Source organism: Oncorhynchus mykiss, chromosome 32 (assembly GCF_013265735.2).
Source record: "Oncorhynchus mykiss isolate Arlee chromosome 32, USDA_OmykA_1.1, whole genome shotgun sequence".
Classification (NCBI taxonomy): domain Eukaryota; kingdom Metazoa; phylum Chordata; class Actinopteri; order Salmoniformes; family Salmonidae; genus Oncorhynchus; species Oncorhynchus mykiss.
The window spans coordinates 31,496,729-31,638,647 of NC_050572.1; the positions used below are offsets into that span (position 1 = coordinate 31,496,729).

The following is a 141,919-nucleotide window of genomic DNA, read 5'->3' on the forward strand; positions in this document are numbered from 1 at the left end:
TTCCTTATGTTTTCAAAACAGTACCGCAAGCAATGCGTGTTAATGTTTACATCAAGCGTCGGGGCTCTTAACAAAACTCCCCGGTCAGAAGACACTATTGACACTAAAGCATTTAGAGCCTAAGAATGGGGTAGTTAGTTTCCCTGTAGATCAGGGATGGGCAACTTTGATGGGTGTGGTGTGGGTACCTCCCCCCCGCTTGTTCGTTGACATGGGTTGTTGCGCCATCAAGTGGTATAAATATATAGCTAGTAGTTGACCACAAACTTTTCTTGTCACTCACAAAAGCACAACATTTAACTTGGAGTAGCCTATATACCATAGGCAGCTATACCTAATATCAACCACGTTTCCAACGTTTTGCTTAATGAACTGTAAAATGTATTAATTAAAAGGTAATTGGTCTGAATGCTTTTTTTAAATTTAGCATGATAAAGAAGAACAATTATCCAGATTGTTTTTCAATGCACACAATTCAATAACAAAAAATCCGATGAGACTTTTCTGTTCTAGCCTTACAAAGTGACACAAATGTGTTGATATCAATACTCGAAACTATTTATGTTCAAGTTACATCGCTACTCATTTGCCGGTTAACCTCTGCGTTCATTGGTAAACCATTATGTCATTCAAAATAACTAGATCAATGATTGGCTAAAAAAGTGACTACTGCTCCTCCCTTCTACTAGCTCTGTGAAGGAATACTTCCGCTAGGCCACCATGCCCTCCGGAAGTTAGTTTGTTTTATTCGGACACAGTCGAAAGCACTGGAGTGAGAGTGAAAGGTGGCCAAACCAAGTAAAAGAAACACATGTTATCCGACGAAGAGCGTGTAAAGAGAGTCTAAACAACAGTCTAGTGTTAGAGGCGCTCCATTGATACAACAAAATCATTTAGAATTTTCCCCGAACCCCAGTGTCTAACCCCTCAAGTCCTCTGGGGCCAGACGAAGCGAGGCGGGAGGTGATGGAGCCTTCACCGGCAAAGGGGAAACCGCAGGGTCGCCTATTGGTGTCCACGACCCTGGACGCAAAAGATGAGCTTGAGGAGGTAGGTTTACTATATAACATATTATCAATAAGTGTTGCTCTATCATACAAACAGCTGTTCAACCATACAGCACGTAAAAAAACATTCACGAATACAAAGACACGGAACCATTTTACAGAATAGCCTCGCCTGCATGTTGCTAGCTATCATTCAGCAAGGCTAGTTCCTAATTCTGAAATGCATTTACTAGTCTAGCATGTGTAGGTTTGCAGCACGTATTTGTGCTTTGTTGACGTGGGTTTAAACGATGGGGAATCCAGCTGAATTTAACGTAGCATTTAGTATGCTATTTATGTAAACATATGGATGAGACACGAGCCCATGCACATGCGCAAAGGTCATCATACATATGTCAATACAGTACCTTTTCTGACACTACCCTTGTAGTGATTCTTCCCTTTAAAAAAAAATCTATGGCCTAACCTCCACACCAGATGGCTTAGACATTTTCATACAGTATGTAGCCAACTCAATTGACAGAGGCGTCAACACATTCTGTTGTTTGTCTGCTGTTTTTGTGTGTGTGTGTGATTTCTCAGACTTTTTTTTCTCCCATGGGTGTGAGCCTGCTGTGTTGCTTTTTGTGTTTTTTTGTTGTCTGTCTGTATGCCCACATTATGTGACTTCTGAATGATTCGGGCCTATCTACGTTTGTGTGTGTCTATCTGTTTTCGTGGTTAACATAATTTTTTTGTTTTTATCCATCAGCGTTTGGAGAGGTGTGTGGGGATTGTCACTTCGTTGACAAATGGCCTGTCGGAGCGTGAGGCCAACGATGCCATCACAGCTAATGTGAGTCCCTTGCCCTTTCACTAATAGTCCATCACCATGGGATTGGACACTGCATGCTATAATGTGCAGTTGAGATGTGGCTACTTGCATGTTTGTATTGAGCCTCAGGATCTAATTGAATCTTAATAGAATGTGACTATGGTCAGACGAATCAGAGTTGGCCTTGTAATTGATCCTTTCTCGTAAACATTTTTGCAATGCCATTTGTAAATGTGAGTAGTTAAAGGACGTAGTACATATGCTTCATAAGCATATTGAGAAGTGTAGGATTATGTACTGTATGCTACCTGTAGGCTAGGCTTTTATGTTGAATTGAATCGGTTCAAGTGACATGAATCCCTGATATGGCTAAAGCTTCCAATGTCAACACAATGATAAGCAGGTAGATGTTTATTGTCGGGAATCTTGACCCGGAGGCAGAACTGAGCAATTTCCACTAGATGCTACCTACACACTGAAGAAGGCTGCGATGCCAAAACCTCTGCCTACGCTATCCCTGATGCAGTGAAAACATTAAAAAAATGTAAAAAAGGAAGTCTGCTTTATGCAACATCCTTTTGAGTGAAGACAGATGACACCTTTTGTTTGTCTGAATTTACATGTTTTACGCACCAGCCAAGCTTCTGGGAGAGCACATGGTCCGCTTTTGACCAGCTGCAATGTGAAAATGTCTATATGGTCTTATTTAAGGTTAAGGTTAGGGTTAGGCTTTAAGGTTAGTTTTTAAATCATATTTTATGACTTTGTAGCTGTGTCAGATAGTGACCACTCTGCAAAACTGCCACCAGGGCCAGATTCATGACAATAAATGCCAACCTGACCCATTATAATGGAAGCTACAGCCATATCATGGGTAGATTAAGTGGCACGGTAACATTGTCATATTCTCCTCATCCTCCAGGTGTGTAAGGGCCCTCAGCAGCACGAGGAGGTGTGTCTGGGACTCTTCGCTCTGCTGCTCACCGAGCCTCCACAGGCACAGCGGGTAAGGCATTGTTACTATGTTATGCTTATCAGAATTATCATACTTCACATCATTATTATACACATTATCATTTCATATGATCTTTGGGGTTGCCAATTTAGTCTAAGATCTGTACCTTCATTATTGCATTTTCAAAATACCCTGGAATAGCTTTATTGTTCGCCCGGCAGTCAAAAGCCAATTCTGGGAGACTCCGGGTCAAACCAAGAGGGTCGGAAAGCCCTCATGATCATAGCACCATTGATTGCATTCATTATACAGACACCAAACGTTTGAATTAGCTTACATAGTGATTCTTGTGAGTGCACCAAAAATAGTGTGCTGTTATCCACACTTATGCCCAGCATGTAATTCCAACCCTAATACCTCAAATATTTTAGGCTCCCTGATATGAATGGAATTATACACTCTACATACTCCACAACCCAATCTGTACATCACATACGCTGCAAACACTTCACAAACGTTCATGCTATACTCTGAAGCTTCACTGTTCTTGTCAATATTGACACATTTTGCATTTGTGGCTGTCACGCGAACAGAACACACACACACAGTACAGCCACTCATATTTATTACACACACAACACTATAACGGCACACACTGCAGCCTCCAAAACCACTGTGTGTGACCACCAGTATCACACACACTTGATACACATCTCATTTCATCAACCCCCTAACACCGGTATTATAAACACACACCTTCAGACTGTATATGATCAGTATACCTTACACATCAACATTTCCACCGTAAGGTACTATAGAATGGGACAGTTTGGGCCTTTATGAATTACGACTTGGGGAAATCAATAAGAATAATTTCACCATTCTTGAAATAATGTGCCCAAGTCTGGTGTAGTGTTTAGCCCTACATACTCGGGAGCACACATACCCCTGGAGCTTTGGGTATGAATCGTCTCACCCCTTCTTGTCTCTCTTCCTCTGTGTCCGTCTCCCCTCTGCATTCTGACTTTCACTGTCCATAAAACAATCAAATAAAAATAAAAGAATGGTCAACTTCTATAGTATTCCTGTGGCCTCTCTAAATCCTTGTCACCTGAACATGCTTGTCTGGGTGCTCAGTTTAATTGAATCCACGTTACACTATTTATGCAGTAGGCCCTATTGAGGCACAAACCTGTTAATTATCACACTATGTTGTATGGACACTGTACAGTATGTCCATATGCTGCAAAGCAAATTAGCCTTTGGTTATAATAAAGACTTACATATTCTCTACTTTACTATATTCTACTTAAGCAATAAGTCCTGAGGAGGTGTAGTATATGGCCATATATCACAAACCCCCAAGGTGCCTTATTGCTATTATAACCTGGTTACCAACATAATTGTAAAAAATAAATGTTTTGTCATAACCTTGGTATACGGTCTGATATACCACGGCTGTCAGCCAATCAACATTCAGGGCTCGACCCACCCAGTTTCTAATCTACTGTATTTGACTCTAATCTCCACAGTGCTACAGAGACCTGACCCTGGTGAATAGGGACGGCATGAACGTGATCCTGATCAAGATCAACCAGATCCTCATGGAGAAGTTCCTCAAGCTGCAGGACGTGTGCCGCACACAGGTCAACAGTTTGTCTCCATGTAGAAAAGGCAGAAACCGTTTCCGTGCTCTCAATACAGTTAGCTTTATTGACACAATACACATGTGGATGTTTTCTAATGAGTAAGTGATTGACTAACGATCTCGCCCTTCTCTCTCCCTTCAGTTGGTGTGGTTGGTGAGGGAGCTGGTGAAGAGTGGCGTGATCGGCGCGGACGGCGTCCTCATGACCCTTATGAAGCAGATCGCAGGTCAGTCCATTCACTATGTGTACTGTTGGTTTCACTGCTTTGAGTAGCGTCTTGTTTCACCGTTCCTCTCACGTCTAAATTGTGTCAAGACAAAATGGCTTCCTCACCTTTTATCTGTAGTCTCTGTGTTGGTTTGCTTGATTGAGCATCTCTGGATTTTTTTGTTCCTGTGTCCAGGAGGAGACATCACCAGTAAGAACCTGTGGCTGGCTGAGAATGTTCTGGACATACTGCTGGATCAAAGGTGTGTTGGAGAGCGATCAACAGGAAACACTCTTTCACTCCAGTATTGTCATGCAATAAAAGTCAAACTGGTTCATAAGGCAAAAAACGTCTCACACACTATTATTATTATTACTATTTTTTAAATATGTCATGCTTTGAAGTAGGCTCACAATACATGAGAAGGGCTTACCAATAACTGCCAGAAGAAGTTATTTCTGTTGAGTGCTCCAACTCCTTTCTGGCTCATATTAGTACTGTGGGAGTTTTTACTTAGTATGCTCTTCTCGTGATTTTTGTCATTGTTGTTAAGCACCCCTCCTTTCCTTGGTTTGCTGAAGCATGAAGGACCGCCTGAACTCTAGGTTTATAACACACTCACACTTTTGGACTCGTTTGGTTTAGCGCACAACAGTCTCTCTACAAGAACTACAATTGTCTCTTGTCTCTTCGTCGTCTCTCAGGGAGTGGGTTCTGAAGAGTGGCATGCTGATAGCCATGTCCGTGTACACCTATCTGCGCCTCATCGTGGACCACGGCACCCCGGCACTGCTGGTCCTCAGACAGAAGGAGGTTGACTTGTGTATCGGCCTGCTCCGAGAGAAGGTGAGGGAGGAGAGGAATGAAGGAGGGAATGATGTAATGGCATACGCGAGGTAAGGAGAAGAGCGATATAGTGAGTAATGGAATGAAGGAGGAGTAGATTTGGAGCGAAGATGCGTATGGAGTCTTGAGGACAGATGAGAAAGAAGATTTGTGTCGTATCGTATATGCCCAAGAACACAGACAAACTTATTTTACTGTATCTAGGTTTGACAATGGGGAATTTCCACACAGCAATTCAATAATTTAATGTAATGACATATTCCCCTCTTTCTCTCTCCTCCCCTCATCCCTGTCTAGTTTATGGAGTGTTTTATCATTGGGAGAGACCTGGTGCGTCTGCTGCAGATCGTGGCCCGGATCCCAGAGATGGAGCTACTGTGGAAAGACCTGCTCCACAACCCCCAGGCCCTCAGCCCTCAGTTCACTGGTAAGGGTAAGAGAGTGTCGTTAAGCAGGGGTGGGTCTGTGTGTGTGTGTGTGTGTGTGTGAGACCCGTGGCTCAGTTCTAACTCTCTCTCTCTCTGGTTCTATAGGTTTGCTGCAGCTCCTGACCGCTCGCACATCCCGCAAGTTCCTGGCTTGTCGCCTCACACCAGACATGGAGACCAAACTGCTCTTCATGACCTCCAGGGTAAACACACACACACACACACACTACAACACATCTCAGGACAGTACACACAAACACACACACGCACTACAACACATCTCAGGACAGTACACACACACGCACTACAACACATCTCAGGACAGTACACACACACTACAACACAGTACACACACTACAACACGGTACACACACTACAACACGGTACACACACACTACAACACATCTCAGGACGGTACACACACACACACACACACACACACTACAACACATCTCATGATGGTACACACACACACTACAACACATCTCAGGACGGTACACACACACACTACAACACGTCTCAGGACGGTACACACACACACACACACACACTCACTACAACACATCTCATGACGGTACACACACAAAGTACATACACATACACATTCCTTTATGCCTATCCTCTCCCTGTAGGTGCGTTTTGGCCAGCAGAAGCGCTACCAGGACTGGTTCCAGAGACAGTACCTGTCCACGGCAGAGAGCCAGTCGCTGCGCTGTGACCTGATTCGCTACATCTGCGGCGTGGTGCACCCATCCAATGAGGTGCTGAGCTCTGACATCCTGCCCCGCTGGGCTATCATTGGCTGGCTGCTCACCACCTGCACGGTAAGGGGCAGGGCAAAGATTGGTTATAGCTTTAAGGCACATTAATGCAAAGATGGGTAATGATTTATTTTATAGTATGCCCAAGATTATTTTCTGTCTAATGTTAATCTAGTAAACAATAAAGCTTTTTGAATTTACCTCGTATTTACAACTATTTACCTGTATTTTACCCATACAGATAATTGTAAAATAGTAATTACATTGAAATATTGAAATGTTTTATTACTTGCGTCTTTAGTCTAACGTGGCGGCCTCGAACGCCAAGCTTGCCCTGTTCTACGACTGGCTCTTCTTCAGCCCAGAGAAGGACAGCATCATGAACATAGGTAAGACGGGGGAACAGAAACCACTACCTGTATCTCTTCGTGTGTAGAGTATTGGGACCAATGTGCTCAGCTAAATGTTTAGAAGTAGGGAAAACATGCGGGTGTTGGGTTAGTGGTATATTAGAATAACGAGTAAACTGGAACAGAGGTTACAGGATGGACACATTTCTGCTATCACCTTCTCTATCCGCCACAGTATGCACTTTTGTCTCTTTCTCTTTTCATGGTTGACCCATCCGTTCTCTCTTCCCCCTCCCTCTTTCAGAGCCGGCCATCTTAGTGATGCACCACTCCATGAAGCCTCATCCAGCCATCACTGCCACTCTCCTGGACTTCATGTGTCGGGTGAGTGGGTGCACACATTACACAACGGAGCTCATTCAGATCACTTAACTGTGGTGAATGTACCACTTTTTTTGCTATTCAAAGTGGAAAAGACGTTATTGACATGTGCTTCATGCTCAATGTGTTAGCGAAGCATTAGAGAGCGAAGAGATGTTTTGACATTTCCTGCCGTATTCACTAGAGGTTGACCGATTCATCGGAATTGCCGATTAATTAGGGCTGATTTCAAGTTTTCATAGAAATCGGTAATCAGCATTTTTGGACACCGATCATGGCCGATTACATTGCGCTCCACGAGGAGACTGCGTGGCAGGCTGACTACCTGTTATGCGAGAGCAGCAAGGAGCCAAGGTGCTAGCTAGCATTCAACTTATCTTATGAAAAAAATCTTAATAACATAATCACTAATTAACTACACATGGTTGATGATATTACTAGTTTATCTAGCTTGTCCTGCGTTGTATATAATCGACGCGGTGCCTGTTAATTTATCATTGAATCACAGCCTACTTCGCCAAATGGGTGATTTAACAAGCGCATTCGCGAAAAAAGCACTGTTGTTGCACCAATGTGTACCTAACCATAAACATCAATTCCTTTCTTAAAATCAATACACAAGTATATATTTTTAAACCTGCATATTTAGTTAATATTGCCTGCTAACATAGGAAAATTGTGTCACTTCTCTTGCGTTCATTGAACTCAGAGTATATGCAACAGTTTGGGCCGCATGGCTCATTGCGACCTAATTTGCCAGAATTTTACGTAATTATGACATAACATTGAAGGTTGTGCAATGTAACAGCAATATTTAGACTTGGATGCCACCCATTAGATAAAATACAGAACGGTTCCATATTTCACTGACAGAATAAATGTTTTGTTTTCAAAATGATAGTTTACGGATTTGACCATATTAATGACCTACGGCTCGTATTTCTGTGTGTTTTATTATATTATAATTAAGAATATGATTTGATAGAGCAGTCTGACTGAGCGGTAGTAGGCAGCAGCAGGCTCGTAAGCATTCATTCAAACAGCACTTTCCTGCGTTTGACAGCAGCTCTTCGCAATGCTTCAAGCATTGTGCTGTTTATGACTTCAAGCCTATCAACTCACGAGATTAGACTGGCAATACTAAAGTACCTATTAGAACATCCAATAGTCAAAGGTATAGGAAATACAAATGGTATAGAGAGAAATAGTCCTATAATAACTACAACCTAAAACGTCTTACCTGGGAATATTGAAGACTCATGTTAAAAGGAACCACCAGCTTACATATGTTCTCATGCTCTGAGCAAGGAACTTAAACGTTAGCTTTTTTACATGGCACATATTGCACTTTTACTTTCTTCTCCAACACTTTGTTTTTGCATTATTTAAACCAAATTGAACATGTTTCATTATTTATTTGAGACTAAATAGATTTGATTGATGTATTATATTAAGTTAAAATAAGTGTTCATTCAGTATTGTTGTAATTGTCATTATTACAAATATATATGTAAAAATCGTCCGTTTAATCGGTATCGTCCTTTTTTTGGTCCTCCAATAATCGGTATCGGCGTTGAAAAATCAGAATCGGTTGACCTCTAGTATTCACCCGTTTTGTCTGTCTTGGGAAGCGAATGGTACATTTACAGCAGTGAGGAAGTTTAATGATACCTTGCATTGGTGTTAGTTGTGCCATGCTTTAGAGAAGTTGTGGTATTTTGGCGTTCGCGCAGATGCTTGACTCATCTAATTTATTTTTTGACTCTCTCTTGCCTTCAACTGATCCTACTCTGTTTTGCTCTCTTCCCCCCCTCCTCTTTCTCCCTCACAGATCATCCCTCACTTTTTCCCCCCTCTGGAGGGGCAGGTGCGGCAGGGTGTCTTCAACTCTCTCACCTTCATCATGGAGAAAAGAGTGCTGGCGTGAGTCATTCTCTCTCACTCGCACACATTCATGCACCCACCACCACCAGCCATCATGGGATATATTTGACCTTGGACACAGTTGTACATAAAAAGAAAAAACATATATATTAACATATATATTTAAATTGAACCTCTGCAGATTTTACACTTTTGATCAAGTGATTTTGGTATCATCAGTGATTTGATTTTCTTACATTTTATGTCAGTGAATCTTTATCGCCCTTATTTTAACCCCCTAATCGGTCTGTATTTTCCTCCCTCAGTCATCTAGCTCCTCTGTTTGACAACCCCAAACTGGATCGGGAGCTGCGCTCCATGCTGAGGGAACGCTTCGCAGAGTTCTGCAGTTCCCCCTCACCCCCTACTGAGGGAAGGGATGAAGGTGCAAATGAAAGTAATTCAACTTTTATTTGTTAACATGAATGAATGAATGAACACTGTTGGTGGTCCTTGAAGATGAATTTCTTTACAAGGCTCACTACAGTTACTCACATGCAAAAGAAACATCCCTTCTCTTCAACCATCCTCCCCCAGAAATGCACAATAACACCCAAAGACATTTGATGGAGGGATTTGGAAAGAAGCAACCTTTTTCAATCATGCTTCATGGTATAATGTGTAGAGTTGAAACGAGCCTATTTCGAGTAACAGTGGGGAAACTAGGGAAGCCCTAGTCCAAGAGCAGAGGCTGTTATGTGTCAACTGGAAGGGGCTTGGGATAAACGTGTCGGCTGAATGTTCCATCTAGAAAAGGAACCCTATACTAGAGCATGAAAGTAAAGCGTTTTCAATTCAATACGACTTTATTGAATTGCGTTGAGGTGCAACTAACAGTTAACTTAAATTGTCCCCGCTAAATATTGGATGATTAAATTTCGATTTTGAATTAGGTTAACCAGGAAAATAATATGCAGCTGTTTTAAATGTGTATGCATTACACTGGTATTCCAGTGTTGCCTTTATTTGAGAACCTCCTGTGTTTGCTTGCCTCTACTTTACAATGTCGTCTGATCACCTTCTGCTCCTCAGTGAAAATGGAGGAGTCTGTTTCCTTGGAGATGGACAATCATGTTCTGCTTGACAAGGAGGATGGTTGCTACGACAACACGGAGGCTGCCTTCAGCGACGATGAGGAGGAGGTTAACAACAAGGGTGAGGGTAAGGAAGGACACATGTTATTACTCCACTCAACACAGATACCAGATAATATGTTAGAACCATGTTAACGTTGAACTACACCAGACTCAACACTTAAACGGGTACAATATATTCTGCTGCATTTTACACCAAGTGAGCATTATCTAGCTTGCTCCCAAATCTGTCTGTCCTTGCCAACTCCTGTGGGTGACAATGACCATAGGAGTTGGATAGACAACACAAACAGATCTAGGACCAGACCTATCACTAGCATCATCTCAACTCAGATTATCACCACGTTAGATTTGTTTTGCCTTCGATAGATGAAGCCCTCTTTTAACATAGATGCACCTTAATGCCTTAACACTGAGTTTTATCTTAGATGAAGCCAAATCAGAAACTTGCATTTGAAAAACAATTTCGAAACTCATAATCCAATTCAAAAGACTGGAAACATATTAGGGCCTCACTCTCACTCTGCTTCGTACTCATCCACATCAAGTCATTGGCTGACCTCTCATTTTGGTTATTACAGGCAATAAAAAGCGGGAGTTCAGATTCCACCCAATCAAAGAGGCCGTTATTGAGGAGCCCGCTGACATCACTCCCTACGTGGATCAGTTGGACGACACAATGAAGGAGAAGGTGTTGCAGTTACAGAAAGGAAGGTTAGTAGAGTGGATGTGACTGGACTCTCACATCGGGACATTTATTTGTCTAACAAACAACAACAACAAATTCAATTAGCCTTATTGGCATAAGACATATGCCAAAGCCAACATCGGTGAACGTGACAAAAGTTGGAGAAGGCCCTAAAAATGGTCAAAGACCCCAGCCACCCCAGTCGTAGACTGTTCTCTCTACCCCGCCATGGCAAGCGGTACCGGAGTGCCAAGTCTAGGACAAAAAGGCTTCTCAACAGTTTTTACCCCCAAGCCATAAGACTCCTGAACAGGTAATCAAATGGCTACCTGGACTATTTGCATTGTGTGCCTCCCCCCAACCTCTCTTTTTACGCTGCTGCTACTCTGTTTATCATATATGCATAGTCACTTTAACTATACATTCATGTACATGCTACCTCAATTGGCCCGACCAACCAGTGCTCCCGCACATTGGCCAACCGGGCTATCTGCATTGTGTCCCACCACCCACCATCCCCTCTTTTACACTACTGCTACTCTCTGTTCATCATATATGCATAGTCACTTTAACCATACCTACATGTACAGTGGGGCAAAAAAGTATTTAGTCAGCCACCAATTGTGCAAGTTCTCCCACTTAAAAAGATGAGAGCCTCCCGGGTGGCGCAGTGGTTAAGGGCGCTGTACTGCAGCGCCAGCTGTGCCATCAGAGTCCCTGGGTTCGCGCCCAGGCTCTGTCGTAACCGTCCGCGACCGGGAGGTCCGTGGGGCGACGCACAATTGGCCTAGCGTCGTCCGTGTTAGGGAGGGCTTGGTCGGTAGGGATGTCCTTGTCTCATCGCGCACCAGCGACTCCTGTGGCGGGCCGGGCGCAGTGTGCGCTAACCAAGGTTGCCAGGTGCACGGTGTAGCCTCCGACACATTGGTGCGGCTGGCTTCCGGGTTGGATGCGCGCTGTGTTAAGAAGCAGTGCGGCTGGTTGGGTTGTGTATCGGAGGACGCATGACTTTCAACCTTCGTCTCTCCCGAGCCCGTACGGGAGTTGTAGCGATGAGGCAAGATAGTAGCTACTACAACAATTGGATATCACGAAAAAGGGGTAAAAAAAATAATAAATAAAAAATATAAAAAAAGATGAGAGAGGCCTGTAATTTTCATCATTTCACTTCAACTATGACAGACAAAATGAGGGGACAAAATCCAGAAAATCACATTGTAGGATTTTTAATGAATGTATTTGCAAATTATGGTGGAAAATAAGTATTTGGTCAATAATAAAAGTTTATCTCAATACTTTGTTGGCAATGACAGAGGTCAAACGTTTTCTGTAAGTCTTCACAAGGTTTTCACACACTGTTGCTGGTATTTTGGCCCATTCCTCCATGCAGATCTCCTCTAGAGCAGTGATGTTTTGGGGCTGTTGCTGGGCAACACGGACTTTCAACTCCCTCCAAAGATTTTCTATGGGGTTGAGATCTGGAGACTGGCTAGGCCACTCCAGGACCTTGAAATGCTTCTTACGAAGCCACTCATTCGTTGCCCGGGCGGTGTGTTTGGGATCATTGTCATGCTGAAACACCCAGCCGCGTTTCATCTTCAATGCCCTTGCTGATGGAAGGAGGTTTTCACTCAAAATCTCACAATACATGGCCCCATTCATTCTTTCCTTTACATGTATCAGTTGTCCTGGTCCCTTTGCAGAAAAACAGCCACAAAGCATGATGTTTCCACCCCCATGCTTCACAGTAGGTATGGTGTTCTTTGGATGCAACTCAGCATTATTTGTCCTCCAAACACGAGTTGAGTTTTTACCAAAAAGTTATATTTTGGTTTCATCTGAACATATGACATTCTCCCAATCTTCTTCTGGATCATCCAAATGCTCTCTAGCAAACTTCAGACGGGTAAGCAGGGGGACACGTCTGGCACTGCAGGATTTGAGTCCCTGGCGGCGTAGTGTGTTACTGAGGGTAGGCTTTGTTACTTTGGTCCCAGCTCTCTGCAGGTCATTCACTAGGTCCCCCCGTGTGGTTCTGGGATTTTTTGTGATCATTTTGATCTTGCGTGGAGCCCCAGATCGAGGGAGATTATCAGTGGTCTTGTATGTCTTCCATTCCCTAATAATTGCTCCCACAGTTGATTTCTTCAAACCAAGCTGCTTACCGCAGGTTCAGTCTTCCCAGCCTGGTGCAGGTCTACAATTTTGTTTCTGGTGTCCTTTGACAGCTCTTTGGTCTTGGCCATAGTGGAGTTTGGAGTGTGACTGTTTGAGGTTGTGGACAGGTGTCTTTTATACTGATAACAAGTTCAAACAGGTGCCATTAATGCAGGTAACGAGTGGAGGACAGAGGAGCCTCTTAAAGAAGAAGTTACAGGTCTGTGAGAGACAGAAATCTTGCTTGTTTGTAGGTGACCAAATACTTATTTTCCACCATAATTTGCAAATAAATTCATTAAAAATCCTACAATGTGATTTTCTGGATTTTTTTTCCTCATTTTGTCTGTCATAGTTGAAGTGTACCTATGATGAAAATTACAGGCCTCTCTCATCTTTTTTATATTTTTTACAGGCCTCTCTCATATTTTTAAGTAGGAGAACTTGCACAATTGGTGGCTGACTAAATACCTTTTTGCCCCACTGTACATACTACCTCAATCAGCCTGACTAACCGGTGTCTGTATGTAGCCTCGCTACTGTTATAGCCTCGCTACTGTATATAGCCTGTATTTTTACTGTTGTTTTATTTATTTACTTACCTATTGTTCACCTAATACCTTTTTTGCACTATTGGTTAGAGCCTGTAAGTAAGCATTTCACTGTAAGGTCTACCTACACCCGTTGTATTTGGCGCACGTGACAAATAAACTTTGATTTGATTTGATCGCTGCTTTACCCATTTCACAGTGGTAACATGTAGATCTGTAAGGATTGGAGAGATGTTGACAATAATGCCATTAGCTCCGCTCCTCTGTCTAGTTCACGAGTAGGTTGGTTGCTTTTGGCCATTTTGCTTCCTTTGATTTGGAGAGCCACTTTCATACTTCATCTCTCAGCCTCCCCCTAATCACTCACCCATTCACTCCCATTGCTGTCAATTGTTCTCATTGCTGATTGCAACAACATTGCTGATTGCAGCAGTGGAAATCTTAATCGAAATGGGCTCTTCAATAATTATTTCCTTTCCCCATCTCTCCAACAGTGACACAGAGGCACATTGTGAAGTCATGCAGGAGATAGTGGACCTGGTCCTGGAGGTGAGTCAGTAAGAAAATATGCCACAGTGGTGAAATACAGATATTCATTTGGGTAATCGTATATCTTGTGGGGGAAATGGGAATTCTCTGTGGTTTATTGATGTCCCCTTTCTGACCCTCGTCTCACTTGCTCTCTCTCAGGAGGACTTTGACTCAGAGCAGATGTCCACTCTGGCCTCCTGTCTGGCTGAGCTCTTCAAGGGCCACTTCAGAGGAGACGTACTGCCTGACGACATCACAGAAGAGTAAGTTAATGTGCGCCTTCTGATGGCGTCAACATGGCCTGGTTAGGGGGTAAGACGGGACGTCTGTCTGTGCCGTGCATTTGTGTATACATACGAAAAAAGATGAAGTCTATAGAATATTAACTTTGTTGTGTGTTCCCAGGTCGCTGGAGGAGTCTGTGTGTAAGCCTGTGTGCCTGGTGTTCAGGAACCTTTGTCAGATGCAGGAGGACAACAGTGGCTTCTCAGTGCTGCTGGAGATGCTGGCAGAGCTCTACCAGAAACAGCCCAAGATCGGCTATCACCTGCTTTACTACCTCAGGGCCAGGTGAAGGGACTGGGTCCACCACACTGCTTAGCATTGGCAAGGAATGGGAGCCCTTGGTTTCAGGGAGGCTGAGGGAGTAGTGGGTTAGACATTTTGCTGTCCGCTAGAAATTATTGTTACAACCGTCCACTGTTTTAGTTTCTCTTATGCTGCTGGTAACGTTCTTTCTACATTGATAAAGCAGTCAATGGAGACATGAGCCTGGACACATTTTTGCCCTCGCACTGCTCTGTTGGTTTAACATCACTTGATCTAACGTTGTTGTACCATTGTTGCAGCATAGCTGTAACCTAGTTCTAACGTTGTTGTAACATTGTCTCCCACCACAGTAAAGCAGCGATGGGGAAGATGAGTCTGTACGAGTCGTTTGCCCAGGCCACAGCGCTGGGAGACCTGCACACCTGTCTCATGATGGACATGAAGGCCTGCCAGGAGGACGACATCAGGCTGCTCTGCTATCTCACACCATCCATCTACACCGAGGTACACACAAACTTATTCTACGCCGAGGTACACACAAACTTCTTCTATGCCGAGGTACACACAAACTTCTTCTACGTAGAGGTACACACAAACGTCTTCTACGCCGAGGTACACACAAACTTCTTCTACGTAGAGGTACACACAAACGTCTTCTACGCCGAGGAACACACACACTTCTTCTATGCCGAGGTACACACAAACTTCTTCTACATAGAGGTACACACAAACTTCTTCTATGCCGAGGTACACACAAACTTCTTCTACGCCGAGGTACACACAAACTTCTTCTACGCCGAGGTACACACAAACTTCTTCTATGCCGAGGTACACACAAACTTCTTCTATGCCGAGGTACACACAAACTTATTCTATGCCGAGGTACACACAAACTTCTTCTATGCCGAGGTACACATAAACTTCTTCTACGCCGAGGTACACACAAACTTCTTCTATGCCGAGGTACACACAAACTTCTTCTATGCCGAGGTACACACAAACTTCTTCTATGCCGAGGTACACACAAACTTCTTCTACGCCGAGGTACACACAAACTTCTTCTACGCCGAGGTACACACAAACTTCTTCTATGCCGAGGTACACACAAACTTCTTCTATGCCGAGGTACACACAAACTTCTTCTATGCCGAGGTACACACAAACTTCTTCTACGCCGAGGTACACACAAACTTCTTCTATGCCGAGGTACACACAAACACACCATCTACGCCGAGGTACACACAAACTTCTTCTATGCCGAGGTACACACAAACTTCTTCTATGCCGAGGTACACACAAACTTCTTCTATGCCGAGGTACACACAAACTTCTTCTATGCCGAGGTACACACAAACTTCTTCTACGCCGAGGTACACACAAACTTCTTCTACGCCGAGGTACACACAAACTTCTTCTATGCCGAGGTACACACAAACTTCTTCTATGCCGAGGTACACACAAACTTCTTCTATGCCGAGGTACACACAAACTTCTTCTACGCCGAGGTACACACAAACTTCTTCTATGCCGAGGTACACACAAACACACCATCTACGCCGAGGTGCGTACACACACAGAGACAACATCTACAGTGCCTTGAGAAAGTATTCACATCCCTTGACTTTTTCCACATTTTGTTGTGTTAGATTGAATTTTAAATTGATTAAATTGAGATGTTGTGTCACTGATCTACACACAATACCCCATAATGTCAAAGTGGAATCATGGTTTTAGAAATGTTTACAAATGAATTACAAATGAAAAGTTGAAATGTTTTGACTCAATAAGTATTCAACCCTTTTGTTATGGCAAGCCTAAATAAGTTCAGGTGTAAAAATATTGTACAATCCAGGTGTGCAACGCTCTTAGAGACTTGTAATCGCTGCCAAAGGTGATTTTTAACATGTATTGACTCGGGTTTGAATACTTATCTAATCACGATATAGTAGTGTTTTATTTTCCATTAATAAAAATGTACAATGTTAGGATTTTTTCTCCACTGTATGTAGATTGTTGACAAAAAATGACATCCATTTTAGTCCTACTTTGTAACACAACAAAATGTGGGAAAGGTCAAGGGGTGTGAGTACTGAAGGCACTGTTACACTGTTTATATCTCCCTCCTCTCTCTGTAGTTCCCAGATGAGACATTGCGCAGTGGAGAGCTACTCAACATGATTGTAGCAGTCATCGATTCAACACAGGTAATTTAACCACACACACACACACAAAAATATACAATACTGCATAGTATTTTTCTCCTTCAATCCTCCCATTCCACCCCCCCAACTATTTTGTTCTCTTTCAGCTTCAGGAGCTGATGTGTCACGTGATGATTGGCAATCTGGTGATGTTCCGCAAGGACTCTGTCCTCAATATCCTCAGTGAGTCACATATAACGTCAGACACACACACACACACACACACCAAAAACACACACAGACATAGAAAAACAGATTCATAGTGCATGTGTATGAACTGTGTGCTTGTCTCACTGTATGAAATATTGTCTCTGTCCTACAGTCCAGTCTCTGGAATGGGAGACGTTTGAGCAGTACAGTGCCTGGCAGCTCTTCCTGGCCCACAGTATTCCACTGGAGACCATTATCCCCATCCTGCAGCACCTCAAGTACAAAGGTGAGATACACACAATGGCCTAGATAGACACTGCTCTCCGCTATTAGCTAAATCGCTAAGACTGACCCCTTCAACAGTGCCCTTGTAGTCTTTTGTTTGGTACACATCCCTGCGTCCCCACCGTCACACAATTACTGTTTATGCAATCCAAAAATGTTCCATTATTAGTTGCAATCTGGGTCAGGTGGGTGTCATTTGAAAGCCTATTCTATTGCCAACGTGGCTATCAAAGTTATAAAATATGATCTTAGTGTTAGGCTTTCAAAAGGCAGAGTGTAATTCTGGTGCGCATAGAATTAAGTTGTGACTGCATTCAAGTGCATGTTCCGTGGCTAATTTTCTTCACAAATACAACAAAGGCTCATTCTGTTCAGGACAACCCAGGGTAGAACACATGTCATCCTGTGAATCAAACATAGCGATTGTAAACGTTGATACTGAAAAGTAGCCCATTTGGGGGCGGGAGGGCGCATCTTTTGTACTCAAGTTTACAACGGTTGTCAGTCAAAACACACAGGGCTGGGAAGTGGAGAACCTGTGTTCTGACATCCATGTATAGCATGTTGACTGTACAGCTTCTGCATTATAAATTAGGCTCTCTCAATTACAAAATGTGAATATTTGGGCTGGGTATGCTATTGACCTTCACTAAAATGAGTTAATGGTTCTACACTGTTCTTTCCTGGTATTACCACTGACATAATATTCTTACGTTGTACCTCCTCCTGTCCAGAACACCCAGAAGCACTCTCCTGTTTGCTGTTGCAACTACGCAGGGAAAAGTAAGCTATATTGACAGGTACATACTGTATCTCTGCAAATGAATACAGTGGCATCGGTACTGATCCCTGTGGTGCTCCTTCCCCCTTTAGACCCAGTGGTGAGATGGTGAAGATGGTGCTGAGTCGGCCCTGCCACCCGGAGGACCAGTTCACCACCAGTATCCTGCGCCACTGGGCGGCCAAGCACGACGACGTCCTGGGGGAACATATCAAGGCCCTGCTCATCAAGAACAACAACATGCCACGAAAACGCCAGAGGTGACTACGAGTCCACCACTTTCACTTTTTAAGGAGATGGAGTTTTTACCTTAATCTTAATAGTTTTCTTTTCCTCCAGAGAAGGTCTTTGATGACTTGTTACATCAATCCACTGTTTGGATATTGCTAATGTCGGCATCCAATTGGTTCACGCTTCATAAACGCATAGCTCACACACATACTTCAATTCAACTTATAGCACAACAATATCAGTCCAGAAGATCTGTGTTCGACTCAGTTCTGTCTAAAGATTTTTCATTCTGTTTCCAACGATTTGAAGTCCCAAGTTTTCATACTCGCATTCCATGCATTGTTTACTTCACAGTGCTTTCTGTGTCTCTCGGGGGTAAGAAAAACCATTGATTGGTGTGAAAGTCCGGAAATCTGTAACTGAAGAGACACACGTGGGTTTAAAGGCTTCAGCGTTGTGTTCTAATGGTCCTGTTCATTGAGCTTTTGTTGGTTTTGACTGCACTGCAGATAGCCTGTCTGATCACCCATGGTCTTGATTATTAGTTAAATGCTGGGCTTGAACAAAAGCCTGCACACTGTTGGTGACTGATAGGTTAAAGCCTGGTAACAAGAGTAAGAGGAAAGACTGTTATTGTGTGTGTCTCCCAGTCTGCGTAGCTCCAGCAGTAAACTGGCCCAGCTGACCCTGGAACAGATCCTGGAGCACATGGACAACCTGAGGCTGAACCTCAGCAACACCAAGAACAGCTGTGAGACACACACACACTGTTTTACTATTCTAAAACACACTCATCTGTCCTGCAATAGCAGCAAACTAACACCACATTATACACCAACCTCAGTGTCCCCCAAACACGCCTCTAACCCAGTGAACTCTGACCCTACTCTTTCTGTGGGTCCCCAGTCTTCACACAGACGCCCATTCTGCAGGCACTGCAGCATGTCCAGGCCAGCTGTGACGAGGCCCACAAGATGAGGTGAGACCCCAGACTCTCCCACTGTCCTCGGGGGATCATTTCAAGCTACTATGACTGCGCTGAGATACTCTGTATTTTTATTACACACAGTTTCCTAGGCATGTCTTATAGTGGCTTAACAGTATGACAGGATTGTGAATGTGTCCCTCCTTTCTGTCTCCGTCTCAGATTCAGCGACCTCTTTTCATTGGCCGAGGAGTACGAAGAGCCCTCCTCCAAGCCTCCCAAGTCACGGCGCAAGGCCCCCGCCTCCTCCCCGCGGTCGCGTAAGGGAGCGGTCACCCCTGTGAGCAATGAGGAAGAGAGCGCATCTAGCAGTGCCTCGGTAGGTCTTCCTACGGCAACTTCCTTTTTATATCCTGTTAAGATGAGCCTTACATAGCCCCATACCCTTGTACACTCCAGAACCAGGATTATATTTAGGTTTTGTTAATTGCTAATTAACAGAATAACTATTTTGTGCCTCCCTCAGCTGTCACTATAATTAGTTTTTATTTTAAGCTTTCCTGGTTTCAGAAGCTATTTCTGTCTCCACTTGTTCCTCCAACCTCCTTTTTATTTCCACCCCTACTCCAGGAGGAAGAGGACTCCAAACCCAAAGCCCCCAAGAGGAAGAGGAAAGGCTCATCTGCGGTGGCCTCGGACAGCGACTGACAGCCCCACAACCAACCCGCTCCCACCTGTCATAGTGACATCCCTGTAGACAGGTCCATCAGCCAACCAGCTTCTCCAAACCACTGAGGAAACCCCGACCCCAGAGACACTCAACAAGAGGGGTCGGAGCTCCTCCGCATGGACTCTAGTGCTACTGGCCGGAGCCATGGAGCCACGGAGCCTCACCTCTCACTGGTCATTGGCTGCTTTGTGTCAGTTGGTCTGGCTGGATTGGTCAGGGGGAGCATTCCGAGGGGAAATGCCAGTCGCTGTGGCACAGACTGACAGGAGTACTGTTACGAGAGGGATATCTATATCCTTGAGGAAAGGATTACATGACTAGACTGGATGTTTGGGGGGTAAATGTGTTGCTCTATTGTCACTTAGTTGTCTGCCTATCACACTGCACTTAGAGACATCAGACAAAGCATTTTATAAGCCATGACCATGATGACCGACCAACCAGCAAGACCATCCAGTCCAGGCGATTTTAACAGAGGCACGTGTCAAAGATTTAAGTGATTCCTACCGTTTTTTGGGGGGGGGGGGGGGGGGGGGAGAGGTGCGAGAGTTGTTGAAGTGAGGAGAAAGTCACCTTTGTCCCAATCCCATAGAGAAAAATGTTCCTGCCCCACATCTGAAAAACTCAACATGCCTGTTCACCCTTCATTTCTGATTGGCAAGAAGCGAGACCATGGACACGTTCTCATCGGATCATTTTAACCACAGATGGTTGGACTGTATGCGAGGTCAGAAATAAAAGACTGTATGAATGGAGGAGCCAGATGTAGTTGCTGAACTTTTTAATGGAAATGTCTTTCTACTGAACTATTTTCATAAAAGATCATAACAATTAAAAAAAAAGGGCTACAAAAAAATAGAACCAAGTGGTGGAAACAGTCTTATGTTATGTGTTTGAATGTTGTTTTCACACAAGTCAGTTGTAACACTATCCAGAACAGAGAGACTGTCAGAGTGCTGCAATGAATGAGTAGCCAAGTGTATCGATAGCTATGGCGTTTTATTCTTCTTAGCAGCTCGTCTATTTTAATTGAGTATTATTTTGCTTTTTGGTCATAGTAACATGAATTTGTGCATGTGGGGACTCGACTTTCGCCAGCAGGTGACTGTGCCCCTTCTCTCTGGTCAGTCTCACCGGAGGAAATTAAAGAGAGCAAGGACCGTGAGAGGCGGACCCTCTGCGACTAATGTCATGTTCAAACTGGGGAAATCTCAGACTTCCGTTTTACCTGATCTGTAACCTAATCTCAGAATTCCGACTTCACAAGTGGGGGGGGGGGGGGGTCACAAGTGGGAACTGGGGGGGGGGGGGTCACAAGTGGGAACTGGGGGGGGGGGGGGGGGGGTGTAATACGAGATCCGGGGGGGGGGGCTTTAAACGGTCATCCAACTCGGAAATCTTTCAGGAGCTTTGACTTTCCAACCTGAATGACGTCATGATTAGACCGTTTTCTTTTAATGCACGGTAACAGATGCAGGTACCACCAGTCCAGTCAATTAATGCTCAGCTGTGCTGCACCAACGAAGCTATTTCGTTAAAGATCGAGTTTTGAAATTGTCTGAGAATAACATTGGCAGACCTGGCATTTAGCCAATTTGTTTTGACTGCGAAAGTGATGTTGACTCAAAAGGGTGGTTACCACTGCTTTAACAGATTCAAATCCAAAGAACTAGGAATTTATTGAAATTCATATTTTTTTGTCAAGTAAGAACATTCTTATTTACAAGTTTCTATCAAGTTGTTATTCCTTACGTACGTCAAAGCACACGTTGAGATGAATGTGAATGTACAAGATTGAAACATTTACTGAAGTGATAATGCCTGGGAAGCCAGTGTTTGGAGGATGTATTGGCACGGGTGTTGTAAGGCCCCGTGAGTCGAAGTCGAGACTGAGAAATGCTGCCTGCCTCATCCCAACTCCTACGCATTCATTACAATGGGACAGTTGGAGATTGTTACGCACGCCTCTGAAGAGGGAACGCAACACCCTGCTTCAACTCAACTCTCCGTGAAGCGAAAGAGGTATGGACTGTAGGTGTGAGTAAGGATGACAAAAGGAAGAGAATTGACCATTTTCTAGGAATTTATTCCGTCACACGGTAATATGGGGGAAAAGGCTGGACGGAACCAAAGCAAAGAAAGTAAATATCAAAGCCCCCTCGCCTACCTGCCACTAATGGTCCACCCAGGTCTTACCTAGTGTGCCTAGACAGTGAATGTACTATGGGTATATGTATGCCCGCTGGCCTCTTGCCTAAGCACTCCCTAGGTGCCTTCCCCTTACCCCCTGGGAACAAATGAAGCAGAATATTATTAACAATGTCACAAACACACTGAGAAACATCAAATAGGCTCTGACTGAGCAACAAACTCACACAGAACATACCAAAGCTGCACCCATCTACAACTAACATAGTACATACCAACTGCCTGAGAACCAACCAACATATGTTATAACCCTCAGCCTCCTCTCTCAGCAATCATCTTTCTTCTGAACCGAACACTGGCATTTATATAGCTTCAGAAGGAATGGGTAATTGGCGACGAGGGGTTGGGTCAGCTCCAATTAGCCATGGAGTCGACCAATCAGCTGCTTGGGGGATTTCAGGAAGCCATCCTAAAACACATAATAAACCACAACCCAGAAACTGGGGAACGTAACAGAGATCGAATTTGAATATTGAAACAGATCTCTGCTGTTGAAAACTAATTGTTAGTCTTAAAGAAATGTGAGATGTCTAGATACTTCTTAGAGCGGAGATCAAGATTATATCTTCCCTGCCTGGGCGGATGAGACAGTGGATTGCACAGTCAGATGGAACAGAGTAAATAGGCATTTTAACATTGTACGTTTAGCTGGTGGATACTTGTGGAATATACTGTACACCGGCTGTGATGCGCGTATAACCAATTAGCATTCAGGATTGGACCCACCCCGTTATATGATATACTAAAGATCACATCTTAAATCACAAAATGCAATAATTGCACAGGCTTAAAAGAACATAATGAAGCATATCTCTAGTAAGACAACATCAATCACAATTTGCACAGAGTAGAGCTATCTTTATATTTCCAAAACCCAGGACAGAGGGTCTTAGTGAATGTTGTCTGGCCTCTGGAGGAGAGGCATTGTTTCAGAGATTCTGTAGGAGAACAGAGAACCGGCTATGTGATCAGGTCCTACTCTAGAAGACCAAGGGCCATGATACTTTCATCTCAACAGTAGTGTGTCTGAAACAATAACCACCTTGATGACAGTGGAAACTCCAGGAGGTGTCATTGCATCCTATTACTGAATCATTACCCCCTGTTTTTCTGATGCCTTCATATGAGACTGCTATATACACCCGGCCCACTCTTCTCTACCTCTGTAACAGCTTCCACCTTTGTCACCAGAGAGCGGTTTTCATATGCTGTGGAATATGAAGACCTGGGAGAAGAGCCGAGCGCAACGAGGGGAGTTAAAACAATACGTTCAGTCAGTCACTGTGTCAACCCTGTCTTTAATTATAGCAGAGATCAAATGGGAGACATAGCAGGAGGCAGATAGCAACCCACTATTTGACTACACCTGCTATTGCACCTGCCAATGCAATATTAGGGTTTGTCAGACACTGCGATACAGTAAAAGATAGTGTTAGTTACAGAAGAATGAAGAGACATTTTAATAACTGTGCTCTGGTCTTGGGCTCTGTAGGCAGAACATCCACTATATTAACTACAGACACACAAATACAACAGAGAGAGGAGGAATTTTATCATCCTATTATAATACAGCACACATGTATAAAGTGATGTCTGTAACTGGGACCTGTGGTCTAAAGCTGATGTTCTTACATGCATTAACCCGCCTGTGCTGGAGATCTTAGTCCATTCTCCATTAACCAGGTAGGCCAGTTGAGAACAAGTTCTCATTTACAACTGCGACCTGGCCAAGATAAAGCAAAGCAGTGCGACACAAACAACACAGAGTTACACATGGGATAAACAAAATACTGTCAATAACACAATAGAAATGATGAGACCACAGGGCCTCATTTACACCTTATCCGAATAACTAATGCCATAGAGAAAGAGGTGAAGTCAAATTAGCTGGGTTCCTTGGAAATGGTATATTGTTAATATTTTGTGGTAGCCAGGCTTAGCAATAGAAGATTGTGAAAATGGAAAAGCTTAATGGGAAGAAAATTAAAAGCCATGTCCCTGGTGTTTACGCTAGATTGAAGGGAGTCATCACTGGGGTCCCAATATCTATGTCCACAGATGATATTAAAGAAAATGTGAAGGGAGGAAGAGTGATTGAGACCAAAAGGTTGATCGGTAGGAAAGGGTCAAAGAAGTGGAAGCCTATCAGTGCTGTTGAGGTTTGAGAAGGTTATGCCTGGGAAAGTACAGATAGGATTCCTTCGTTTCAATGTCAGAGAATTGGTCTCCATCCCCATTGCAGTGTTTTAAATGCCAAAGAATGGGACATGTAGCTGTTCAATGTAAAGGAAGGAAAATATGTGCCAAGTGTGGAGGGAAACATGATTATGGGGAATGTGGGAGGGGGGGGGGGGGGGGGGGGGGGGGGAATAGTCATGATGTATCGTATGCAGAGGCTGTAAGACAGATTTGTGTAACTACAATGTGGAATGATGGAGCTTCCATGGCTGCTCCTGTACTATGTGGACCTACTGTCAGACTGATGAAGCTTCCATGACTGCTCCTGTACTAGGTGGACCTACTGTCAAACTGATGAAGCTTCCATGACTGCTCCTGTACTAGGTGGACCTACTGTCAAACTGATGAAGCTTCCATGACTGCTCCTGTACTAGGTGGACCTACTGTCAGACTGATGAAGCTTCCATGACTGCTCCTGTACTAGGTGGACCTACTGTCGGGGTAGGTGCTTCTGATGGTCCTGGCGTGGTTTAGAGGCCTGTTCAGAAATCTTGTTATGAATGTGTGGTGTCAAATGACACTTTGATAATAAAAAAAAGTTGACTTCATCGTTTTTATTGGTAAGGTTATCAATACGACTCGGGTTGTGGAAAGCAGAAATACCAGTTTGAAGGTTATTGTGGAGACAGCAAAATAGATATTGGGGGTAACAATGTTACTGTTGAAATGGTTGTTGACATGCTGAACAATCCTATGGGTGGAATGTTTCAGTATGATATAGATAAAGGTTAATGGGGTTGGTGAGGGGAAGAGGTTAGTAGGGATTTATTTGTATTTTATTTTCATGGAAGTACGGAATTGGACAGGTCATGATTGATCGTACATTCCAGCACAGTAGGTGGCAGCATGTACTTACACGATGATATCATAGAAGAAGAAGAAGAAGAAGAAGAAAATGATTTGTGTTACACCTGGAAACATGATGTTGTGCGCAGAAGGGCACGAGACAAAGGAATGTGTGGCATTGGGGAAAGTAGTGGTATGTGTTAATTGTAAGGATGCCCATTGGCCTGAGAATCAGAAATGTCCTGTGTGAGAGAGGCAGGTTAAGTTGGGTCAAGGGGAGGGATCATGTGAGGAGTGGTGTGAATAGTAGATCTCTACCAGTACAGAGAGATAGGCCAACAAGTGATATATGTAAGATTGGATTTTTAGCATTCATAGCAATGGTTATCAACTGTACTGCAGGGATGGAACGTAAGTCGCAGAAAATTGAGAGAGGTATTTGAGTGTGCGAGACTTGACATCAGAAGAGTTACAGGTTGTTGATCTGAGATAGGACTAAATATATTTAAAGTGTTTTTATTAATTAAAGTTATTTTTATGAGTGTAGTGTTAAATGGTAGGGTATTTGTTTAATTATTTATTTTTCAAGCAAAATATAAGGGCAGTCTAGTAGGTGGCGGTAATGCAATATTTTTGGGACGCCAACCACAGTTAAACCTTATCGATGACGAAGAAGAAGAAGAAGAAGGAAGGAAACAGAACGTTTATTGCAGGTTTCATCGTTTACCGCTGATGGAGCTAGCAGTGTTGTGGCGGGTAAGATAATGTTTTGTAAATTCATATTCACCAATTAATTTCAACATAGTATTCGCTATGTGTACAATTAGTTTGTTGACGTGTTGTCCTGTTGAGAATAATTGCCAGGCTATTAGCGAAGGTAGTTTGTTAGCTACTTAGCTAACTAGCTTAGCTTGCTTGCCCTTTACACCACAACAACAAGCGTGATGATGATTGATGCCACTGACAGTGCCATGGCCAACACCACTCACTCAGTAACAGCTAACGTCTTTCAACTAAAGCTAACGGTATGCAAACGTCTTCATACATACTACCTCTAACTAGCTATGTTTCATAGCGAGGTCTGATAGTTAACGTAAGTGCTTCACAAAAGGAGCTGAGCAGATAAGTATTGACATGTTAGCTTTGAGTGTTAGCTAATATTAGTAGGAGTAGTGCCCTTATGTGTACAAAAACAGTGCATCTCATTCCTCTCCCTCGTCCAATCTGAGCTGACAACTGAACAGGTAAAATCTAATAATCTTATACTGACTAGCAAGGATATTATATTCTGCCATATGGCTTCCCCCACATATTGTCAGACCAGTGCCAATCAAAGGGTCCATATGACACAAGGATAGGAAGACACTTTAGACTAGTAATACATGCCCAACCATAAACCCTTATCATGCTTGTTCTCAATTAATCTCACAGGTGGTACTACATGATGAATCTGGTCCGCAAACGTAACTCCAGCTCTCTCAAAGGTGGCCCTGACAAATCTATTAGGACAGAGAAACCACAGTCTATAAGACCACCAGCATCCCACAATGCATCATCATCACCACTCACAACAGAGGCCAGTGGCATTGTTACCACTTCCAATGAGGAGAGAGGCCTGGAGGTCCATGGGACATCGTCGCCATGGAGACGGTCTCCCAGGTTCAAGAGTCAAAGCCTCCTTGGCCAGGTTCCCAGCGTGGACCTTCTTGTTGCTGAGGGTAAGTAGGGGGCAAAGGAGAGTAGATCTCGCATCACACTTAGCTTTCATGATACGTTTTATCTGTTTTGTTTGTCCTACCTAAGCAATTGATATATAGGTAAATAAGGGAGTCTCATGTCTTTGCAGGATCTCCAGGTCAGGTAGCGAATGAAGAGGAGGCTGTCCAGTGCAGCCCTGCACAGTGCCCCCCTCAGACAGAAGAGGATACAGACACTGACCTGGTCATCACTATGGGTGAGGAAAACCTATATCTATTATTAACTGGCCACCCTTAGCAACTGATCCTAAAACGGTACTCACATCTTGTATACAACATGAACAAGGGAACAGTGTACAAAATGACCCCTCAGCTAACTATTTTCCTTAGATTTTTTTTTAACCTTTATTTAACTAGGCAGTGGGTTAACTGCCTTGTTCAGGGGCAGAACGGCAGCTCGGGATTTGATCCACCAACCTTTCGGTTACTGGCCCAACGCTCTAACCACTAGACTACCTGCCGCCCCAGGTAGGTGGCGTGAGTAAAGCATACTGTTGGAGTTCAAAACTGATTGACTCTCTCTTTCTGTCAGATGAAAGGCATGGCGGGGGACACAAGGGCAGCAGGAAGAAGGAAGGGGTTAAGAGGAAGAAGAGAGCTGCGGACAGAGAGGTGGCAGAAAGACAGCAACAAGGGGCCGGTCCTGAGGTGGAGATTGACAGAGAGCTGGACCGTGAGCTGGAGAACAAGTCCAGACAACACAACCTGACCACTGCCAATGTCCGCAACATCATTCACGTGAGTGCAGAGGGGAGCCAATAGCTGCAACCTAGCCAATGTTTCTTACACCGTTAGTGTGGACTGTGGACGCGTCAATTTCCTACAATAGCAATTTGCCTACAACCTTGCATATAGTGCACATAGACTGACCGACAAATACAGACAGGCTGATTGTAAGCCTGGTTTGAAACCTTTTTTACCTTTTGAACCACAGGAAGTGATCACAAATGAGCATGTGGTGGCCATGATGAAAGCTGCCATCAATGAGACAGAGGCCGTGCCTGTCTTTGTGAGTGTCAACCATTGCGTATCCATGTCCTAATGAAGACTTTTCCAGTTGAGAATTGACACGTTCAAGTCTCTGTGTGCACTTTCATTCAACATCTTTCTCATCTACCTCTTAGGAGCCCAAGATGACACGTTCCAAATTCAAGGAGGTGGTAGAAAAAGGAGTGGTGAGTTCACTGCCTTTTAGTGTGTGTGTGTGTTTTTTAATGTACATTTAGATGTATGTTTTGCTATTGAGTCTCTTGTAATTGAGTCTTTGTCATTTCAGGTCATTCCCACTTGGAACATGTCCCCCATCAAAAAGGTCAATAAAGAGAAGGTACCACCATCGTACTGCTATGAAAGTAGTATTAAACACTCATTACCTGACTGGAAAGTATGGCTCCCAACTAGAAAGGGCTGAAGTGCTTGTCTGTTTCTTTTTTTTCCCTCCGTTTTCAGGCACCACAGTTTGTGGACATTCAATTAGCGGAGGAAGACTCCTCTGATGAAGAGTACTGCCCCGACGAAGAGGAGGAGGACGAGACAGCGGAAGATGTAAGAGATTCATAGGATTGGGCTCTGTGTTAGCTTGTGGACTGAACATGTTTTATTTTGTTGTTGCATACATTGGGAGGCGTTCATCATGCAGAATACAGAATTGTGTGGTTAAAAAAGCAAAACAAAGTAGTTCAGCTTTTTTAACTTTAGAATGGCAACAGTAAATGATTGTAAGTGGTCATAGATACATTATGATTGGATGTGCCAATACTTTAAATAAATAGAAAATCATTTGTGTTTCTCTGTGTCTCTATATATTGAAATGACTGTATTGGACTTTGTGTGTGTAGACATTTCAGGAAAGTGACATGGAGAGCACGGCCTCGTCTCCAAGGGGAATCAGAGGAGGCTTCCACAGGAAAATACACACAGAGTGGGACGACGACAGGAGCTGCAGCCCCATGCAGGTGACACACTTCAATACAATTTTAAACATTTGTATTTTTGCCTCAAGCAATAACATATGTATAAGCATTTTGTTTTTTATGTAAAAATGAATAATATACAGAATATTGCCTTTTGTAAGTAGCATAATATGCTCTTGTTATTGTTATATTCTTGTGAGATACATTTCAATGTTGATATCTCATGAAACTCATTTCCTCCAAGGTCAATCATAGCAGGGCCAGACACCTAAAGGTGGAGGTTGTCCCCATGGGCCCTCCCCCTCCCCCCCAGCCCTCTTCCTCCTCTGGCCCACAGGGATTCTATACCACCAGGGCCCCTCCAGAATTCAGCTTCCTGGAGAAGCTTCATGCTGTGGAGGAGGAGCTGGCCATCGGCACAGTCTGCCTGGAGCCCTACCAGGTACCAGGGCCATATCTCAGATTGTTCTGGCAATTCTCACATAGAAACTTCATTGGGAGGAATGATGTTTGACATGTTTTTTGTTGTTGTTGTTTTTACTTTTGTATCACAAACTTTTTTGTTGTTGAAAATCATGATTAAAGTTGCTATTTTATGCTATTTTTAGGCCTATACTGTACATACTTTCTGTAAGACCATATAATCTGTGAACCGTACATGATACAGACGACATCGGTGTCATTAAACTCATTGTGTGCTCTACATTATGAAGTGTCTAGATTCTGAAATACACATTTTCACATACATTTATTTAACATTAAACATTTGAATATTAATATCTCTAAAGTACCCATTTTGATTCTGTAATTTTAAAACATATTCATTGGAACAATATACTGTACATCAAATTTCCAGAGTGGGCTTGTGCTAGCATAATTTTGAAGTTATGATTTCATTTTATGAGCACCCCCAACACAGTGAATGGGAAAATGGATTCAAAGGGAACTCCCTCTACTGGTGATTTGCTGAATGTGCAGTGGGCTGTAATTGGTTAATGACCTGTCAATTTCTATGTATGAAATGTTTCAGCCCTTCGAAAGTACCAGAGAGCCCACTCTGGAAATATGACATGTTAGAGGAGTATATTGTTACAAACAGTACGTCTAAAAATAAGCAAAATCAAAAAGGTACTTTTGAACATTTATTCAACACAAACTATTTTGAACATAAATATTTTTCAGAATATAGACATACTCCATATTTTAGAGCACACTATAAGGAGTATAATAACACCAAGATGTCTGTGTCATGTATGGTTCATGCATCATAGGGTCCATGCATAGGTCTAAAAAGTGCTTAAAATTGCCACTTTCTCATGATTTTCAAAAAGAAATTGATACCAAGGTAAAAAAGAATGTCTAAATCAAATCAAATGTATTTATATAGCCCTTCGTACATCAGCTGATATCTCAAAGTGCTGTACAGAAACCCAGCCTAAAACCCCAAACAGCAAGCAATGCAGGTGTAGAAGCACGGTGGCTAGGAAAAACTCCCTAGAAAGGCCAAAACATAGGAAGAAACCTAGAGAGGAACCAGGCTATGTGAGGTGGCCAGTCCTCTTCTGGCTGTGGAGATTATAACAGAACATGGCCAAGATGTTCAAATGTTCATAAATGACCAGCATGGTCAAATAATAATAATCACAGGCAGAACAGTTGAAACTGGAGCAGCAGCACGGCCAGGTGGACTGGGGACAGCAAGGAGTCATCATGTCAGGTAGTCTTGAGGCATGGTCCTAGGGCTCAGGTCCTCCGAGAGAGAGAAAGAAAGAGAGAATTAGAGAGAGCATACTTAAATTCACACAGGACACCGGATAGGACAAGAGAAGTACTCCAGATATAACAAACTGACCCTAGCCCCCCGACACATAAACTACTGCAGCATAAATACTGGAGGCTGAGACGGGAGGGGTCAGGAGACACTGTGGCCCCATCCGAGGACACCCCCGGACAGGGCCAAACAGGAAGGATATAACCCCACCCACTTTGCCAAAGCACAGCCCCCACACCACTAGAGGGATATCTTCAACCACCAACTTACCATCCTGAGACAAGGCCGAGTATAGCCCACAAAGATCTCTGCCACGGCACAACCCAAGGGGGATGAACATCTAACATCTTTCCTCTCAATGACGTTTCTATTTGAGAATTGCCAGAACAATCTGAAATATTTTCGACCTATCCTGGCGTGGAATCGCCCACCACCCAATCCAGATAATGGCTCCTGCTAGACGCAACCCATCAATGCAGTGCTCATAGATTTAGAATGGAATGCGATAGAGATTTCTGCTTTCCGGGTCCTGTTCAGTAGGCTTGAAACAGGGAAAACATTTTGAAACGTGAAACCGGAGGTGCTACCTGAACTACCTGTCCAAAGACATGCTTGGAGATTTACCTGACTTTGCACTGCTAACCTCAAGATTTCGCTCTCTGTTCCCCCTCTTCCTTCATCCACGTTTTCTCCCTACCACTCTCACAGCCTCCCCTGGCGGACGGTCTGATGGCGTGTCGTACCCGCTCCAAGAGGCCCCTCCGGGACGTCCCCATGGGCCAGCTGGAGGCAGAGCTCTGTGCCCCTGACATCACGCCCGACATGTACGGGTGTGACTCCGCCCCCGAGGACCCCGAGTGGACCCACTGGCTGCAGGGCATCATGACCTCTGACATGTACAACGATGGTGAGGGGCTGGTGCGTGTGTGTGTGCGCGGCTCAAATCCACGCCTAGCAACTACCCTCGGCCGTTAGAGTAATAATCACCTATCCCTGGTCTTTAGTTTGTGTCAGATATACAGTGGGGCAAAAAAGTATTTAGGCAGCCACCAATTGTGCAAGTTCTCCCACGTAAAAAGATGAGGCCTGTAATTTTCATCATAGTTCAACTATGACAGACAAAATGAGAAAAAAATGAGGAAAAAAATCCAGAAAATCACATTGTAGGATTTGTAATGAATTTATTTGCAAATTATGGTGGAAAATAAGTATTTGGTCAATAACAAAAGTTTATCTCAATACTTTGTTATATACCCTTTGTTGGCAATGACAGAGGTCAAACGTTTTCTGTAAGTCTTCACAAGGTTTTCACACACTGTTGCTGGTATTTTGGCCCATTCCTCCATGCAGATCTCCTCTAGAGCAGTGATGTTTTGGGGCTGTTTGCTGGGCAACACGGACTTTCAACTCCCTCCAAAGATTTTCTATGGGGTTGAGATCTGGAGACTGGCTAGGCCACTCCAGGACCTTGAAATGCTTCTTACGAAGCCACTCCTTCGTTGCCCGGGCGGTGTGTTTGGGATCATTGTCATGCTGAAAGACCCAGCCACGTTTCATCTTCAATGCCCTTGCTGATGGAAGGAGGTTCACTCAAAATCTCACGATACATGGCCCCATTCATTCTTTCCTTTACACGGATCAGTCATCCTGATCCCTTTGCAGAAAAACAGCCCCAAAGCATGATGTTTCCACCCCCATGCTTCACAGTAGGTATGGTGTTCTTTGGATGCAACTCAGCATTCTTTGTCCTCCAAACACGAGTTGAGTTTTTACCAAAAAGTTCTATTTTGGTTTCATCTGACCATATGACATTCTCCCAATCTTCTTCTGGATCATCCAAATGCTCTCTAGCAAACTTCAGACGGGTAAGCAGGGGGACACGTCTGGCACTGCAGGATTTGAGTCCCTGGCGGTGTAGTGTGTTACTGATGGTAGGTTTTGTTACTTTGGTCCCAGCTCTCTGCAGGTCATTCACTAGGTCCCCCCGTGTGGTTCTGGGATTTTTGCTCACCGTTCTTGTGATCATTTTGACCCCACGGGGTGAGATCTTGCGTGGAGCCCCAGATCGAGGGAGATTATCAGTGGTCTTGTATGTCTTCCATTTCCTAATAATTGCTCCCACAGTTTATTTCTTCAAACCAAGCTGCTTACCTATTGCAGATTCAGTCTTCCCAGCCTGGTGCAGGTCTACAATTTTGTTTCTGGTGTCCTTTGACAGCTCTTTGGTCTTGGCCATAGTGGAGTTTGGAGTGTGACTGTTTGAGGTTGTGGACAGGTGTCTTTTATACTGATAACAAGTTCAAACAGGTGCCATTAATGCAGGCAACGAGTGGAGGACAGAGGAGCCTCTTATAGAAGAAGTTACAGGTCTGTGAGAGCCAGAAATCTTGCTTGTTTGTAGGTGACCAAATACTTATTTTCCACCATAATTTGCAAATAAATTCATTAAAAATCCTACAATGTGATTTTCTGGATTTCTTTCCATCATTTTGTCTGTCATAGTTGAAGTGTACCTATGATGAAAATTACAGGCCTCTCTCATCTTTTTAAGTAGGAGAACTTGCACAATTGGTGGCTGACTAAATACTTTTTTTGCCCCACTGTAGGGCTGAGGGAAAAGTGATGCCAACCAGACCCCTGAGGGCTGGAGTTGTCCATCCCTGATCTAGACTGAGTGTACAAAACGTTAAGGACACCTTCCTAATATTGAGTTACTTCTTCTCACTTACTCTCACTCTTGCACTCTGATCCTTTTTCTCGATGTTCTCTCCTTCTTTTTTACTTGTTTTTTTAGAGGAAGGTGATGATGATGATGACGATCCTGAGTATAACTTCCTGGCGGAGATTGACGAACCCGACGTGGAGGATTACCGTAATGACCGAGCCGTCCGCATCACCAGTGAGTTACCATGGTGATGAGATGGAGTCAATTTATCTAGGCTGTGACTGTCAGGCATTGACCCTCATGTCCCTTCTTTTTTTTTTCTCCCACAGAAAAGGAAGTGAACCAGTTGATGGAGGAGTTGTTTGAGACAGTAAGAGAGGATATGTGTTGTGTTTGTCTGTTTCTTTTGTCTCCCCTCTCTCTTTCCCTCCTAACACCCCTTCTATGTGTCCTTTCTTTACCCCTCTGTGTTTGGTATGTTGTGTGGTTGGCTATGTATCGTTTATCTCTGTGTGTGTGTGTGCTCCAGTTCCAGGATGAACTGACTGCTCAGGAGCAAGATGGGGAGGGACACGAGGAAGAGGAGGAGAGGGAGGAAGAGGCACCTGCCCTGGGGACACCCACATTCAACACCCCGCCAGATATCCCGTAGGTGTATCCACTTCCTATACACACTGTTCTGATGTTTGTTACACTGGCATCTTTCCAAGTAAATAATTCCATTTATCAAATACAGTTTTAATTGTCACATGCTTTGTAAACGACAGGTGTGTAGACTTACAGTGAAATGCTTACTTACGGGTCCTTTTTCAACAATGCAGAGATGAAGGTACAAAAATAGAAATGGTGACACGAGGAATAAATAGTGAATAACATTCTATCAGTTCAGTTGCGAAACTGAATTCTGTATATTGATTTCAACCTCTAATCACAACCTTTATACCATCTACTCACCTACACAGTGACAACTTTCAACCTCCTCTGATTTGACCTATGTATAGCTGACCCAGTTTGACCTTTGATCCCTAGGTTGGAGGACCCCATGGCGGAGGTGACGGCAGGGCGCTACCGTACGGTGAAGGAGCAGCTGGACGCCATCCGGCGTCGCCGGGCCCTGCTGGAGAGCCAGGGCCTGTTGGTTCCCAGGGCCCTCATCACCAAGCCCCGGGAGCCCCCGCCTCCATTCACCCCCACCCTCTCCCACCACCAGAGACTCCAGCTGCAGCAGCAAGTCCAGCAGGTCTGGGGTCCTTGGCTTTGTGTTAGGGTTAATTCCACAAATTAAATTCCCTCTCCCTGTAAATTCATTCAATTCAAATTCCAGATCAGTCTTTGAATTCAGAGAATTAAATTCCAATGCTGGGTAAATTCTAAGAATTCTATTCCCAATTCAATATTATCCCCAACAATTCCACAAATTCAAATTAAATTCCCTCAGGCTTTCAGGCTGGTCATGTGACTGTTCAGACAGCCTAGCTGGAAATATAGGAATGCACGTTTAACTAATTAAAAACAAATACTGCAGTACATTTCATATACTAAGTGCATTATCTGGGAAATGTACAATTATTAAATTTCAAAGGTTAAACTATTTTACAAATTCAATTCTAACCCAAATTTGAATTCAATGGAAATTCTCCACTCCATGAGTGAATTCAAGAGTTCAATTGGAATTTCAAATGAAATTGGAATTAACACGGACCCTGCTTTGTGCTCAATATTTTGTAATTGAGCTTTTATCTTGATGAGCCAAACCTAAATCAAAACCTAGGTAGTGAGATCCTGGTCAAGGATCCACAATGAAGACAACCTTTATTTGTCTTTCGGTCGGTAATTACTGTATTTTTCTCCGTCTGCAGCACGTCCAGCTCCTGACCCAGGTCCATATGTTAACCAGTCCGGTGGCTGCACTGCAGAGCGAAGCAGCCACCACCAAGCAGTTCCTGGTGAGAGAGAAACATACTGACAAACCCACTTTCACTAGTGCCTTTAGCTGCACCAACTTCTAAATATACTTTCGTTCTCTCTCTCTGATACTCCCACCATATCTCTGTCTCTCTCGCTAACTCTCCATCACTCTCTCATCAATCACAGATGGAGTTACAGATGTTTGCCCAGCGTGGGGAGTTGACCCAGCGTGGGGAGTTGACCCAGGGCCCAGTGGAGACATGCTTTACCAGTGTGTTCAGAGCCTGTAACCTACAGGGGGCACTGTCACTACTGGAGGAGCTCAGACTGTCCCCAATCCCTTACCAGGAAGCCCCTAACGAGCCACGAACATGCAGGAGAGGTAAGCATGTGCATGCATGAGAGCCATGATGATAGTCAAATCGATGAGGTAAAGATGATTTCTAATTTACTAAATTGAATTACAATGTACCCTTCTCAATTGAAAATGTTTGAACTCATTCGGGATGTAGGCCTAATTCATGTTTAATTCATCTCTCTCACTCTAACTGGTTTGTTGTGTGTTACCACTTTGCCAGTCCGGAAGCACCCGTCGATGCCACCCCAGCTGGCATGGCTGTTTGCCACACGGCCGGTGTTCCTGTACCCTGAGCTACTGCCCCATGTCAGCCTGGACCCAGCCCTGCACTCCGCCCGCTCAGTCAGCATGTTCACCGCAGGAGAGGACTGGTAAGAAGGACCTTTTTAGAATCCCAATATAATGCCCAAACGTTATAACCTCCTTTTAATGTCCATATTGTATCTGATTCCTCATAGAATACCCATATTATACTGGACAAAAATATGAAAAAATTCAAATATTTTACTGAGTTACACTTAATATAAGTAAATCAGTCAATTGAAATAAATGCATTAGGCCCTAATCTATGGATTTCACATGACTTGGAATACAGATATGCATCTGTTGGTCAAAGATGCCATTAAAAAAAGGTAGCGGTGTGGATCAGAAAACCAGTCAGTATCTGGTGTTGCCTCATGCAGCGTGACACATCTCTTTCACATAGAGTTGATAAGGTTGTTGATTGTGGCCTGTGGAATGTTGTACCACTCCTCTTCAATGGCTATGCGAAGTTGCTGGATATTGGTCGGGAATTGGAACATGTTGTCGATCCAGAGCATCACAAACATGCTCAATGTGTGACATTTCTGGTGAGTATGCAGTCCATGGAAGAGCTGGGACATTTTCAGCTTCCAGGAATAGTTTACAGATCCTTGCGACATGGGCCTGTGCATTATCATCCTAAAACATGAGGTCATGGCAGTGGATGAATGGCACGACAATGGGCATTCAAATTTACATAAAAAAAATGCAGTTTTTGTTAGTAGCTTATGCCTGCCCAAACCATAACCCCATCGCCACCATAGGGCACTCTGTTCATAAGGTTAACATCAGCAAACCGCTGGCCCACACGACGCCATACACGTGGTCTGCGGTTGTGAGGCCGTTTGAACATACTTCCAAATTCTCTAAAATGACGTTGGAGGCAGCTTATGGTAGAGAAATGAACATTACATTCTCTGGCAACGGCTCTGGTAGACATTTCTGCAGTCAGCAAGCCAATTGCACACTCCCTCAACTTCTTACATCTTTGACATTGTGTTGTGACAAAAATGCACATTTTAGTGGCCTTTTTATTGTCCCCAGCACAAGGTGCACCTGTGTAATGAACATGCTGTTTAATCAACTTCTTGATATGCCACACCTGTCAGCTGGATAAATTATCTTGGCAAAGGAGAAATGTTCAATAAAAGGGATGTAAACAAATTTGTGCACACCATTTTTGAGAAATTAGCATTTTCTGGGATATTTTATTTCAGCTCATGAAACATGGGACTAACACTTAAATGTTGCGGTTATATTTTTATTCAGTGTACTGTGTATGCTCTTTTAAATGCACACCTTGTCCTAAACACATTTTGTTTCCGTAGTACGTAAACTTTAAATCTAAAATGAATTTGATTTCTGCATGCTTTTTACATGTGTTAATAACTCGCTGACAAATGAACTAAGTCTGTAGGCTGAGTCCTTTACTCTCTGCCATCTTGTTTTCCCAGCCTGATCGTCCTGGGCCTGAGAAACCTGGGGGAGACCCTCCAGCCCAAGGAACTGCTGTGTCACTACCTGCTCCGCGCCAAGAGGGTCTCTCAGCTCCGTGACCACATTATGGAGAAGTGTAAACACACCCATCCCAACAACGTCATCAAGGTAGGACCCGGATATACAAATTATATACACTATTACTAAAGTAAATGTATTAGGGCGACTGTTTATAGTTTGGGTTAGTTGTAAATTACTCGTTTCTAGTTGTTTCCTTAACTGGGACCTGTTCTTTTATCCAGGAGAGGGAGTGATCCACATATTTGTCCACATATCCACTAACATGAACTAATACTCAACTAACATTAGCGTTGACCATAAACAATATGAACGAATGGACCTCAAAAAGCACCTCTCCCCATGTCTTTTTTAAACAATTATTATAATAATTTTTTACTAAAAGGCCTACCAGCTACAGAAAGTGGTCCTTCCCATGCCGGTGGCCTGTGACCGAGTGAAGCCGGGTGACCTGCGCCCTTCAGTGGAGAGAGAGGAGAGAGCCATGCCCGGATGGCTGAGGGTACCAACTACATACCAAATCAACACCTATGATAGTTAGTACCTACAGTGGCAAGAAAAAGTATGTGAACCCTTTGGAATTACCTGGATTTCTGCATAAAATGATCATAAAATGTGTTATCACCTAAGTCACAACAATAGACAAACACAGTCTGCTTAAACTAATAACACAAACAATTACACGTGTTCATGTCTTTATTGAACACACCATGTAAACATTCACAGTGCAAGGTGGGAAAAGTATGTGAACCCTTGGATTTAATAACTGGTTGACCATCCTTTGGCAGCAATAACCTCAACCAAACGTTTTCTGTAGTTGCGGATCAGACCTGCACAACAGTCAGGAGGAATTTTGGACCATTCCTCTTTACAAACCTGTTTCAGTTCAGCAATATTCTTGAGATGTCTGGTGTGAACTGCTCTCTTGAGGTCATGCCACAGCATCTCAATCGGGTTGAGGTCAGGACTCTGACTGGGCCACTCCAGAAGGCGTATTTTCTTCTGTTGAAGCCATTCCGTTGTTGATTTACTTCTGTGTTTTGGGTCCTTGTCCTGTTACATCACCCAACTTCTGTTGAGTTTCAATTCGCAGACAGATAGCCTAACATTGCAAAATGTCTTGATAAACGTGGGAAATTAGCCCCAAACCATGATGCTCCCTCCACCATACTTTACAGTTTGGATGAGGTTTTGATGTTGGTGTGCTGTGCCTTTTTTTTCTCCACACGTAGTGTTGTGTGTCTCTTCCAAACAACTCAACTGTAGTTTCATCTGTCCACAGAATATTTTGCCAGTAGCGCTGTGGAACATTCAGGTGTCCTTTTGGGAACTTCAGACGTGAGGCAGTGTTTGTTTTTTTGGACAGCAGTGGCTTCTTCCGTGGTATCCTCCCATGAACACCATTCTTGTTCAGTGTTTTACGTATCTTAGACTCGTCAACAGAGATGTTAGCATGTTTTAGAGATTTCTGTAAGTCATTAGCTGACACTAGGATTCTTCTTAACCTCATTGAGCATTCTGCGCTGTGCTCTTGCAGTCATCTTTGCAGGACGGCCACTCCTAGGGAGAGTAGCAACAGTGCTGATGGACTGATGAACATCAAGGCTTTTAGAGATACTTTTGTAATCCTTTCCAGCTTTATCAAAGTCAACAATTCTTAATCTTAGGTCTTCTGATATCTCTTTTGTTCAAGGCATGGTTCACATCAGACAATGCTTTTTGTGAATAGCAAACTCAAATTTTGTGATTTAAAAAAAAAAAAATTATGGGACAGGGCAGTTCTAATCAACATCTCCAATCTCGTCTCTTTGATTGGACTTCAGGTTAGCGGACTCCCGACTCCAATTAGCTTTTGAAGAAGTAATTAGCCTAGGGTTTCACATACTTTTCCCGACCTACTCTTAATGTTTAAATTATGTATTCAGTATAGGCAAGAAAAATACAATAATTTGTGTGTTATTAGTTAAACCTCCTTAAGCAGACTCTGTTTGTCTAGTGTTGTGACTTAGATGAAGATCAGATCAAATGTTATGACCAATTTATGCAGAAATCCAGGTCATTCCAAAGGGTTCATTTTTTCTTGCCACTGTATATTGTTGGCCACCTAGCCTTCCACTTGTCCTAGGAGAGATTCTACCATATTGCCTATGCTTATTATTGTCAGATATTCTAACAATAAAGGTTGTTTTGGACTGGAAGTTTCTTTATTTCAGTGAAGATGAAAGTACATTTATTTTGGATAAAGGATAACATTTCAGGAACCAGCTAAATAGTTCATATTGATTTAAATAAATGTTCTGTTCCTACAGAGAAGTTTGCCTTATATCTACGAGGCAATCAGGGAACTCAACAGCTCACCGGATACAGAAGCCATGTCGGCCTGTCAATCAAAGAAAGCCCCACCCGTCACTCTTCTCTTCAGTTCCTCCAGAACTTTGGACTACAGCTTCCCTCCCGGGACTCGCTACCCGCCCCAACTCCCCGACAGCCTTTCATTCCAGCGCTGCGGCTTCAGGCGCTGGCACCGTCCACCACCCTGTGACCTCTCACTGTCCCTGGCTGTATCGCACAACGCCACCCAGAGTCTGGGAAGTGGAACTACATGCTCTGAAAATAATTCCCAGACAGGTGCTGTGATTCAGCAGTGCATGGCCCACCACAAACTGCGGCCCATCCAGCCTGCAACATCCAAACCTCCTTCTCTTCAGTATCCCACCAAGCCTCATCTGAAACGTCCCCTCAAGCCTCAACCCAAACCTTCCCAGAAGCCCCTGCACGTCATCCTCAATTTGCCTGCCCCAGTGCCCGCAGCTGTCCTTTGTCCTGCCCCATCCGCCAGGGTGTTGGCCTCCCGGTTGTCACACTTCGCTCCATTGGCCAAAGACCTAGTTGCTCGGAAGTTCAGCACATTCGCCAACCTCCGCAGGCTGCCCAGGCTGCTGCCAGCCCCTCCACCCAACAACAAGATCCCTCCCCAAACAAACCTGAATACCGTGGCCCCCAATAGTGGCGCAAACCTCCTTTTGTTGCCCCACATGAGTAGTAGAACAGCATCCACTGTTACCGAAACCCAAATCTCGGTCTCTACTACGACTCCTATCGAACAATTCAAGAGAAAATCCTCCAGGATGAGCCGTAGGCGGGTGACAAAGAAACCTAAAAGCAGCCTGAAGAGTGAGGGGAAGCCCCAGCCTTCAGCCTCCACGGAACCACCTGCCCTGGACCAGGCTCTGACCCCATACGTCACAGTTGTAATGGAGGAAGAGAGGGTGGATGAGAGGGATGAGGATGGAGGTGATTATGATATGCCCCTCCTGGCCCTGTCGGAGTCCTCTGCCAGCCCCCCGGGGAGCGTTGACTCCGTTGACCCCGCTGAGGAGTCCGAGGGGCAGGCGATAACGCTGAACCTATCGCCCGGGCCGTCGGACATGGGGGACGGAGAGTGGAAGGGTGAAGAGGGAAGGGGAGACAGAGATCAGGAGGTAGAGGAAGTGATGTCACCAGCTTCTGAGGAGTCCACGTTGTCCGTGCCAGAGCTGCAGGTGAGTGAGGTCATGCGAGACGTTGATATTACATGAACATATGAATACATTTTATTTGCCAAGTTATTTACACGTCTCATAGGTTGGGTTTGTGTGTTATCTTTCCTTGTAGGAGACAATGGAGAAACTGTCATGGCTGGCGTCAGGGGGGAGGTCCGAGGACTTGGAAGAGGGTGAACAATCAGGCACATCCTCAGGTTAGCTTCCCACCAATCTTTAAACGCCACAACATGGATGGACACAGTTCTTTTTTTTCCCCCTTGTTTTTTTTTTCCAGCAGCAGTGGCAGAGTTAGCAAGGGTGGGGTCTTCCTATGCGGGGTGGCCGATTTTGGGTCTTCCAGGGGCATACATCTATATATCTACATTATAAATAAATTACATTTCTTGCAGTGGCGGCCACGATTTGGCGGCGGTGCTCCGCTGCTAAATGCGTAAGGGGGAAACGCTGCACATAGGTTCATGAAATATGTCAATGCTATTAAATCCTTTCAGATTTCTACAATGTCCTAGGGGTCTATTTGGAATTGGGGAGTCCTCCTTTTCTCCCATCTAACCACACCTGCTGGATTTGATTTGTCCTTCCCAGAATGCCATAGTAGTAGCCCCAACCCTCCTAGCTCGAGGCACGAGCAGCATCACACTGGAGTAGTCGGCAGCAAGGGGTTATCCAAAAGCCTACCGATCATCTACGACCATGACAACCTACTCGACAGCGACCCCCTGAGGGAGAAGAAGGAAATAGCCTTCGCTCAGCATTATCTCAACAGGGTAAATAATGATGATGATGATGATGATGATGATGATGATGATTCATTTTATTTATAAAGCGCATTACTGGCACCCAAGGTGCTTAAAAGGCTACAAAGGCTTTGGGCTACATTTTCTGTCTGATGAACAGCCCTCCATTTGGGTGAAGTTGGGCCAAAAAATGAGTTGAATTGTACTGGGTGGCATTCATTGCGAAACTACATCGGAATAAGGCAGCTTGCGATTACATGCAGTGCATCACCATGCAATACATTGTGACGCTATTCACAGTTATAGCCACCCTCTCATCAATAATAATTTAGATTTCTGCCTAAATAGACATTCATTATTTTCATGGGTTGGTCATAAACAATAACTGTTGTGTGATTTTAGAAAGGTCTGGAACTCCTTTCTGGTACATGTTGTTTTATAAATTGCTGAGCTGTAGTCACTTTGAGGACCCATACTCAAATATTATGAAAAAAATCAGGATTTACCCCCCTATTCAACAAAAGTGATGCAATAGGGCTTGAAATGACTAACATGCTTTCTAAATAGAATAGCAAATTAGAAACAACTTGCTATAAGATTGAGCTTTTTTTTATAACAGTCAAATAAATATGACCATACTTAGTGACAGGACAACATTGCCACTATTTCATATAACCGACGACGGATAAAATTCTCCCAAACGTTCACTGAGTGGCGCCGAGACGCCGTTCAAATGCGTGCAGATTCATTACAACTTCGGCTTTTAAACAGTCATTTTGTCCTCCTTTGACCAAGAGAATGTGGTCTTGTTTCAATTCTTTGAAATGAGTTAGTACATGTATGCAAGCTCTAAATCCGGCTGAGAATATCAGTTACTTAGAGGAAGAGCAAGTCAGTTCTTTGTCTGGATAGGCCCGAAGATGTGACGTGTCACTCCCTATGCAAATGTGGGGTCTGAAACCTGACACTTCAAGTCCGCTCCGCTGAGAGTGGCAACACGGAGCAGACAGATGGGGGGGCACTATAAGGAACGGGATCCTACGACATTTCTGACGGGTCCAGAACCACCCCACATCCCCTATATAGGGAATTTAACCACCTAAGAGGATTTAAGAAATCTTTAATCCTACTGCAAATATAACTCTCTGCATATCCTACTATATAACTCTCTCCTGCTCTATGACCAGGTGTGCCATGCCCTGCAGGAGGTGCCGGGGCGCGTGGAGGAGTTTCTGGAGGTACTCTATGAGTTTGAGCAGGACGGAGATGGGCACACCTCCGTGGAACTCTTCATGAGGCTAAAACCTGTTCTGAACGAGTGGCCGGAGCTTCTCCGAGACTTTGCTGCCTTCCTCCATCCCGAACAAGCCCAAGAGTGTGGACTGGTATGTGCTGGCTTGGCCTCCTATACACTTTGAAACTCGTCCATTACCTGTGTTTGGCTGTGATTACATCAAAACTAACTATTATTTGTGTGTGACAGACAGAGGTCAGGGTGTTAATATTCCTTCTCCTCCCCCTGCCGTAGCTGTCAGAGCAGCAGGCGTTTGAGCGTAGCCGGCACTTCCTCCGACAACTGGAGCTGAGCTTTGGGGAAAACTCCTCCCACTACCGCAAGATAGTGAGCGTCCTTCAAGGAGGCCCTACTCTCAGTCCTGCTGGCATCAAGGAGGTGTGCTAGGAAGTGCTACATTGATTTCACACTCACATGAGCAGACTGTTCTAACTGTCGTGGAAAACAGCAGTATAACATCATTATTATAAAATCTCGCAAAGCAGAAAGGAGGGAAATATCGTAGTTATTTTTCCAATTCGAGAGATGGTAGATTAGGACATTAAATGTCTCTCTTTATCTTTCAGGTGAAGGCCCAGATAGCCAACCTTCTCCGAGGTCACACCCACCTGCAGGGTGAATTCTGGGTGTTTTTCAACGAGCTCCACTTACGGCCCTCGCTGCAGTGTCAGACTGAGAACAGAGGCCGTGGTGATGTGACCAACACAAACTCCACTTCCCAGAAGTCATCAGCAGAAAATAAACCTAAGAGATGCCAAGGCACTAAAACCCCAAAAGCCACTCAATTAAAGGAGAAAGAGGGGGATCACTACACCCACCCTGAGTCCTCAGTCTGTGCCAAAAACATCTCACTTACATCCAGTGGAGAGAAAGTCATCCTCTGGACCAGGTTAGAGCCACTGTCCTTCTGTTGTATGCTCATTTAAAGGGGAAATCTGCAGTTGCTACATCAATTTTTTTGACTTGTAAATTAATATGTACCCATTTGATTCTTGAAGACTATAACTTAGAAATGCCACATGAGCTGAGTTCAACGGTCATCCATCCTCAGACCCCAAATTAGAAACTTGTTTACGCCAATGTTTGTAAACAAAGTAAATGTAAACAAACACGGTATAGCCTCAACACATCATTACAACTGCTATGTTCTCATTGATTTTTAGTTCTTGCATCCATAGCTTTGTCAATGAATTTGAGTGGTTACATTTCTCCAGGCCCATCCTGTAGCTTTTTCCCAAAACAGTGGCATGGAAAACGCTTTGTTATTGTTTTGACTTCTGCTTACCGCTTTAAGGAGTGGGTTGCAAAGTGTATTGTATCATTCTGGTATATTGCCAAATAGATATTTCACAATTTAAATTTGTTGTGTTCAATCTTGCTTTGTTTTCGTTGTTTGTAACAGGGAGGCGGACCGTGCCATCTTGACCGCCTGTCAGCAGAAGGGGGCAAATAAAATAACTTTTGAAGCCGTCTCCGCCCAACTTGGCAACAAAACAGCCAATGAGGTGAGAGAGAGAAGCGTAGCGTAGTAATAGTCGGATCAGTCATGGGTCCTTTTCCACTTAGTTATGGCACCACCTCCGTCTACGAAACATTACCTCGTCATGTTGAAGGAGCTAACTCTTTAAAAAAATATATATATATCTTTTTTTTTATTCCTTTACCGTAACTCTCCTAAATGTGTTCCCTCTAGGTTTGTGCCCGTTTCCAGGATCTCATGCGCCTTTTCCTCTCATCCACCGAGCGGGTGTACTCCGACGAGGAGGTCAGTGACACAGAGCCAACCAGCAGCAGAGAGCCAGACCCGGACTGAGCAGGACCCAACACCAGTGGAACAGTACTGTAATAACACTTAGTCAGCAGGATTAACAAGACTGCCCTCTAAGCCACAGAAAAGGAGGAGCGCTTGACCAATCTCTAAAAACTTGGTTGGCACTTGACTGTGCTTCCTCTCTGACTCAACACTACTGAAGGTGCAGAAATATGGGTAAGTCTCCCGTTGATGGCGCAGATGCAGGGGCCATTAAGACACGGCCAGGACTCGTTTCTGTGCTAGTATGCATAGACAAAGTACAAGGGTTCCAAATGTGTTAATATGTTCAGGCCATGAGGTTCCTAGTGTTATGAGGTGCTAAAATATGAAATCCAACACCTCTTGAATGTATGAAGGAGAAAAGCGCATAAGATGTGCAAGAGGTCTTAGAGCTGTATCCGGCTACAAGTAATATTGGAAGAGCTCCTGAGGGCCTTCCAAATCACAATTAAGAGAAACACATTGCACAGTAAGAATCAGTATAGACTATAGCACAATCATGTTGAATTAAATTCTGCTGAAATGTAAAAAAAGGGATGAAAATGGACAATTGATTGCCAACTGTAGTGTTTTCATTATGACACGGATTGACTGATACTGGACAGTCAGATCCCTTGCTGCTTGCTAGTATGACTGTTTGAATAAAGTGTACATAATTGTTTTACATAATGGACAACCAGACTGTTTTTTTTATTTATTGCTGTACCATGACACCAACCATTAAGTAGGCCTTATTATGAATGGTTCAAGAGCAGTGTTTTGACTATTTAAAAAACAAATTAAAAGTTGTAGTTTCCAGAACAGACTGAAAAATAACATTCATATACTATACAGTAGTTTTATTATCCGTATTGTTGGGTTCTGAGAATGAAATGTACTTATTCATGTCACTGAGGGAGAAGAGGGTAATGTATAACGTTTACATTGTCAGGATCTGTTATTGTTAGCCATCAGGGATCCTATGAGAGGAGAAGAGACACACAGTCTGGTACCAATCACCATGAGAGCCTTGAATTGGGGAGTGAGCACTTTGGGGTAGAGGTCAGATGAAGTGAGGAAGAACAGTTATCACTAAGGTTCTGTCTAGCAACAGCGATGCGTTGGCTGCTCAGATGTGTAGGAGGAGACTCGACCTATGAGAAAGGGTTAAATATCAGTGCTTGTGTGGAATGTCGTTGTCTAATGCAGCTGTATTGATCCTCTGGGAAGAATTAACTTGGTTTAAGCTTTCATAGTGTCTTGAGTTTACTCTGAGAATTAGAACCTAACAATATCCAAAATATTGTGAGGTCAGCAGTAACTTAAACTACTATATACACAATTGGTACAATGCAATGCAGCAGATGGACTACAGTAGACACACATTTTACCGTCACATCTCATATGTAATATACTATGTATGCACTGAATATATGCTGATTGACTCTCTAGTCAAACTGGCAAAGTGTCAGCTTTGAGCCTGTGTAAACTCCAAACGCGGGATGGAGGGGCTCGGTAAACGTGGTGTGGAATGTATGCAGGTGGGTCGCTGCGACACTGTAGAAGGCTAGAGTGCCAGCCGGCCAGTCCAGACACACCCCAAATTTTTTTGAGGGAGGAAGTGGAGTGGCTATTTTAATGATCCTCCCATTGTGACAGAGTGATTGCCTTCACGATGACAGGCCAAGCTAAAGGACTTGTTATTCATCCCGATCATGCTTTCCGAGCCCTCGCCATTCCTGTTGATTATTTTTATATGTGGCTCCGATGTCAACGTTCGTCCTGCTCCACTCTATTTCCCAGTAACAGCGTGAAGTCAGAAACTCTTTGCCCAGAACTTGGCGACAGTGCTGAAGTATTTCTGGGTGATCAAGAGGTTCTGCTGGTTCTCTACGTTTCGCGTCACCTCTCGGTTCCCCTTTGAGCGTGACAGGTGTGGGTGCACTGTGTTTGGGTCCAGACTGAGCAGACAGGCATCTACAGACAAGTTTGAGGGCAATAAGAAAAATGGCTAGTGTCAGGCTTTGTGTTTGGGTAAACGGAACACAACTGAGCCAGTTTAATTACTTTATACAAGAGTGTACAAATTCTCTCACGTTAATGTGTAAAATGTTTTGTTTGACTACTTGTAGCCCACATTTTATTGTAATTCCTATCTAGCACAGACTTACATTTTCTCAGCCCTGCTTTGGCCCTGCATTCCCCACCATGATCCACTCTGTGGAGAAAATCGAAGGCCCGGTCAGTGATTTAGATTCAGTCAATATAGTTGGTTACAGAAGCTCAGAAACCCAGAGATGGTAAAAAGATTTTCTTCAGTATCAAGGTTTTGCTCGTTCTTTTAAGTTTACCTGAGTTTCTTCAGCATACTGTGTGGATCTTCTAGTACAGCAGAGAGCTGCTTCACTCCAGAGTCGCCTGGGTGATTGTAACTCGGGTCCAGCTCTTTCAGGTGTGAAGGGTTTGATCTCAGAGCCGAAACCAGATAAATACAGTCTTCCTCTGTGGTTCTACAGCCAGACAACCTGCAATCAATGAATTTTCTTTTGTAAATCCAGGGAGTTTTAAATGCACAATTTGCGGGTTAGGGGACTTCTGGGTGAGGGGAGAGTTTGGCTGGCCGGGATGTCTGTGTCCCATCGCGCTCTAGCTGGGCGCATGCACGCTGACTACGGTGACTACGCTGACTGCAGTGACTACGGTGACTACGCTGACTGCAGTGACTACGCTGACTGCGGTGACTACGCTGACTGCGGTGACTACGCTGACTGCAGTGACTGCGGTGACTACGCTGACTGCGGTGACTACGCTGACTACGGTGACTGCAGTGACTACGCCGGCTGCAGTGGCTACGCTGGCTGCAGTGACTACGGTGACTACGCTGACTACGGTGACTACGCTGATTGCAGTGACTACGGCGACTACGCTGACTGCAGTGACTACGCTGACTGCAGTGACTACGCTGACCGCGGTGACTACGCTGACTACGCTGACTGCAGTGACTACGCTGACTGCGGTGACTACGCTGACTGCAGTGACTGCGGTGACTACGGTGACTACGCTGACTGCAGTGACTACGCTGACTGCAGTGACTGCGGTGACTGCGGTGACTACGCTAACTGCAGTGACTACGCTGACTGCGGTGACTACTGTGACTATGGTGACTACGCTGGCTGCAGTGACTACGCTGACTGCGGTGACTACGGTGACTACACTGACTACGGTCGCCAGCTGTACGGTGTTTCATCCGACACATTGGTGCGGCTGGCTTCCGGGCAAAGAAGCAGTGCGGCTTGGCAGGGTCGTGTTTCGGAGGGCGCGTGGCTATTGACCCGTACGGGAGTTGCAGCAATGGCACAAGACTGTAACTACCAATTGGCTATCACAAAATTGGGGTACATTTTTTAAAATAATAATGCAGTACAGTTTCACCCTGTCATTTTGCGTAATCAGTATCTATCATTACTAAAATGCTGCACCGCAAAGCTGCTTTTACCCCAATCACTGTCCTTCACAATGTATGTCTCTGAGCACAGCAGAGAGAAGTGCAACTCCTGAGTTTAGCAGGTTATTGTCTCGCAGTTCCAATTCTTTCAGCTTCGAGTTGGAAGAACACAAAACTGTGGCCAATTCTGAACAGAATACACCCGTCATATTACACTCCCTCAGACTAAGAGAAAGAGACGAGGTAGAATATACAGGTTATATCAAACCTGCACAGGCCCAGAAATGCTATAAAGTGAGGCATTGCACGCTGAGGCAACAATTACTTGTTATAAAATTGACACGACAAACATTTTTCTAAATGGATTTTGTTTTTGCCTTCATTGAACATTTTGCCTTGTCTGTATGGTACACACAACAATACTCACTGCAGTATCTCTATATGACAGAGTGGACTTGTCAGTCCAGCACAGAGCAGTTTCACTCCACAGTCCCCAAGGTTGTTGTAGCTGATGTCCAGCTCTCTCAGGCATGCGTTTTGAGGCATGAATGCTGATACCAGATTTTCACAACATCCAAATGAAAGATAACAGCCAGCCGATCTGTAGTAATTAGTTTATTTAGTATAATGGTACCCTTGCATAAATGTTAGTGAGGTGTTGCATATTTATTCAAAACATGTATTGGTACTGCTAGTTCACCCATACTATTGATAAACTCCACAAATGGAAATATTACTACTGGAATTGTTGAATAAACTGTAACAGCACTTACACTAGGTTGGCTAGTTTCCAATGTGGACTTATCAGGCCATTTCCCAGCAATTGAATCTGTCACCCACGTCGTTGTAGCTGAGGTCCAGCTCAATCAGATGGTGACTGGAGAGCTGAGGCCAGAGTTTCTAGAGATTCATGTGTCAGATTACAGCCAGATGATCTATTAGGAAGAGGGAGGGATGTTAGCGATACTGAGGATAATTTATTTACATGTTTCAAAGCAAACAAAATACATTACTTTCACCGCTAAGAGAAATGTGGTCGCAAAATCTGAAAATATGAAGTGAGGATGATGATAAGCAAACATCTCCACTCACGCTAGTTTCTCTAGCCTACATTGTTGGCCCAGACGTCCATTGAGGACCCACGCTCCAGATTCCTCCAAATCATTGAAGTTGAAGTCTAGTTCCCAAAGTGGACATCTCTGTCCAGCAGCACACGACTTCTTCATCACTGGCCTCGCAACGTTATTGTCGCTGAGGCTCAGCTTTGTTAGCCGTGGATCTGCCAACGGGAGAGCTGAGGCCAGAGTCTCACAAGATTCTCTGGATATATTATAGCCAGCAAGCCTGTTTGGAAGAATAAAGCAATAATTATTCCCAAACTTGATTTTAGCGTTTCATGTTCTGTTTTATACCCCACTGAAAATGACTGGTACATATTCAGTCAATCTGGTCCAGACATCGCCACTTACCTTAGTGTTTGCAGTGAGGGCAGACCAGTCCATCACAGATCAGCTGTATTCCTGAATCACCCACATTGTAGCTCAAATCCACCTCACGTTTGAGTGCCCAGACATTAAAGCAAAGGCCACAACTTCAAATGATTTATCTGTGAGCTTGCAGCCAGCAAGTCTTAAAGAGGTTTATATATCAATATAAACTTTGTTACCGGATGTTAAAACTGTACTTGTCAATTTTCTACAGATTGCTAGAAAAAAAACAATCACACCTTCCACATGGTTAGTCATGATGTCATGAATAGTGTACAATAGATTCAATATTTCATACCATCATAGTGTAGCGGCAGTAGCACCATGTTTAATACTACTGGTCTTTTTATTGGCAACAACTGTAAATGCTTATGGCTGGGAATTATAAATGACTCATGCCAGTTTCTCCAGTTTGCAGTGTGGACTCCTCAGTCCAGCATCAAGACACAGAACACCTGGGTCTCCCATGTCATTGTAGCTGAGGTCCAGCTCTCGCAGGTCTGAGTCGGGTGACTGGAGAGCTGAGGCCAGAGTTTCACAGCACTCCTCATTAAGATGACATTTGTCCAGACTAAACATATGGGTGATAGGAGTACATTAATGACTATGAATTTTGAATAGTTGAAGCACGATTTAAGGCAATACAATGTCTTCATCCCATGCAGCAGTACTCGCCTGGCACTCCTGACGTTCTTCAGGACAGGTATCAGCCGCTGTTGACCGGGCTGCTGAGGTGTTGTAACTCTTCAGGTCAATCGCATCCATCCTCTCCTCAGACATCAGCAGCACATAGGTTAGGGCTGAGCATTGGTGTGGCTCCAACTCCTTGCCGCAATAAACTCCTGGATGCACAAAGCAGAACACCTTCTCTCTGCACAACCAAGACTCTTCTTTAAAGATCTCTGTGCACACTTCAGAAAAAACTGATGCCTTGCTGTTGTCAATGCCACTCTCAGGTCCTTTTCATAGAATATCAAATTACCCCTAACCAGCTGTTGAAAAGCCAACTTTCAGGATCCTCTCTTTGTCTGACTGAGACAGTTCCTTTGGGTTTGTCTCTGTGGCTTTATTGTACTGTGCAACTTTAAGTGGCAGTGTGTCATGTTTCTATAAACAGATGTCATTATTAACTTCTATTTCAAAGGGGCTGAGGAGTATTTCTGTCTGTATTATGGCCCTTTTGTGTGGAAAAAAGTATTGGCTGGCTAACCCATTGGTGGGCCTGGCTCCCATGTGGGTGGGTTTATGCCCACACATGGCTCTGCCCCTGCCCAGTCATGTAAAGTCTGTAGATTAGGTCATAATGAATTTATTTAAATTGACTAACTCAGTAAAGTCGTTGAAATTGTTGCTTTTATTTTTGGTGTGTGTGTGTGTGTGTGTGTGTGGCAACTATTTAAGCAACATTAAAGTTGTCATAACTGTTTCTCATAACACATTCATGACCTTGTTTTGTCTGAGCATGGTCCTTGTTTGAAGCGGATTGGTTCGGGCATTGAGCTGTCACTCATAGAAAGACAGCTTATGGTAGGCGATTCTGGTCTTATTTTCTTTCATCTGAACAGAACAACTATGAATTTACACAAATGTCACAGGGATAGCTTAAAATAGTTACATGAAATCATCAATTATGAAGTCTGATAATGGCAATTGCCCATTGATGAGCATTGCTGACATCATTTTGTCTGTGCACGTTTCTTCTTTGCCTTTGAACCAAATTGGATCAACCATTGAGCTGTCACTCTTCATAGACTGCCAGCTTGGTGTAGGTGACTGCTCTTTTCATCTCTGCCCTGTGAACAAAACATAATGATGCACAAATGGAGTGGACTTCAGCTGACCATGAGCAATAATGTGTTTGTATAATATTTATGTGTGTGCGTCATTAAGTGGCAGTGTGTTGCGTTTCTATGTTATTAACTTCTATTTCAAGGGTTTTATAGGGTCTAAAGCGTTGAGCACTTTTGTATAGAAACTATTTCCGCGGCATTCTAAAGTTGGCATGAACCATTTTCATAACTTTCAAGACCTTCTTTCGTCTGTGTGCGATCTTTGTTTGTTTTGAATCCGATTTGGTTCTCGTCTGCCACTCTTCATAGACAACTTGGTGACTATGAATTTGGTTGCATCTTTCCATTCTAAATCAACACATTTTGCAGCTTAATGACTTTGAATAATTTTTACTATTATGATAACATTTTGTCACCAGTAGGAGGAGTAACACCAATGACACATTTTAGTTCATTCAGCATTTTCTTTAAATGGAGGCCACATATGCTTTAACAGATAATGTGTCATTTTGGGCACAAGGTAATTTATTTTCCTTTTTAGACACCACGTTATCTAGGGAATCATCAAATGTATGAAGGGGTGTGATTAGCTAATAATAGTAGTAATTGCAGGGTGGCTTCTGTCAAATAATTTTTTATACCTAGTTGATTGATGAGCTGGGTGGGATTTCCTCCTAGGATGGAAATGTCACACCCATTGTTGTGAGGGGCTAGAATTTTAATATCACACCCAGGTGTGCCCAAGGGCACATCAGCTCGGGGGATTGAACCAGCGACTTTTAGGGTTACTGGCCCAATGCACTTGACCGCTAGGCTACCTGCCACCCCTGTATCGGTGGGGAGGGCTGTTGATGTGGTTCTGGACAATTCAACTGTAAAAATACTTAGTTGCTTCAAACAAGTGTGTTTATGCGTTGATCAAAGGCTAATGAATGGGGTGTCTGGGGCTGTCAAATTCCTTAACCAGTGAGAATGTAAAACTGATCTTAAGAATTTCAACCCGGTTGGTGTTTTTTAAACACCCATTTAGTTTTTTAATTAAATGTTCTGATTGCTGAAATCTGACTGAAATGTTATCTTGGTGGGGAAGAAGGTAAACACAGTTTATTTTAAACATGTTACTCTTTCATTTTTGTGTGTCTGATTTAAAAATGTATGTGTTTATCCTGATGTGGATTTTTTTCCACATTTAAAAGATATGGGGGAACACTTGATCTTTTAAATACGTCTCCTGAAGACCTTAATCAAATCTGTGAGCAGTGGTGTAAAAATACTTCAAAGTACTACTTAAGTCGTTTTTTTAGGTATCTATACTTTACGATTTATATTTTTGACAACTTCTACTTTTTCTACTTTTGCTTCACTACATTCCTAAATAAAATGTACTTTTTACTCCATATGTTTTCCCTGACACCCAAAAGTACTCGTTACATTTTGAATGCTCAGCAGGACAGAAATTGTCTAATTGACACACTTATTAAGAGAACATCCCTGGTCAACCCTACTGCCTCTGATCTGGCGGACTCACTAAACACATGGTTCGTTTGTAAATTATGGCATTTAACCCTGTTTTATAGAATAAACTTTTTAATTATTCATACTTTTACTTTTGATACTTACATATATTTTAGCAATTACATTTCCTTTTGATACTTAAGTATATTTAAATCCAAATACTTTTCGACTTTTACTCACGTAGTATTTTACTGTGTTACTTTTACTTGAGTCATTTTCTATTAAGGCATCTTTACTTTTACTCAAGTATAACAATTGGGTACTTTTTCCACCACTACCTTGTGACATTTTCACTAATTCATCAAGGGTATAATTTGTGAATTTTAACATGATCTTGTCTTTATAGACTTGTTATCAATAGCTGAGAACCATGATTTTGTCTTTATAGACTTGTTATCAATAGCTGAGAACCATGGATGAGTGGCGCCAAAGACTTTTAGACTGGTTCATCCTTGGGAGCAATTTCCAAATGCCTGAAGGTACCACGTTCATCTGTACAAACAATAGTACGTATGTATAAACACCATGGGACCGCGTAGCTGTCATAACGCGTCTTCTTCCTGAGCGGTATGTCTCCTAGAGATGAACGTACTTTGGTACGAGAAGTGCAAATCAATCCCAGAACAACAGCAAAGGACCTTGTGAAGATGCTGGAGGAAACCGGTACAAAAGTATCTATACCCACAGTAAAACTAGTCCTATATTGGCATAACCTGAAAGTCCTCTCAGCAAGGAAGCAGCCACTGCTCCAAAACCTCCATTAAAAAAGCCAGACTACGGTTTGCAACTGCACATGGGAACAAATATCGTACTTTTTGAAGAAATGTCCTCTGGTCTGATGAAATAAAAATAGAACTGTTCGGCCAAAATGACCATTGTTATGTTTGGAGGAAAAAAGGGGAGGCTTGCAGGCCAAAGAACACCATCCCAACCGTGGCAGCATCATGTTGTGGGGCTGCTTTGCTGCAGAAGGGACTGGTGCACTTCACAAAATAGATGGCAAACCTGACTCAGTTACACCAGCTCTGTCAGGAGGAATGGGCCAAAATTCACGAAGCTTGTGGAAGGCTACCCAAAACGTTTGACCCAAGTTAAACAATTTAAAGGCAATACTAACAAATACTAATTGAGTGTCTAAACTTCAGGAATTGTGAAACTGAGTTTAGATGTACTTGGCTAAGGTGTATGTAAACTTCCGACTTCAACTGTATATGCACTTTTCTGAAAGATTTTGCTGATGTGATTTATATTTGTGTGACTTAGTACTTAAGGTTTTCCATATCCTGGGAAGAATTTTGACCCACCCTTGGTTTTTAATGGATATAACATGACAATACATTGGATATTTTAGCAGCCCCATTACACGTTTGTACTCTAAGAATATGTTTTTACAGGGGAGTGAAATATTGTTTATGTTAAATTGATGAGAAAAATAACCTATTGGTAAAACGGGGAGACACTGATGTTACTATTCCTATCCAGGAGGCTTGTTCGAAAACTAACAAGTACTGTAGCTTTTAAAAGATGTTACAATGTACATTTTAGTTGTCAGGACTGTACCACTACACTAATACCACAATGTAACATACTACTACTGTACTACTATCCAAGATGGTAACCCTTTACACTCGTACCCGTATACGTGTTGAAAATGGCAGATTTGGGCTCTGCCATAAACTGAAACGTAGTGCCTGTACAGTAACATGATAAATGACGTCAGAGCCCAGGCTCTGCGCTTCACAGCGCTGCCATTATGAACTTGAGCACTGCACTTGACAAGAAGTTGCCCCCATCCCTCTCGCTAATTGGGCGACTTTTGAACATGTGTTGTTGTCTGAGGGAGGGAAATACTGTAAATTTAAGAGGACACAATACATTTTGAAAGATGAGACGTTGAGGATTATAATAAATACCGCTTTCATGTCACACAAGCAAGCCAAACAAAAGAGCACTTCACATTTCCATATCATAAATCTGATTTCATAAACAGTGTCAACGTTTTTGAATACTATGTTTTATATACAGTTACAGAAGGGCACGTTTGTCTATTGTGAAGAAAATTTGCTGCAGAACAAACACCTGAATGCACTCATGACTCCTTTCTTTGCGCACCAAAATGAAACGGTTTAGTAAGAATTGCCTTGTGAAAGCCTAACACTGTAAGATCGTATTTTATAACTTACCTAGTCTAGGTATGTTGGCAATAGAACAAGCTTTCAAATGATGCCCACCTGACCGAGAATGCAATTTATGTTGAGACGTTTTTGGATTGTGTAAAAAAAAAACAATAGTTGTGTGATGGTTGGGGATGCAGGGTTATATTCCAAACAAAATAACAAGTGTGCATGCTCTTGTTCTTCAACGGCACTGCTATGATAGCTGAATTGTGACCATGCTTATGCATTTCCTATTTCCCCTATAAGAAACATTTCAGTTTAGCCCTATCCATATAGGCCAACTCCCACGAGTGTTACGGTTAAGGACCTTTCGCATGTGGACAATGTAAGCGATACAACACATCACCACCATATATAATGCTACTGACACTGAAATAATACTATATGAAAGTAAAGTACATGTCAAAAGTTGATTCTTCCTTTTTTAGAATCACACTCAGGTGAATATTGAGAATTGGTTCAGAGACTGTACTTGTCTCTCGAGTTAATGTGATTGTTAATGAATACGTGTGAGTTGTAGACATGTTTTCTGATGTTATCAGAGTTGTTTAAAAGCATATTAATCTAATACTAAAGTAGAATGGGGGTAAGTCCAAAACAGTTCATATACACACACCACTTCACTTTCACACTACAGCTGTAATAGCTAGCTACATCACCAACATCTTCAGACCACACCACTTCACTTTCACAAACTACAGCTGTAATAGCAAGCTACATCACCAACATCTTCAGACCACACCACTTCACTTTCACACTACAGCTGTAATAGCAAGCTACATCACCAACATATTCAGACCACACCACTTCACTTTCACAAACTACAGCTGTAATAGCAAGCTACATCACCAACATCTTCAGACCACACCACTTCACTTTCACACTACAGCTGTAATAGCAAGCTACATCACCAACATCTTCAGACCACACCACTTCACTTTCACACTACAGCTGTAATAGCAAGCTACATCACCAACATCTTCAGACCACACCACTTCACTTTCACACTACAGCTGTAATAGCAAGCTACATCACCAACATCTTCAGACCACACCACTTCACTTTCACACTACAGCTGTAATAGCAAGCTACATCACCAACATCTTCAGACCACACCACTTCACTTTCACACTACAGCTGTAATAGCAAGCTACATCACCAACATCTTCAGACCACACCACTTCACTTTCACACTACAGCTGTAATAGCAAGCTACATCACCAACATCTTCAGACCACACCACTTCACTTTCACACTACAGCTGTAATAGCAAGCTACATCACCAACATCTTCAGACCACACCACTTCACTTTCACACTACAGCTGTAATAGCAAGCTACATCACCAACATCTTCAGACCACACCACTTCACTTTCACACTACAGCTGTAATAGCTAGCTACATCACCAACATCTTCAGACCACACCACTTCACTTTCAACCTACAGCTGTAATAGCAAGCTACATCACCAACATCTTCAGACCACACCACTTCACTTTCACACTACAGCTGTAATAGCAAGCTACATCACCAACATCTTCAGACCACACCACTTCACTTTCACACTACAGCTGTAATAGCAAGCTACATCACCAACATCTTCAGACCACACCACTTCACTTTCACACTACAGCTGTAATAGCAAGCTACATCACCAACATCTTCAGACCCCACTACTCATGCATCACAAACTACAACACAACGAGTGTATCATTTTAAAAATGTAGACATATCCTATTTATACATCTGTCAAATCTAACAAAATCTATATGAACGAACACCATTCCTAATACCATGGAACAAATGTAAAAAGTATTCTGTAATCAATATGTATAGATTCATCCATGGTTAGATGGTTTCATGAACTCCTTTTTAAAGGTTTTAATGACGTTGTAACAATGTCTGCAACAAGGCCCGTTACTAGTTTTTCGTCTGTTTAGGTGTCAAATTTTGTCATTTTGAACTATGCAGCGGTATACAGTGTTTATTCTTATTTATGAACATTCTTATTTAAACAAATGTTTTATTTTGGTGAGGTACTATAAACATTTTAATGTAAGAACATTCTACATTTTCAGCTACGTCATGTAGAACTAGAGTTTCGGAAAACAGCATGCATAACATGTACTTGTCAGTTGTTTTGCTCTAGGATGTCCACAGGCCTCAAGACTCGTCTGAAGGTCCCATGGTATCAGTTGAAAAAAATGTATGGTACATGACAGTACATGACCAGTACATATACTGTAGTTTGGTACTACAGTACATGACCTAAACTATGTTGACACCTGCTCATTGAACATATCATTCCAAAATCATGGGTATTAATATGGAGTTAGTCCCCCCTTTGCTGCTATAACAGCATCCACTCTTCTGGGAAGGCTCTCCACTAGATGTTGGAACATTTGTGCTGGGATTTGCTTCCATTTAGCCACAACAGCATCAGTGAAGTCGGGCACTTATGTTGGGCGATTAGGCCTGGCTCGCAGTAGGCGATCCAATTCATCCCAAAGGTGTTTGATCGGGTTGAGGTCAGGGCTCTGTGCAGGACCATCAAGTTCTTCAACACAGACCTCAACAAACCATTTATGTTTGCACCTCGCTTTGTGCATGGCCCAATGTCATGCTGAAATAGGGAAGAGCCTTACTCAAACTGTATGCTGTAGCGTTAAGATTTCCCTTCACTGGAACTAAGGGGTCTAGCTAGAACCATGAAAAACAGCCCCAGGCCATTACTTCTCCTCCATCAAACTCTAAAGTTGCCACTGTATTTGGCAGGTAGTGTTCTCCTGGCATCCGCCAAACTCAGATTCGTCAGTCGGACTGCCAGAAGTTGAAGCATGATTCATCACCCAGAGAACGCGTTTCCACTGCTCCAGAGTACAATGGCGGCGAGCTTTACGCCACTTCAGCATTGCGCATGGTGATCTTAGCCTTGTGTGCGGCTGCTCGGCTATGGAAACCCATTTCATGAAGCTCCCGACGAAAGTTATTGTGCTGATGTTGCTTCCAGAGGCAGTTTGGAACTCAGTAGTGAGTGTTGCAACCAAGGACGGACGTTTTTTTACACGTTACAGCACTCGGCACATGGTCAACAATGATGGTGCGGACTTCATTAGGCTTCATTAGACACAACAGTTCCCTGCCGTCTGCCTCCCTTTCTCTGATGCCCACCCCTTTGACTGGGCCAATGCCTACCTCTTTGACGCGGCCTATGCCCATCTCTTTGACCTCTTTGATGGGGCCCATGCCCACCTCTCTGACGGTCCCTTGTCCACGAGCTCTTTAATGTCTTCCTCTCCCTTGCTGTCTATCCTGCTCCATGTTGAAAGAAATTGCAAGTGTTCACACACACACTTTTTATATGGTGACCAATTGTGATGACCACGATGTGAAATCAATTAGCAATAACTGTGATCATGTATCATATCTATAACTTAGATGTTTATACTTTACAAACACATTTTATTTATGTAGTTCTCTATCCATATAGTAAACAAACTAGTTTAAAATCTATAGGTTTACCAAACGGTTAAGTAATTAACCATTAAAAGCAGTTGGATTAAGTGATGGTCAAATGAGAAGATAATCATATGAATACATATTGTGAGCATTGCATTGTGAAAGGCAATTACTTTATATGAAAGGTATTTCTAGATGAAACACTTAGGTTTGGTGAAAAAGTAACTGATTTTGTGTGTAATTAGTCAATTGAAAATGTGCTTAACGTTTTTTAATTTTACCACATACTTGTGAAAATAGTACCAAAGCGATTAAAAAAAACTAAATACAATTTCCTGATCTTTCTTACTGTATCTCTCAGATATAGAACAGATACTTCAGAAAATACTAACCAATCACATAAACCCCCACCATGTCACCATAGGCCCCAATACAATAACCCCTTGATCACCCCACCAAAACCTTTCACAACATGTCTGCACACAGAAATTAGGACCCCTCCTCACATCCACGATCCTGTAATCAAAACAATGGGTGTGATGTGCACTTCACATGTTTTTTTCTATAATTTATAGTGAAATAATTATTTGTTTGATATTTGAACGTGATATTTCCATGGCCATGTCATATACCATCTGTTTTGAGATCGGTATCCCTCCTCAAAAGTCACAAGTGTAGCATTGTAGCATTGATCTGGGATTATACCCCGGACACCTCTCTGAAGAAAGCAAACGCCTTGATGATTAGCTACTGTCCTGTATGGTAGGCTAGGGATGTACTATGATTGACGTCGAAGTGAACCAATGTACTACTTACATGGCATCAATGTATGTCCTCCTCGACCAATGACAAGGTCATTTTCCGGCATATTCTGTTTATATCCCACCTCTCAATTGTCTACTCTGTCGCGTTTTTCCGGAGAGGAGCCGGCAGGTGACAGTGAGGGTCTTCTTTACAGCATAGGTGCCAATTTATGTTTCTGTATTTAATTTGAAGATTTTGTTCACCTGAATTATTTAGAAATATGGCTTCCTTTTTGTCGGTCATCCCTCCTTTCTTGTTATCGGTTCTCATATTTTCTGGAGCGGTAGTCGCACGGGGTGATGTGCTCGAGTTAGGGGACGCAGATTTCGATTACCTGGCAGCGGAGCACGAGACCATGCTAGTGAAATTCTACGCTCCATGGTGAGAGAAAATACAAATGAAACATTATTTGATGTCAATCCATTGTAATTTCTACACATGTAATGATAGTGACTTATCGGCTAGGCAACTGTTAGTCATCCATCAGCTAATGTTAGCTAGCTACAGTAGTTATATTCTCAGTATCGGCCATCATCTGCCAAACTGTTGGCAACTAGCTTGCAGTTGGCCATATTTGCAAACAGTATTTGAGCAGTGGCCGTGGGTAAAATCACTGGGAAGTCGAGCCCCCCCCCCCCCCCCCCCCCCCCCCAAAAAAAAAATGACAACCTGTTGGGACAATTGCGTTTGTTTGCTCCATAAACCTGGTTAGTGAAGTCTACAAAGCGTATTGCATGTAGAGTATCATACAGTTATATAACCTACAGCATGGCCAAGCAAGTTAATGTTTCCGACATTTTCTGACAACCAAACAACTAACGTTATTGATTTAGAACCACACAGAGTTACCGCAAGTCGCAAAGAAAACAGGAGCTGCACCCACAATTAGAGCGCGGTTTCAACTTCAACATATCATCTCTGCTTAGTCTAATACAGTGACATCTAAAAGATACCAAAAACGATTTAGTCTATATTCAACATTAGCTAAATATGATGTGGCTGTCTATGGTTCTGATTTAAGTGTGCGTTCGATTTGTAGATATCTGCTAATGCCATCCTCCTTTTTCATGTTGGCTAAACGCGATCACTTTCTCATACAGTACACACTTATTTATTTTGTTTTCCTACTAGGCTACCTGTCTAAAATGCTTGCTCGCTAGCCTAACTTCCATTCATGGGCAACGTTAGCTAGCCTAGTTAACATTAACCTTCTACATTTAGCTATATTGAACTTTCATCCTCTCAGGCCAGGGGAACAACAATGTTTGACTTTTGGTTGGATCAGAATCACCATTTATAAGCATTGGCCAGTACAGAATTAAGTAAAACCACAAGTCCAAATCCCTATCTCCATCCATGGCTAATTTAGAAAAATTGCCAATGTTAAGTTGAGCTCGCTCAGTTTAGCTCAATGCTGATTGGCAAATTTTTCCTCTTTTTTGTCAAGGGGAGGCCAGATGCTTGATGGCTTCTGTTGGGGTTCGTTTCCTTGTTCCTTGTCAATCATTGGCTCATTGGTGAAATTAGCATTATGACAATATCTTTAATTAAATCATTCAAAACCTTTATTAATGCAATTGCAGACCAGAAGTTGACAACAGGAACATAACGCATGTTTCCAAGTAAGTTCTGCATCAAAGAAAAGGTCCCATGTTATTTTATTAAACCCGAAGTCCAGCCCTAGTGATGTCACTGCCTACGTTATTATCTTTTACTCACTCATGAGACCAAAACCATGCCTACTCAACACTAAAACTCTTATTTATGTAACTATGTAAAAGCTGAGCAGTAAATGTTCAAGTTGATTTATAGTGGAATGTCTGACTAATCTCTTATCTCTTACACTCCCCTGCAGAGTTCTGTCTTCACAGTCACACATTTCTCAGAGGGGTCTCTTTTATAAAAGGCAAAGACCAGAAAACAACTATGGAACAATACTAAACCTCTATAATGAATATATTGTTAATCTGTAGTCTATGACCCTATAAATGTAAGGAGGGCGGGGTCTTATAACCCCTCCCCTTCTATTAATACAACATAAGCATAATCAATTATTATAATACATCGAACATTTGGTACAGCCCCTATCATGACCCCTAGGTGAACCTCTAACACTTCCCTTGCCTTTAATGCTACAGGCGGCAACAATGTCATACTTGTTTGAACCAGACATAATCAGATGGCCTACACATAGAGAGACAGAGTGGTGCTGTTTCAATCGCTCGGATGCTTTCGATACATTCAGCCTCTTGCAAATTTAAGGAAAATTATGAAACACAGACAGACGATAGATAAATGATTTTACGTTTTTAAACATTTTTCTTTGTACTTTTTTTGGGGGAAGCCTGGCTTCCCTTGGCATCCATGAATACACGTCACTGTATTTGAGGCTGAGCTATTGATATTATTCTTCAAAATTGGCTTACCTTGGTGAGGAAGATTTCTTTTAAACCCCAATTTGCTTATGCCTTTTACAGGTATAACACATTTCTACCCACACATAACTATGTTATCAATTGCATTGCCTGTTTCTTGATTCTGATTCTGTTCCTTGTGTTATATCTACCTTAATCTGCTGTATGTTTATTTGCTCTTCAGGTGTGGACATTGTAAGAAACTAGCCCCAGATTTTGAGACCGCAGCCACTCGACTGAAGGGGACAGTTCCACTTGCTAAGGTACTTATGAATGCATAATAATGCATAACAAAATGACCAGGTGTTTGAACTCTTGTCGTCATCCAGGGTTACACAATGTTAATTGGTAGTTGCATGCCCTGCATGGCCCACTCTCACTGCACCGGCATAGTGTAAACTTTGTTTACAGAATGACAGCACAAACCATCATTCTGTTACCAAATTTGCATCTGACCTGTTCGTCAAGTGTTTTTGTAGTGCCTCCCGAGTGGCGCAGTAGTCTAAGGCACTGCATCGTAGTGCTAGCTGTGCCACTGGAGATTCTGGGTTCGAGCCCAGGCTCTGTCGCAGCCGGCCGCAACCGAGAGGCCCATGGGGCGGCGCTCAATTGGCCCAGCGTCGTCCGGGTTAGGGAGGGTCATCACGCACTAGCGACTCCTGTGGCGGGCCGGATGCAGTACGCTCTGAAACGGTCGCCAGGTGTACGGTGTCAAGAAGCAGTGCGGCTTGGTTGGGTTGTGTTTCGGAGGACGCATGGCTCTCAACCTTCGCCTCTCCTGAGTCTGTAGATGAGGCAAGACTGTAACTACTACCAATTGGATACCACGAAATTGGGGAGATAAAAGGGGTGAAAAATACCACACAAAAAAGTGTTTTTGTAAAATTCTCTGTGGAAGTTAAGTGTACCTTGTGCACAGAAGCAGTGCGGTATGGTTTATTTAACTTCGCAAATAATTGTTTTTTTTTTGGCATACATTTTAAAGTAAAAAATCTGCGTCGCCCCACGGACCTCCCGGTCGCGGCCGGTTACGACAGAGCCTGGGCGCGAACCCAGGGACTCTGATGGCACAGCTGGCGCTGCAGTACAGTATGCTCAGTCAGATTATATGCAACGCAGGACACGCTAGATAATATCTAGTAATATCATCAACCATGTGTAGTTAACTAGTGGTTATGATTGATTGTTTTTTATAAGATAAGTTTAATGCTAGCTAGCAACTTACCTTGGCTTACTGCTTACTGCACCTTGGCTTACTGCGTAACAGGCAGTCTCCTTGTGGAGTGCAACGAGAGAGAGGCAGGTCGTTATTGTGTTGGACTCGTTAACTGCAATGTTGCAAGATTGGGTCCCCCGAGCTGACAAGGTGAAAATCTGTCGTTCTGCTCCTGAACAAGGCAGTTAACCCACCGTTCCTAGGCCGTCATTGAAAATAAGAATGTGTTCTTAACTGAATTGCCTAGTTAAATAAAGGTATAAATAAAAAAATCGTCGCCCAAAAATACAGACTTCCGATTGTTATGAAAACTTGAAATCGGCCCTAATTAATCGGCCATTTCGATTAATCGGTCGACCTCTAGTTTTAATACACTACCCAACAATACAACATGCCAGGCACGGGGACAAAGCCCAAAACAAACACGTATACAAAACACAGGGATGTAACCCAAAAAAAAAGCGAGGTTAAACCTCTAATAAATACACGGGACGAGACCCGTAATGACCATACACGGAATAGCGGAGCCTGTGAGTTCAATAAGACTTTATTACAAAGTAATGTAAGTCGAGCTTGTTCGTGAAGGAACTCCCTTTCCAGCCTTGGCACACACTTTTTTTTATACAGGGTTCATCCTTACGCCACACACATCGTAACTCCTCTTTATGTTAATGTTTCATCCACCATTGTCTTTTTGCCTTGCACTAATTTGAGTTTGGTTTCATATTAGGGCATAGAAACAGAGCCATAGCAATGGTACAAAAATAAACAGACATGCCCACTCCCCAGACAGGTGCATGTCTAATGGTGCCTAATGACCTAGACACACATTTAGAGTAGACTTATCCTGCTGACTACTACGAAATGTGTAATGGGCACATATGTACTGGAAAATGTGTAATTGTACTCACAAGACCAACGGACATGGGAATAATAACTGACCAAGACAATGGTGAACAACGGGCACAATTTATACAATTACTAATCAGGGGAAATGGAGCCAGGTGTGCGTAATGAGACAGTTCAGTGACGCCTCTAGGCCGGTAACGTACAGTAGACCTCCGTAACCGGTGCATGGAATCAGCAACGGTACGGGGGGGATCCGTGACAATTTGAGGTGAAACGGCTAATGTACTTTGTTAGGGTTGGGCGATATGGCCTGAAAATCACAACGCTTTTCTTTCAAACTTATACATGATATACAGTGCATTCGAAAAGTATTCAGACCTTGATTTTGTTTCTCCACATCTTTGTTCCATTACAGCCTTATTCTAAAATTCTAGTGTTTTTTCCCCCCTCATCAATCCACACACAATACCGCATAATGACAAAGCAAAAACAATTTTTTAGAAATGTTAGCTAATTTGTTTAAAAAAATGTCAACTGGAAATATACCATTTATATAAGTATTCAGATCCTTTACTCTGTACTTTGTTGAAGCACTTTTGGCAACGATTACAGCATTAAGTCATCTTTGGTATGACGCTACAAACTTGGCACACCTGTATTTGGGGAGTTTCTCCCATTCTTCTCTGCAGATCCTCTCAAGCTCTGTCAGGTTGGATGGGAAGCATTGCTGCACAGCTATTTTCAGGTCTCTCCAGAGATGTCCGATCGGGTTCAAGTCTGGGCTCTGGTTGGGCCACTCAAAGACATTCAAAGACTTGTCCCGAAGCCACTCCTGCATTGTCTTGGCTGTGTGCTTAGGGTCATTGTCCTGTTGGAAGGTGAACCTTTGCCCCAGTCTGAGGTCCTGAGTGCTCTGGAGCAGGTTTTCATCAAGGATCTCTCTGTACTTTGCTCTGTTAATCTTTTCCTTGATCCTGACTAGTTCCCCAGTCCCTACTGCTGAAAAACATCCCTACAGCATGATGCTGCCACCACCATTCTTCACCGTAGGGATGGTGCCAGGTTTCCTCTAGGCGTGACGCTTGGCATTCAGGCCAAAGAGTTCCGTTTTGGTTTCATCAGACCAGAGAATCTTGTTTCTTATGGTCTGAGAGTTTATGGGTCTTTTGGCAAATTCCAAGCAGGCTGTCATGTGTATTTTACTGAGGAGTGGCTTCCATCTGGCCACTCTACCATAAAGGCCTAATTGGTGGATTGCTGCAGAGATGGTTGTCCTACTGGAAGTTTCTCCCATCTCCACTGAGGAACTCTAGAGTACTTTCAAAGTGACCATCAGGTTATTGGTCACCTCCCTGACCTAGGCCCTTCTCCCCTGATTGTACAGTTTGGCCGGCGGCCAGCTCTAGGAGGAGTCTTGGTGGTTCCAAACTTCTTCCATTTAAGAATGATGGAGGCCACTGTGTTCTTGGGGACCTTCAATGCTGCAAATGTTTTGGTACCCTTCCCCAGATCTGTGCCTCGACACAATCCTGTCTCGGAGCTCTGAGGACAATTCCTTCGACCTCGTGGCTTGTTTTTTGCTCTGAGATGCACTGTCAGCTGTGGGACCTCATATAGACAGGTGTGTGCCTTTCCAAATCATGTCCAATCAGTTGAATTTACCACAGGTGGACTCCAAGTTGGAGACATATGTCATGGATGATCAATGGAAACGGGATGCACTCAATTTCATGTCTCATAGCAAAGGGTCTGAATACTTATGTAAATTAGGTGTTTCTACCAACCTGTTTTTTCTTTGTCATTATGGGGTATTGTGTGTAGATTGAGTTTTAAAAAAAAATCTGCTTAGAATAAGGCTGTAACATAACAACATGCGGAAAAAGTCAAGGGGTCTGAATACTTTCTGAATTCACTCTCTCCAAAATAATTAAATGAATTGTGAAGTTATACCTAGGCTAAATATAAGCCTTACACAACCATAATACCCACTAATCTTTTAATTAGTCTGTCAAAATAGTTTAACCTGTTTTTTTTTTCTTATCACTGATCTGGCTTTCAAGTCTGTATGAAAAATGCCCTTTTTTTGTTACAAGTTTAACTAGAACCATGCATAATGCACATTCACTACTGATGGGTTCTGACTTGTGGGTTCTGCCTTCTGACTTATTCATGTCACTGAGGGAGAGAGGGGAATGTATAACGTTTACATTCTGTCAGGATATGTTATTGTTAGCCATAAGGGATCCTATGAGAGGAGAAGAGAGAGTCTGGTACAGGTCAACATGACAGCCGTGAGTTGGGGGAGGAGTGAGGAATTTGGGCAGAGTTCAGGTTAGATGAAGTGAGGAAGAACATATATCACTAATGTTCTGGATAGCAACAGATAGCAACAGAACAATTGGCTGTTCAGATGTGTGGGGAGGGGCTCAGCATAGGAGAAAGGGTTCAATACCTGTGCTTGTGTGAATATGTTATTTGTCTTATGCAGCTGTATGACCCAGTGGGTGAAAACACTTGGTTTAAGATTTCTAAGCCTCCGTGAGTGTTTTACTCTTTATTTAGAACCTAACACTTTTAATGACAAACTTCTTGTAGCAGGCATTAGGCTTTAGAAAATTCACACAGGTCTCATCAACAATCTCTCAAGCCCATGTGCTAGTGATTAGCCAGCTAATCTTTATATTTCAAGTTTAGCCAACTTGGATCTTTTTGCTAGCTAACAAGGTTGAACACCCTTCTGTCCATCTCCAACTGTTTGAACAGCATGTTAGCCTGTCCACTTTGTTCAGATGTTGATCAAGTAGCCTACCTTATTTCTCAGATTGAGAACGAGGTGTCAATTCCTTATATAATTGTGTTTTATGCTATGAAACATGTATAAAACAAAAACGAGACAGCTAGTATAACAGTCTTTGGCAAAAATGCTGCTAGAGGTACGTGGGTACCCCCATTGTCACGCACAACAAACTGAGCATTCATGTTCCAGAATCAATGTTCATTGATACTCTCGTTTTAGTAATGTCTGTTCTGTGTGCAATTTGAGTATTTGAGACATAAAAAGGGTATCGTTAGAGAAGTTGACTTCTCCTCTATTACAGTAATGTCTCAATGTGTTTTAGTGTCCATATGACCCATTCTGTTGGACCAAAACTCAAATGCAAATAGCGAGTTGAAACCGCTTGACATAGAGGAAGATGTGATCTCATCTGGGTTGTCGTGAGAGGCAGGGGGATGGGCTTGGTGTGTGTGTGTGTGTGTAAACCGTAGAGGAAGAGACGAAGCGATAGGTTTCACTCTTGATAAAATCTGTCCAAAATAAGGCCAATGCGTTTCCATGGGCTTATTTTGGACCTAAGCTTGTCGCCTGCCTTCCCGCCTTTGGGACAACTACTCCCATTGTAAGGGCGGAGACATGCATCTTGTCATTATATACTGATCTCTGGTGTAAATGGGAAGGTTCACACAGTACAGAGGGGCGAAGGAGACGAGACCAAAAATACAACATGAGAACAAGCAGACATAAAAATATTTTACAAAATACAGGCATTTGGAATATCGTGCAAAAACATAAATTAGAATTAATCGATATATTGCTCAGCCCTATATTGCCTCTATCATCTCCATTTCATTATCTTTCTCCCTACTTTTCTCACAAATGTAGCTTTCTATCATATGTTTCTATCCCTTTCTCTCTCCTCTTGCATTCCCTCTTTCTCTCTCTTCCTCCCTCCTTCCCTATCATCTCAATCTCTCACCCCTCAGGTGGACTGCACAGCGAGCCCAGACACATGTGGGCGTTTTGGGGTCACAGGGTACCCCACGCTCAAGATCTTCAGAAACGGAGAAGATGCCTCGTCCTATGACGGGCCACGCTCCGCAGGTGTGTGGTTTGAATGTTGTTACAGTACACTAATCATGTTAGGCCTACTAATGAATTTGTCTGCATACACACAGATGGCATTGTCCACTTCATGAAGAAGCAGGCTGGACCCAACTCTGTTACCCTGCGTAGGGAAGCAGATCTCGAGGCCTTTGTCAACCACTTTGACGCCAGTGTAGTGGGTAAGTCGTCCTCTAGAAGAGGATAGTTACCTGGATTTAACTGGTTAGTTTTTCATGTTAAGAGCGGGTGTTCTTAATGTTTTGTATACTCGGTGTATATGCATTAGAGCTGGGCAATATGGCTTAAATCATATCTCGATTTTCTTTCCCCAAACTTATGAGCATGTCACGATATAAATCTCCATTAAAAAAAAATCTCAAAATAAATCTGATCAAGTGTTATTTGTCACATGCGCCGAATACAACAGATGTAGTAGACCTTACAGTGAAATGCTTACATACAAGCCCTTAACCAACAATGCAATAAGCTTTGTTGTACACTTTTTTAAAGATCAAATACACTTCATTTCAAACACTCTGCAATAATGTAATGAATTCAGGGCGCATGAAATTAGTCTAAATATATGCCACAATAATTTGATTATTTTATCAAAATAGTTTAACCTGCTTTTTAGCAATAATCACTGATCTGCTTTCAAGTCTGTCTATGAAAATGCCCTTTTTGTTACAAATTTAACTAAAACCATGCATAATTCACATTCACTAATAGTGACTAACTTCTTGTAGCAGGCATTATAAACAATCTGTCAAGCACAAGCCCACATGCTGGTGAGTAGCCAGCTAATCTTTATTTCAAATTTAGCCAACTTGGATCTATTTGCTTGCTAACAAGGCAGAACAGTTGAATTGTTCTAAACACACCTTTCTCCAATTGTTTGAACAGTATGCTAGCTTGTCCACTTTTTTGTTGATGTTGAAATCAAGTGGCCTACCTTATTTCTCAGTATGAGAACAAGTTGCCAATTCCTTATGTCATTGTGTTTTATGCTTATTGCACATTTATAAAACACAGACTAGACAGCTAGTATAACAATCTTTGGCAAAAATGCTGCCGCAATATTTGAGCATTCATTTTCCAGAATCAGTGTTTCCTGTTACGCCTGTTTTTAGTAATGTCTGCTTTGTGTGCAATTTGAGTAGTTGAGACATTAAAAAGGGTATCGTTCGACAGGTTAACTTCTCTATTACAATAAAATTATGTCTCAAATGTGTTTCTCCATATGACCCATTCTGTTGGACCAAACCTCAAATGCAAATATCGAGTTGAAACCGCTTTTCAGAAAGGAAGAAGTGATCTCTCAACTGTGTGTGTGTGTGTGTGTGTGTGTGTGTAAACAGAGAGGAAGAGATGTAGCGAGAACATCTCGCTAAAATCTGTCCAAAATAAGCCCAAAGCATTTCTCTGGGTTTTTTTGTCCCTAAGCTTGTCTCCTGCCTTCCCGCCTTTGGAACAACGACTCCCGTTGTTAGGGAAGAGACGTGAGCATCTCGTCATTATATTCAGAGCTCTGGTGTAAATGGGAAGGTGCACAGAAGGAGTGAAGGAGACGAGACCAAAAAGACATGAGAACAAGCGGACATAAACTCATATAAATACAAAAAAGATTATCGCGATAGAGGCATTTGGAATATTGCACAAAACATCAATTCAAATTAATCGAATTCATTCAATATATAGCCCAGACCTAATATGCATATTCATCTCCATTTCAGCACCAACTGGTAGATTTAAAAATACTCTGATCTTGTAGGTAAAAAAATAAAAATGATTTAACAAGGCAAGTCAGATAAGAACAAACTCTTATTTACAATGATGGCCTACTCCGGCCAAACCTGGATGATGCTGGGCCAATGATGGGTGTCCCAATCACGCCCGGGTGCGATACAGCCTGGATTAGGGCTTTACAAAAAATGTTGGCCCACAACCCCATTTTGAAAATTCTCTCTACCCAAATGTGTGAAATGATGTAATTAACAGATTTTTACTTTATTTGGGGCGATGGCAGTCAATTGCAAATTAGTCTGACATAATGTCTCTTATCTCAACACCACTAATGAGATGGGTGTACTTGATGCATGTCGCGTCGGAGCTTCTCAAAGTCAGGGTTCATGGTCGACAGTGCGCACCTCATCTCTGCTGTCACATCCAACCTGGATCAATATTTGGTTTTAAATGCAGACGAGAACACAGAATCCAGCATCACACAGATATGAGCTGGCAAAGGGTAGCCTACAATGAGTTTTATGGTGCTTGCAAGACAACTGGGAACTCTGAAAAATATGAGGTCCACTTTGGGTTGGAAATTGGAGCTCTAGAAAGAGGCCTGAGTTCCCGAGTTGGATGACCGTTCAAAACTACTTTTCCCAGTCGGAGCTTGTTTCTTTCCGGAGTTCCCTTTTGTCTTGAACGCACTGAAGTCAGAAGACATTGATTTCAGAGTTCCAAGTTCCCAGTTGATTTTAACGCGGCATTAATGCTCAGAGGGAGACGACAGGGTATTCCCTTTGAATCAGGAACCAAAACTCCTCTGTAGTGACCCGTGAATCCATTTGGTCACATGAAAAGCTTGATCAGCTGTTCGATTTCATTTACTGGCATGTCAACTGAACCAGAATCACAGTCAAACGGATTGTGTGGGACACTTACTGATGCTGTCCTGTTATTTTCTTCAGAAAGTCAACCAAGTTCATTCTGAATGACAACAGTTCCTCTCTCAATGTGAAAAGTCTTTCCAACACTCCCCCCTCGATAACCACCAAGCCTCGGTGTGTGATCGAACATTGTCATGCTCTGATCCCATATCTCCACATAGTTTTGCAAACAGGCGTGCGTGCGCACAGTGGATGTGTTTTGATGTAGTTTACATTTGAAGTTACCTGCTGCGGTATACCGTATCGAGTTCTGTGCTAAGCTCTTTTGCCACCAGTTGCTTTCAGTGTATCATAAAATGCCTCCATATGACAGACACATTCATAACTAGAGGGCAGAGGCCTGCCTGCCATCCTGTGATAGATGGAGCCCCATCTCTGCAAAAGCCCACCATTTGAATCCCAAATGGAATCAGTTTTTTTTGTCAATATAGCCAGGCAGCACACTGAACATCGCCTATGTTGTTTTATGCTCGGGAATCGTGAGACAACAATATATCCTCGCGCATAGCATCCCCCGACTTGTATAGCGAACCAATGTCCATGAATGGGCATCTTGGCCCTCACAGTTAACGGCCGTTTGGAGAGCACATTGTTTACACCATATCAATTGCTGCCAGTAATATCAAAGTCTCTGCAAGTGTGTGGTTTCATAGCGTAGCCATTTATTGTGAGAATGATTTCAAGTTCAACCTGTTCCAATGATCTACGGGTGCTCACGTTGAATTTGATCTTTTAGATTTGAATAATTGTCATTTAGAATGTATTTTAAAAAATTATTTATAGAACAATAGTCCTATAAATCTACCCTTACTAATGGAATTGTATGACAACGGTCTAGTTCGTCGTGAACCGTGCTCCAGGTTTAACCTGCTGTGTGTGGTCAGAGTTCCATAATGATTTAAATATGCTACATGTCCCAAATTATTGCTCAACATTCGCCTAATATGATCCCCTAATGCTAGCGACCCTCGGGAACAACTACACAGGCGTGAAAGAAAGGTAAACGGTAAGAAAGAGAAACGGAATGAGATGATGCAAAATGTCAGCTACAAATTGAAGAAAACAAGTGGCAGTTCTAAATGTATGTGTTTAATACTGATGGTGGCTGCCGACAGTGGCTAATATTAAACATGATACAAATTGTCACATATGCTTCCATATGACTGGTTTCATATTCGTCTCTAGGGATCATAAGGAAAAATGATCTAAAACGTGTATTTACAATCTTCTCCAAATGGATTACTCATTTACCTAGCTCTTATCTGTAGCTCTTATCCATTTAGAAATTACAGTGCATGGAGAATGCTGTTATTTCTATCGGGGGAAAATTAAAGTAGAACCGGTAAATTCGCTCAACCTTATTCATAATTTCCTCGCGTGTAACGGTGGTGGAATTATGAGGGAATAAAGTCCAGGTCAGAATACGGTGTATCTGTACACTCCTCCGCCACACCTTCATTACTTAGATCTCCACCCCGAACAAATAGCAGGTGAATAGGGCTGTTTCTCGCCATGTATATAATAGTGTGGATAATAATCTACCTCATAGTGTGGAAATGTGTTTATAAAACAAAGGAAAATCACCTGTTTTACTGCACCTTTTTCTCCATTGGCTGCAACTCCCCAATGGGCTCGGGAGGCGAAGGTCGAGTCATGTCCACTGCCTGCCACAAGTAGTCGCTAGAGCGCAATGAGCCAAGTAAAACCCATCATGGCCAAACCCTTCCCTAACCCGAACGAAGCTGGGCCAATTGTGCGCCGCGCTATGGGACTCCAGGGTTGTGATACAGCCCTGGATCGAACCAGGGTCTGTAGTGACGCATCTAGCACTGCGATGCAGTGCCTTAGACCGCTGCGCCACTCAGGAGCCCCCTGCGCTGCCCCTTTAACTGGCTCCCTGAGTCTGTACATTTCACATTGGTTATAAATGATTTCATGTCCACTGCTCTGAAAAGCTTGTGAGAGGTGAATACAACATGATGGAAGCCAACACACTCGATGTGTTGGAGAGGGCTAATGTACTTTCTCTCCATACTTCTCTCTTCCCTCAGGATTTTTTTCTGGGCCTGACAGTGGTCAGCTGGCAGAGTTTCTGAAGGCGGCCAGCGTCATGAGGGAGCACTTCCGCTTCGCCCACACCATCGACATGACCCTGGGCCTCAAACACGGGGTGGACACTGAGTGAGAGCAAGGGAGAGGGAGGATAGGGTAGGGGTAGAGGGAGGGAGGGATAGGGAGAGAATGGGAAGAAGTGAGCGTGATCAAGATAACCCTGTAGAGTTCAATCAGGTTTCTTAGTGCGGGGCTAGAGCAAAATTGTGTACATCCAGGAATGGATTGAGAAACACTGCTATGGTGTGACCAAACGACTACATTATTTTCTCCGTGTCTCTCCAGGCGTGTTCTGCTGTTCAGACCCCCAAGACTGAGTAGTAAGTTTGAGGAGAGCGTGCTGCGCTTCACTGAGACGATCACCACCCACACACTGCGGCGCTTCATCAGAGACAACATGTAAGACTACTACTCCAATGTCTGTGTTACTTTAATGTCTCTTTTTTTCTGCATCTCTTTCTAACACTTTCTCCCTATCATATCCCTATTCGTCTTTTCATTTACATTTTTTTTTACAGGTTAGTCATTTAGCTGACGCTTTTCTCCAGAGCGACTTACAGGAGCAATTAGGGTTAATTGCCTTGCTCAAGGGCACATTGAGAAATGTTTCACCAAGTCGGCTTGAGGATTCGAACCAGCGACCTTTCGGTTACTGGCCGAATGCTCTTAACCTCTACCTCTACTTGACTGTCTAACATTGTTGGTCTCCCTTTTTACTGTTTTTGGTCAGTTTTGGAATGTGCCCCCATCTGACCAATGAGAACAGAGATAAGCTGAAGGGGCAGGACTTGTTGACTGCGTACTATGATTTGGACTACCTGCAGAACCCCAAAGGCACCAACTATTGGAGGAACAGGTTGGTACCATAACACTTTAAACCAGTGATTCTCAATTGATGGGTCACGGGTGTCGAAGTAAAAAAAAATAAAGTATCACCCCCCCCAAAAAAATCTACGTTTTTTTATATATATATAGAGCTACTAGCAGTGCTTTTTTAGCCGATTTGGTTGATTTTGCAGTCGGGCTCAAACCAGTGAGTTTATCATCAAGAATATGTTTAATGGAATTATTTACAATGAAAGGGTGGGACTATTGTCATATAATTACTACATTTATTGTCAATATAGCTACCAAAAAAAAGTTTTACAGGTTGCATTTCCGTTTAAAAAAATTGCAATGTGAATATTGGGTCCCGACAACCTGGTTCAATTTTGGTTTTTGAGGCAAAACCTGTTGAACCACTGCTTTAAAACACTCAAATTAGATAACCCACAATTAAACTAAACATTGTCTTTTATTTCAGTTCTGTTTTTCATTTGTTACTGAAATCCTATTTGGTACATTTTTGCTAATTTATTTAAAAAACGCAATATACCATTTACATAAGTATTCAGACCCTTTACTCAGTACTTTGTTGAAGCACCTTTGGCAGTGATTACAGCCTTGAGTCTTCTTGGGTATGACGCTACAAACTTGGCACACCTGTATTTGGGGAGTTTCTCCCATTCTTCTCTAGATCCTCTCAAGCTCAGGTTGGATGGGGAGTGTTTCTGCACAGCTATTTTCAGGTCTCACCAGAGATGTCCGATCGGATTCAAGTCCGGGCTCTGGCTGGGCAAATCAAGGACTTGTCCTGATGCCACTCCTGCGTTGTCTTGGCTGTATGCTTAGGATCGTTGTCCTGTTGGAAGGTGAACCTTCGCCCCAGTCTGAGGTCTTGAGTGCTCTGGAGCAGATCTCTCTGTATGTTGCTCCGTTCATCTTTGCTTCGATCCTGACTAGTCTCCCAGTCCCTGCCACTGAAAAACATCCCCACAGCATGATGCCGCTCCCCATGCTTCACCGTAGGGATGGTGCCTGGTTTCCTCCAGACATGACGCTTGGCAATCAGACCAGAGAGTCTCGTTTGCCTTTTGGCAAAGACCAAGCGGGCTGTCATGTGCCTTTTACTGAGGAGTGGCTTCCGTCTGGCCACTCTACCATAAAGGCCTGATTGGTGGAGTGCTGCAGAGATATTTGTCCTTCTGGAAGATTCTCCCATCTCCACAGAAGAACTCTGGAGCTCTGTCAGTGACCATTGGGTTCTTAGTCACCTCCCTGACCAAGGCCATTCTCCCCCATTTGCTCAGTTTGGCTGGGCAGCCAGTTCTAGGAAGAGTCTTTGTGGTTCCAAACTTCTTCCATTTAAGAATGATGGAGGCCACTGTGTTCTTGGGGACCTTAAATGTTGCAGAAATGTTTTGGTACCCTTCCCCAGATCTGTGCCTCGACACAATCCTGTCTCGGAGCTCTACGGACAATTCCTTCAACCTCATTCCTTGGTTTTTGCTCTGTCAACTGTGGGACCTTATATAGACAGGTGTGTGCCTTTCCTAATCATGTCCAATCAATTGAATTTACCACAGGTGGACTCCAATCAAGTTGTAGAAACATCTCAAGGATGATCAATGGAAACAGGATACACCTGCTCTCAATTTTGTGTCTCATAGCAAAGGGTCTGAATACTTATGTAAATAAGGTATTTCTGTTTTTTAACATTTTTAATACATTTGAAAACATTTCTACCAACCTGTTTTCACTTTGTCATTATGGGGTGTTGTGTGTAGATTGATGAGGATTTTTTTTTAAAGAAGCATTTTTTGAATACGGCTGCAACGTAACAAAATGTGGAAAAAGTGAAGGGGTCTGAATACTTTCCGAAGGCACTGTATTATTTCCTGTGGTGGTCCTCACGAGAGCAATTTTCATCATAGCGCTTGATGGTTTTTGCAAATAAAGAAAAACTCTTGAATGAGTAGGTGTGTCCAAACTTTTGACTGGTACTGTATCTCTTATGTGTTAACTCAAAATGACACAGTGACTAGGTTCCAGTTGAACAACGTTTACTTCACCGTATTACCACAGTACATAGTTGCCATCACACTCAGGCCAGGTCCATCTCCAGTGAGACTCCTGCGCAGGTGTATAAATAATAGAAATATAGGGATACTTAAAACATGAACTTAACATTATGTATGTATATTCACTTAGATTATTTATTTTGATTTAGATATTATCCTTCAAACAATACATGTAATATCTGAGCCCCAAATATTGTATGGTATATTAAGTCACTTGCCATTATTATTGTTTAATGTCTTTCATTCTCTCTCCTCAGGGTGATGAAGGTGGGTTCTCAGTTTGCGTCCCAGGGCCTGAGTTTTGCCGTGGCCAATCGCAGGGACTTTGTGGATGAACTGGAGGAGGAGTTTGGTCTGGGGTCGTCGGACGGAGGAGATCTACCCTTCGTAACCATCAGAACACAACAGGGATTCAAGTACACCATGAGGGAGGAGTTCACGTGAGTTACAGGCATAGAACCTCAACTAAGTCCTAACTTCTGAGCTCTACCACATATAACCCTACTACCCTAATTTTAACCATGAGAACATGGTTGTGAGTTACAGAAATATCAGACCCCTATCCACAGACAATCTCTCATCCTTACCCAAACTCGAACCATCATCTAACATTAATAACCCTTATCAAAGACGGCGATGTGGGTTGGATAATGCCATAGGTTCAACAATAAATAATTATTCTATTTAACAGGCGAGATGGGAAGTCCCTGGAAAGATTCCTGGAGGATTACTTTGCTGGACGACTAAAACGTTACATCAAGTCGGAGCCCATCCCTGAGAAAAACAAAGGCCCCGTCAAGGTGTGTGTGTGTCTGTGTCTGTGTGTGTCTGTGCATTTCTATGTTATTATTGTTATTATTCAATACTCAATCACAGTACATTTGTGTTTCTGATTTTGTTAATTCTCATGCCAATTCACACATGTACGGCTGAAGTCGCAAGTTTACATGCCTCTTAGTCAAATACATTTAAACTCAGTTTTTCACAATTCCTGACATTTAATCCTAGTAAAAATTCCCTGTCTTAGGTCAGTTAGGATCACCACTTTATTTTAAGAATGTGAAATGTCAGAATAATAGTAGAGTGATTTATTTCAGCTTTTATTTCTTTCATCACATTCCCAGTGGGTCAGAAGTTTACATACACTCAATTAGTATTTGGTAGCATTGCCTTTAAATTGTTTTACTTGGGTCAAACATTTCGGGTAGCCTTCCACAAGCTTTCCACAATAAATTGGGTGAATTTTAGCCCATTTTTCCTGACAGAGCTGGTGTAACTGAGTCAGGTCTGTAGGCCTCCTTGCTCGCACACGCTTTTTCAGTTCTGCCCACACATTTTCTATGGGATTGAGGTCAGGGCTTTGTGATGGCCACTGCAATACCTTGACTTTGTTGTCCTTAAGCCATTTTGCCACAACTTTGGAAGTATGCTTGGGGTCATTGTCCATTTGGAAGACCCATTTGCGACCAAACTTTAACTTCCTGATTGATGTCTTTTAGATGTTGCTTCAATATATCCACATAATTTTCCATCCTCATGATGCCATCTATTTTGTGAAGTGCACCAGTCCCTCCTGCAGCAAAGCACCCCCACAACATGATGCTGCCACTCCCGTGCTTCACGGTTGGGAAGGTGTTTTTCAGCAAGCCTCCCCCTTTTTCCTCCAAACATAAGGATGGCCATGATGGCCAAACAGTTCTATTTTTGTTTCATCAGACCAGAGGACATTTCTCCAAAAAGTATGATCTTTGTCCCCATGTGCAATTGCAAACCTTAGTCTGCCGGTTTTGGAGCAGTGGCTTTTTCCTTGCTGAGCGGCCTTTCATTTTTATGTCGATATAGGACCTGTTTTACTGTGGATATAGATACATTTGTACCTGTTTCCTCCAGCATCTTCACAAGGTCCTTTGCTGTTGTTCTATAATTGATTTGCACTTTTTGCACCACAGTACGTTCATCTCTAGGAGACAGAACACATCTCCTTCCTGAGTGGTCCCATGGGGGTTTATACTTTCATACTATTGTTTATACAGATGAACGTGGTACCTTCAGGCGTTTGGAAATTGCTCCCAAGGATGAACCAGACTTGTGGAGATCTTTTTTTCTGAGGTCTTGGCTGATTTCCTTTGATTTTCCCATGATGTCAAGTAAAGAGGCACTGAGTTTGAAGGTAGGCCTTGAAATACACATCCACAGGTACACCTCCAATTGACTTAAATGACATCAGTTAGCCTATAGCTTCTAAAGCCATGCCATCATTTTCTGGAATTTTCCAAGCTGTTTAAAGGCACAGTCAACTTAGTGTATGTAAACTTCTGACCCACTAGAATTGTGATACAGTGAATGATAAGTGAAATAATCTGTCTGTAAACAATTGTTGGAAAAATGACTTGTCATGCACAACTATCTACTTTGTGTCATGCACAAAGTAGATAGTTTGTTAACCAGAAATTTGTGGTTGAAAAACGAGTTTTAATTACTCCAACCTAAGTGTATGTAAACTTCTGACATCAACTGTAAGTAAGCATTTCACGGAAACGGTCGACACCTGTTGTATTTGGCGCATGTGACAAATAGTTTGATTTTAATTATTTTCTCTGGGTTTGTGTGTGCGCCCTCTCGCAGGTAGTGGTAGCGGAGTCATTTGAGGAGATTGTGAATGACCCGGAGAAGGACGTGCTGATTGAGTTCTATGCCCCCTGGTGTGGTCACTGTAAGAGCCTGGAGCCCAAGTACAAGGAGTTGGCAGAACAGGTGAGCAAGACTACACACGCACTCATACAGACTCACCAATGCCACATTTAAATGATTTAAAACGGTTAAATTCTGGATTTTTTAAAATTTTATTTATTTACTGCCCCGTTCACGATTATGGCTTTCCTCAGAACATTTGTGGGCCATTGAAAATTGTAATATGTCAAATTAAGGAAAGAGCTAAAGCCAAGTTAAGCCCTTTGTTCTCACTGAGTACGTTTATATGCACAGTAATAATTCAATATTAAACTGATTCTGGCAGTAGGCAGATCATGCAAAAGTCATGTAAACACCTTACTCTGCTTATCTTCATTGGCGTCAGGTCAAAATCGAAGTAAGCATACGCCGATTAAAACACCTGGTTTTCTGAGCAATCTTTCTAATTATTAGAACATGTAAACACCTTAATCGGCATTCCAGCGGTGTATTTAATCTGCACCGGTGGCGCAAGCCTCCCTCTTTAGCGTGAAAGAAGTGAGTTTGGAACAACCACATTTCTGTGTCTTAGAAAAAGTTTTCACATGCAAACTTTATATATCCGAACTCCGAATCAAATATACTTCCCAAAAATAACACTGCGGTAGAACGTTTAATTTGATTGCAGATTTTGTGCGTTTATCAAAATCCGATCAGGGGGCCTGAGTTCAGATGTGTCCATGTAAAAAGGATTATTAGGGAAATCGTTCTTCTTGTGGAGCATATAAAGGTTTCAATCAAACTATTATATTAGTCGGACTAGCCACATTATTGTGTGCATGCAACCCTAGTCATTGGTTGATTCTCCTGTTTTCTTCTCAGCTCTACTCTGACCCTAATATTGTAATTGCCAAGATGGACGCCACAGCCAATGATGTTCCACAAGGCTTTGATGTGCAAGGGTGAGAGACGTCACATTTCATCCCCTGGTTGTCCTTTCCCGTCTATCAGGACTCACTTATCTTTCTATTTATTTTTCCCATGTTTCTGGTCATTCATTGTGTTTCTCTCTCTCGCTTTTATTGTTCTGTAGGTTTCCCACCATCTACTTTGCTCAGGCAGGCAAGAAGGACCAGCCCAAGCGATATGAGGTGAAGTGTCCTTACACTGTTAATACCATTTTACACAAGCAGACACAAACTAGTCATATACCAGTGTTTCCTCTATATTCAGTTAGCAGCAACCTGCCACTCCAAAAAAATCATATATAGAGATTATATACAAAAGTATGTGGACAACCCTTCAAATGAGTGAATTCGGCTATTTCAGCCACAGACATGCAATCTCCATAGACAAACATTGGCAGTAGAATGGCCTTACTCAGTGATTTTCAACGCGCACCGTCATATGATGCCACCTTTCCAACAAGTCAGTTTGTTAAATTTCTGCCCTGCTAGACCTGCCCCGATCAACTGTAAGTGATTTTGTTGTGAAGTGGAAACGTCTAGGAGCAACAACAGCTCAGCCGCAAAGTGGTAGGCCACACAAGCTCACAGAACGGGACAGCCGAAGCGCATAGTGTATAAAAAACATCTGTCCTTGGTTTCAGCACACACTACCCCATCTAACACCTTTGGGATGAATTGGAACACCGACTGTGAGCCAGGCCTAATTGCTGAACATTAGTGCCCGACCTCGCGAATGCTCTTGTAGCTGAATAGAAGCAAGTCCCCGCAGCAATGTTCCAACATCTAGTGGAAAGACTTCCAATAATAGTGGAGGCTGTTATAGCAACAAAGGGGGACCAATTCCGTATTAATGCTGATGATTTTGGAATGAGATGTTCAACAAGCAGGGGTCCACATACTTTTGGTCATGTAGTGTATATATTTCTGCCAAGATGTGCTTATAAAGGGATAGTGTCAGATTGATGTTTTCTACTTACCCAGAGGCAAATTAACTCATGGGTATAATTTTTATGTCTGCGTGCAGTTTGAAGGAAGTTGCTAACTAGTGTTAGCGCAATGACTAGAAGCAATGGCTTGCGAAACTACTTCTACTGCTACCTTTGCCACCACTGCTGAAAAAAATCCTAGGGGAAACTGCATGTATTGATGTATGAAAGATTTTATGTTTGGTTACAAAGGGAGCTTAAAATGTTTTCCTCAAATTCCAGGGAGCCCATGAAGTGAAGGACTTTATCAAGTACTTGAAGAGAGAATCCTCGCACGTTCCTGTTGTCAGCGGAGTGAGAGAAGACCTGTGAACAGAAGTAAGGCGATGGCAGGGGTGTATTATGGAAAATGTAGCTTAAGACCCCTGGAATTACGGTTGTGGATACTCACAACTTCTGCTAAGATTCTTTATTTCTGATGAAATGACACTCTAAAAACCTAAATCTACCAACAGTAATTTTGTTCCTTGAAACAATAGTTTTGAAAGTCACACAATTGACTCTCTAGGAACAGAGCCCCTTGTAATTGTTCAGGAGGAGAAATAACATTTCTACAGAGGAAGAGAAAACAAAGATTGAGGACTGCCAACCTCTAATGTCAAGTGACTTGGAAGGGAGATGAGGCTGATTGTCTTGGCATGAGACTGAACCAAACCTTCCCAATTTACTTTCATTAAAGGACAAAATCAAAATGAACATCAACGGCATCAACTCACCAAGGAGCAGTTTGGTGCAGGTTTGTCATACATCAAATACCATGAGATGAATGGACGTTGTATAATGACACTGTAATAACACATTTGTTTATAGGTCTTGACTTACCACCTGTATGTCAGAACTATAGGTCTTCTTCACCACTATAAGCCATACCATCCATTCCACCAATGATAACCCATCAACACCCCTAGATTGGCAGCTAATATTGAGCACTCTTTTGCATTGGCATTTCACAAAGCAGGAGCAAGGAGGTGGTCAGCTAACCTTGCTTGTGTAAAATAGTCTGAAATAGCTTCATATTAACTAGTTCCAAAAGGTACCCACTGGTCTTTTTATGTGTACTTGAGCTACAGAGTTGGTGTCATTCCACACAGCACCAACAACCAACCAACCGCTCACCACCTATCTGCCTACTGACTGCATACAAAACCCAAAACATCCCCACCCATTCTCCTTTTTTTTTGTCCATGCAAATATCAAATTAACCATTTTGGAAATACTGCAAAGGCAATATTCAGATTAGTGGCAAAAATGACAAGTAGCCACCATGGTCTCCTTGAAAACAAATGTTTTCATTTTATGTTTTTGAATATTCCGTTTTTTATTTATGTTTCTATCATTATATGCCATTTTCCCCTGATTTTTTTTTTTAGAGCAAGTAACTTCTGAAAGGCATGTACAATGTTTGGATTTGACTATGAAGGCCAGATGTGTGTTATTTATCATATTTATTATATAGTATAGGCAATACAGTAATTCACTTTCTGTGTACTGTACATAATGTGTGAACATATTTGCAATCATAATTGTCTCTTTTTTGACAGAGCCTTTTGATTTATTGATGTACATTTTATTTGTTGCAAGAGTTTGGCACTCAGAGGACCCATTATCCTTAGTTTATTTTTGATCCGCTAAGAAATGTTTGTCTTTGGAGTTTTCTCACTTAAAAGATGCTGAAACCATTTAATAAAATGACTGACTTCGATGTGTCTTTGACTTTCTTCTCGCTAATAGTCCGACTGTTCGAGTCTTATCGGGCCTTGTCGGGTATCCTTGCATTTCAGAAAGGGTCTAGCCAATGTTGGATTACTGTATATGGATTTGCTTGGTTTTGTACAGGTCAATGAATGTACAGGGTGTGTCTCACAATGATGCCTTGTACATACTCACCTCCCATTTAATCCTTTTACGTTTATCCCGTCTCCCTAATTGGTGGAATCCACTGTACATCATTTTTTCCTCGAAGTTTATTGGTTAAAATACTGGGAGTAATCAGCCCCCCGATGTCGAGCGTTTTACTCTCCGGCAGCCCAGAAGGTTCCAGACGGTTGTCCCACACGCTGTCAAAAATGATGGGCCAACAGGTTCTCGTGCTGAGTAAGTAAATAGAAAACCCATAAGCAACGAGAAAGGTTACATCTTAACGTAGATTTCTGTGGAAATGTTACTCATTTTGATGTTTCTGTCGTTTGTAATATCCCGACAAGGGGCCCATACAGGCTACATAGTTATCGTCTGTTTCTAGCCAGCAACAAAGCATGTGCTTCTGCTTCCTTGTCGACAGCTGACACTAGTGTTAACTTGCTACCGTTAGCGAACTGGCTCTTTGTATGACTTTATTGGCTGTAACGTATGATAACGTTACAACAAACCTCTGGCTGGCTATAGTGCAATTTACTCAACCGTTAACTAGTTAGATAACTAAGTACTCAACTCAAATGTCCATCCTCAAGAATACATTTTGCAGTAACGTTACTGTTACATATTACAATAGCTAACTAGTTACAACATACAGGAACCGTAGCTAGTTAGCGTTTGACCAAATGAGGGTAAAAAAAATATGGGAGGGGAGCCCATCTGTTCGGCAACATATTAGTGAAGCGCAAAGAAAGAGAGACTCAAATCAATGGCATTATAACCTAGTCGTTGAAGCTTCCAGGCATGTCCGTAGCTAACATGTCAGATGAATGAAGCTGGCTTGGGTGATGTAGTTATGTATATATGTAACTTAGTAACGTCAACTGTACAGTATAAAAGATCAGCCTTCTAAAATATGACACATCCCTAATCCACACATGATACTGTATGGCGTACTGTAGGCAGGTAGCTAGTTATCTACAGATGTGGGATCTTAATTTGTACATAGAAATCAAAAGGTGCAGAACAGACGTAGACTGGTTAAATCCCACAGTTAACTAGACTAATTGCGGAAATTATGTTTTGGTCTGCTGTGTTTTTGCAGTACAATTTTACACAACATACAGACTTTTAACTTGGTTTCCATGTTCCACTACAGGCCAGAATATGAAGAGGGAGTCTGGACGGAAGGTTCAGACAGGAAATATCAGTGCAGCCAAGGTGAGTTAACATTCTTTGGTGTCTTCCACTTAGGGCTGTAATGGTGACTGTATTACCGCCACACTGGCGGTCACGAGTCATGACCGCAGTCAAATTCCACATGACCGTTTAGTTAGGCTTCTCCACAAGCTCTGATGCTGCTGATGGTCATTAGTAGCCTGCCAAACTTGCTAACTGCCTGGTACTCCCTCTAATCACTCTGACATCAATGTAAATGTTTTAGAAAATCAAATCACACTTCATGAGAGCTCAGAGTAACATTTCAAATAGGCTATGCAATTATGTGAGAAAATAGTTATGACGGCCTCTATTAGAAAGAGGATCCAATCAGCTTTCTATACGCTAGGTCTACTATATTTATTTATCAACTTTCCTAATAATAAGTACATTGCTTTACTTTACAACAGGTGTATAGCCTACAGGTGTATAGAAAATGAACCACTGGAAAAGCATCCTCCATTCACTATTTAAGTGCATAGATTACTTTTGATTTATTTTTATTTAATATGCCCCTGTTCTGAGACAGGTGCACGATAATGGTCCATTATATCAAAACTAATTTCACACATTTTTTTAGTATATGTAAAAAAAACACATTAAATTAAGAATAATCTGATGGGTGACAATATTAGCCTATCACTTGTTAATGATGTACTGTACCTTGTGAAAACATATAGGCCATACTGCACACGCTGGGCATCATTCACAAGTGATATTTAATATTACGATAAGGTACAGTATGTATCACAACTTAAGTGTCCAAATAACTTCTTAAAATTAAGCACATTAATCCGGTGTAGAGCCTAACTGGCATAAATACATGGGCGGCGCGAGTTTCACATTTGGGGAAGATGATGTTCACCATAAAAATGCACCTTTACTCCAACTGTGGCTGCCTTGCAATGGGAACCTCCCCAGAAAGGAGAGACAGGCTTAAAGAAGGGTCTAAACCATCTGACCCAGAAGGTTTTTTGGAGTCAAGTTTAAGGAGCTCCTTTAGTACCTCGGACTCAGTGACTGCCTGCATGGAGAAACTTTGTAGCGGGGCAGGGGAAAAAGAGGGAGGAGCATCTGGGATAGTCGCATTAGAAGGGGTGGGAGATGAGGAAATGTTGGAAAAACGTTTTCCAGAACTTTTTGGGGTTGGACCCACTGAGAGAGAACTCCTCCTTAAAGTAACTAACTTTGGCCTTCCGGATAGCCTGTGTGCACTTATTTCTCATTTGCCTGAACGATAGCCAGTCAGCTTCAGTATGCGTGTGCTGAGCCTTTCGCCAAATGCAATTCTTGAGGTGGAGTAATGGTCTTTCATGGTCGAACCAGGGTCTGAACCTGTTTTTCATTCTAATTTTCTTTATGGGGGCGTGTCTGTTAACAATACCACTGAAAATGTCAAAAAAGAAGATCCAAGCTTCTTCGACAGAGGGGATCAAGCTGATTCTATACCATTTTACAGAGGCCAGTTCATGGAGGAATGCTTGCTCATTGAAGTTTTTTGGCAAGTGTCTATGACAAATCAGGACAGGTCGTTTCACTGAGCAGCTATTATGAACAGGCTGTTAAACAGTGATCACTAAGGTCAATACAGAAAACACCAGACTGATACATATCACGATTATTTGTGAAGATAACATCGAGGAGAGTAGCCTTTTCTGGGTGTTTGGAGTCATACCTTGTGGGATTGGTGATAATCTGAGAAAGATGTAGGGAGTCCCATTGCTTTAGGACTTGGTCAGGTGGTTTAAGCATGTCCCAGTTTAGGTCACCTAAAAGGACAAATTCAGACTTAGTGTAAGGGGCCAGAAGAGCGCTAAGGGCAGGTAGGGTACAGGCTAGAGGTCGAACCGATTATCATTTTTCAACGCCGATACCAATACCGATTTATTGGAGGACAAAAAAAGCCAATAACGATTAATCGGCCGATTTATTAGAAAAATGTTTTATATATATATATATATATCATATACACACACACATTTTTGTAATAATGACAATTGCAACAATACTGAATGAACAATGAACACTTTTATTTTAACTTAATATAATACATAAATACACACACACACAGCTCTGAAGTGACAATGATACTGAAGAGTCTGCTTAGGAGACAAATAGTCTCAACTGTTTGAATAAAAATAGAGTTTAAGTTACCTGTGATGAATGTTGAAAACAAAAACTTTAATTTCTATATGCAGGAAATCCTATTTTAATAATGGGCATGGTAAGAATTGACAACCAAAGTGCGAGTCATAATTCCCATGACACCTAGCAAAATCTTCCATAGGATATTTTTAGATTCACTTAAAATAAGGTCTGTGTTTCGTGTAGGCTTACACCACCAGGCCAATTTTATAACTGTGTAGATATCCATAGGACAAGGTAACTCTGATCAATATTGGCTAAATATAAGCGAAGATAAAAAAAATTGTAGAGTCGATTTATGAAAATATGTTGACAAACGTTACCTTATCCTAGTGAGATTTACACGGGTATCAAAACGCAGAGGCGGTTTAAGCACGAAACACAGACCTTATTTGAAGTAGATCAAGACATTCTCTATGGAAGACATGAACGGTAAAATAACGAAGGAACCCCTTTCAAGTTCAGCCGCAAGTTATTACAGGAATTATAACGCGTCGACTATTTCTCTCTAAACCATATACCTTTGACTAATCCGGAAACTATCACCTCGAAAACAAAACGTTTATTCCGTTCTGTATTTTATCTAACGGGTGGTATCCATGAGTCTAAATATTCCTTTTACATTGCACAACCTTCAATGTTGTCATAATTACGTAAAATTCTGTCAAATTAGTTCGCAAAGAGCCAGGCGGCCCAAACTGTTGCATATAGCCTGAATCTGCGTGCAATGAACGCAAGAGAAATGACACAATTTCACCTGGTTAAAATTGCCTGCTAACCTGGATTTATTTTAGCTAAATATGCATGTTTAAAAATATATACTTGTGTATTGATTTTAAGAAAGGCATTGATGTTTATGGTTAAGTACACATTGGAGCAATGACAGCCATTGATTGTTCTTTATAAGATAAGTTTAATGCTAGCTAGCAACTTACCTTAGCTTACTGCATTCGCTAACAGGCAGGCTCTTCGTGGAGTGAAATGTAATCAGGTGTTAAAGTATTGGATTAGTTAACTGTAAGGTTGCAAGATTGGATCCCCTGAGCTGACAAGGTTAAAAATCTGTCGTCCTGCCTCCTAGGCCGTCATTGAAAATAAGAATGTGTTCTTAACGGACTTGCCTAGTTAAATAAAAATTAAATAAAGGTGTATAAAAAAAAAAAAATTATGAACTTGAAATCGGCCCCGACCTCTAGTACAGGCTGGTGCTGATGGAGGATGATAGCACCCAACAACAGTCAACAAAGAGCTATTTGAAAGTTTAATGCTTAATATCAGCAAATCATATTGTTTGGGGACAGACTTGGTGGAGACAACCAAGCACTGAAGGGGATCCTTGGTGAAGATTGCCACTCCCCCACCTTTGGAAGCTTCATGAGGTCACCTGGAATGCATTTCAATTAACAGATGTGCCTTGTTAAAAGTTCATTTGTGAAATGTCTTTCTTTCTTAATGCGTTTGAGCCAGTCAGTTGTGTTGTGACAAGGTAGGGGTGGTATGCAGAAGATAGTCCCATTTGGTAAAATACCAATTTCACATTATGGCTAGAACAGCTCAAATAAACAAAGAGAAATGACAGTCCATCATTACTTTAAGACATGAAGGTCAGTCAATCTGGAAAATGTCTAACTTTGAACGTTTCTTCAAGTGCAGTCACAAAAACCATCCAGCACTATGATGAAACTGGCTGTCGTGAGGACCACCACAGGAAAGGAAGACCCAGAGTTACCTCTGCTGCAGAGGATAAGTTCATTAGAGTTACCAGCCCCAGAAATGGTCAATTAACTGCAACTCAGATTGCAGCCTAAATAAATGCTTCAGAGTTCAAGTAACAGACACATCTCAACATCAACTGTTCAGAGGAGGCTGTGTGAATCAAGCCTTCATGGTTGAATTTCTGCAAAGGAACCACTACTAAAGGACACCAACAAGAAGAAGAGACTTGCTTGGGCCAAGAAACACGAGCAATGGACATTGGACCGGTGTAAATCTGTCCTTTGGTCTGATGAGTCCAACCGCCGTGTCTTTGTGAGATGCAGAGTAGGTGAACGGATGATCTCCACATGTGTGCCCACCGTAAAGCATGGAGGTGTGATGGTGTGGGGGTGCTTGTTGATGACACTGTCAGTGATTTATTTAGAATTCAAGGCACACTTCTTACGGGCAGGTGGGACGGTAGCGTCCCACCTGGCCAACATCTGGTGAAATTGCAGAGCGCGAAATTCAAATGACAGAAATATAAATATTTAACATTCGTGAAAATACAAGTGTCATCCATCAAAATAAAGCTTAACTTCTTGTTAATCCAGCCGCTGTGTCAGATTTCAAAAAGGCTTTACGGGGAAAGCACACCATGCGATTATCTGAGGACAGCGCCCCGCATACAAAAGCATGAAAAACATATTTCAACCAGGCAGGTGTGCCATGAAATTCAGGAATAGCGATATAATAAATGCCTTACCTTTGAAGATCTTCTGTTGGCACTCCACAAGGTCCCAGCTACATCACAAATGTTCCTTTTTGTGCAATAATGTCCTCCTTTATATCCCCAAAAACTTAGTTTAGCTGGTGCGCTTCAGTCAATAATCCACCGGTTTCCATTCTTTTTGTTTGTTGATGGTTTGTCCTCAGGGTTTCGACTGCCATATCAGTTCTGTTATACTCACAGACATTATTTTAACAGTTTTCGAAACTTTAGAGTGTTTTCTATCCAAATCTACCAATTATATGCATATCCTAGGTTCTGGGCGTGAGTAACAGGCAGTTTACTTTGGGCACGTTTTTCATCCGGACGTCAAAATACTGCCCCCTAGCCCAAAGAGATTAACCAGCATGGCTACCACAGCATTCTGCAGTGATACTTCAGTCCCACTAAGCGAAAACCAGATGGGATATCATTTGTTTTTCAACAGGACAATGACCCAACACACCTCCAGGCTGTGTAAGGGCTATTTGATCAAGAAGGAGAGTGATGGAGTGCTGCATCAGATGACCTAGCCTCCACAATCCCTCAACCCGATTGAGATGGTTTGGGATGAGTTGGACCGCAGAGTGAAGCAAAAGCAGCCAACAAGTGCTCAGCATATGTGGGAACTCCTTCAAGACTGTTGGAAAAGCATTGCAGACAAGAAGCTGGTTGAGAGTGCCACCAGTGTGCAAAGCTGCAATCATGGCAAAGGGTGGCTACTTAGAAGAATCTGAAATATAAAATATATTTTGATTTAACACTTTTTTTGGTTACTACATGATTCCATATGTGTTGTTTCTTAGATTTGATGTCTTCACTATTATTCTACAATGTAGAAAATAGTACAAATAAAGAGAACCCCTTGAATGAGTAGGTGTGTCCCAACTTTTGACTGGTACTGTGTGTATATATTTTATTTATTTCCTGAGCTTTCTTATATCTCGTAGATATAGGATAAATACTTCAATGCCTTGTTTCTTATTTATTTTTTGACTGTCTTTTTTTTTGCCATTTATGAATGTTATTCAATGTGTTTCTCTGGCCTATAGTAGTAAAGGCCAAATTCAATATTTTATAAAATCATTTTTTGATACCTAAATGGGTCTTAAAGTTCAAAATCAAATAACTAAATGTTCCATAGTATGACCATCTTAAAACAATTGCACATGTCATCTTAGAAACCACCCAATGGCTTAAACTTTTTAAGAATTAACTTGGTTTCTAGCTATGTTATTTCAACATAATTGTATGTTTAATCTATGTCTATGGGGCCCAGTACTAGGGCAGAGACAATGCCAATATCGCGATACTCTTTAGTATCGTAACAAGGAAACAAAACACAAAGTGGCCCTAATGTTGGAAACAATTATCATTATGTTGACATCGAGTCACCTTGATTTATTTTCCAAGTTATAGCACACAATATTTTACATACAGCAAGTTTTTAAAGGACCAAGGAGTTAGGTCTGCTTTGTTGAAATATTTCCTCATGTAATAAATATTGTGATACTGTTATTGTCATAGCTACTACTGTAGCTCTATGAGGAATGTAGGATCACCATCATGCATTGCCTGTTGGCGCTGTATAAAACTTTTTTTTCGTGTGTTATAGACGATCGCAGACGTCATCAGAACATGCCTGGGACCAAGGGCCATGATGAAGGTGAGCTATAGGTCTTCTATTATGTCACTTTTGTCTGGAATTTACTTTTATGGTAGCACTTGAATCCGGAACCATAAGATACTTTGTCTTGGTAGATGCTGTTGGACCCCATGGGTGGGATCGTGATGACCAACGATGGTAACGCTATCCTGAGAGAGGTGAGAAGGACACACTTGCTATGATTGCCATACATCTACTTCCATGCAGAACATATCAATGTTCAGTACCCCGGTGCAAAGCCTATGTCACTCCTTCCATATCTGCTTCCACATACTCAGATCCAGGTCCAGCACCCGGCTGCCAAGTCCATGATTGAGATAAGTCGCACTCAGGACGAGGAGGTGGGAGACGGCACCACCTCTGTCATCATCCTGGGTGAGTCACCACATGCCCAATACTGTGAATACACTGCACCATCAGGTCTATTCTCATTGTAGTAGTCCAATCCAGCCTATTCCTTATGTTTTACTCTTATTACTCCTGTGTCTCAACATGGGAAACATCATACATTTTATGCATCTCTAGCGGGTGAGATGCTGTCCGTGTCAGAGCAGTTCCTGGAGCAGCAAATGCACCCAACAGTTGTCATCAGCGCCTACAGACAAGCTCTGGATGATATGCTCAACCTTCTCAAAGAAATCAGGTACTCTTCCAGCCTCTACCACCCAACCACACACACAACCTTTTAATCGTTATAGAGCTACTGCCTTTAAAAAGCAACAAATCCCTTTGAAAACGGCCTACGTGGCATCGATATGAGTCAAACGGTTATTCTAGTGTCAAAATTGACTACGAAGTGTAAATAGGATAACTTTAGTCAAAGTTTGTGTCGTTTAAAATAGAGTTTGGAACAGCCGTGTGTGCGTGGTGCGTCACAACAGGTAAATGAAGGTTGGGTTTGGATTTGATGATGTCCATTTGCCCACTAACATGGGGTGAACAGCTGCGGTGATTGCTCTGTATCCAGTAGCATAGACAGTGAGACAGACCTGCCCAGCAGCCCGACTTCATTTACACAAGACAACTCGTTGCACATTTTTTTAACTTGAGAAATACTGCACCAAACACCTTAGCTAGATGTAAAATTGCGAAACTTTAACCTCTTCAGCAAAAACTCAATAAATCTGTCATAAATTGTGTTGTTGTAAATTCATCCTGGGGATTTTGAGGAAGTGAAATGGGCTTCTTCGTCTAAAGTGTATCATGGGGGACAAACATCATTAACCAAATGTCTCCCAGACTGAAATCTTGTTAATCTAATGAGCAACAGAAAAACAATCAGCGTGTTCAGTGGCTCTTTAAGAGCTGAATTCTAACTTGACATCTGTGCATAATTTCACTTGTTATGAAAATCTGGGATTGGCATTGGTACTTCATTTACAGAAGTCTAGAATATTGGTCCAAGTACTTTTTCTGGTAACTGCATGTTTTTGATGACAACTGCTTTCATACTCATCAGTTGTTTAACAACACACTCTCCTCCATCCCCTCCTCCCCCCAGCACCCCAGTGGACGTTAGCGACAGGAAGATGATGCTGAAGATCATCCACTCTGCCATCAACACCAAGGCCCTGAGCCGCTGGTCTGACATGGCCTGCAGCATCTCACTGGACGCCGTCAAAACTGTGGAGATGGAGGAGAACGGACGCAAGGAGATTGACATCAAGAAGTACGCCAAAGTAGAAAAGGTAAGGGTCAAAGTGTCTGTTAACTTCTTACGGGCAGGTGGGACGGTAGCGTCCCACCTGGCCAACATCCGGTGAAATTGCAGAACGCGAAATTCAAACTACAGAATTATAAATATTGAACTTTCATAAAATCACAAGTGTAATACATCAAAATAAAGCTTAACTTCTTGTTAATGTCATACAGTCCAAGTTCTGCATCAGATCAGCATCAGCTTCAACGTCTGCTTTATTATCTGTGTTTGTTCAGGTTCCCGGTGGGATCATCGAGGACTCGTGCGTGCTGAGAGGTGTGATGGTTAACAAGGACGTGACTCACCCGCGCATGCGCAGAATGATCAAGGATCCCCGCATTATCCTGTTGGACTGCTCCCTGGAGTACAAGAAGGGAGAAAGCCAGGTATGGAAAAGGAATGGAAGTCTATATGGAGACTGTTTAATGCCAAAGATATGGGGTTAAATACTTGTCAAAAAAAACTAACAAATGTTTCCTGTTTGTTTTTTTTCTCTCTTTTTTCCCGTGCATTTGGAAAGTATTTAGACCCCTTGACTTTTTCCACATTTTGTTACGTTACAGCCTTATTCTAAAACTGATTACATTTTTTCCCTTATTCATCGATCTACACAATACCCCATAATGACAAAGCAAAAACAGTTTTGTAGAAATTTTTGCAAATGTAAAAATGAAAACTGATATGATATTTACATAAGTATTCAGACCTTTTACTCAGTACTTTGTTGACGCACCTTTGCAGCGATTACAGCCTCCAGTCTTCTTGGGTATGACGCTACAAGCTTAGCACACCTGTATTTGGGGAGTACCTCCTATTCTTCTCTGCAGATCCTCTCAAGCTCTGTCAGGTTGAATAGGGAGCGTCGCTGCACAGCTATTTTCAGGTCTCCAGAGATGTTCGATTGGGTTCAAGTCCGGGCTCTAGCTGGGCCACACAAGGACAATCAGAGACTTGTCCCCAAGCCACTCAGGTTTTCATCAAGGATTTCTCTGTACTTTGCTCTGTTCATCTTTCCTTCGATCCTGACTAGTCTCCCAGGCCCTGCCTCTGAAAAACATCCCCATGCTGCCACAACCTGCCACCACCATGCTTCACTGTAGGGATGGTGCCAGGTTTCCTTCAGATGTGATGCTTCATCTTCGTTTCATCAGACCAGAGAATTTTTGGGAGAACTCCAAGCGGGCTGTCATGTGCCTTTTACTGAGGAGTGGCTTCCATCTGGCCACTCTACCATAAAGACCTGAATGGTGGTGTGCTGCAGAGATGGGAGAACCTTCCAGAAGGACAACCATCTCCACAGAGGAACTCTCAGCTAACTAGATAAATTGCCATACATGTTTAATGCTTTTTGACCTGTCCCCAAATTAATGTCATTGGTTCAGAGTTTGTTTTGATATTTTAACCTGCGTGTCATGATCGCGTTTGGTGTAGGGGGACAAAATTAATTTATGCACGATGGCGCTAGGTTTATGCATGATAGCGCACGATGGCGCTAGTTTGCACAAACTGCAAACTAGCCACCTTTCGGCGAAATTTGACATTTTGAATGTAAAATAGGTGACCTATGTGAATTGTGTAGATCCGATGAGAAAAATTTGGGAAGGGGGGCTGGATGACTACTGACCGTAAGTGAACGAGTGATGCGCGTTTGGAGCAATACTGGCTGTATCCAAGGCTCAGCCAATCATTCACATAGCAGAATGCAGCACGCTACTGAAGAGAGAAGAGACAACCAATTTGCTTGTTACAGAATCAGTGCGCGCTCAGGAAAGACTGTTTCAGCATAATGCACGGCCCCAGTTTGCAAGGATCTGTACACAATTCCTGGAAGCTGAAAATGTCCCAGTTCTTCCATGGCTTGCATACTCACTAGACATGTCACCCGTTGAGCAAGTTTGGGATACTCTGGATCTACGTGTACGACAGCGTGTTCCAGCAACTTCACACAGCCATTATCAACAGCCTGATTAACACTGTGAAGGAGATGTTGCACTGCATAAGGCAAATGGTGGTCAAACCAGCTTCTGACTGGTTTTCTGAGCCACACCTTTTTTTTTAGGTGTATGTGACAAATAGATGCGTATCTGTATTCCCGGTCTTGTGAAATCCATAGATTAGAACCTCATTTATTTAAATTGACTGATTTACTTATGTGAACCGTAACTTTGAAATTGTTGCATGTTGTGTTTTGTTCTGTGTGTGTGTGTATAAAACATTTTTTAAACCATGTGTATTGTTCTACAGACTGATATTGAGATCACTCGTGAGGAGGACTTTGCCCGCATCCTGCAGATGGAGGAGGAGTACATCCAGCAGACCTGTGAAGACATCATCCGCCTCAAGCCTGACCTCATCTTCACAGAGAAGGGCATCTCAGGTACTACACACACTGCTTCAAAATGCAATGCTCTTGGTAAGGCACATGTCTGATGCAACTAACATTTTTACCGTGACTATATTTTGCCTCTCTCTTCAGACTTGGCTCAGCACTACCTGATGAAGGCTAACATCACGGCTATTCGCCGTGTCAGAAAGACAGACAACAACAGGATCGCCAGGTAAGTCCAATACACTATGAAAGCAAAAAAAAAAATGTTTGGCTCTTCATCGTTATTGGAGACGCTTATCTCTGTTCTGTTTTGCTTGTCTTCACTGCGTTTTGTTACTATGTACAGTACATAGCTATCAAATGGCCGGTCACTTTAATTGCGTATTAGGGTGTATGCTCTTTACGACCACTGCTCTAACTAAACCAACCATCGTCTTTCCATGTTACCCCTCAGAGCGTGTGGCGCACGTATTGCCAGCCGTACGGATGAGCTGCGCGAGGAGGACGTGGGCCTGGGGGCGGGCCTGTTTGAGATCAAGAAGATTGGCGACGAGTACTTCACTTTCGTCACAGAGTGCAAAGACCCCAAAGCCTGCACCATCCTGCTGAGAGGAGCCAGCAAGGAAATCCTGGCGGTGAGAAACTGAGAAAATAAAACATTTCAAATAATATGCGCTTTTTATTGTACAACAATCACTAAAAGAGATGGATAATGGGGAAAAATAATGTTCATGAGATCAGTCTCTACTCCCCTCCTAGAACATGTATTTTTTTATTGTACGTTATCAGAGTAAAGATGACTGACTGAGGTTTTACTTTTGTTCTGAAATCTCTCTCTCTCCACCATTTTCCCTGCTCTCCCAGGAGGTGGAGCGTAATCTGCAGGATGCCATGCAGGTGACCCGCAACGTTCTGCTGGAGCCCAGCCTGCTTCCTGGCGGCGGCGCCACCGAGATGGCAGTGTCCCAGTGGCTGATGGAGCGATCCAAGGCCATCACTGGCGTGGAGCAATGGCCCTATCGCGCCCTTGCCCAGGCCCTGGAAGTCATCCCCCGCACCCTCATCCAGAACTGTGGCGCCTCCACCATCCGTGTGCTCACCGCCCTCAGGGTAAGAGAGCGACGGAGAGAGAGTCAAAGGTAGAACCTCATACCATCTTGGAGTAAGACCCGATGGGAGAGTGGGTGTGTGTTGTGTGAGAGAACGCTCAAGAAGGAGAGAGCGTTGGTAAAAGGGAGATGGAGGATTTACTGTACATTTTAGTGGCCTTTTCACTGAGCTCCATACCTCTACAGGCCAAGCACACCCAGGAGGACAGTGTATCGTGGGGGGTGAACGGAGAGACTGGCACCCTGGCTGACATGACCGTCCTGGGCATCTGGGAACCGCTGGCCGTCAAGGCTCAGACCTACAAGACCGCAGTAGAGGTGAGACTTGCGACCGCCTGCTTAATACAATGTTAAGAGACGCTACATAAGTGTTCATTAGGTACATGTTTGGATGTGCAGCATTCCTCCATTGAACTCTTTCTCCAGACGGCCATCTTGTTGCTGCGCATCGACGACATTGTCTCCGGACACAAGAAGAAGGGAGACGAGCAGACAGGAGGAGGACAGGGTGCTGAGTAGAGGAGAAGAAGACAAGGATCAGGAAGAGGGTAATGGAGGAATAGGCAATCTGAGCTGTGACAACACTGTTCTATAAACCACTAACTCAGATATGACATTTGGTATGGACACTAAGCAGACTGGGATAGTGTTGTTGCATGCATTACATATGAATGCACTAGATTGGGTATTAAGGCACCCCAGTTGGCTTTGGTCAGTGTGTGTACGGTGTGTGTTTGCGCAGTATTTATGGCAGTAAGTAAGATGACTGAATATGTTCTCCTGGGACCAAGGTTTACCTCAGCTAGTCACTGTAGGTATTTCTCTGTATGGTAAAACTCCTTTGTGTGACTTTAGTTGAAGAACAGTTGCCAATGGATGGTGACCAAATCAAGTGACCTATAAGTCATTTGAATGAACTACTAAAAAAAATAGACATTGTAAAATGATTTAGAGCCTGCAATGTCCACTTCTGAAGATCCTTTTTAAATGTTTAAAGTATGTATTATATAGATTGGATCGTAACACATTACTGCATTTCAATGAATGAGAATGCTTTCTCTCTCCAAAATAATTGTTGGGGTTATTAAATTGGACTGGTGACTATGGTTCTGAATCCTGTTACTCCACCAGAACTGTTTTCCTCCATTACCCCTTTGCCTGGTGCTGTTGCCTGTGATTGTATCAACCTCAATAAAATTGGAAACAGATGACCATAGTCCTATATTTGTTTTATTCACTTTGATGACACCCATGATATGTGTAGATGTGATTGATTCTCCCATCTCAGATTCTCTCACAATTTGTGTTAATGATGTAGCCTATGATGAAATATGTTGTTTCATTAATTGCTAAGGTGGCATTACATTTGCTGCATCCTGAAATCGATACCGGCGAGTCAGCTGAAGATCAATCAGCTGATCAAATAAGGAACTAGGCACGTGATTCCTCCCCGAAAAAGAAAGATGGCGGCGGATATTATGTACACAATCCACTTTTATGTCTTATTTGTGCTTTCAACGCTTCGATGTTCTTCTAGTTTTATCGGCAATGGTGAGAACTACCGACGGAATGTGAGTTTGATAGTAAATTGTTTATATTTCTGTACAGTAATAAAGTTCTATAAAGGTAGCTAACTAACTTCTCATGGATAGCGTCAGCTGTAGCTAACTGACTTCTGTTTGGATCCAGTTTTCTGTATTTTGACCCGATATACTGCTAGAAAGCACGTTAACATAGTTTAGCTAGTTGGTGATTTCGAGCATTTTGGATATACACTTTGTGTTTGTATTTTGTAGCGCGAGCCATATTGGAATGATGATCAAAAATCAATTAAACTAGCTATCATAATTTATCCATCGTTTCACCCCAGCCATCCATGCATAACGTAGCGACAGATTACACAATCCCTTGTGGGTGTGATTTTTAAACCAGGGAAATAGTTAAGTCTAAGTATGTGGGTGTTTTGTTGTTGTGATTGATAGCGGTGGGTAATTAAAACACAATCTGTTATGGCAGTCTAGGTCCAAATGGCTTCTTAATAGCTTCTACCCCCAGCCATAAATCTCCTGAACGCTCATCAAATGACTACCTGGACAATTTTTATTTATTTTTTACCATGCTGCTTCTCGCTGTTTATTCGTCACTTTACCCCTACCTACATGTACAGTACATATTACCTCGACTAACCTGTACCTGTTTATAACCTCGTTTCATTATTTTATTGTTATTCTTTTTTTAAACTTTATTTTATTTAGTAAATAAAAACAGCATTTTTGGTTAAGGGCTTATAAGTAAGCATTTCATGGTAAGGTTTACCCCTTTTGTATTTGGCGCATGTGACGAATAACATTTGATTTAAAGAGCCATAACGGTACCCAAGAGCTCTCTACTGAAGATGCTGAGATAGCTAGGTCAAATAGTGCTGAAACAAATCTAAACCCTACTCTGTGCTGGCAATCCCTCCATATCAAATATGAATAAAATATTATTGATTCCACATGTATGGATTAAGTTTTGATTATGAACTGTCTCATTAGACTTCCTTGCATAGATCAGTACTCAGTAGGACTCTGACCATGTCAGGACCAGTCACCAGACAATATTTGAGGGTTGTTGGCCTGAGGAGGATGCTGTGCAAATCTGTTAATGATGTATGAATCACCTCTGCTTACAATTTCAGTTTGCTAGTAAGAATCTCATTCTGTGTCACTATGGGAAAATTATAAAATGTACCGTCTCTGTGTGACTTACCTCTTCCCAGTTATCCCTGGAGCTTAACCCTGGTCTAAACTCCTTGCTGACGCCGCTACCCCCTGGTGTTGGCTTGCTCCATGTGCGGGCGCTGGGCAAGAACAACACACTGCACTACCTCCTCTGCAGCCAGGGGGCGCCAGCATTACTTCTGGTGCACACAAACTCCACTTCATCCAAGGTGAAGGTAGACTGGCCTGCCTTCTTGGTACAAAATACCACAGGCAGCCTGAAATTGACTCCGGAGAGCAGTGTTCTGTACAGCAACGCACTCGTCTTTACCAGGGTGAGTCATAAATTGATTGTCATCCTGTTCATAAGTGTCTGTTGAGGTGATATTCTAAGTGGCTGATACAGGTATCTCATCCAAATGCATAAACTATAAAGATGAGCGAGATGCTAGGTTTTGATCCATAATCCAGGTTATTGAATATTCCAGGTCCAAAATTCATGCTCTAGACATTTCTTGTAGATCTTAAATGTTTGGATGGTTGTTATCAATATGGTAATAGCTCTAACAAACACCTGGCTATTAACAAGGGGTTGATTTCAGACTGGGCAAAGCCATAGGTAACTCACTCACTAAACCAACTCATCATTTGTCTCTCGTCAGCTGTGGGAGTACGACGATGTCAACGACACAGCCGTCCCCGAGCACCTACCCCCCTCCAGCTTCTTCCAGCCCTATGAGCTGCAGAACTTCACCTGGGATGACCTGAACAAGACACTTGACCCCATGGCCCACACAGCCCTGCTCTGTGGAAGAGGCGCCAGCGAGAGCTTCAGCAACGGTTCGCTCTGTCTGAAGGTAGGTGGAACTGCATCATCTAAAGCCTGTGTGATGAAATTAGACATTGCCTATCTTCACTAGATTCAGACCTATGCCTGGATCCACTCAACAGATAAAGTGGGACATGGACTCATCTCTACATTAGACCACTTTAAAGGTCTGAAAATGTCTGGCAAACTTTGATTTTATCACTTAAACTTGGTTACTGACGTGAGTATTAATGATCAGTGCGATATGATTTATTTTATTACATGTTAGCCAGCCTGTATTCAACTACTATCTTCCTATCCTAGTTCTCAGCCTTTGATGTTGAGGGGCGGGACCAAGGCTGGCCCAGCCTCCTCCACAACGCAAACTCCTCCCAGCTGAGGGTGGTGCTGGACGGTGTGGTCCCGAGGTCCAATCGCTCCCGCTTCTCTCTAGAGCTACAGGTTGTGGGCGGCACCCAGGCCATGAGCAGAGTGGACGTGCTCCAGTCAATAGATGATGAATACACACCCTCCATATTCAAGGTGATGTCTCTGTGTGTTATAGACATGTAGTTGTACCAAAGATTTGTATAACTTAACTAAGATAGACCACAGCCTGTCGTTTCCAACTGGGAACAAATGTGGATAAAACAAGCAATGAGATGGGCAGAGCCAAGCACGAGCTAGCGAGATCGTATTGGCCCGTTCAAGTATACATCTGCATATTTCCGTTAGGGAACGCCTACTCTGTGAAGTGCGCATGTGCAATAACTCAATTTACCTTTGTACTCCTTCTAAACAAGGCAATTTTTAAAGACTTTAGCAAAGGGTAAAGTCTATAACAGATTATAGCTTTGGGAACAGAAAAATCCATCCTCTCACTGCCATATTTGGTAGTGAGTGGAAACACCAAGCGGATGCTTCATATTTATACATCCGGTGAAATATCTGTCTCATTGTTCCATCTGTGGTTATACTGGAGTAAATGTTACTGAATAAGAGTATTTAGATGTTTATATTTCAACACATTTTTTGTGGTTGATAATTTATGGTTGATTTACTGTTCTTTACCTTCGTCTCTCTGTAGACTGTCACTGAAGCTTTCAGATGCTACAGTGTCCTCGTCTTTCCTCTCTTTTAGGTATCTCAGTGGGTGTCCTCTCCAGTCAACTCCACCTCTCCTGTTCTTGGCTACGCCCAATGGAAGCCCGTGGCCTACCGCAGGCCATCGCCTCTCTTTGAGGACGCCACTCCCTGCCGCCACTCAACCCCTGTCCCCGTAGCCCAGCTTCCCCCCTCCGGCCTAGTGCGGGCATATTTTGGAGGGGAGCGCCAGACCACCGGGCTCAACATGACCTTCAGTATCACTGGAGACCCATTCTACAACACCACCAACTACCTCAGCTGGTAGGTAGCAGTTTACATCCTGTTGGTTCATCCTAGCTATAATAGGTTGCATTTTAGCAACTTTAACTGAATTATACACTAAATTTCAGTTTATAGCCCCTCCATTAACCAACTATCAAGCAGCTGAGGTTGATATCTCACACCATCACCAACTACCTGAAATGATAATGAAATTGTCAGCACTGATAATATTCTTCCTCCTCTTGCTTTTCGTACTTCAGGACTGTGTTGGTGGGGCTGGGCTCTCCTCCTGTGGACTCGTTCTCTCCCCTGGTTCTGGTCATCATGGCGGTGGGGCTGGGCACTCCCATGCTGATCATCCTGCTTGGCGGGGTATGTGTGTGTGTCCGCAAGAACAGGCCCCAACCACAGGTCTATGAGCCAATCAACTGAGGCCAAGCCAGGATATGTGTACTTTTAAGTCCTGCTTTAACCAGTTTCTTGCCAATGAGCAGACACCTCTGGGCCCATTTTTTTCCAAAAGTTATCTGGATTTAGCCTATCGGATAGGATTAAATGCATAATTTACTTGAATGGGGACAACTGTTCTATTACTTATATTTCTATGCATTTAATCTTATCTGATAGGCGAAAAACTGGGCCCTGGTGTCCGGCAGGTGTCACTCATTTATAAAAAATAAAAATGAGGTACATGACTGTCTAATATGGCCACACATTGTTGGCACAACGGGCCAATAAGGCTTTGACAGAAACACATTTTTAACCACTTGCATAATTTAGTAATGGGCTGAATCATCTTGTGGAAGAGAAAGCCCATGAATGAGTTGATTTAGTTGTGCTTGGAAATGCCAAAGGCTCCCATCTCAAACCTAACATTCCATGTGAGAACATATTTATCCAGAAAATTGTGAAAAGGCTAGTTACTTTAGTTAAGGATGTTTTTTCATTGTAAAACTCAAACGGCGTACACTGTCCCTCCAGTTCTGTGTAAAACAGTATATTATCTTATTGTTGCTCAACAAATATTAGTACATGTTACACTGAAGTGGTCCATGTTTGGCACTGCCTATCTAGATATACTGACCTGACATGGGTCCTAACTAATAATGGACTCAAGCATATATCTGATGACAGAAGAAGAGCTACAAAGGAGAAGGGGCTTTTTTTCTTCTCTTCGTAACACTGATCTGAGGTCAGTTTGTACTGTAATGGTTTAGGAATTGGTCAAACTAAAATAATCCAAGATCTGCACCTGAAGGAGACTCATACCTGGAGCAGTGAAAGGAAAATAAATCTCAAGAGAAGAAGCTTAAAGGAACAAGATTTGTTGCATTCTTTCCCAACCCCTTGGATGTTAGTTATTGGTTGGGGTAAGGGGAAGCCTAGTTAGGGTCCATGTGCTACACCCAAAGTGAACTGAAATGTGATGTTTGATTTAATGTCAATGAAGTTAGAAATCGGTATGGGATTACAAAATATTTGATATTGTAATTAATGTTACTACTTTTAAGGCCGTGTTGATTATAGTTCTCCTTTGGAATTAATTTAAAACAAGCTTCAAAGTCATATTCAGTTTGTAATCACAGTACAAGAGAATAAATGGCCTTGATTATTTACCTGTATTTGTCTATTAGGCAACAATGTGTTATCTTAATTTTTGGACTAAATGCTAAATTTAATGCAAAAACACCAGTACCTGAAATATTATTATGCAAGCATCTAATACACAGGTCACATTTATTTGTATTTTGAGGAAATGCTCCCTTTCAATAGTAATGTAATGGTCTGTCCATAATTGTCTTTTTCTTAAAGAAATATACTGGCAAGTTATTTCCTGCTCTCATTTATTTTTCTTTTAAAACAATGGTACACAATGTCATAAGATGTTTAAAAAAAGGACATTAAATACACAAAGTTTAAGATGTGTTTTTTAAAACTTTTCATCACTACTAGAGGGTGAAAAGACACCATTCATATTAGAATGTACATCATTGTATTACAAAAATCCATATCAATACAAATATATATATTTTACATATCTAATCTCATTATTCAACTACATTTAAACTAAGGTGCAGGGGATGCCAGCTCTTGGGGTGCATTTTTCCATTGCAGGCAAGCATTAAATGACAACTAAGAAAAAGTGCAGTCAGCTAACGAGTCTCATGTGAGGCAGTCGATGTATAGTTAGTTACATGCTTGTTAAATCCCATGACCTGGCCAATCACATGAGGATGCTGTAAGATAACATTAATGTCCAATCAAATTATGTCCAGCAGTGAAAGATCCCGGGACAGAAACTACAACTGACATTGCTGCCATCAGACCATACCAAGACAGCCATCTTAGTTGAAAGTAGTGTTCCTGGATACATTCAACTACCCCGGTCACCTAAGTAGGTTAGAGCAGTGTCCTTTCACAGTGTCCTCGACCATGTCTCCATCTGCCAGTATGTTAAGCTCCTCCAGGTCTAGCGGATCGATCTGAAGGGGGTTATGCAGGGTGAAGTTGTCTGCATCAAATCCCAGCATGGGCAGAACACCAGATAAATCCTCATAGGCTGCTTTGTCTGTTAAGTGGGAAACAAAGACAAAGTGGAAAAAGAGTGAAAGAGTGAGGCTGGGATTCAATCCGATTGCGGGTTATAGGCATTGTGACTTAAAGTCAACGCTCCCGTTCACAGATATCCCATTCCCAGTAAACGCTGCATATGACAGCTCAATCAGAAATAGCTTTTAACAGCCGCCATCGGATTGAATCCTTGCCCTTTTCAAAAATATATATAGACAAGATAAGCTTTAAAAAGGTTACAATTGCGGTGCAACATATGTTTTTTTCAATTACCAGGTCTTAACATTTCAGGGATGATTTACTTAGGGTGTGGTTTCATCCAGACAGTAAGTCCATTAGTTGGTATTGAATAACCAACAAATGGACATACAATTGTCTGGATGAAACGACAGCGACCTGTGTAAGTCAAAAATAAGGTAATACTTCCCCAAAAACAATATCTCTAACTGCTGCAAGCAATTAAAGTGCAAGAGGGGGGAGAGAGTGGGCCCTACCTGTCATAAAGTCTGCACTGGTTTGGTTCTGGCAGTGGAGGGACATCTGAGGACCCTGGTTCCCACAGTAAACCCCTCCATCTCTCCCCTCCACAGCCTGAGGCCCAGAATCTCCCCAGAGAGGCTCCTTACTGAGCTGTCCCAGCTGGGCAGAGGTGTGGACAACCAGACAAGATTAGAGAATTAGATTGAAACTATGCACAGTGAGTGAATCAACATTTTAAATGGAGTTGTCCTTTTCAATACTGTTAGATTATTTACAGTTTTAGGTCTTAGACTACCTGCTGGGAGAGTGCCTGAGTCTGGCGTGGTGTGAGATGTAGGCCCATGTAGGACTCCTGCTGTAAATGGTTCAGTATGAAAGTGTCCTGAGAGAGCAGAAAAGTAGTAAGTACCATTAATAGGGCTGCACAATTGATCGAATTCCCATCGAAATATGGACATGTGCAACATCCATATCGCATTTCAATATTTTGAAACGCATCTCAGTCGCGTGTAATGTCCTTTTAATAGTTTACTCGGTTTTTCTTTCTCCTCTTACGGCTGCTTCCCACACACAAGAAAACCACCCCGTCACTCAAGCAGCACAGTTCCTCTTCTCTCTTAGATTCCTTATACAGATGTAGGATCTTCATTTGAGACCGTTTGCTACAGCAGGAAAATAATCCAGTTCACCCAAGTGTTGATCTATATCGCATGTCAAATCGTAGTATTTGATTTATTTATTTTTTAATCGTTATTCTATTTTTTTTTGCCCATATCGTGCAGCCCTACATTACCATATCTTTCTGACAGACCAAACATAAAATGGCCTCTTATTGATCCTAAACATAGCCTAAACTGTACACACTGACACTATCCAAACTAAACTCAAACTAGTGAAAATAGACAATATGCAACAGATGGGGATATTCTCACATTGTAGAGGCCTGGATTGTTGTCCATTAAGGAGTTAATCTGTGAGAAGATTTTGGTCGACTCAATCTGGTCCTTCTGACTTTGCACCTTCTGATGTGCCCAGCTCCTTCCCTGGGCTTGGGTCTGATGCTTACGAGTCATCGTTGGTACTTTATGTGGGTTTGTCATGTTCTGCCCATTCAAGTCAAGGCTCTGAGCTGGCGGGTATGCACACTGGAGATTCCACTGATGTTGCTCATGCTGCTGTTGCTGGTAGCCATTTGTCTGCTGCTGCTGTTGGTAGAGTTGAACATGCTGGAGCTGATGTTGCTGCAGTAGCAGCTCATCTTGTCGACATGCTCGGTTTTGCTGAGGTTGTCTTTGGTACGCTTGTTGTTGATCATGTTGCTGATGTGAGTACTGCTGGTGTGGGTGTTGCTGGTATTGTTGCCTTTGCTTCTCTAGCTGGTGCTGTGGAAGGTTTTGGTACACTTGTTTCTGTTGTTTTTGCTGTTGTCTTTGATGCTGTTCCTCTTGTGATTGATGTAGGTGTTGTTGCTGTGGGTTCTCACAATGGTTTGACCCTCTTTGATATTGCTGTTTTGTGTCCAGGTCCTGACTTTCTGTCTGGACATGCTGGATTTGGCATTGATTTAGTTGATTTGGGTGCTGGTACTGTTGTCGATGGTGATATTGCAGTTGTTGGAGGTTGTGTGTTTGTGGGAGCTGTAGCTGTGGGTGTTGTTGGTCTTGTTGTTGTTGATGCCTGGATTTCTCTTGGTGTGGTGGTGTTTTTTTCGGTTCCTGGCTGGGTTGCTGCTGCCCCTCTGTCAGAGAATGCTGCTGAGCTGCTGGAGTACCTTCGTGTTGAGGTTGGCAGTGAGGATACCCTGGTGGCCTTGACTCCTGTGGTAATTGGTTGGTGTTCAGGAGAACTCCCTTGGAATTGAAATAAGAGCAATACATCAAACAATGTCTTAATATGGAGTTCTATGAAACCATCTTATTAACAAAAACAACATCACTTCAATTCCAGTTTGTTTGATATACCTGAGTTATAGAAGATAACTTTGGAGACCCAACAGGTGAAAACTGTTTAGATTGGAGCCAGCGAGACTCTCCACCAGTGGGAACGACCAGTGGGCTGAGGGGAGTCCGCCTTCTTAACGAAGGCACCTGCGTCTGGCTAATTGGACGTGGGGAGCAGGATAGGGAAGAGGAGGAGCAAGAGCGAGATCCGCCAATCCCACTGCTGTAGCTACAGTGGCTAGTTGCGGATTGCAGGGATAGGCCGCTTAGGGAAGAGCTGCTGAGGAAGGACTGGAGGGATTGGTTGCTAGGGGATGACTGCAGAGAAGAGTTGCTGAGTGACAAGTTCAAGGAGGTGGAGTTTAGAGAGCTGGAAAGGGAGTGGCTGCGCAGAGAGGCTTGAATATTGGGGTTGCTGTGGGAGGACTGGAGCAATGGGTTACTGTACGAGCCTTGGAGAGACAACGACAAACCTGAGAACACAAGGAAAGAAATGGACACCATCACCATATGAACCTACCTAAACCGACACCAACATACACTAAGAACTTAGCACACAGACAAACACACCTGGCATGGGAAATTCATCATCTCTGGCTTCAAGGTGAACGGGAGTTCCAGGTAGGTGGCCAGTGCTGCAGGCAGTGGGTTTGTGTGAGTCCCCACCTACTGGCTGTGGGGAAGGGAGGTGCAGGCTGGAGAGATCGGGCAAGGAGCCACTTGCATTGAGAGCGGAAGGGGCATTGAGAGCCCTGAACTGCTGATCTGGCGAGGACAGGATGCTGGAGAAACCGCAAGAGAGAAGGATAGGAGAAAGGGAGGTGGTTCAGTCAGGGCACAGGGTTTGCCTTTCTTTTAGACAATATTCATTTGGAAAAGCAGAACATACTTTATACCAGGGACTTTATGCGATTTGACTCCAGTGGGAAGTGCAGGAAGCTAAGATGAGAAACAATTAGCAAGGATACATCAATGAGAAAAATAGTTGTCCATCCGCTAGAGCACATTGTGCAATACTGAACCCATTCGTATAGGAAATATGAAGCATTGTGGATAGTTACATTGGCAAGAAATAATACCTTTTTGATATTCCTTAATGGTTTTTCCTCTTCAAGGACATTCTCCTCAATTGGAGGCACTGGATATGGAAAACCTGAGGTGACGGAGAGGAAACCATCAGGTGCAAAAATCTAATAGATTAATACATGATATAGGAAAGAAAACTCACTTTCAAGAGGCATTTGCAAGAATTACCTAAGGAATAATACTGAAACACTGAACACAATACAATGACTAAATCAATACAACTGGCATTGTGGACTTACCATTGTGCCTGTTCTGTGAGATTAAAGGCTGCTGGTCCCCTGCGTGGGTGTTCCTCACACTGGTGTGCAGGGCCGAGTCTGAGTTAGTTCTGGAAAGGAGAGCACACACTTCAGAGGGGAAAGCAAGAGTGTAGAAGAACAGTAGAGAAACACGATGGGTACATTGCTCACCTATTAAGTGCTGTTAAGGGAGGGTGCATCAAGTGGCTTTTGTCCACTGGAGAGCTGATAGACCAGTTCCTTTTTGGGTGACAGAATCAGTCAAAATATGTTTTAGGATGGTTATTATTAAGTTTACAAAATGTATAATTTTGGATTGGGCCAACCCTTACCTTCTCAAACTGGGTTCAAGTTGTGGAGTCGGGTGAACTGAGCGGTAGGGAGAGTTGTCAATCTGTGAGGGAGTGTTAAGGCTATACAGAGTGCCCTTGGAAAACCTAGGCATAGGCCGACTGTTGGCAAACAATGGTACACAAAGTTGACGGGGCATTTCTTCTACAGTGTGTACATGATTAATCCCCTCTATCTGCTACTTAAGTGGATCAACAGTTAAAGGGCTCCCGAGTGGCGCAGCGGTCTAAGGCACTGCATCACTACAGTCCCTGGGTCGAATCCAGGCTGAATCACATCCGGCCGTGATTGAAAGTCCCATAGGGCGGCGCACAATTGGCCCAGCATCGCAGGGGTAAGCAGTCATTGTAAATAAGAATTTGTTCTTAACTGACTTGCCTAGTTAAATAAAGGTTTAATTTTAAAAAGTGAACATTTTAAAAAAAGGTCCAATGCAGCCATTTTTACCTCAATATCAAATAATTTCTGGGTAACATACCTTACTAAGATTAATTGAAAACAAAATGGTCAGAAAGTAACAAAAGTAGCTTCTTGGCAAACAGACATTGCTCAAGCAAGAATTCTAATAGGACTGTCTAGGAATGGTTTGAGTGGCAGAGAGGTTTGGAACACTCTTTCTTATTGGTTAATTAAGTAATGTACTGCTTGGTGATGTCACCAGGCAGCCAAAACTCCATCCCACTAAAACTGCCTGAAATATCAGCATGTCTTTTCAAACTCTTACACTAACGCCATTATTTATTTATTTCACTGTATAATTTCAATTTATAAATTCAGCAAAAAAAAAAACGTCCCTTTTTCAGGACCCTGTCTTTCAAAGATAATTCGTAAAAATCCAAATAACTTCACAGATCTTCATTGTAAAGGGTTTAAACACAGTTTCCCATGCTTATTCAATGAACCATAAACAATTAATGAACATGCACCTGTGAAACGGTCATTAAGACACTAACAGCTTACAGACAGACGGTAGGCAATTAAGGTCACAGGTATGAAAACTTAGGACACTAAAGAGGCCTTTCTACTGACTCTGAAAAACACCAAAAGAAAGATGCCCAGGGTCCCTGCTCATGTGCGTGAACGTACCTTCAGCATGCTGGAGGGAGGCATGAGGACTGCAGATGTGGCCAGGGCAATAAATTGCAATGTCCGTACTGTGAGACGCCAAAGACAGCACTACAGGGAGACAGGACGGACAGCTGATCGTCCTCGCAGTGCAGACCACATGTAACAACACCTGCACAGAATCGGTACATCCAAACATCACACCTGCGGGACAGGTACAGGATGGCAACAACAACTGCCCGAGTTAGACCAGGAATGCACAATCCCTCCATCAGTGCTCAGACTGTCCGCAATAGGCTGAGAGAGGCTGGACTGAGGGCTTGTAGGCCTGTTGTAAGGCAGGTCCTCAACAGACATCACCGGCAACAATGCCGTCTATGGGCACAAACCCACCGTCGCTGGACCAGACAGGACTGTCAAAAAGTGCTCTTCACTGACGAGTCTCGGTTTTGTCTCACCAGGGGCGATTGTTGGATTCGTGTTTATCGTCGAAGGAATGAGCATTACACCGAGGTCTGTACTCTGGAGCGGAATCGATTTGGAGGTGGAGGGTCCGTCATGGTCTGGGGCAGTGTGTCACAGCATCATCGGACTGAGCTTGTCGTCATTGCAGGCAATCTCAACGCTGTACGTTACAGGGAAGACATCTTCCTCCCTCATGTGGTACCCTTCATGCTGGCTCACCCTGACATGACCCTCCAGCATGACAATGCCACCAGCCATACTGCTCGTTCTGTGTGTGATTTCTTGCAAGACAGGAATGACAGTGTTCTGCCATGGCCAGCGAAGAGCCCGGATCACAATCCCATTGAGCACATCTGGGACCTGTTGGATCGGAGGGTGAGGGCTAGGTCCATTCCCCCCAGAGATGTCCGGGAACTTGCAGGTGCCTTGGTGGAAGAGTGGGGTAACATCTCACAGCGAGAACTGTCAAATCTGGTGCAGTCCATGAGGAGATGCACTGCAGTACTTAATGCAGCTGCTGGCCACACCAGATACTGACCGTTACTCTTGATTTTGACACCCACTTTGTTCAGGGACACATTATTCAATTTCTGTTAGTCACATGTCTGTGGAACTTGTTCAGTTTATGTCTCAGTTGTTACATCTTGTTATGTTCATACAAATATTTACACATGTTAAATTAGCTGAAAATAAACGCAATTGACAGTGAGAGGACATATATAAACTCAGCAAAAAAAGAAACGTCCTCTCACTGTCAACTGTGTTTATTAAAAATACAAATATTTAATACATTTTAGAATAAGGCTGTATTTGTATTTATTATGGATCCCCATTAGCTGCTGGCAAAGCAACAGCTACTCTTCCTGGGATCCAGCAAAATTAAGGCAGTTTATACCATTTTAAAACATTACAACACATTCACAGATTTCACAACACACTGTGATCCTTCAGGCCCCTACTCCACCACTACCACATATCTACAACCATGTGTATGTTATCGTGTGTGTGTGCGCCAATGTTTGTGTTGCTTCACAGTCCCCGCTGTTGCATAAGGTGTTTGTTTTTTGTTTTTTATCTAATTTTACTGCTTGCGTCAGTTACTTGATGTGGAATAGAGTCCCATGTTGTCATGGCTCTATGTAGTACTGTGTGCCTCCCATAGTCTGTTCTGGACTGTGAGGACTGTGAAGAGACCTCTTGTGGCATGTGGGGTATGGATGGGTGTCCGAGCTGTGTACCAGTAGTTTAGACAGACAGCTCGGTGCATTCAACATGCACCTCTCATAAATAAAAGTAGTGATGAAGTCAATCTCTCCTCCACTTTCAGCCAGGAGAGATTGACATGCATATTATTAATATTTGCTCTGTGTCCATCCAGCTCTGTTCTGAGCCAATTGCATTTTTCCAAAGTCCTTCTTTGTGGCACCTGACCACACGACTGAACAGTAGTCCAGGTGCGACAAAACTAGGGCCTATAGGACCTGCCTTGCTGATAGTGTTGTTACGAAGGCAGAGCATCGCTTTATTATAGACAGACTTCTCCCCATCTTAGCTACTACTGCATCAATATGTTTTGACCATGACAGTTTACAATCTAATGTTACTCCAAGCATATTAGTCATCAAAACTTTCTCAATTTATATTATTTATTACAAGGATTAGTTAAGATTTAGGGTTTAGAGTTTTGTTCCAAATACAATGCTTTTAGTTAAAAAAATATTTAGGGCTAACTTATTCCTTGCCACCCACTCTGAAACTAACTGCAGCTCTATGTTGAGTGTTGCAGTCATTTCAGTCGTTTTAGTAGCTGGCGTGTGTAGTGTTGAGTCATCTGCATACATAGAAACTCTGGCTTTACTCACAGTCAGTGGCATGTCGTTAGTACAATTGAAAAAAGCAAGGGGCCTAAACAGTTACCCTGGGGAATTCCTGATTCTAACTGGATTATATTTGATAGGCTTCCATTAAAGAACACCCTCTATGTTCTGTTAGACAAGTAACTCTTTATCCACATTATAGCAGGGGGTGTAAAGCCATAACACATACATTTTTCCAGCAGAAGACTATGATCAATAATGTCAAAAGCTGTATTGAATTCTAACAAGACAGCCCCCACAATCATTTTATTATCAATTTCTCTCAGCCAATCATCAGTCAGTGTAAGTGATATGCTTGTTGAGTGTCCTTCCCTATAAGCATGCTGAAATTCTGTTGTCAATTTGTTTACTGTAAAATAGCATTGTATCTGATCAAACACCATTTTTTCCAGAAGTGTACTAAGGGTTGGTAACAGGCTGATTGGTTGGCTATTTGAGTCAGTAAAGGGGGCTTTACTATTCTATTCTTGGGTAGTGGAATTGCTTTATCTTCCCGCAAGTCCTGGGGGCACATGGTCTCTAGTAGGCTTAAATTGAAGATGTGGCAAATATGAGTGTCAATAACATAACAAAATGTGGAAAAAGTGAAGGGGTCTGAATACTTACCGAATGCAGTATACGGGGAAATCACTTTTTTGACTGCACTGGGCCTTTAACCTTAGACAGTAGTGTGGCATTTGACCCTGCACGCTTTTACCAACAATAGTTGTTTGGTCATCTTGCCATACAGACAATAGGAAGTAGGCTACTGTAGATGTAAAGCAATAGTTCAACACATTATTGCAATGTTGTGGTGAACTATTGCTTTACATCCACTGTTATGGTCATCCTCCATGCACGTCAGATATCTGGGGAGCATGGAGGAAAACCATTTTTGTGTGCTTACTATACTACAGTTGCAAATGGCTAACTTTAGCATTTACCATTAGAAACCCTTTCCCTAAAAGCATCTGTTCTGCTTTAGCCCCCCCCCCCCATGTATTAACTTTAAGGCATGGGAGCCACGAAGCAATACAGACGTTACACTAGCAGTGACCTCACTTCACTTTAAGGGACCCACCACTGGCTGCCCTTTGACTGACCATAAAGGATACATGTTTCCTGTTTGGCCTGACCGGAAAACTGAGCCGCCTCTCTCCTTGTGCCCACTCTGCCATTGGGTGAAGTTTTGTGGGGCAGCCATTGTCTGGACTACAGGGGAGCTGACCCTAACAGAGTCAGACAGATCAACAATTCATTTGACTTTCAGTAGCCTGCATCATATAACCATTTCTATAGCCTGTATGTAATTAGGCTTATAAATATAGTTTGAAGTAGTAGGTAATGTAGTTATAAGTAAAATGTAAGTAATAAATCTAACCTGTACATCTGAAATGCTTCTCCCAATCTGGTTGACATTGGGAAGGGAGCCTCCATAATAGGTGCCCAGGCTTCTGGCCTGCCGCGCTCTCTGGACCTGAATCTGAGACCCAGAAAGAGTGGGGGGATAAAGAAGGAGTGAATAAAGACGACAACTACTTTAATTTAGTTGATTATCAGAAGAACATTTTTTAGCATTTACAGTCAGTTCTATAATAGTCTCACTTGTATAATGGAATTACTGGGGAATGTAAAACTCAGACAAAGTATATTCCGTATATAGTGACACTATAAGAGTGAGTCAAGGCGACTGTCGGCTCGATCTCGGAAAGAATACCCTCTGACTGCCAACCCTTGGCATGAACATGGGAATCAGATACTGCAGGAGAAAGACCCTTGCATACTTTAAAAGCCCATGTGCAATAAACCATGTGTATAGCTGGGTACCATCTCCTACAGCCACTGTATTTTAAGGAAAGTGTTGCATGGTGGTTCGGTAACATGACTTGAGAGCCTTTGAATTCGGGTATTAATGATATGAAAAGTGTGGGCTATGTAAGAGGTCAAAGAGCTACCATAGTGCCATGAGGTCTTGGCTCCTCAGTTTCAAGCCAGAGCATGGGGCTGCACCTCATTTCACGTGACACCAGAGACTTAATCAATAGGATACTGCATTGTGTTCACAACATTGAAGATTGAGATGCAATGTAGCCGAGCTATAAGAAGGACGGTGCGCTCTATAATGCAGAATAGGGAAACTCAAACTTGTGCACTTTACACAAAGGTATGTCTATCATGTTTCAAACATATTTATTACACCCCTGTAGGGTTGACCCCATTTAGTCAACTGGTCGATTGTTTGGTCGATAGGCTGTTGGTCGATTGAGACTTCTTTAGTCGAGGAGTAACAACAACAAGAATTATTATAATTGCATGGTGTACAAGACACCTGTTTGATTTGCGCCTGTCTGAGTGGACTAATCCATTGTGGAGGCCATGGGGATGGCACAGTCCATCAATAAGACATGCTACTGTAATTCTATATGGTTATACAAGAACAATGGTGCAACACTAATACAAATATTAGTTTAGAACAAATGCACTTTCTCCCACGTTGCATAGTGGTCACTGTCTGCAGTTCTGAAACATCAGTGTGCTGTTTTCCTCAACCATGTTGCTATGTGCATAATAACCAGCATATTGGTGTTGAGAACACAATCGAGCTGTAGGCCAAAGAGCACATCCTGTTAAGTCTTAATACCATAACTTACTTAGGCCTAATACAATAACTATTTTTTGCCCCCCCGTCAGGGACAGCCCTACACCCCTGGCAAAAAGCTGGAGTCAAATACACAGAAGGCAATTAGATTCCAAAATGATAAAGTATCATATTTGTCACTATTTAATACACTCACTGCACTGTGAGGTTGTAGTACTCCAACTGTATAGTGGGACACGACACTCACATAAAAATAGAATAGTATTTATATTTCCTATGGGCACAATAACAAATCAGGGCAACCCCTAGCCGAATAGACACCCCCATAAATAGCAACGTGGGGGCATATCCATAAGTGTTAACATATTCACATTACCAGTGGTGGAAAAACTACCCAATTGTCATACTTGAGTAAAAGTAAAGATACCTTAATAGAAAATGACTCAAGTAAAAGTGAAATTCTCCCAGTAAAATACTACTTGAGTAAAAATCTAAAAGTATTTGGTTTTAAATATACTTAAGTATCAAAAGTAAAAGTACAAGTAGAAATAATTTCAAATTCCTTATATTAAGCAAACCATACCTCATTTTTATTTATTTTACCTTTATTTAACTAGGCAGGTCAGTTAAGAACAAATTCTTATTTACAATGACGGCCTAGGATCAGTGGGTTAACTGCCTGTTCAGGGGCAGAACGACAGATTTGGACAACACTCTAACCACTAGGCTACCCTGCCGCCTCATCGTGTTCTTGCATTTTTTGTTTGTTTACAGATAGCCAAGGGCACTCTCCTATACTTACACATAATTTACACACGAAGCATGTATTTAGTGAAGGCAGCAGGGTTGACCAGGATGTTCTCTTTTTAAGTGTGGGAATTAGACAATTTTTCTGTCCTGCTAAGCATTCAAAATGTAACAACTACTTTTGGGTGTCAGGGAAAATGTATGGAGTAAAAAGTACATCATTTTCTTTAGGAACGTAGTGAAGTAAAAGTTGTAAAAAATATAAATAATAAAGTAAAGTACAGATACCCCAAAAAACTACTTAAGTAGTACTTGCAAGTATGTCTACTTAAGTACTTTACACCACTGCACATTACGCAGGCTACCCAAAGAGTGCAATTTGTAATTCTAGCCTTGCAGATTGTGGGCAGCCTGCACTCCATGCATCTGTATGGCAAATCAACAGGTGTGATAAGCATAAATGGTGTATAAATCAATATAACGCACATATGTTTAAAGGTTATATTACAGTAAGAGTGTTTTGAAGTTAAATTATATCGACACTTTGGATTAAACAGATTTGTCAACCGGCGTATTTGCAGTGAAAGTCTCTATAGTGCAAAATTAAACGCGATGCTTGATATGGCCTGGAATTGATTGCGCCTCTGAAAAGTGAAAACAAAGTGCTCTGACTGTCGGGTGGTCAACATCACTGACGTTTGAATATTTTTGACAGCTTTATGGCGTCTCCTGTTTTATCAACACGAAGTTCGTAGGCCTGTCCTCTTGACTCACCCTGGTGGAAGTGATGTCCATCATAACCTCCTGGAAGGCTGCGGTGTCCTCAGCTTGTCGCTGGGTGAGGAGTGCTATCTTCTCGCTAAACTTTCGCGGATTGCAGGACCCATTACTAGATCCTGACCTCTGGCCAGCCCCGCAGCACCCATTTCCTGTGCCTGCAAGAAACATAACTGACCACAACTAGTGTACAGTTAACTAGACACAAGCCCCCGGAGAGAACAAGTTGCAACCCGTGACGGACCACTTTATGCACGTCGTTTCGAAAGGCATTGTGGGATGAGTTGTTCTTTAATCGAAGAGGGACAAGTGTAAATAACAAAATTAAACTACAAGCCCATGCTTCATTTTTTTCATCACAGACAAAAACAACTTGGTGAATGTGGGATGTGTAGTTTTGGGTCCCATTACATTGGAACGAATTTGTAATTACATTTTTTTGACAAATTGTTCTTTACAATGACGGCCTACACCTGCCAAATCTGGACGACAGCCAATTGTGCGCCACCCTATGAAACTCACAATCACGGTGATTCAGCCTGGAATCGAACCAGGGTCTGTAGCGATGCCTCTAGCACTGAGATGCATTGCCTTTGACCGCTGTGCCACTTGGGAGCCCATTTTTATAGTGCATGTTTGCAGTTTCTCACAGATTGACATTTCTAAAACAAATTAACTATGGCTAATGTATTAAAGGTTTATATACCAGTCAAAAGTTTGGACACACCTACTCATTCAAGGGTTTTTCTTTATTTGTACTATTTTTTACATTGTAGAATAATAGTAAATACATCAAAACTAACACATTCGGAATCATGTAGTAACCAAAAAAGTATTACATCAAAAATACACTGCTCAAAAAAATAAAGGGAACACTAAAATAACACATCCTAGATCTGAATGAATGAAACATTCTTATTAAATACTTTTTTCTTTACATAGTTGAATGTGCTGACAACAAAATCACTCAAATTATCAATGGAAATCATATTGATCAACCCATGGAGGTCTGGATTTGGCGTCACACTCAAAATTAAAGTGGAAAACCACACTACAGGCTGATCCAACTTTGATGTAATGTCCTTAAAACAAGTCAAAATGAGGCTCAGTAGTGTGTGTGCCTCCACGTGCCTGTATGACCTCCCTACAACGCCTGGGCATGCTCCTGATGAGGTGGCGGATGGTCACTGAGGGATCTCCTCCCAGACCTGGACTAAAGCATCCGCCAACTCCTGGACAGTCTGTGGTGCAACGTGGCGTTGGTGGATGGAGCGAGACATGATGTCCCAGATGTGCTCAATTGGATTCAGGTCTGGGGAACGGGCGGGCCAGTCCATAGCATCAATGCCTTCCTCTTGCAGGAACTGCTGACACACTCCAGCCACATGAGGTCTAGCATTGTCTTGCACTAGGAGGAACCCAGGGCCAACCGCACCAGCATATGGTCTCACAAGGGGTCTGAGGATCTCATCTCGGTACCTAATGGCAGTCAGGCTACCTCTGGCGAGCACATGGAGGGCTGTGCGGCCCCCCAAAGAAATGCCACCCCACACCATGACTGACCCACCGCCAAACCGGTCATGCTGGAGGATGTTGCAGGCAGCAGAATGTTCTCCACGGCGTCTCCAGACTGTCACATATGCTCAGTGTGAACCTGCTTTCATCTGTGAAGAGCACAGGGCGCCAGTGGCGAATTTGCCAATCTTGGTGTTCTCTGGCAAATGCCAAACATTCTGCACGGTGTTGGGCTGTAAGCACAACCCCCACCTGTGGACGTCGGGCCCTCATACCACCCTCATGGAGTCTGTTTCTGACCGTTTGAGCAGACACATGCACATTTGTGGCCTGCTGGAGGTCATTTTGCAGGGCTCTGGCAGTGCTCCTCCTGCTCCTCCTTGCACAAAGGCGGAGGTAGCGGTCCTGCTGTTGGGTTGTTGCCCTCCTACGGCCTCCTCCACGTCTCCTGGTAGCGCCTCCATGCTCTGAACACTACGATGACAGACACAGCAAACCTTCTTGCCACAGCTCGCATTGATGTGCCATCCTGGATGAGCTACCTGAGCCACTTGTGTGGGTTGTAGACTCCGTCTCATGCTACCACTAGAGTGAAAGCACCGCCAGCATTCAAAAGTGACCAAAACATCAGCCAGGAAGCATAGGAACTGAGAAGTGGTCTGTGGTCACCACCTGCAGAACCACTCCTTTATTGGGGGTGTCTTGCTAATTGCCTATAATTTCCACCTGTTGTCTATTCCATTTGCACAACAGCATGTGAAATTGATTGTCAATCAGTGTTGCTTCCTAAGTGGACAGTTTGATTTCACAGAAGTGTGATTGACTTGGAGTTACATTGTGTTGTTTAAGTGTTCCCTTTATTTTTTTGAGCAGTGTATATTTTAGATTTAGATTCTTCAAAGTAGCCACCCTTTGCCTTGATGACAGCTTTGCACACTCTTGCCATTATCTCAACCAGCTTCATGAGGTAATCACCTGGAATGCATTTCAATAAACAGGTGTGCCTTGTTAAAAGTTCATTTGTGGAATTTCTTTCCTTCTTTAATACATTTGAGACAATCAGTTGTGTTGTAAAAAGGTAGGGGTGGTATACAGAAGATAGCCTTATTTGGTAAAAGACCAAGTTCATATTATGGCAAGAACAGCTCAAATAAGCAACGAGAAATGACAGTCCATCATTACTTTAAGATATGAAGGTCAGTCAATCTGGAAAATGTCAAGAACTTGAAAGTTTCTTTGAGTGCAGTTGCAAAAACCATCAAGTGCTATGATGAAACTGGCTCTCATGAAGACTGCCACAGAAAAGTAATACCCAGTTAGCTCTGCTGCAGAGGATAAATTCATTAGAGTTACCAGCCTCAGATTGCAGACCAAATAAATGCTTCACAGAGTTCAAGTAACAGACACATCTCAACATCAACTGTTCAGAGGAAACTATGTGAATCAGACCTTCATGGTCAAATTGCTGTAAAGAAATCAATACTGAAGGACACCAAAAATACAAAGAGACGAGCTTGGGTCAAGAAACACGAGCAATGGACATTAGACTGTTGGAAATCTGTCCTTTGGTCTGGAGTCCAAATTTCAGATTTTTGGTTCCAACCACTGTGTCTTTGTGAGACGCAAAGTAGTTGAACGGATGATCTCTGTATGTGTGGTTCCCACCATGAAGCATGGAGGAGGAGGTGTGATGGTGTGGGGGTGCTTTGCTGGTTACACTGTTGGTGATTTATTTAGAATTCAAGGCACACTTAATCATGATGGCTACCACAAGCATTCTGCAGCAATATGCCATCCCATCTGGTTTGCGCTTAGTGGTACTCTCATTTGTTTTTCAATAATAACATGACCCAACACACCTCCAGGCTGTGTAAGGGCTATTTGACCAAGATGAGTGATGGAGTGCTGCATCAGATGACCTGGCCTCCACAATCACCTGACCTCAACCCAATTGAGATGGTTTGTGATGAATTGGACAGCAGAGTGATGGAAAAGCAGCCAACAAGTGCTCAGCATATGTGGGAACTCCTTCAAGACTGTTGGAAAAGCATTCCAGGTGAAGCTCGTTGAGAGAATGCCAAGAGTGTGCAAAGCTGTCATCAAGGCAAAGCGTGGCTACTTTGAAAAATCTAAAATCTATTTTGATGTGTTTAACACTTTTTTGGTTACTATATGGTTCCATATGTGTTATTTCATAGTTTTGTAGTCTTCACTTGTATTCTACAATGTAGAAAATTCTACAAATAAAGAAAAACCCAATGAGTAGGCGTGTCCAAACTTTTGACTGGTACTGTATAAACCTCACCATAGAACAAATCAAATAAAATCTAATTGTATTTGCCACATGCGCCGAGTATAACAGGTAGACCTTACCGTGAAATGCTCACTTACAAGCCCTTATTAACCAACAATTCAGTTTTAAGAAAATAGAGTCAAGAAATGATTTACTACATAAACTAAGGGGAGAGACTGGGGGAGGAAAGGACTCCTGTATAGTTGGAGACAGTACCAGAGGTAACAAGAGAGAGTTCAGTTTTTGATCCACACAGGATACAGCAAGACCCGGCGCCCAGAAGACAGTATCCCGGAGAGGGTCTCTTGGGGGAGACCTATTATTTTCTTTTGGATTATTATTTTAATAAACACCTTTGAAACTGAGCTAATCCTACTCTGTCCGTGTCTGATCTGTGTAAATATTTTGACCCAACCCCCTGGTGTGCCACAGCTTAAACTAATAACACAAATTATAAAAAATGATTGTCTATATTGAATAAATCATTTAAACTTTCACAGTGTAGGTTGGGAAAAGTATGTGAACCCCTAGGCTTCTCAAAAGCTAATTGGAGTCAGGAGTCAGCTAACCTGGAGTCCAATCAATGAGATGAGATTGGAGATGTTGGTTAGAACTGCCTTGCCCTATAAGAAATACTCACAAAATGTGAGCTTGCTATTCACAAGAAGCATTGCCTGATGTGAACCATGCTTTGAACAAAAGAGATCTCACAAGAATTAAGATGAAGAATTGTTGACTTGCATAAAGCTGGAAAGGGTTACAAAAGTATCTCTAAAAGCCTTGATGTTCATCAGTCCATGGTAAGACAAATGGTCTATAAATGGAGAAAGTTCAGCACTGTTGCTACTCTCCCTAGGAGTGGCCGTCCTGCAAAGATGACTGCAAGAGCACAGCACAGAATGCTCAATGAGGTTAAGAAGAATCCTACAGTGTCAGATAAAAATGTACAGAAATCTCTAGAACATGCTAACATCTCTGTTGACAAGTCTACGATACGCAAAACACTAAACAATAATGGTGTTCATGGGAAGACACCACGGAAGAAGCCACTGCTGTCCAAAAAAAACATTGCTGCACGTCTGAAGTTTGCAAAAGTGCACCTGGATGTTCCACAGCACTACTGGCAAAATATTCTGTCAACAGATGAAACTACAGTTTAGTTGTTTAGAAGGAACACACAACACTGTGTGGAGAAAAAAGGCACAGCACACCAACATCAAAACCTCATCCCAACTGTAAAGTATGGTGGAGGGAGCATCATGGTTTGGGGCTACCTCATTGCCTGGACAGCTTGCTATCATCGACTGAAAAATGAATTCCCAAGTTTATCAAGACATTTTGCATGACAATGTTAGGCTAACTGTCTGCAAATTGAAGCTCAACAGAAGTTGGGTGATGTAACAGGACAAGGACCCAAAACACAGAAGTAAATCAACAACGGAATGGCTTCAACAGAAGAAAATACACCTTCTGGAGTGGCCCAGTCAGAGTCCTGACCTCAACCCGATTGAGATGCTGTGGCATGACCTCAAGAGAGAAGTTCACACCAGACATCTCAAGAATATTGCTGAACTGAAACAGGTTTGTAAAGAGGAATGGTCCAAAATTCCTCCTGACTGTTGTGCAGGTCTGATCCGCAACTACAGAAAACATTTGGTTGAGGTTATTGCTGCCAAAGGAGGGTCAACCAGTTATTAAATCCAAGGGTTCACATACTTTTCCCACCCTGCACTGTGAATGTTTACACGGTGTGTTCAATAAAGACATGAACACGTGTAATTGTTTGTGTGTTATTAGTTTAAGCAGACTGTGTTTATCTATAGTTGTGACCTAGATGTAGATCAGATATAATTGTATGACCAATTTATGCAGAAATACAGGTAATTCCAAAGGGTTCACATACTTTTTATTGCCACTGTAGGTGTTCTTTTTGTCCAGTTGGGAAAGGGTAGTGTGGAGTGCGATTGAGATTGCGTCATCTTTGGATCTGTTGGGGCGGTATACGAATTGGAGTGGGTCTAGTGTTGCCGGGATGATGGTGTTGATCATAATGTATGATAGAAGTGTGTATCTACCATTGTTTATGAATAGACACAGCCATGGTCTACCAGTATCTATACTGTAATAACCATATTGGGGACACAGTGTACCTGTATCCCCAATACCCTCCTGTACCCACCTATATATCAGGTATTGGGGACATGCATTGGCTACAGTCAACTGGAAATTAAGTAGGCATAGATTTGATCTGACATGAACAAATATCAGGTTAGATACTATAGAACCATATTACACATAAGCCCAAAATATACATTTGAACAAAAGTGAAATAAAGTAGGTCAACATGATATGAGACAACAAATGTGGCAATAGGGAGAACCTGGGACCAGTGAGCGAGGATTTTGTTGAATTATAAGGACTTTCATTGGAGGGGGTGGAGTTCTGCAGTGTTTTCTGTATATTGTGAGCAGTTCAATGCACTATTCTCAGAGCCAGGTAGAATATAGACAAAATAGGGCATGGTGGACCTGGGCGGACCGGCCCCTGGTCATTTCAGTTATCCAGACTCTGGCATTTAAATAGGTTTTCAGTTCTTTCACTATCAGCAGACCTAGACACACGTTATTTTCCCTGAACAGATAGGTTTAACACATGGGATTGTGTACAAGTTCGCAAGTTTGCGTTCTAGACAAGCGCTAGAGGGAGCTATCGCTAATGACACCGGGTCAACCAGGATGCAACGCATTTGAAGACGTACGGTTACGTATTCATTAGCGTTTCCAACATGACTCAAAATGGCGGTGCACTTCTCCACTAAACGGCTATTCAAGGACTGAACGAAAACAACAAAATCACACTAAGTCTTTGTGAGACATCTGTTAAGGTTTGCTTTTCAACGAATAATATCTAACATTACATTTGTATGATCAATTAGTTCAGCATGCTAATCAGAAGGGGTTCCGGTGACTAAGTTATGCTACTAACGTTAGCCGTCTTCTCGCTATGTTAGCTAGTAAACCTAAACCCCCGCCAGGCTAACGAGACTAGCGACTCTACTGGGAACAAAATAGCCGGCTGTTAATCATGTTGCTTTCTATGTCATGTAGCTAGCTAACTTGCTTGATAGTTATTGCCTAAACCAAGTTATGATAGTACTACGTTACTAGCTATAATCAAATGATTAGTGGCACGATATCAAACTAACCTAACCTAGACCTGACCTAACCTAACCTAACCTAAACTAACCTATTATTTATTATAAAAGCGACCCGCATTGTCTGCTTTGTTAATATGTTTATGCAGCAATTACCTAATATTACTAATGGAAAGATGATATAAAGGTTGAAGTCCAGTTGACTGGAAGGTTTGCTGCATTGTCTCATTCACTGCTGAGTGAACAGAGAGAAATGGCTGGATACGTTTTTTCATCATGAAGTCAGTTCGATGGTTAGCTAGTTAGCGTAATGCTTTGTTCAGCAGACCCTGCCCACATAGGTAGGTGTCCACAGTCAACCTACGGCGTATCTGTTGGGGGGAGTAGTTTAAATGACTGGAAGACAGCGTATGAGGTCCAGCGCTAGGCTAGGGAGGAAAACACATTTGGACTTGAACCATCATGCTTCCATTGAACATGTAACGTTAATGCGATTAACAGTGGCATCTAGATAAGCTTCTTTGACCTCTGTTAAAGTGTCTTAGTGGTTGCTAATTATAAATGGGCTAAATGGATGTTTGGTTGTTGAACATGGGCATTCCCTGTTGCCCAATGTTTCAGTCTCTTATTATGGTAGTGGTTTGATTGTGTAACAGGTTTCAGCCATTTTGGACCATAGAGAATAATTCCACGATGACAAGCTTCAGGCCTTGGTTGTAATTGTGGCACACACCACACGCACCTGCATGGGGAGGATGGAGAGCGATTGCAGGATCCCCATGTCGTGTTTGAGGCCCAGAATCCTGGCCTTGCATGCACTCTTCTGGGTTTTGGTGTCTCTCAGGTGAGTGTGCTGGTGTCATCCTTCTTGCTGATAAGCCTTTATGCTCGACATTGCTTCAGAGCTTAACCCTCATTACTGTCTCTTTCAGAGTGTTTGGTGCAGCTCTGCTGAGTGAGGAGAAGACCACAGGTGCTATACTTTTTTATCAGTATTTGATAAGAATGAGTTGGAGAACATGAGTACAGGATTGATGTGGTGCTGCAAACATAAATGCCAGTGACTGCTCATACATCGTTTGTATAGCAAGTTAGCAACACAGTTCACAGAGAAGCACATGTTTGTGTGTGGGGCTGATAAACTGGAGCTTCTACTTCACCCGTGTCAGGGGTATAAACAAAAGTGTCACTGGTCATGTCATTCAGCATAATTTCTGTCAAAACTATTCTCAGTCCTTTTCAGATACTGATTCAAGGCATTGTGTTTCGCCTGTGTTTTAGTGGCCAGGCCGGTAACCACCCCCTGTTGGCAGATGGAGGAGTTTGTGGTTGCAGTGGAATGCTCCCGGTGCAACACTTTACAGTCGGTGAGATCTCTCTCTTTGTCATCTCCCTCCCCACACTTGTCCTTTCTTCCGCCAATAGTTATCTGGTTAATAGACAGTTTATTATTGGGAGATGTGAATATCTCTCTAAACATGAATGCAGTATATTCAATGTATGCTATTAATGTAGTCGTGTTTTATGCTACCTCACAGTCCGTGGTTGCTTATGACAGTGGACTTCAAGCTGCAACAAGCCCTTTTAACTGTAAGCTATAGAGAATACTGGGATACTCTTATCTGATTTTAAAGTAGGCAGGTTTAAGCTAGCCCAGTGAAAGAGAAAAACACAGTCTGTTATTATAACCTGGTTTAAGACACTTCCAAGCTAAACACAAACCCTCTCCAACTTTTCTGTTGGGCTTGTATATCCAGTGTAAACCCATCGAATTCCCTTGCACCTTCCACCAACATGTTACTGTCATGAAAACATTGTTTTCTGTGTCTGATACATCATTTTCGACAGTTTGTAGACTAGACGCCCTTAACCATCCTGTCCTCCCTCTAGAAGTCGTGGGCAGCATGTATTCAGACGGGATACGCGGAGAGGATCAACTGCACCAAGTCTAATAAAGATGAGTACAAGAGGTGAGTCCCCACCCCTACAACTTCTATTGCCATTTCGTTGTGATCTTGTGATGCCGAGCTGTCTCTTGATTTCACAGGTTGAACCTAGATCTTGTGTGAATTGGATGTCATTAACCAGACTTTAGATAACTTATCTTAAGAAAACACTATGAAGCGCTTTTTCATAACAGATTACAGGAGACAAACTCAAATGTTAGACTACTGCACAGACTGATTTTTAAGGTTGAATTTTACACATGATAATAATGATTCTGTCAAGCTTTCTATCATGTATACGCTTGTTTCCCTTCTGCTCGTAGCTGCCGCTCTACCCTGATGGAGGAACACCTTTTCTGGAAGTTTGAAGGAGCCACGTTGGGCCTCACCATACTATTTGCGCTCATAGTGGTCGCTAGGCAACGTTCGCTGGACCGGCTTGCCTCCGAGAAAGTCCGCAGGCAGATCGAGTCCATCTAGCGCAGTACACCAGAGTGAAGAGACTAGTAGAACTCACCATGGTGGCTCATCTCAACATTTCAAACTGTTAAGAATTACCACAGCCGCTCCATTTCAACAGCATGGGGGCCTGGAGAACGTAATGTTCAATGGACCAGACTTAGTAGAAAACTGTTTCCCTTTTTTGGGGGGGGGGGGGGGGGGGGGGGGGGTTGTTGAAGAAATTAGGCCTGACAGTAACAAGCTTATAAAATCAAGATTGACAGTGAAACTCCAGCTCTAATTTTAACCCGCCAAAGCACAAATGGTGAACAGTGTCTGGCGTTTTGTCAATGGAATGAATAACCCTAAAGGGAATGGCTCTTCTGAGCAGGCAACTTGCAGTACTTTGATCTGGACAAAGTGATGAACGGGAACTGACTGCATTCTAAGTAGCAGTTCAAGCCACATACATTTCTTTGACATCTTTTGGGGTGGACTGAAACCTGTGTGAAACCTGTGTTGAATATACAGAATTGTCTGACAAATGCCAGAGACGTTTCTGGCACATGTTTCTGTTCTCTGAGAGAACCAATAATCTCATCTAGTGTCAAATGCCCTGTCTGACTTGGAAACATGGCCAAATAACTAGCTCTGTGACTCAAGTGGATCTAGAATCTGTCTTATAGGGGGATGAGTGTTGCAGTGTTACTGTGTACTGTTGTATGAGTTTCATGCTGCAGTGCTGTTTTTCACCTCCATGGGATTCATATTTCCAAGATTCAGTATTGGTGTTCTGCCAAAAGTCTATAATCACTAGGTTGTGAAAGGTGAAATCTTGTGTGTTTGGAGATTCCAGGCATGGTTCTAAACACAAACACTGACATTTGACTACTTTTTCATAAGAGTATAGCGTTATCCAATACACACAAACACACTGCACATATTTCTTTCTGTTTTCATTCATTTAAAAACTTAGTTGCATTTCCGCTGATGGAGACTCACTTTTTTCGACTCCCCTAGTAGGCTCCTAGTAACATTGGTCTCTGAGCTCAGTGATTGCCAGTATTTTATCATGGTTTTACATTTCAACTGTAAATAATGTATTTTTAGGAATTATGTGACGTGTTTTCCAGCCTCAGCAGCTCTCAAAGAGTTGAGAATTCTGCAAGAATAAATGGAAAATCGGACAACAGTTAATGTGTTTTTGTTGTAATTAAATAGGGTAACACTTCACACCCAGCGACATGACACGGTCATAACAGTTGATATCTGTTATATGGTCATAACACTGTCCTGAAGCATACATTTACACCTGTTGTGACATATTGCATGGCTGGTTATGACACGTGTCAACCCACATTTATTCAAATGTTTTTCTTTCCCCAACAATTTATTTTGTTTGTTTCTTAAGTCCTTTGTTTTTGTTGTAATGAATTCTTTAGTTGTGTTTTTTTTTCTCCATTTGAAATTACTTGCAGATAATACACTTTATGACACTGTCTTGAAGCATTATGACCATCCTGTGACTTTACTTGGACTAAGAAAATACTTGACTAAAAGTATAAAGTAAAAGCTATACATCAGATTCCTCATATTACGCTAATGGCACAATCTCTCCCTTTTTTCCCCCTTTACGGACAGACAGGCACATTTCAACACCCATTTCCGAATGTATTTGTGTTTCGTGAGTCCGCCAGATCAGAGGCTGTAGGTATGTGTTATATTGATAGGTGTGTGTGTGTGAATTGGATCATAAGTCTCTCCTGCCTGAGCATTCAAAATGTAATGACTACATTTGTGTCAGGTAAAATGTATGGGAGCAAAAAGTACATATTTTCTTTAGGAATGTAGTGGAGTGAAAGTAGAACTAGTAATTTACAGCCCCCCCCCCCCCCCCCCCCAAAAAAAAAAAACAGCTTACGTGATACTTAAGTAAAAATACTTTAAAGTTCTTAACACTGCTGTAAGCCAGATGGGCCTCTCACGTACATGCCCTTATGTCAATCATCAGTCCAAAAAAAAAGTATATTGTCCTGCTTCTGATATCTGCTCCTGCATTCATCCCAGCATCAGCAACAGAGCATTGGGGTAGGTGCATGTCTGACATCAATGTGTGTGCAATTACAATGATTATTTAATATGGTAAATTTCAGAAAATGTTAGAAACATACTGTTGACAAGTAGGCTATGGTGTAATGGTATGTTTTGTGGGTTTTGAAACTTATCTAGGTGTCATAACCAGCCATAAAGTAACTACCGTGGTAGGTTTTTTTTGTGGGATTTGACACTTATGTTGGTGTCATAACCAGTCATAAAGTAATGCAATATGTCACAACAGGACCAAAAAGGTCAAGACAGTTTTATGACCCTATTATGACAGGCTGTTATGATGTGTAATGATGCGTGGTAAGTGTTACCTTAAATAAGCAAACTTTTCAGGGATGTAAGATACAAGTTGAACATAAAATATGAAAAAGAAGATTCCCAGAGTCAACTTGGACTTGTATTTGTGTCAAAAGACACAATTTGTGATGTACTGGGAAAGTGTTCCTTATATTTTTCTCTTGAAAATGTGCGTTTATTTAGTTGCCAAAACAGTTTGACGGGAGACAAACAGCACAACAGACAAAGACAATCTAGATTGAACTCTACAGACTCCTCAGAAAGAAGTATTTACACTTTGATGCTCTTGGACAGCGGCAAATATGGCCATGTTGAGCTCCATCTTTGACCGAACAGTACTTGCCCACGTTGGAATTGCACTGAAAGAAAAGTACATGACAAAATTGATTCCATTGTTGATTTGTGTGTGCTAGATTGCACCGATGCCAAACAAGGGCACTGTGTAGTTGCTGGGGGTTTCCAATGAACCACTAGATGTCGCACTGGTACCACAATCAAACTGAAGGCTAACAATAGTAACTTGGGGCCCTACTCAATCAAAGCTGGTAGTCCTAACTGGGTTTTGATTGGGCCCGTGGTTTATAAAATGCTAAAATTAGAAAAAGGGCCAACTACTAAAAATAAGTTGTCCAACTGCATTTTTGACAAATTAGCTCAACAGAAAAGCAGATCTAGGAAGCATTAAAAAATGGTGGTTAGTTACAGCCAATAATGTACCAGAATTGTGATTCTCCTTCTGCGTAGACGTTGACATACTCCCGGAAGGCGGTTGAACTTGTTTCTCAAAACTGAGGAAGATATTTCCCTCTGAAGCTGTACCCTATCATGGACAGGGACACCCAACTAGAATAGAAGAGTGAAAATTACTTGGCTATATTGGGGCCGAGACCAAAGGCCTAATCATCATAGTCCATAGTACCATTAAACAATTATGTTCACTAGACGGAATTGATTCATATAATAAAGTTAGTCTTATATTAAATGACTATGCTGTTTAAATCATAGCCAGGATATCTAACCAAACTCACCTGTTTATGCTTGCGTGAGTCTCGTGTTTCCAACGACGGAACGTCCGGTAATCTTGCCTCTACTCCGACAGACAGAAAGTGCACACATAGAACACAACACATCAGCAGAAACAGCACAGTGAAATTCGTCATAGCGTGATTTCCACTAAATTGATTTCCACTAAATTGACAGTGGCACTGCTGATCTGTACGCATCAGAATGAGTGACCGAGTGATTCACTACGCGCGAGAGCTCTCCAAGGTGCTGAGCGCATTTCAGCTCAACCAATTTGACTCCGATGTCCACAAACAATATTTTGTCTCGACGTCAATAGCAGACGCTATTGCCGAGCCTCTTTAACAAGCACACTGCCCAGTGTGCGCAAACACTCTCCTAGATGCACGGTAATCTTTCCTTTTCTAAACGGGTTTAATGATCACATGACGTCCGTTGCAAATTACACTTTGACAGGTTGACACAAGCTGTAGGCCTTGGCGTTTAGCTCAAATGAACCAACCACGGTGTAGACTATATCCACAAGACAGAGCAAACATGGCCTATTAGCCTATCACACAATTTCCTTTAGTTAATCTACAGCGCCTTCATGTACATGTCTGATATTTTTCTTAGAGGTCCAATACAGTCGTTTTTTATCTCAAAACCAAATCATTTCTGGGTAACAACCTTATTAGCCAGGTTTCCCTCCAATTGGCCACGATTCAATATTCTTGCGAATGTTTAAAACATCTGCATAAAACAATATGTGCATTTTTCCAAGTGTTTCCATTAAATTGACTTGTTGCGGATTCAAGCTTTATGACATAGTGTACATGAAGATATGTTGCAGTTAAATTCCCATTGCATTGTCAACTCTACTGATGGTTTTGGCACCAAAAAAATGTGGCATTATATAGTGAATGTTACGGATACCATTATCCTGTGTGTGTGTGTCCTGTGTTCTTTTCTCTCCTTCTCCCCTCACAGGTGAAACTCATCACTACCCAATCAGTCACCAATCCAATCATCAATCAGAAGACACACCTCCTGTTTCCTACCCTATCACAGTTCCTTTCCCTTGGTTTAAAAACCCCATCAGTTGTTTGCTCTACAGCGCAATCTCTCTGTAAATGCCATGTCTGTAGGGCTCTGTGGTTCACTCGCTCTGTGGTTCACTCGCTCTGTGGTTCACTCGCTCTGTGGTTCACTCGCTCTGTGGTTCACTCTCTCTGTGGTTCACTCTCTCTGTGTTTCACTCTCTCTGTGTTTCACTCTCTGTGTTTCACTCTCTGTGTTTCACTCTCTCTGTGTTTCACTCTCTCTGTGTTTCACTCTCTCTGTGTTTCACTCTCTCTGTGTTTCACTCTCTCTTTTTATTAACCTCTCTTTTTATTAACCTCTCTTTTTATTAACCTCTCTTTTTATTAACCTCTCTTTTTATTAACCTCTCTTTTTATTAACCTCTCTTTTTTATTAACCTCTTTTTATTAACCTCTTTTTATTAACCTCTCTTTTTATTAACCTCTCTTTTTATTAACCTCTTTTTATTAACCTCTTTTTATTAACCTCTTTTTATTAACCTCTTTTTATTAACCTCTTTTTATTAACCTCTCTTTTTATTAACCTCTCTTTTGTTTGAGCACCTCCATAGCACTTTGTCATCACCTGTGAGTATTGTTTTTGGTTATGGTGTTTGTGTTTGATTGCTGGTGGGAAAAGGGGAAACCAAGACAAGTCTCCCATGGGAAAACACTAACCGTAGGTAAACTTTGTTAAATACACTAGTTAGAACTGGGCGGACCACCCACTGTATTTTTGGTTAGTTAGTTAGCTATTGTTAAAGTAGGCTAGTCTAGCTTAGGGGTGTTTTTGAATACTTATTGTTTATTTCCTTGGGTCCAGCGCAGCCCCTTTTCCTGCTCCCCCCATTACCGTGTGTTTAGTAATAAACCTTGAGTTTGATGGTAGATTTCAGTTGTCCTGGTTATTTCGTTCACACTTTTACTTTGTCACTATTATAATTTGCCTGAGTTATGTTACGGGTCTCATTACCATCCCCCCCTAGACTGTCGGGCCAAAAGGGATTCGTAACAGTGAATGTGCCCACTCTGGTCTTGGCATGTGCGCTCTAGCCAACAGATTGCAGATACAATGCGGGTATAACCTGTTACATAATGATATTAAATATCCGGGGTCTTATAATTTGTCAAATGGCAGCCAAGCATCGATCATTATGTGACCAGAAGAAGGAGCATCAAGCTCATCACCATCCACTTTCATCAAACTGTGAAGTTCATTATCATTTATTTAATTTGTAGCCTAAAAAACTGCATGCTTTTCTGAGTCATAGTGGGAGGGACCACACACCATATCATCGAGATACACCTCCAAGTTTACTTCGATATTTACAGTTAGATGGCGCTGACAGAGATGGTCGCCTCACTTCGGAATATTAGGAAACTATGCAGTATTTTGTTTTTTTATGTATTATTTCTAACATTGTTACCCCAGGAAATCTTAAGTCTTATTATATACAACCAGGAAGAACTCTTTGATATTAGAACAATGCCAATTTACCAACGTTATGACCAGGAATACGACTTTCCCAAAGCGGATCCTCTGTTCGGACCACCACCCAGGACAATGGATCTAATTCCAGTAGTCGACCCAAAACAACGACGCTGCAGACGAAGCGGCCACCTGGCCAAGCTCCGTAGATCTGCACATCGCCCACCGCTCCGAGTATACTACTAGCCAATGTCCAGTCTCTTGACAAGGTAAATTCGAGCAAGGGTTGCCTTCCAGAGAGACATCAGAGATTTTAACATTCTCTCTTTCACCTACCAAGAGAATTCTCGTCAGTTATAGTCACAGCTGGGTACATTCCCCCTCAAGCAGACACTAAGACGGCCATCAAGGAACTTCACTGGACTATATGCAAACTGGAAACCATACTTCCTGAGGCTGCATTTATTGTAACTGGAGATTTTAACAAAGCAAATTGCGCTATGAGCATGCGCATGCGCAATACCCTCGACCACTGCTACTCTAACTTCCCTGATGCATGCAAGGCCCTCCCCCGCCCTCCCTTCTGCAAATCTGACCACGATGCCATCTTGCTCCTTCCGTCTTATAGAAAGAAACTCAAACAGAATGTACCAGTGACGAGAACCATTCAACTCTGGTCCGACCAATCGGAAGCCACGCTTCAAGATTGTTTTGATCACACAGACTGGAATATGTTCCGGTCAGCCTCGGAGAACAACATTGACCAATGTGCTGACTCAGTGAGTGAGTTTATAAAGAATTTAATTGGAGATGTTGTAGCCACTGTGACTATTAAAACCTACCCTAACCAGACACCGTGGATGGATGGCGGCATTTGCGCAAAACTGAAAGCTCGATCTATCGCATTTAACCATGGAAAGAGGTCTGGGAATATGTCTGAATATAAACAGAGTAGTTATTCCCTAAATAAGGCAATCAAACAAGCAAAATGCCAGTACAGGGACAAGGTGGAGTCGCATGTCAACGGCTCAGACACGAGACGTATGTGGCAGCGTTTACGGGAAATCACGGACTACAAAAATAAATCCAGCCACGTGACGGACACCGACATCACGCTTCCAGACAAACTAAACAGCTTCTTTGCCCGCTTTGAGGATAATACAGTGCCACCATCGCGGCCTGCTAACAAGGACTGTGCTCCCCCCCCTCCTTCTCCGTGGCTGACGTGAGTAAAACATTTAAACGTGTTAACCCCCGCAAGGCTGCTGGCCCAGACGGCATCCCTAGCCGCGTCCTCAGCACATGCTCAGACCAGCTGGCTGGTGTGTTTATATTCAATCATTCCCTATCTCAGTCTGTTGTCCCAACATGCTTCAATATGGCTACCATTGTTCCTGTACCCATGAAGGCAAAGATAACTGAACTAAATGACTACCGCCCTGTTGCACTCACATCTGTCATCATGAAGTGCTTTGAGAGACTAGTCAAGGATCATATCACCTCCACCTTACCGGCCACCTAAGACCCACTTCCGATTGCATACCGCCCAAACAGGTTTACAGACGACACTATCGCCATCACACTGCCCTATCCCATCTGGACAAGAGGAATACCTATGTAAGAATGCTGTTAATTGATGACAGCTCAGCATTCAACACCATAGTACCCTCCAAGCTCATCATCAAGCTGGAGACCCTGGGTCTCAACCCTGCCCTGTTCAACTGGGTCCTGGACTTTCTGACCGGCCGCCCCCAGGTGGTGAAGGTAGGAAACAACATCTCCACCTCGCTGACCCTCAACACTGGGGCCTCACAAGGGTGCGTGCTCAGCCCCCTCCTGTAATCCCTGTTCACCCATGACTGTGTGGCCATGCACGCCTCCAACTCAATCATCAAGTTTGCAGACGACACAACAATAGTGGGCTTGATTACCAACAACGACGAGACAGCCTACAGGGAGGAGGTGAGGGCACTCGGAGTGTGGCGTCAGGAAAACAACCCCTCACTCAACATCAACAAAATAAAGGAGATGGTCGTGGACTTCAGAAAATGGCAGAGGGAGCAGCCCCCTATCCACATCGAAGGGACAGCAGTGGAGAAGGTGGAAAGTTTTAAGTTCCTCTGCATACACATCATGGAGAAACTGAAACGGTCCACCCACCTGAGAAGGAGCAGCAGCGCCTCTTCAACATCAGGAGGCTGAAGAAATTTGGCTTGGCACCGAAAACCCTGACAGACTTTTACTGATGCACAATCGAGAGCATACTGCCGGGCTGTATCACAGCCTGGTACGGCAACTGCACCGCCCTCAATCGCTTGGCTCTCCAATGGGTGATGCTGTCTGCACAACACATCACCGGGGGCAAACTACCTGCCCCCCATGACACCTACAACACCCGATGTCACAGGAAGGCAAAAAAGATCAAGGACATCAAACACCCGAGCCACTGCCTATTCACACAGCTACCATCCAGAAGAGGAGGTCAGTCAGTACAGGTGCATCAAAGCTTGGACCGAGAGACTGAAAAACAGCTTCTATCTCAAGGTCATCAGACTGCTAAACAGCAATCACTAACTCAGAGAGGCTGCTGCCTACATTGAAACCCAATCACTGGCCACTTTAATAAATTGATCACTAGTCACTTAATACAATGACACTTGAAATAATACCACTTTAATAAAGTTGACATATCTTACATTACTCATATCACATGTACAGTATACTGTATTTTATACCATCTATTGCACCTTGCCTATGCCGCTCGGCCATCGCTCATCCATATATTTACATGTACATATTCTCATTTTAGCTCTTTAGATTTGTGTGTATTAGGTAGATGTTGGGGAATTGTTAGATTACTTGTTAGAAATTACTGCACTGTCGGTACTAGAAGCACAAGCATTTCGCTACACTTACATTAACATCTGCTAACTATGTGTATGTGACTAATACAATTTGTTTTGATTTATTATATCAATATTTGCGCATAAAGGTGTTTCCACTGCTATTTCTGTTATAACTTACCTTGTCTAGCATATTTTGTTTTGTCGACAGTTGGACAGTTTACAGACAAATTAGCTTTTTCTGTCAGACCTGTCGTAAAAAAAATGATCAGACAAGCCTTCAGAAAGTAGTCATACCCCTTAACCTATTCCACATTTTGTTGCGTTTCAGCCTGAATGAAAAAAAATTCTCACCAACCTACACACAATACTCCATAAAGACAAAGTGAAAACATGTTTTGCAGATTTCTTAAATTAAATACCAAAAAAATGTGATCATGTTACTTTTATACCCTTCCCCAGATATACAGTATGCCTCATCACAAACGTAGCTCTATAGACAGTTCCTTGGGACTTCAGGGTATAGTTTCTGCTCTGACATACTGTACACTGTCAACTGTGGGACCTTATATAGACCAGTGTGTTTCTTTCTAAAATCATGTCCAAACAATTGAATTGGCCACAGGAGAACTCTAATAACGTTGTAGTGATGTCTCAAGGATGATCAAAGGAAATTGGATGCACCTGAACTCTAATTTGGAGTGTCATAGCAAAGGGTTGTTGTCAAGACAAAGGGTGGCTACTTTGAAGAATCTCAAATATAAAATATATTTGGGCTTGTTGAACACTTTTTTTTTGTTTACTACTACTACTATGATTCCATGTGTGTTATTTCATAGCTTTGATGTCTTCACTATTATTCTACGATGTAGAAAACAGTCAAACTAAAGAGAAATCCTTGAATGAGTAGGTGTGTGCAAACTTTTTACGGGTACTTGATGAAAATTAGGTGTTTCTGTATTTCATTTTCAATACATTTGCAACAATGTCTAAAAACATGTTTTCATTTTGTCATTGTGGGTTATTGTGTGTAGATGGTTGAGGAAATACATCAATTGAATCCATTTTGAAGGCTGTAAAGTAACACGTTGAATAAGTCAAAGGGTATGAATACTTTCTGAAGCCACAGTGCTTTACTCGCATAAAAAGGTTGGATGGAAACCTGGTTTCTGTGATTGTTTTCAATTAAAATGGCCGAAAAGAAACAAAAATAGCTTAGCAAAAGAGCAAGAATTTCGCTAGGACTGTGTGGGAGTGGTCTGAGTGGGGAGGGGGGGAACTAGCTGTCATTGGCAGAGAGGTTTAGGACTCTGTTTCTTATTGATCTGTCCGCTAATTTACCACCTGGTGAACTCAAAACAGGTATTTTCAAACAGCTCTTAGACTAAAAGGGCATTATCATCATAAAAATGTCACAGCATTATTCCAACCTTGTAGTATGGAAATATATATCAAATACAGGTCAATCACGCTTCTGACCTGGCCCTGGTCCTTTAATATCTGAAATCTGTATTTAAAAAAAGCCATATCTCATCTTCATATCGCACGCATTATTCGTATGATCTCAGCGAAAAGGTCAGACAGGGTGATCTAAGATGTGATAGAAAAGTGCGTCAAGATTTTGTTTTATGTACACCCGCCTCCTTAACCATTTACGGAGTCAGGCTCCAAATCCGTCTGGTATTAAAGATCACCACTTGTCCATCCAGGTCAACTCAAATCTTGAGAGATTGATTCATATTTGGTTGGAAAGTCTTAATGATGGCAGCACAATTAGTCATATGCATAGTAATTGTGGAGCGAAGTGCAGCGAAGACAACTGCAGCAAGACAGCAGTGACTGGATCACTCGGCAAGATTAAGGCCTGTTGCATTAATGTAAAATTACGTCCAAACGTAAAGTTTATCACCTTGGTCTTTTATCAACGAACTAAAATGTGAGACATTTTCAGACAACGTGTTTGAATGAACACGTCTTTTTAGATAGCATTTCTGATGTGTGCAACCTCATCTCATTTTTCGACTTTCAATGTCATTATAAGCAACACATTTGGAGATTAACCTAAATAAACGGATTTAATTGCAGCTGTAGGGCTACAAATGCAATAGGAAAATAAGAAGTGAACTTTTGATTTAATAACACATCAAAAAGGGCCCGTCTACAATGCAAGAGGATGCGTGGAGCTTTATGGAGAGGTTTTATTAAACGAAAATAAATACATTTGTTTATACTTCCAGAAGACAAAGGAATTCAAGACAGTCATACATGCAGACTGACATTTACATTGGTAACGGTACAGGTGCATGGGCGTATCACAAGCCTTGGTCTCGGAAATGTTGTGCGCCTGAGGGGATAGGTCTGTGACCGGGGTCAGTAACAACGCAAGAAGAATGTGTTGCATGCCGTGCCTCGCAGACAGTCACAAAGCCTTCCGATGCGCGGCCCGTGCTTCATAGCGCACCGCTCTCCAACATCACACTAAATATGAGAGGAGAGAGAGTGTTAGCAAAATTCGTTAGGTCCTACTTGCACATTTCTGTTCCCAAATAAAAGCACATTCAATGTAACAGACAACTTCCGACAGCACCGTAGGCTCTGCTGGCACTCCAAATATATGACTCTCTCAGACAACCTTTTGCGCTCATTCAGTTTTGCGTTAGGTGCGTTTTGGAACTGAGATATGTAAGGTAGATGTAAAAGAACGTAGGTTATTCTTGACTTACCCGTGGAATGAGACTTGCTTTCTTCTCCACTGATAGACCTATCATGTTGTCTTGCTGCCCGCCTTCTAGAAGCCCCTCGAGCACATCAGCCTGAAAAAAGTCGCCAATAAAGATATTTAGAACCATCTTCACTATCAACCCAAATAAATATTGCATGGCATCTATTTCTCGACATTAGCTTGAAGGCGGAACGATATAATCGGCTACTTGACATTGGGCAAGAATGGGCGCAAATGCATAATGTACATAATAGATATCTTACTTAGCTAATTTGAACACATAAGGTAAAAGTAGACTGTCCTCAATCTCCATCACAGAATAGTTACACATCGGTTGATGGTACAACATAAATAAATGCTTGAACAAGTTCTGGATTGGTTTGAGTCGAAACAAACTGTTTTATCCTAAAATCCACAAAAAGGACAGAAAAATAAGTAAATTAGTAAATTTGACACACCAAATTTCTGGTGACATATCCCAGTGGAAATTGTTCCTCTTGTGAAGAGAGTGTGTTATCGGGTGACATCTGCTCCTGGCAATCAACACTGAAGACAGACAGACAGACGCCCAGGTAGAAGACTGCGCGGACCCTGATGCTGTCCATGGTGCTGAAAATCTTCCGCTTGAACTGAGAGGATGCGAAACAAGTCGTACTTCAGCAAAGTTCTCTTGGCAACTATCTGTGACTTTGGTATTATTCTCTGCCTCTCTATTTTGCAGTTCAGGTCCTCACTCTTCTGCTCATGGGTGCTGCACTTGCTTCTGTTGTTGCTTGGAAACTTTCTCTATTTATATAGAACCAGCCCGGTGCTGCTCCCATTTCGCTCGAACGTCATCACCTTGGTCTCCTCAGACCGTGTTTTGCACGGATTGGGTGAGATGGGTATCTCGGTCAATGATATTAAACATTCCCACCACTCCAAGGAATTCAACCACCAGGGTGAAACTTTAGGAGCCGATCCATAGTAGTGGGATGTAGTTTTGGGGTGCTGCGATTTCAGGGTGGGGGGTAGGGATGCAGGTAAGAACAGCATGCACAGTGGACTACTTTTTATGATTTTTTAACTTAATGTATTTGAGTGTTTACCAGCATTTACCAGCATACCACCTGTACGCTCTCGTTGGCTGGCCCTCGCTTCATACTAGTCACCAAATCCACTGGCTCCAGGTCATCTACAAGACCCTGCTAGGTAAAGCCCCCCCTTACCTTATAGTCACCATAGCAGCACCCACCTGTAGCACGTGCTCCAGCAGGTATATCTCTCTGGTCACCCCCAAAACCAATTCTTCCTTTGGCCGCCTCTCCTTCCAGTTCTCTGTTGCCAATAACTGTAACGAACTACAAAAATCTCTGAAACTGGTAACACTTATCTCCCTCACTAGCTTTAAGCACCAGCTGTCAGAACAGTTCACAGATTACTGCACTTGCACATAGCCCATCTTTAGCCCAAACAACTACCTCTTCCCCTACAGTATTTATTAATTTAGCTCCTTTGCACACCATTATTTCTATTTCTACTTCGCACATTCTTCCACTGCAAATCTATCATTCCAGAGTTTTACTTTCTATATTTTATTTACTTTGCCACTATGGCTTTTTTTTTTGCCTTTACCTCCCTTATGTCACCTCATTTGCTCACATCATATATAGACTTATTTTTCTACTGTATTATTGTATTATTGTACTGTGTTGTTGTATGTGTCAAACTGCTTTGCTGCTTTGCTTTATCTTGGCCAGGTCGCAATTGTAAATGAGAACTTGTTCTCCTCCTGTCTCAGCCTCCAGTATTTATGCTGCAGTAGTTTATGTGTCGGGGGGCTAGGGTCAGTTTGTTATATCTGGAGTACTTCTCCTGTCCTATTCGGTGTCCTGTGTGAATTTAAGTGTGCTCTCTCTAATGCTCTCTTTCTCTCTTTCTTTCTCTCTCTCGGAGGACCTGAGCCCTAGGACCATGCCTCAGGACTACCTGACATGATGACTCCTTGCTGTCCCCAGTCCACCTGGCCATGCTGCTGCTCCAGTTTCAACTGTTCTGCCTTATTATTATTTGACCATGCTGGTCATTTATTAACATTTGAACATCTTGGCCATGTTCTGTTATAATCTCCACCCGGCACAGTCAGAAGAGGACTGGCCACCTCACATAGCCTGGTTCCTCTCTAGGTTTCTTCCTAGGTTTTGGCCTTTCTAGGGAGTTTTTCCTAGCCACTGTGCTTCTACACCTGCATTGCTTGCTGTTTGGGGTTTTAGGCTGGGTTTCTGTACAGCACTTTGAGATATCAGCTGATGTACGAAGGGCTATATTAATACATTTGATTTGATTTGATTCTCAACTTGCCAACCTGGTTAAATAAAGGTTACATAAATAGAAATGTGTAACTTAAGTCTGATAAGTATATGTACAAAACACTTAATCTGATAATGCTTAAGGAATATAAAAATACTTGATATACATACAGTACCAGTCAAAAGTTTCAACACATACTCAATCAAGGGTTTTTCATTATTTTTGCTATTTTCTACATTGTAGAATAATAGTGAAGACATTAAAACTACGGGAAAAAACATATCCAATCATGTAGTAAGCAAAAAAGTGTTAAACAAATTAAAATATATTTTAGATTTTAGATTCTTCAAAGTAGCCAACCTTTGTCTTGATGACAGCTTTGAACACTCTTGGCTTTCTCTCAACCAGCTTCACCTGGAATATTTCAAAGTAGCCACCCTTTGCCTTGAAGGCAGCTTTGCACCCTCTTGGCATTCTCTCAACCAGCTTCATGAGGTAGTCACCTGGAATGCATTTCAATTAACAGGTGTGCCTTGTTAAAAGTTCATTTGTGGAATTAGTTTCCTTCTTAAGCCAATCAGTTTTGTTGTGACAAGTTCAGGGTGGTATACAGAAGATAGCCTTATTTGGTAAAAGACCAAGTCCATATTATGGCAAGAACAGCTCAAGTAAGCAACGAAAATCATCATTCATTTAAGATATGAAGGCCAGTCAATCCAGAAAATTTCAATAACTTTTAAAGTTTCTTCAAGTGCAGTCTCCAAACCCATCAAGTGCTATGATGAAACTGTCTCGCATGAGGTCTGCCATAGGATAGAAAGACCCAGAGTTACCTCTGCTGCAGAGGATAGGTTAATTAGAGTTACCATCCTCAGAAGTTGCAGCCCGAATAAATGCTCCACAGAGTTCAAGTAACAGACACATCTCAACATCAACTGTTCAAAGGAGACTGTGTGAATCATGCCTTCATGGTCAAATTGCTGTGAAGAAACCAATACTGAAGGACACCAAAAATACAAAGAGACTTGCTTGGGTCAAGAAACACGAGCAATGGACATTAGACTGTTGGAAATCTGTCCTTTGGTCTGGAGTCCAAATTTCAGATTTTTGGTTCCAACCGCTGTGTCTTTGTGAGACGCAAAGTAGTTGAACGGATGATCTCTGCATGTGTGGTTCCCACCGTGAAGCATGGAGGAGGAGGTGTGATGGTGTGGGGGTGCTTTGCTGGTGACACTGTTGGTGATTTATTTAGAATTCAAGGCACACTTAATCATGATGGCTACCACAAGCATTCTGCAGCGATACGCCATCCCATCTGGTTTGCACTTAGTGCGACTATCATTTGTTTTTCAACAGGACAATGACCCAACACCTTCAGGCTGTGTAAGGGCTATTTGACCAAGAAGGAGAGTGATGGAGTGATGCATCAGATGACCTGGCTTCCACAATCACCCAACCTCAACCCAATGTACAGTGCCTTGCGAAAGTATTCGGCCCCCTTGAACTTTGCGGCCTTTTGCCACATTTCAGGCTTCAAACATAAATATATAAAACTGTATTTTTTTGTGAAGAATCAACAACAAGTGGGACACAATCATGAAGTGGAACGACATTTATTGGATATTTCAAACTTTTTTAACAAATCAAAAACTGAAAAATTGGGCGTGCAAAATTATTCAGCCCCTTTACTTTCAGTGCAGCAAACTCTCTCCAGAAGTTCAGTGAGGATCTCTGAATGATCCAATGTTGACCTAAATGACTAATGATGATAAATACAATCCACCTGTGTGTAATCAAGTCTCCGTATAAATGCACCTGCACTGTGATAGTCTCAGAGGTCCGTTAAAAGCGCAGAGAGCATCATGAAGAACAAGGAACACACCAGGCAGGTCCGAGATACTGTTGTGAAGAAGTTTAAAGACGGATTTGGATACAAAAAGATTTCCCAAGCTTTAAACATCCCAAGGAGCACTGTGCAAGCGATAATATTGAAATGGAAGGAGTATCCGACCACTGCAAATCTACCAAGACCTGGCCGTCCCTCTAAACTTTCAGCTCATACAAGGAGAAGACTGATCAGAGATGCAGCCAAGAGGCCCATGATCACTCTGGATGAACTGCAGAGATCTACAGCTGAGGTGGGAGACTCTGTCCATAGGACAACAATCAGTCGTATATTGCACAAATCTGGCCTTTATGGAAGAGTGGCAAGAAGAAAGCCATTTCTTAAAGATATCCATAAAAAGTGTTGTTTAAAGTTTGCCACAAGCCACCTGGGAGACACACCAAACATGTGGAAGAAGGTGCTCTGGTCAGATGAAACCAAAATTGAACTTTTGCCAACAATGCAAAACGTTATGTTTGGCGTAAAAGCAACACAGCTGAACACACCATCCCCACTGTCAAACATGGTGGTGGCAGCATCATGGTTTGGGCCTGCTTTTCTTCAGCAGGGACAGGGAAGATGGTTAAAATTGATGGGAAGATGGATGGAGCCAAATACAGGAACATTCTGGAAGAAAACCTGATGGAGTCTGCAAAAGACCTGAGACTGGGACGGAGATTTGTCTTCCAACAAGACAATGATCCAAAACATAAAGCAAAATCTACAATGGAATGGTTCAAAAATTAACATATCCAGGTGTTAGAATGGCCAAGTCAAAGTCCAGACCTGAATCCAATCGAGAATCTGTGGAAAGAACTGAAAACTGCTGTTCACAAATGCTCTCCATCCAACCTCACTGAGCTCGAGCTGTTTTGCAAGGAGGAATGGGAAAAAATGTCAGTCTCTCGATGTGCAAAACTGATAGAGACATACCCCAAGCGACTTACAGCTGTAATCGCAGCAAAAGGTGGCGCTACAAAGTATTAACTTAAGGGGGCTGAATAATTTTGCACGGCCAATTTTTCAGTTTTTGATTTGTTAAAAAAGTTTGAAATATCCAATAAATGTCGTTCCACTTCATGATTGTGTCCCACTTGTTGTTGATTCTTCACAAAAACATACAGTTTTATATCTTTATGTTTGAAGCCTGAAATGTGGCAAAAGGTCGCAAAGTTCAAGGGGGCCGAATACTTTCGCAAGGCACTGTAGATGGTTTGGGATGAGTTGGACCGCAGAGTGAAGGAAAAGCAGCCAACAAGTGCTCAACATATTTGGGAACTCCATCAAGACTGTTGGAAAACTATTCCAGGTGAAGCTGGTTGAGAGAATGCCAAGAGTGCGCAAAGCTGTCATCAAGGCAAAGGGTGGCTACTTTGAATAATCTAAAATATAACATATATTTTGATATGTTTAACACTGTTTTCGTTTCTACATGATTCCATATGTGTTATTTCTTAGTTTTGATGTCTTCACTATTATTCTACAATGTAGAAAATAGTAAAAAATAAAGAAAAACCCTTGAATGAGAAGGTGTGAAAACTTTTGACTGGTACTGTATGTTTTCCAGTTTAAAAAAAATACTTTGCCAATGCAACTTATTTGTATGTGAAAAATAAAATGGTCTATTATATTATTTTCCATTTTAGTAGATGTTCTTATCCACAGCTGGTAGCTTCATTAAATAGTACCTGCAAAACACCAGTCTCAACATCAACAGTGAAGAGGCGACTCCGAGATGCTGACCTTCTAGGCAGAGTTGCAAAGGAAAGCCATATCTCAGACTGGCCAATAAAAATAAAAGATTAAGATTGGCAAAAGAACACAGACACTGGACAGAGGAACTCTGCCTTGAAGGCAAGCATCCCGGAGTCTTCACTGTTGATGTTGAGACTGGTGTTTTGCTGGTACTATTTAATGAAGGTGCCAGTTGAGGACTTGTGAAGTGTCTGTTTCTCAAACTAGACACTCTAATGTACTTGCCCTCTTGTTCAGTTGTGCACCGGGGCCTCCCACTCCTCTTTCTATTATGGTTAGAGCAAAATTGTGCTGTACTGTGAAGGGAGTAGTACACAGCGTTGTACGAGATCTTCAGTTTCTTGGCAATTTCCCGCATGGATTAGCCTTAATTTCTCAGAACAAGAATAGACTGACGAGTTTCAGAACAAAGTGATTTGTTTCTGGCTATTTTGAGCCTGTAATCAAACCCACAAATGCTGATGCCTCAGATACTCAACTAGTCTAAAGAAGGACAGTTTTTATTACTTCTTTAATCAGAACAACAGCTTTCAGCTGTGCTAACATAACTGCAAAAGGTTTTTCTAAAGATCAACTAGCCTTTTAAAATGATCAACTTGAAATAGCTAACACAAGGTGCCATTGGAACAAAGGATTAATGGCTGCTGATAATGGGCCTCTGTTCGCCTATGTAGATATTCCATAAAAAATCTGGCATTTCCAGCTACAATAGTCATTTACAACATTAACAATGTCTACACTGTATTTCTGATCAATTTGATGTTATTTTAATGCACAAGAAATATGCTTTTCTTTAAAAAACAAGGACATTTCTAAGTGACCCCAAACTTTTGAACGGTAGTTTATATATTTGTTTATTATGATTTTCAGGGGGTGCTGCAGCACTACCCTACTATGACCACCAGGTTTATATCGTGCCTCCAAAGTTGCAGCCTGGCCTAAATACTAGATGTAACATAGTACATGTAAATCTCTGCCACTTATATTAGTATATGTTACTTTGTTAAGGATACATAACAAAGAGGGAGGTTTGTCTGGAAAGATGGACAGGCGTATAACACGAACGTCTAGTAACCCAAAGGTTGCGTGTTCGAATCACATCACAGACAATTTTAGCTCATTAGCAACTTTGAAACTACTTACTACTTTTTAGTTATTTAGCATGTTAGCTAGCCCTTCCCCTTACCCCTAACTCCTAACCTTAACAGTAACCTTAACACCTAACCTTAACCTATAAACCCCCTAACCCCTAGCCTAGCTAACGCTAGCCACCTAGCTAACTCTAGCCAC

The 141,919-nt window shown here is 42.5% G+C and overlaps 9 protein-coding genes across 19 annotated transcripts; 6 read left to right on the forward strand and 3 right to left on the reverse strand.

Annotated features, from left to right (window-relative positions):
* Positions 1-721: 721 nt before the first annotated feature.
* LOC110488278 (integrator complex subunit 3) lies at positions 722-21,056 on the forward strand. 4 transcript variants are annotated; one of them, XM_036971856.1, is made up of 29 exons: positions 722-1,050; positions 1,759-1,842; positions 2,744-2,827; positions 4,309-4,422; positions 4,567-4,651; positions 4,829-4,895; positions 5,338-5,479; positions 5,777-5,912; positions 6,013-6,110; positions 6,540-6,731; positions 6,970-7,057; positions 7,323-7,402; positions 9,231-9,322; positions 9,589-9,719; positions 10,355-10,483; positions 10,998-11,130; positions 14,307-14,361; positions 14,503-14,606; positions 14,749-14,913; positions 15,243-15,396; positions 17,028-17,096; positions 17,201-17,276; positions 17,416-17,529; positions 18,263-18,311; positions 18,402-18,569; positions 19,191-19,291; positions 19,447-19,519; positions 19,688-19,844; positions 20,096-21,056. In XM_036971856.1, exons 1-29 carry the CDS (start codon positions 967-969, stop codon positions 20,171-20,173), a joined length of 3,102 nt encoding a protein of 1,033 aa, XP_036827751.1. In that variant the 5' UTR covers positions 722-966; the 3' UTR covers positions 20,174-21,056. The 4 variants fall into 4 exon arrangements, with proteins under 4 accessions (XP_036827751.1, XP_036827753.1, XP_036827752.1 ...); XM_036971858.1 differs by having other exon boundaries at positions 10,355-10,477; XM_036971857.1 differs by having other exon boundaries at positions 5,777-5,906.
* A 4,473-nt stretch (positions 21,057-25,529) lies between these two features.
* Positions 25,530-45,675, forward strand: LOC110488276 (GON-4-like protein). Of its 4 annotated transcripts, none has more exons than XM_021560439.2 (28): positions 25,530-26,183; positions 26,859-27,145; positions 27,274-27,381; positions 27,717-27,922; positions 28,119-28,193; positions 28,309-28,359; positions 28,461-28,496; positions 28,634-28,729; positions 29,023-29,139; positions 29,342-29,539; positions 31,577-31,775; positions 33,663-33,767; positions 33,863-33,903; positions 34,063-34,181; positions 34,563-34,773; positions 35,393-35,479; positions 35,628-35,823; positions 36,020-36,170; positions 37,557-37,707; positions 38,003-38,119; positions 39,927-41,159; positions 41,272-41,356; positions 41,748-41,929; positions 43,087-43,284; positions 43,428-43,571; positions 43,760-44,082; positions 44,596-44,698; positions 44,887-45,675. In XM_021560439.2, exons 2-28 carry the CDS (start codon positions 26,869-26,871, stop codon positions 45,004-45,006), a joined length of 4,929 nt encoding a protein of 1,642 aa, XP_021416114.2. In that variant the 5' UTR covers positions 25,530-26,183; positions 26,859-26,868; the 3' UTR covers positions 45,007-45,675. The 4 variants fall into 4 exon arrangements, with proteins under 4 accessions (XP_021416114.2, XP_021416111.2, XP_036827756.1 ...); XM_021560436.2 differs by having other exon boundaries at positions 25,532-26,183; positions 28,461-28,511; XM_036971860.1 differs by lacking the exon at positions 25,530-26,183 and adding an exon at positions 26,201-26,452 and having other exon boundaries at positions 28,461-28,511.
* Positions 45,676-59,751: 14,076 nt separating this feature from the next.
* LOC110488283 (protein disulfide-isomerase A3) lies at positions 59,752-82,034 on the forward strand. Of its 2 annotated transcripts, XM_021560448.2 has the most exons (14): positions 59,752-60,043; positions 62,261-62,339; positions 67,904-68,021; positions 68,096-68,203; positions 72,748-72,877; positions 73,094-73,207; positions 73,539-73,664; positions 75,966-76,148; positions 76,400-76,508; positions 78,334-78,462; positions 79,261-79,340; positions 79,472-79,529; positions 80,555-80,650; positions 81,012-82,034. In XM_021560448.2, exons 1-13 carry the CDS (start codon positions 59,883-59,885, stop codon positions 80,642-80,644), a joined length of 1,485 nt encoding a protein of 494 aa, XP_021416123.1. In that variant the 5' UTR covers positions 59,752-59,882; the 3' UTR covers positions 80,645-80,650; positions 81,012-82,034. The 2 variants fall into 2 exon arrangements, with proteins under 2 accessions (XP_021416123.1, XP_036827358.1); XM_036971463.1 differs by having other exon boundaries at positions 59,753-60,043; positions 80,555-82,034.
* Positions 82,035-82,278: 244 nt separating this feature from the next.
* LOC110488282 (T-complex protein 1 subunit gamma) lies at positions 82,279-96,027 on the forward strand. The gene is made up of 14 exons (XM_021560447.2): positions 82,279-82,426; positions 83,346-83,407; positions 89,629-89,679; positions 89,775-89,837; positions 89,958-90,054; positions 90,205-90,322; positions 91,181-91,367; positions 91,615-91,764; positions 93,623-93,755; positions 93,855-93,936; positions 94,162-94,342; positions 94,572-94,817; positions 95,003-95,134; positions 95,243-96,027. The coding sequence occupies exons 1-14, from the start codon at positions 82,333-82,335 to the stop codon at positions 95,333-95,335; spliced, it is 1,689 nt and encodes a 562-aa protein (XP_021416122.2). The 5' UTR covers positions 82,279-82,332; the 3' UTR covers positions 95,336-96,027.
* Positions 96,028-96,229: 202 nt separating this feature from the next.
* glmp (glycosylated lysosomal membrane protein) lies at positions 96,230-101,520 on the forward strand. Of its 2 annotated transcripts, none has more exons than XM_021560449.2 (6): positions 96,230-96,387; positions 97,578-97,853; positions 98,181-98,375; positions 98,651-98,869; positions 99,468-99,733; positions 99,955-101,520. In XM_021560449.2, the coding sequence occupies exons 1-6, from the start codon at positions 96,280-96,282 to the stop codon at positions 100,124-100,126; spliced, it is 1,236 nt and encodes a 411-aa protein (XP_021416124.2). In that variant the 5' UTR covers positions 96,230-96,279; the 3' UTR covers positions 100,127-101,520. The 2 variants fall into 2 exon arrangements, with proteins under 2 accessions (XP_021416124.2, XP_021416125.2); XM_021560450.2 differs by having other exon boundaries at positions 96,262-96,367.
* Position 101,521: 1 nt separating this feature from the next.
* On the reverse strand, positions 101,522-114,131 carry LOC110488279 (CREB-regulated transcription coactivator 2). The gene is made up of 14 exons (XM_021560443.2): positions 113,868-114,131; positions 111,129-111,230; positions 110,863-110,976; positions 106,343-106,404; positions 106,182-106,250; positions 106,011-106,099; positions 105,765-105,838; positions 105,575-105,624; positions 105,256-105,467; positions 104,707-105,158; positions 103,678-104,595; positions 103,041-103,127; positions 102,760-102,904; positions 101,522-102,263 (listed from the first exon to the last, which is right to left on the reverse strand). Exons 1-14 carry the CDS (start codon positions 114,039-114,041, stop codon positions 102,082-102,084), a joined length of 2,730 nt encoding a protein of 909 aa, XP_021416118.2. The 5' UTR covers positions 114,042-114,131; the 3' UTR covers positions 101,522-102,081.
* Positions 114,132-120,390: 6,259 nt separating this feature from the next.
* LOC118946484 (protein JTB-like) lies at positions 120,391-124,411 on the forward strand. Of its 3 annotated transcripts, none has more exons than XM_036971248.1 (6): positions 120,391-120,545; positions 121,489-121,676; positions 121,765-121,805; positions 122,114-122,199; positions 122,723-122,802; positions 123,102-124,411. In XM_036971248.1, the coding sequence occupies exons 2-6, from the start codon at positions 121,579-121,581 to the stop codon at positions 123,256-123,258; spliced, it is 462 nt and encodes a 153-aa protein (XP_036827143.1). In that variant the 5' UTR covers positions 120,391-120,545; positions 121,489-121,578; the 3' UTR covers positions 123,259-124,411. The 3 variants fall into 3 exon arrangements, with proteins under 3 accessions (XP_036827143.1, XP_036827142.1, XP_036827144.1); XM_036971247.1 differs by having other exon boundaries at positions 120,413-120,562; XM_036971249.1 differs by having other exon boundaries at positions 120,413-120,562; positions 122,726-122,802.
* A 1,367-nt stretch (positions 124,412-125,778) lies between these two features.
* On the reverse strand, positions 125,779-127,224 carry si:ch211-191i18.4 (uncharacterized protein LOC799350 homolog). The gene is made up of 3 exons (XM_021560462.2): positions 126,651-127,224; positions 126,340-126,465; positions 125,779-125,981 (listed from the first exon to the last, which is right to left on the reverse strand). The coding sequence occupies exons 1-3, from the start codon at positions 126,843-126,845 to the stop codon at positions 125,868-125,870; spliced, it is 435 nt and encodes a 144-aa protein (XP_021416137.1). The 5' UTR covers positions 126,846-127,224; the 3' UTR covers positions 125,779-125,867.
* A 6,923-nt stretch (positions 127,225-134,147) lies between these two features.
* Positions 134,148-135,465, reverse strand: LOC110488290. The gene is made up of 3 exons (XM_021560460.2): positions 135,159-135,465; positions 134,702-134,791; positions 134,148-134,456 (listed from the first exon to the last, which is right to left on the reverse strand). Exons 1-3 carry the CDS (start codon positions 135,303-135,305, stop codon positions 134,349-134,351), a joined length of 345 nt encoding a protein of 114 aa, XP_021416135.1. The 5' UTR covers positions 135,306-135,465; the 3' UTR covers positions 134,148-134,348.
* Between the last annotated feature and the right edge of the window lie 6,454 nt (positions 135,466-141,919).

Excerpts from the sequence above, each read along its gene's own strand:
- LOC110488278 (XM_036971856.1), top strand. The coding sequence starts at position 967 with ATGGAGCCTTCACCGGCAAAGGGGAAACCGCAGGGTCGCCTATTGGTG. Across the intron at positions 9,323-9,588 it reads ATGGAGAAAAGAGTGCTGGC|TCATCTAGCTCCTCTGTTTG; the intron begins GTGAGTCATTCT and ends TTCCTCCCTCAG. Across the intron at positions 19,292-19,446 it reads CAGCAACACCAAGAACAGCT|TCTTCACACAGACGCCCATT; the intron begins GTGAGACACACA and ends GTGGGTCCCCAG.
- LOC110488276 (XM_021560436.2), top strand. The coding sequence starts at position 26,869 with ATGATGAATCTGGTCCGCAAACGTAACTCCAGCTCTCTCAAAGGTGGC. Across the intron at positions 29,140-29,341 it reads GGAGCTGCAGCCCCATGCAG|GTCAATCATAGCAGGGCCAG; the intron begins GTGACACACTTC and ends ATTTCCTCCAAG. Across the intron at positions 36,171-37,556 it reads TTCACCGCAGGAGAGGACTG|CCTGATCGTCCTGGGCCTGA; the intron begins GTAAGAAGGACC and ends TTGTTTTCCCAG.
- LOC110488283 (XM_021560448.2), top strand. The coding sequence starts at position 59,883 with ATGGCTTCCTTTTTGTCGGTCATCCCTCCTTTCTTGTTATCGGTTCTC. Across the intron at positions 73,665-75,965 it reads ACCAACTATTGGAGGAACAG|GGTGATGAAGGTGGGTTCTC; the intron begins GTTGGTACCATA and ends CTCTCTCCTCAG. Across the intron at positions 76,509-78,333 it reads AAAACAAAGGCCCCGTCAAG|GTAGTGGTAGCGGAGTCATT; the intron begins GTGTGTGTGTGT and ends GCCCTCTCGCAG.
- LOC110488282 (XM_021560447.2), top strand. The coding sequence starts at position 82,333 with ATGTCGAGCGTTTTACTCTCCGGCAGCCCAGAAGGTTCCAGACGGTTG. Across the intron at positions 82,427-83,345 it reads CCAACAGGTTCTCGTGCTGA|GCCAGAATATGAAGAGGGAG; the intron begins GTAAGTAAATAG and ends GTTCCACTACAG. Across the intron at positions 93,937-94,161 it reads GACAACAACAGGATCGCCAG|AGCGTGTGGCGCACGTATTG; the intron begins GTAAGTCCAATA and ends GTTACCCCTCAG.
- glmp (XM_021560449.2), top strand. The coding sequence starts at position 96,280 with ATGGCGGCGGATATTATGTACACAATCCACTTTTATGTCTTATTTGTG. Across the intron at positions 98,870-99,467 it reads ACACACCCTCCATATTCAAG|GTATCTCAGTGGGTGTCCTC; the intron begins GTGATGTCTCTG and ends CCTCTCTTTTAG. Across the intron at positions 99,734-99,954 it reads ACCACCAACTACCTCAGCTG|GACTGTGTTGGTGGGGCTGG; the intron begins GTAGGTAGCAGT and ends TTCGTACTTCAG.
- LOC110488279 (XM_021560443.2), bottom strand. The coding sequence starts at position 114,041 with ATGTTTCTTGCAGGCACAGGAAATGGGTGCTGCGGGGCTGGCCAGAGG. Across the intron at positions 104,596-104,706 it reads AGTTATCTTCTATAACTCAG|GGAGTTCTCCTGAACACCAA; the intron begins GTATATCAAACA and ends TTCAATTCCAAG. Across the intron at positions 103,128-103,677 it reads ACAATCCAGGCCTCTACAAT|GACACTTTCATACTGAACCA; the intron begins GTGAGAATATCC and ends CTGCTCTCTCAG.
- LOC118946484 (XM_036971248.1), top strand. The coding sequence starts at position 121,579 with ATGGGGAGGATGGAGAGCGATTGCAGGATCCCCATGTCGTGTTTGAGG. Across the intron at positions 122,200-122,722 it reads GGTGCAACACTTTACAGTCG|AAGTCGTGGGCAGCATGTAT; the intron begins GTGAGATCTCTC and ends TCCTCCCTCTAG. Across the intron at positions 122,803-123,101 it reads AATAAAGATGAGTACAAGAG|CTGCCGCTCTACCCTGATGG; the intron begins GTGAGTCCCCAC and ends TTCTGCTCGTAG.
- si:ch211-191i18.4 (XM_021560462.2), bottom strand. The coding sequence starts at position 126,845 with ATGCGTACAGATCAGCAGTGCCACTGTCAATTTAGTGGAAATCAATTT. Across the intron at positions 126,466-126,650 it reads ACTCACGCAAGCATAAACAG|TTGGGTGTCCCTGTCCATGA; the intron begins GTGAGTTTGGTT and ends CTTCTATTCTAG. Across the intron at positions 125,982-126,339 it reads GAAGGAGAATCACAATTCTG|TGCAATTCCAACGTGGGCAA; the intron begins GTACATTATTGG and ends CTTTTCTTTCAG.
- LOC110488290 (XM_021560460.2), bottom strand. The coding sequence starts at position 135,305 with ATGGACAGCATCAGGGTCCGCGCAGTCTTCTACCTGGGCGTCTGTCTG. Across the intron at positions 134,792-135,158 it reads GATATGTCACCAGAAATTTG|GCTGATGTGCTCGAGGGGCT; the intron begins GTGTGTCAAATT and ends GACTTTTTTCAG. Across the intron at positions 134,457-134,701 it reads AAGCAAGTCTCATTCCACGG|TGTGATGTTGGAGAGCGGTG; the intron begins GTAAGTCAAGAA and ends TCTCATATTTAG.